This window comes from Carya illinoinensis, chromosome 11 (assembly GCF_018687715.1).
Source record: "Carya illinoinensis cultivar Pawnee chromosome 11, C.illinoinensisPawnee_v1, whole genome shotgun sequence".
NCBI lineage: Eukaryota > Viridiplantae > Streptophyta > Magnoliopsida > Fagales > Juglandaceae > Carya > Carya illinoinensis.
Window position 1 is genome coordinate 39,523,240 of NC_056762.1, and position 135,567 is coordinate 39,658,806.

The 135,567-nt window shown below is 34.1% G+C and overlaps 10 protein-coding genes across 13 annotated transcripts; 3 read left to right on the forward strand and 7 right to left on the reverse strand.

The window, feature by feature from the left end:
* Positions 1 to 13,361: 13,361 nt before the first annotated feature.
* LOC122280689 (NADH kinase) lies at positions 13,362 to 17,710 on the reverse strand. The gene is made up of 5 exons (XM_043091670.1): positions 17,545 to 17,710; positions 15,463 to 15,708; positions 15,187 to 15,267; positions 14,415 to 14,566; positions 13,362 to 14,256 (listed from the first exon to the last, which is right to left on the reverse strand). The coding sequence occupies exons 1-5, from the start codon at positions 17,635 to 17,637 to the stop codon at positions 13,878 to 13,880; spliced, it is 951 nt and encodes a 316-aa protein (XP_042947604.1). The 5' UTR covers positions 17,638 to 17,710; the 3' UTR covers positions 13,362 to 13,877.
* A 2,551-nt stretch (positions 17,711 to 20,261) lies between these two features.
* Positions 20,262 to 25,966, forward strand: LOC122282560 (zinc finger BED domain-containing protein RICESLEEPER 1-like). Of its 3 annotated transcripts, none has more exons than XR_006230410.1 (4): positions 20,262 to 20,450; positions 22,616 to 24,609; positions 24,710 to 24,823; positions 25,710 to 25,966. XR_006230410.1 is itself a non-coding variant. In XM_043094496.1 (3 exons), exons 2-3 carry the CDS (start codon positions 22,641 to 22,643, stop codon positions 24,763 to 24,765), a joined length of 2,025 nt encoding a protein of 674 aa, XP_042950430.1. In that variant the 5' UTR covers positions 20,262 to 20,450; positions 22,616 to 22,640; the 3' UTR covers positions 24,766 to 24,950. The 3 variants fall into 3 exon arrangements, 1 of the variants encoding a protein (XP_042950430.1); XR_006230409.1 differs by lacking the exon at positions 25,710 to 25,966 and adding an exon at positions 24,970 to 25,160; XM_043094496.1 differs by lacking the exon at positions 25,710 to 25,966 and having other exon boundaries at positions 24,710 to 24,950.
* Positions 25,967 to 28,308: 2,342 nt separating this feature from the next.
* Positions 28,309 to 66,424, forward strand: LOC122281112 (alpha,alpha-trehalose-phosphate synthase [UDP-forming] 1). 2 transcript variants are annotated; one of them, XM_043092381.1, is made up of 18 exons: positions 28,315 to 28,673; positions 47,759 to 48,233; positions 48,410 to 48,507; positions 48,676 to 49,064; positions 50,063 to 50,177; positions 50,297 to 50,398; positions 51,257 to 51,407; positions 52,083 to 52,171; positions 54,133 to 54,181; positions 55,985 to 56,085; positions 57,031 to 57,218; positions 57,792 to 57,909; positions 64,261 to 64,437; positions 64,510 to 64,632; positions 64,710 to 64,797; positions 64,898 to 65,028; positions 65,135 to 65,233; positions 65,775 to 66,424. In XM_043092381.1, exons 2-18 carry the CDS (start codon positions 47,831 to 47,833, stop codon positions 66,156 to 66,158), a joined length of 2,805 nt encoding a protein of 934 aa, XP_042948315.1. In that variant the 5' UTR covers positions 28,315 to 28,673; positions 47,759 to 47,830; the 3' UTR covers positions 66,159 to 66,424. The 2 variants fall into 2 exon arrangements, with proteins under 2 accessions (XP_042948316.1, XP_042948315.1); XM_043092382.1 differs by lacking the exon at positions 65,775 to 66,424 and having other exon boundaries at positions 28,309 to 28,673; positions 64,732 to 64,797; positions 65,135 to 65,239.
* On the reverse strand, positions 35,860 to 36,519 carry LOC122282483. Its single transcript, XM_043094432.1, has one exon. The coding sequence runs from the start codon at positions 36,517 to 36,519 to the stop codon at positions 35,860 to 35,862; it is 660 nt and encodes a 219-aa protein (XP_042950366.1).
* Positions 37,251 to 37,673, reverse strand: LOC122282484. The gene has a single exon (XM_043094433.1). It carries the CDS (start codon positions 37,671 to 37,673, stop codon positions 37,251 to 37,253), a length of 423 nt encoding a protein of 140 aa, XP_042950367.1.
* A 1,511-nt stretch (positions 66,425 to 67,935) lies between the features above and the next one.
* Positions 67,936 to 71,415, reverse strand: LOC122281113 (trifunctional UDP-glucose 4,6-dehydratase/UDP-4-keto-6-deoxy-D-glucose 3,5-epimerase/UDP-4-keto-L-rhamnose-reductase RHM1). Its single transcript, XM_043092383.1, has 3 exons — positions 71,257 to 71,415; positions 68,856 to 70,431; positions 67,936 to 68,764 (listed from the first exon to the last, which is right to left on the reverse strand). Exons 2-3 carry the CDS (start codon positions 70,416 to 70,418, stop codon positions 68,312 to 68,314), a joined length of 2,016 nt encoding a protein of 671 aa, XP_042948317.1. The 5' UTR covers positions 70,419 to 70,431; positions 71,257 to 71,415; the 3' UTR covers positions 67,936 to 68,311.
* Positions 71,416 to 93,300: 21,885 nt separating this feature from the next.
* Positions 93,301 to 95,812, forward strand: LOC122282486. The gene is made up of 2 exons (XM_043094434.1): positions 93,301 to 94,740; positions 95,720 to 95,812. The coding sequence occupies exons 1-2, from the start codon at positions 93,301 to 93,303 to the stop codon at positions 95,810 to 95,812; spliced, it is 1,533 nt and encodes a 510-aa protein (XP_042950368.1).
* A 2,252-nt stretch (positions 95,813 to 98,064) lies between these two features.
* Positions 98,065 to 99,699, reverse strand: LOC122282487 (probable polygalacturonase At3g15720). Its single transcript, XM_043094435.1, has 6 exons — positions 99,545 to 99,699; positions 99,273 to 99,410; positions 98,981 to 99,145; positions 98,538 to 98,745; positions 98,329 to 98,410; positions 98,065 to 98,212 (listed from the first exon to the last, which is right to left on the reverse strand). The coding sequence occupies exons 1-6, from the start codon at positions 99,692 to 99,694 to the stop codon at positions 98,065 to 98,067; spliced, it is 891 nt and encodes a 296-aa protein (XP_042950369.1). The 5' UTR covers positions 99,695 to 99,699.
* A 2,194-nt stretch (positions 99,700 to 101,893) lies between these two features.
* Positions 101,894 to 111,661, reverse strand: LOC122282488 (gamma-glutamyl hydrolase 2-like). The gene is made up of 9 exons (XM_043094437.1): positions 111,116 to 111,661; positions 110,715 to 110,801; positions 105,739 to 105,828; positions 104,938 to 105,096; positions 103,268 to 103,357; positions 103,116 to 103,178; positions 102,742 to 102,830; positions 102,132 to 102,224; positions 101,894 to 102,042 (listed from the first exon to the last, which is right to left on the reverse strand). The coding sequence occupies exons 1-9, from the start codon at positions 111,659 to 111,661 to the stop codon at positions 102,009 to 102,011; spliced, it is 1,251 nt and encodes a 416-aa protein (XP_042950371.1). The 3' UTR covers positions 101,894 to 102,008.
* A 20,310-nt stretch (positions 111,662 to 131,971) lies between these two features.
* Positions 131,972 to 134,512, reverse strand: LOC122281517 (probable polygalacturonase At3g15720). The gene is made up of 8 exons (XM_043093056.1): positions 134,308 to 134,512; positions 134,035 to 134,172; positions 133,752 to 133,916; positions 133,319 to 133,526; positions 133,110 to 133,191; positions 132,887 to 132,995; positions 132,653 to 132,772; positions 131,972 to 132,511 (listed from the first exon to the last, which is right to left on the reverse strand). Exons 1-8 carry the CDS (start codon positions 134,455 to 134,457, stop codon positions 132,284 to 132,286), a joined length of 1,200 nt encoding a protein of 399 aa, XP_042948990.1. The 5' UTR covers positions 134,458 to 134,512; the 3' UTR covers positions 131,972 to 132,283.
* Between the last annotated feature and the right edge of the window lie 1,055 nt (positions 134,513 to 135,567).

Consider the following 135,567-nt stretch of genomic DNA (forward strand, 5'->3'; position numbering starts at 1 on the left):
GCAATTGTGACACGTAGAATACATGGGGCCACAACAACTGTGGAGTATGTATTTAAGCAGTTAAACAATAAGTTTCCGTATAATACATGGGGTCACAACAACTATGGAGTATGTATTTACACGTAGAATACATTGGGCCACAACAACTGTGGAGTATGTATTTTTCATGTTAAGTCAAATTTGTGTAGAATACATGAGACCACAACAACTGTGGAATATGTATTTACACGTAGAATACATGGGGCCACAACAATTGTGGAGTATGTATTTTTCATGTTAAGTCAAGTTTGTGTAAAATACATGGGGCCACAACAACTGTGGAGTATGTATTTACACGTACAATACATGGTGCCACAACAACTGTGGAGTATGTATTTTTCTTGTTAAGTCAAGTTTCAGAACAAGTTCATGATAAGTCAAGTTTCAAATCAAGTTCATGTCAAGTCAAGTTCAGTTCATGTTTCAATTTAAGTTATGTCAATTATGTTATGTTGTATACCAAGTTATGCTTTAATTACTTATGAATTTGATTATACATTTATGCTTTTACTGTCATCCATGCATCATTAGCCTGTCTGGAAGTTTTTTGTTAACTTGCTGAGATTTGTAATCAAATCTCACTGTGGTAGTCCCAACTACCATTCTCCCCAAATGGTAGATCTTGTTACAGGATCTGAAGGAGAATCAGGAGCTGACCAACTAGACACAGTTGACTGAGCGACGATGCGACGTCAATGTTAATATAGTAGTTAACGTAAATTACTACTTGTACGATGGAGTTGCATCTCCAGTACTTTTTGAATCATAATCATTTTGGACTAGTGTTATGATTTTAGTTGTTCAATGAGTCTTTATATATCAAGTATGTTTTAAGCATTTGAGATATTTTCAATTGGTGCATAGTATTGCTAAATAAATAATTTATCCACTGCGAATATTGCATAATGTTAGATGCATGTTAGGAACATTGCATCTTATATGTCATGAACGGGGGCAGGTAACCTTGTGTTACATGTCTCGACGCTTCAAATGTCCGTCCAATCCCAAACGGAATTTGGGGGCGTCACAGATACTGTAGATAGTTGAAAATAAATAAATAAATAAATTTGATCTGTCCGTGACTCGACAAGTGTGGCTGGAGATTTGAAAAAATCGTCTGATGTTGTTGACAAATGAGATTGAAGGTTCCGAGTTTCTAAAAAATGTCATTTTCACCGATCGGAAAAAAATCACATTTCTCTTTGACTTGGATAATAGCTTGTCTGGTTCTTTGTGCTATTTTTATAAAATCAGTCTTAAAGTTCATCTAATTCGCATTAAGTTTTCTTCTCATCTCTATAACTCATCTGCATTCCTTCAACATTCTCGTTTTAAGTTTCTATTCTTTTTTTAATGGCTCATTCCTCTAACATTTCTCTAGATCCATCCATGAGACATTCTGCACCTCAACCTCCTGTCCTTTCTGCAGCTGCCATTGGTGTCATGTTGTAGCAAGAAAATAATAATTTGGCTAATAAGTCAGATTCTGATGCTTTCTATGACTTGGTGAGTCTTGGGACTCGCTACTCTTCCTCTATTGTTGCTTTTTCCCAATGGCTACAAGCTAAAAATCATGAAGTTGAAAAGCTCAAATAATAAATTGTTGTACTTCAACGAATTGTTCAAGAGTCTCACACAAGGGAATGAATTATTCGGCAGAAGAATAAACAGTTGAAATCTTTATTAGATTCTTCATTCCGCTTGCCGGTTCCCATGGATAAGAATGACATGATATTGTATGAAGAGAATGAGCGTCTCAAACATGAAGCTAAGAATCTCAAGTTTATGTAAAAGTATTTAAAAAATCTATCTCTATTTTTATTGACTCTAGTCTATCTTTTAAGAGATATTCATAGCATGCATCATACTTATTTCTCTTCTGATCATACATAATCTATCTTCTGGTAAAGGTTTTGTGAAAATATCTGCTAACTGATCGTGTGTGTTTGTGAACTCTAGTATTATATCGCCTTTCTGCACATGATTTCGAAGAAAATGATATCTTATTTCAATATGCTTAGTTCTGGAATGTTGTATTGGGTTCTTTGAAAGATTTATAGCACTTGTATTATCACATTTGATTAGAATGTGATTATACATGAGTTTAAAATCTTCAAGTTATTGCTTTATGTAGAGAATTTGAGCACAACAACTACTCGCAATAACATATTCTGCCTCAGCAGTAGATAGTGCAACAGAATTTTATTTTTTACTAAATCAGGAAACTAGTGCATGACCTAAGAAATGACATGCTCCACTAGTGCTTTTTTGATCTATTTTACAGCCAGCATAATTTGCATCTGTGTAGCTGATTAGATCGAAAGATGTGTGCTTAGGGTACCATAACCCTAAGTTAATAGTACCATTAAGATATCTAAGAATGTGCTTAACTGCAATTAAATGTGATTGTTTTGGAGATGATTGAAAGCGTGCACATAAGCACACACTAAACATAATATCTGGTCTATTGGCTGTTAAATATAATAAGCTACCAATCATACATCGATATATTTTTGAGTGAACTGTCTTACCGGATTCATCTTTATCAAGTTTAGTTGATGGGTTCATTGGTGTTCCAATTTCCTTAGTACTTTCCATCCCAAACTTTTTCAGTAATTCCTTAATATATTTTGATTGATTGATGAATGTCCCACTTTTTGCTTGCTTAATTTGCGATCCGAGAAAGAATGTAAGTTCTCCTATCATACTCATCTCAAATTCTTCCTGCATAGTCTTAGCAAAAACTTGACACATATTTTCATTAGTAGCACCGAATATTATATCATCAACATAAATCTGAATCAAAAGAATATCATTATTTTTATATTTAATGAAAAGAGTTGTGTCGATTTTTCCTCTTGAAAAATCTTTTTCAATCAAGAAACCACTGAGTCTCTCGTACCAAGCTCTAGGAGCTTGTTTAAATCCATATAGTGCTTTTATGAGTTTGAAAACATGATTTGGGGAAATATGATTTTCAAAACCTGGAGGTTGCTCAACATATACCTCTTCATTTATAAAACCATTTAAGAAAACACTTTTAACATCCATTTGAAAAAGTTTGAAATCTTTATAACAAGTATATGCAAGTAGCATTCGAATAGCTTCTAATCTTGCGACTGGTGCATATGTCTCATCATAATCGATTCCTTCTTCTTGATTAAAACTTTGGGCTACAAGTCGAGCCTTATTTCTAGTAATAACTCCGGACTCATCTTTTCTGTTTCTAAAAACCCATTTTGTTCCAATAATAGTATGATTTTTGGATTTAGGAACAAGTGTCCAAACATCATTTCTTTCAAATTGATTCAACTCTTTTTGCATAGTTAGAATCCAAGATTCTTCAAGAAGTGCGTCATCAATATTTTTGGATTCAATTTAAGATAGAAAAGTAGTATGATTGCAAATATTTCTAAGAGATGATCGAGTACTTACACATCGTGAAGGTTCTTCCAAAATTTGTTTTACTGGATGATCTTTCACAAATTTCCACTGTTTTGTTGCATCTTATATTAAATTTTGTTGATCTTTCCTGATGGCTCCATGTTGAACTTCCTATATTGTTTTCTCTTTGTTGAGATTGAGACTTTCCGTGTTATTTATACCTCCTGTTTCTTCATCAATAGATTTCTTGGAGAGTGGAGAATTAGATTCATCAAATACTACATGCATAAATTCTTGTACAGTCAAAGTCTTTTTATTGAATACTCTATAAGCTTTACTATTAATAGAATACCCAAGAAAGATACTTTCATCAGATTTTGCATCAAACTTTCCTAAATTATCTCTGTCATTCAAAATAAAACATTTGCATCCAAATACATGAAAGTAACTAATGTTGCGTTTTTTCTCATTTCAAAGCTCATAGGGGGTTTTATCTAACTTAGACCTTAGCATAACTCTATTTATAACATAACATGCAGTACTTACCGCTTCGGCCCAAAAATAACTAGAAAAATTATTTTCATTGAGCATTGTTCTTGCCATTTCTTGAAGAGATCTATTTTTCTTCTCTACTACCCCATTTTGTTGAGGAGTTCGAGGAGCAGAAAAATTATGCACAAAATCATTTTCATCACAAAATATTTCAATATTTTTATTAACAAACTCTTTTCCCCTATCACTTCGGATACTTGAAATAGTATAGCCATTTTCATTTTAAATTCTCTTGCATAACTTGGTAAAAGCATTATGTGCCTCATCTTTATGAGCAAGAAAGATGACCCAAGTATATCTAAAGAAATCATCAACAATAACAAATGCATAATATTTTCCTCCTAAACTTGCAACTCTATTTGGTTCAAAAAGATCCATGTGTATCAGTTGCAATGGTCTAGTAGTGAAAATATGTTTCTTAATTTTAAAAGAAATTTTTGTTTGTTTATCAAATTGGCATGCATCACAAATTTTATCTTTAAGAAAATTTGTTTTTGGTAAACCTCTCACAAAATCATTTTTTGAAAGTTTAGAAATAAGTTCCATGTTGACATGATCTAATCTTCTATGCCATAGCCAACTAGTTTCATTTTGAGCTGAAAAGCAAATAATATCTTGTGAGTTAATTTCTTCAAAATCGATTGTATAAACATTATTGCTTCTAAAAGCAATAAAACAAATATTACAATCATGATCATTCAAAATAATGCACTTATCCATTTTGAAAGTAACTGTAAATCCTTTATCACATAATTAACTTATACTCAAAAGATTATGTTTTAGACCTTCAACAAGTAGAACATCTTCAATTATGAGAGAATATTCATTACCAATTTTACCTATCCTCACGATCTTCCCTTTCGAGTTGTCTCTAAATGTCACGTGTCCTTCTTCTTTAGATCTAAGATCAAAAAACTTAGTCTTGTCTCCCGTCATGTGTCTTGAACATCCACTATCTAAAAACCACTTGTTTTTGCTTGTGGATAACTTCATGCATACCTATAAAAACAATTAAAATGATTTTTCTTGGTACTCAAGTTCTTTAGGTCATTTATTTATTAGTATTAGAATAAATAAGATTTTTAGGTACCCATATGGCCCTAATAGTCATTGTATGATTTCTTCTAATAGGACAAGTATGATAATTATGACCATTTTTATTATAAAAATTGCAAATAGCATGTGACATATATGAAAAACTTGAATGATTATAATAATATCTTTTTTTGACAAAATTATTTTTATGAAAAGAATTTTGAATATTAGTCTTTGATGTAGAAGGATTATCAAAGAAATTTTTATAAGGTTTGTATTTTTGTTTTGGCATATATCCCAAACCTGCATTGTCAAAAACACATCTTTGACTATCAAGAAGTTTTTCAAAATTTCTTTTTCCATTCGTAAAGTTTTCAACAATATTTTCTAAATCGGTTTTCTTCTTATTTAATTCAAGATTTTCATCTTTCAAAATGATACTTTCTTTCCTTAAAATATCAATTTCGTTTGTTAAAGAAGAATTTTTCTTTTTCAAAGCAGTATACTTGATACCCAATTTTTCAAATTCCTCATATACCTCTTCTAAAATATTTTGCAATTCTTCATATGAAGGATCTTCACTATTATCAAGATTTGTTACCTCAATGTCATCTTTAGCCATAAGACAAAGATTTGTTGATTCTTCATTGCTTGCTTCACTATCTGAACTACTTGAATCATCATCCCCTGTAGCTTTCATTGCTTTCTTGACATTGTTTCGATCTTTCTTTAGCAGAGGACAATCTGATTTAATATGACCAGGCTTATTGCATTTATAACAAATTAAAGTGTCATTTTTACCTGAATTTTTATTGGAAAACTTTTTGAAGGATTTTCTCCGAGAAGTTTTATTTTTCTTTAAGAACTTCTGAATTCTTCTTGTTATCATCGCAACTTCTTCATCTTTGTCTTCATTTTCCTCATCTTCATCACTTTCACTTTCATGAGGAACAGCTTTAAGTGCCAAGCTCTTCTTTGGCGTTCCTTCTTCTTCTCTTCTTTTCAATGTGTACTCATGGGTGATAAGTGACCCAATGAGTTCATTCACTTCGAGCTTCTTGAGGTCTCTACCTTCAAAAATCGCTGTCACTTTTGATTCCCAGCGTTTTGGTAGAGAGTTGAGAATTTTTCTTACTATCTCCACCTTGGAATAAACTTTGCCAAGAGCTGTCAAGCTGTTTATGATGTTAGTAAAACGAGTGTGCATACTATAAATATATTCATCATCATTCATTTTAAACATTTCATATTTATGAGTAAGAATATAAATTTTTGATTTCTTGACTTGCGAAATTCCTTCATAAGTAACTTCTAAATTATCCCAAATTTCTTTTGCCGTAGCACAAGTCATTATTCTATTAAACTCATTTCCATTGAGAGCATTAAATAATAAATTCATAGCAGTTAAATTCAAAGTATAAAGTCTATCGTCTTCACGATCAAACTCTTCTTCTTCCTTTTTGACCTTTACTCCATCAACCACTTTTGTTGGAATATAAGGTCCATTTACAATACATTTCCAGATTTCTCGACCTTGAGTCTAAAGGAATATTCTCATTCTAACTTTCCAGAATGAGTAATTATCTCTATAAAAGAGTGGAGGTCGACTGCTAGATTGACCTTCACCAAATGAAACTGCAATGTTAGCCATAAGATCTTAACTCAAAATATAGTTAATCTTATAATAGAGCTTTTAGCTCTGATACCAATTGTTGTCCAGATGACTAACACAAGAGGGGGATGAATTGAGTTGTATTAAAAAAATAACAATTATAAATCAAATATACAATATAAAATATAAACAAAATACGAAATAGCAATAAATATAAAGAGTAAGGGTAAGAGAGAAGAAAATTCAGTATGTTAACGAGATTCGGCTCCACTGCCTACGTCCTCGCCTCAAGCTACCCCTTGAGGATTTCCAAATTCATTATTCAACCTCTTTCAGGTGGAGATAAAAACCTATTACACCTTTGAAAAACACCGCTATAAAGGATTCGTGTAGAACACCCTCTACACTTACAATCACCTTACACGTGGTGATTCAACTATTCCCTGTGTAAAACACTTTCTACACGCACAAGGGTTATACACACCTTTTTACTGATACAAGAGCTGATAGTGGGTAGGTTATCAGAAAACACTCCTCAATGAGTGGAATAAGAACAATATAGCACAAACTATATCTCTCAAAATGAACAAAAATTAAGGCTCAATGCTTAGAGAAGAGAGAATGAAAACTTTGAATGAATGTTGTATGCTCTGGATGTTGTGAATGTGAAACTCTCAAATTATCTATTTATAGGCATATGAGACTTCATATTCAAATTTAAAAAGATTCACATGTCAAAGACAACATTATTCACTTTTTCAAAAAATTCAAATAAAAGGTTTTTCTTTTTCAATTGTCAAAGACAACATCATTCATTTTTCAAAAACTTCAAACCTAATCTTTTACTTTTTACATATGACAAAAGGAGCACACTTTACTTTTCAAAAAAATCAAACTTAATCTTTTACTTTTTGCATATGACAAAAGGAGCACACTTTACTTTTCAAAAAATTCAAATCTAATCTTTTACTTTTTGTATATGATAAAAGGAGCACACTTTACTTTTCAAATATTTCAAACAAAATTATCTACATTTTGCATAAGTCAAAAAAAGTATCAATCACTTTTGAAAATATTCAAATAAAACATGCACATGTGAAAGATGACAATCAATCATCTTTAATATTTTCAAAGTTCAACCCTTTAATCAAGGCATGCACATGTAAAAGATGACAATCAATCATCTTTCAAAATTCTCAAATTTAATTTTCAAAAATATTCATGCACATGTGGAAAATGTATTTTAATGCTTTATGATAAAATATTAATTTTGAGCATTAATCCTAATTTTGAATTTTGAAGAGATTTACAACATTACTCTATTATTTTAATGTGAATTTGGTTCATTCTTACTCATGTTTGTTTTCTTGATGTGCTTGACTCTATTGTGTAGACAACTTAAGCTTGAGATTTCTTTATTCTTTGAATTCATTTGTTATCATCAAAATTCATGTGTAGATATATAATTACACAAATCTTGAAACATTGGGTTCAACAGCTTCATTCATATTTTTCATCAAACGTAAACCCAATCCTCCTTTTTTTGGTTGACATATGGTTTTCCAGGATTTCAGGTAGAGCTTATGCTTTTGATCTTCTGATTTTCCCCACCAAAAATTTCTGAAGCTAGCATTCAGTGTCTTACAAATGGATTTTGGAAGCATGTGAATTGACATTTAATATGTGGGAATGGGGCTTACTATTGATCTGATGAACATAGTTCTACCCGCTTGAGAGAGAATTTTTGATTTCCAGCCATCCAATCTTTTATTTATTTTTTCCAACAAGTCCTTGTAATCCTCTTTTTTGGATTGACCAAAAGTTGCCATCATTCCTAAATATTTCATTTTTGAGGTGGATTCTTTGTATGGCAGATTCGCCGAGACTAATCTTTTGGTTGCTTGACTTGTGTTTTGGGTAATGAAAATAAAAGACTTGCTTTGGTTTATTCGTTGACTAGACCAAGCTTGATATTTCTTTAAGACAGTATCAATAGCTTGAATTGACTTTGCTTTTGATTTCTTAAAGATGATTAAATCGTCTGTAAAAAGAAGATGAGAAATAGGAGGGCAATCTCTGTTGAGTTTAATACCTTCTAGGTTCTTTGATATTTCTGATCTCACTAAAAGTCTTGAGAGTACCTATGTGCACAATATGAAGAGAAAGGGTGATATTGGGTCATCTTGCCGAAGCCCTTTTTGTGTTTTAAAAAATCCTTTTGGGGATCTATTGATGAGAATTGAGAAAGAAGCTGTAGAGATGCATTCTTTAATGAGATTCATCCAGGTCAGGCTAAAACCCAAAACTTTCATCACCACAAAAAGAAGGTTCCATTTCATATAGTCGAAGGCTTTTTTCATATCTAGCTTTAAAGCCATCTGGCCTTTCTTCCTTTTATGGTGTTTTAGATGATGGAACATCTCTTAAGCTATTATAGAGTTTTCCTTTACATTACGGCCAGGAACAAAGGTTGTTTGGAAAGGAGATATGATGCTTGGGAGGGATCTTTTTAAGCGGTTAGCAAGGATTTTTGTGATGACTTTATATATTATATTTGTCAGGCTTATGGGTCTGTAATGTTAAGGAGAGCTTGGCTTGCAATTTTTGAGATGAGGGCTATGTGGGTATGATTTATCTGTTTCAGTAGTTTCCCACATCTAAAGAAATTTTGCACTGCCTCTACCACATCTGTTTTGATGATATGACAGTAATGCTTGTAAAATAGGGTTGTCATCCCATCAGGGCCTGGAGTTTTATTGTTTGGGATTTGCTTTAAAGTTCCATGAATTTCAGTTTCTGAAGGCAAAGTTGTTAGATATTCATTCTCTTCATTTGAAATCTGATTTTCAAAAAGATTTTCAAGTTGGTCCGAGAAGATTGGATTCATGGAGGTATAGGTGGAGACAAAATGATTTATGAAAGTAGATTCAATAACATCCTGATCCATAGTCCAAATATCTGGATTTATCTTGATTGACCCTATCCCATTTCTTCTGTGACGGATGGTAGTTGTCAAATGATAGAATTTTGGGTTGAGGTCCATAGTTGTAAGCCAGTTGATTCTTGAATTTTGCCTCCATATAATCTCTTCATTCTTTTGTTGCTTTTGAATTTTGTGATGGAGAAAATTTTCTCTTTATATGCTCCAATGAGTTGGGAGGTTGCTTTGAAGGTTGATAAGCTCCATTTCAAGTTGCTGAATATTTGTTTGGATTTTCCCAAAGTGATTTTTGTTTCAAAGTTTGAGAGCTTTTTTTGTTTTTTTGATTTTGTTGCAAAGGATAAACATTGGATTCCCATAGAATTGATGATGCCAAGCCTCTTGGATTATAACATTTCTGAGAGGTTCTCTAGTTCAGAATTCCTCAAATTTGAAGGACGAGTGGTTCTTACTAGTCTTCATAGTATTTAGCAAAAGAGGATTATGATCTAAAGCAGCAGAAGCTGTGTTGGATAGTCGCATCTTGAAAGAGTAAGCACCATTGCGCATTTGCTATTCCGCGGTCCAGCCGTTCTCTAATCATCGCTCTCCCTATCCTGTTATTTGTCCAAGTAAAAGAGGGTCCCGAGAAGCCAATGTCAATTAAATCATGAGAATCCATTAGATTTTTTAAACCGCCTACTGAAGTTGATGAGACTGATCTTCCTCTGAACTTATCTTGTTGGCTTAATAAGTCATTAAAATCCCCAACACAGAGCCAAGGTCCTAAAAATGAGCTATGAATTGAGCTTAAATGATTTTAGAAGTTTGCTTTAAATTTCCATTGAGCAAGAGCATAAACGAAAGAAGCTGACCATGGATGATTTGGAGGATTAGAGTAAATCAAAATAGAAATAATATTATCATTAGTATGAACCGGTTCAATGTCAACACCCGGTTTCCATAACAACAAAAGACCCCCTTTTCTCCCTGAGGCTAGAATGTTTACAAAAAGATAGAAACCTAATCTATTTATAATAGAAGGGGTGTTATCATTAGCCACCAAAGTTTCCGACAAAAAGATTATATCCGGATTATACTTTTTTACAAAGGCCCTAAGACTCCTGATTACTTTGGGGAAGGTTAAACCCCTACAATTCCATACCAAAGACTTCATGGATTAACTGGAGGCATGGTTGAACCCGTCTCGTCAGCTTTCTTGATAGATTTTGATGCTTTTGGTGAGATTCTGCTGTAGGGATTTGATCTCGCTGTAGTCTTAAATTTTTTTGTTTTCCCGGATGGCTTAGATTTTATAGATAAAAGCATGGCTACTGCCTCTTCTTCCTCCTCCCCCATTTCTTTGCTTTTGATTCCTGAATATGGGTTCCCAACTTCAGATATCTTTTGCACTTTATCTTTGGGCGTTGGAATCAATGGAAGCAGAGATTGCCAGTCTTTTTTGTGAGGCTTCCATCTCAGATAAAGGGTTCATTTTTACTAGCCCTTCAGAAGATGAGTGAGTTAAGTCATAGTCTATAGAGATTCCTGAAGAGGGGGTGCTATCCTTTGCCAAATTACATGATGCTGACCCTGGTTTTTTTGGCTTATTTGAAATTGATTTGGAGCTAGATACAAGATCTACTTGAGAAATCAACTGGATTGGATGATAAATTATAGAAGGCTCATAATTTTGTACCTTAGGCTTTACGTTCAGCGGAGCATTGGCGTTTGAGGGTCGGATGTCCTTTGAAAATGAAAAGTCTTGCCATCTGAAGTGGGTTGAGGTGCAGATGGGCCTTCGACGCTTTCTATCTTCACATTCTGGCCCCATAGGTGCTGCTTCATTGCTGGGCTTTGTAAGCCCATTAGAGCCTCACGCTGGTCCAATCCGATGTCATCACGCTGGTCCGATTGAGTTTGTTCAGCTGTCTTCATGTTCTCGTTTACTTCAACTAAAGTGATGGCTCTTGGTTTGGTTTGAACACTGTCAGAGATTTGTTTCCACCACTGAGACACCCATTCCACTATCACTATAGAATCCGCTCCTTTAATTCGGTTTGGTAAACAAAAATTTTTATTTCAAATTCAAAATTTTTATTTCATTATTATAATTTTTTCAAATTTTTATATAAAATATAATAAATAATTTAACTTTTTCTTAACTTTTTTTTTAAATTTTAAAATAATAAATTCAAAATGTTGCTTTGACTTGTCTGTTGTGCTAGAAACTGAGCTGGAGGTGAGGATTGAGTGTTTGATGGATATTTGGTAGGTGGGGGTGCAATTATTGCCTAGAGACTTCCAGTTGGTGAATAAGTCATAACTCTTGCATTTATTTGACTACTGTAGTCTACAATAGATTGTACCTTGTTCTCCATTGACGTCGAAGAGGAGGAGTTGCTTTGAGTGCCGCTGCCTGGAAGGTGAGAATCATGCCGGAATCCTGTGAAGATACTCAATTTATCCGACTGCCAGTAAGTGAAATTGTTGTTTTCGGTAATGCCGATTGCTTTTTTCTGGGTAATGTATTGAAAATCAGCTTGAACTGGACTTGAAATTATCTCATGTGGGTTGTTTACTCTGATCGGTTGGATGAGTTTATTTTTTTCCTGCAGAAAATCCTTGCTATTTTCATATGCTCCTCTCACAAATAAGTTCCCTCTAATCGAAAAAGTGTTATCTTCTGCTATCTCTTTGCCTTTCCCAATCGGGCCTTCTGCAAATTGATTGTTACTAATATCCTTGGGAGGAGGTAGATGCAAAGTTGAAGCTGGAAGACCAGTTACTCTATTTTCCATTAACTCATCACTAAAAAGTGGAGGTTCTTGAAGCATATCTTCTTCTACCCATTGAGTGATCGAGAGTCTAGAGACCTTTTCTTGACCATGGTACATCGGATTAACAGTCATGAAAATAGGAGATTCCGCACGCAGCCATGGTCCAAACGGCATTTGTTCTGGGGTAGAGTTTAAGAAATTGTAGAAAATTTGTGAGTGACCAATCTTACCTCATGCATAGCAAAAGTCTGATAATCTTTTATATTTGAACAAAACCCAGGTGTTAAAATTGAAATCTCTGGCTCCTAGAGACCTTGTTTCAAAGGTTTAGTGACATCGATCTCCACTTTAATCCTTATTAATTTATTGCAGGACAACCCAAATAAAGGATCCACATCTATTCCAAGGAACATACCAAGAGCACTTCCTATCTTGGAAGCAATTTTTTCTGTCATGTGGTTTCTGGTGAGGCCATGTATCTGGACGTAAAACGATGATGTAGTTAGACTAATCTCTTTCCATGTTGATTTTGTAGGACAATTTTTGAAGATGAGAAGATGTCATTTGAAGTTCCAAGAGGTTTGATTTGAGATTGTAGAGAAATTTTGTTTAGTGGGCGAGAAGCCACCATCCTTCCGATGAGAGCTAATTCAGGATCTCTAACAATTTGATCCTCTTCTGAGGATAAGTTTAAACCTTCCCATGAAAGAACTTCTGTATGGCGGATTAAATCTTCCATATCCATGATGGAAGGGAAGATTAGAGGGGGTGAATACAGAGATTCACTACTAGGAGTTGCAGAGAGAACTCTATTCTTGAGAGAGAGAGAGAGAGAGAACGAGTTTTTGTTTGTGCTAAAAGAAATATTAAGGTCCCGTTTAGTTACACAGATGAGATGAGACGAGATGTTTTAAATAATAATGAATAAAATATTGTTATAATATAATTTTGTAATATTAATTTTGTATTGAGATTTGAAAAAATAAAGTTATTTATATTTTGTATGGGGAATTGAAAAAGTTATAATGATGAGTTGAAATGAGATGAAATGAATTTGTTAATTTTGTATAACCAATCCGGGCCAAGTTAGAAAAATAAGATACTTGACAGTGCAAAAGAACCATAAAAATAACTCCAAGGCCCAGCCCATGCAACAGAGACCAGCCGAATATCCAAAGAAATTAGTATTTTTTCCGAACGCCTCCATGTTTAAGGGGGCATCTGAAAAATATGAGAAGGCATCTGATTGAAGCAGCTTTCAATCTCAAGAGAGCCAAGTACAACCTGCCCACCGTTGTCAAACGTATGAGCTTAAACCACGTTCCTCCCAGCAATGCAGGATGATTCTGGTCAAGCCAATATACTCGTACAACTATCTAGGAAGGTAAACCTCAACTGCAGCCTCAACCCATATATTGAGCTTCTCCAAATAGAATCGATAGTTTCCTCGAACAAGTGCCGTCTCCGACTCATTTTTACATAATTCTGGCCTTGCATATGCAACTCGTGTCTAGAAACTCGCACTTCTTTCTGAAAAATATATGCAGCCTCAACTTTATGTGCATAAACTCTGTGCCAATAAATGGTCAGGTAAAAATATTTTTAGAATTGGGGCCTTGGGAGATACTTCAATAGTATCCCCACTTTGAATAGGATGGCAAACATGAGAACCATCAATGTATATCACACCCTTGTTACAAAGCCATGCGACCTCAATGAACTGATCAGATTTGATTAATCCGTGCATCAAGCTAGAGGCTGCACCGGGAGAAATGGGTTCTCTTACCATGTACTGGAGATCCCGAGATAAAATGGGCATTTGAAATCCACCAGCAGAGAGCATCGCAGCCGTTGAACCGGCAGCTGTTGAAACTCGGAGACCACTTGACCGACAGTTCACTAAAGGGGAAAATGGCTGGTCATCTCTTTTAATTCTGCAGATAAATTTCTTTTTTCATTACTTTGTGATGATAAAATATATATAAAAAAAAAAAAAAAGGTGACAGCGATTGTTAAAAGATCACACAAATATTTGAAAACATAAGTTTTTATACATACATACATACATATATATATATATATGGCCACATACTTGAATGAGAACCGAGAAAGTGCTGCTGGACATGGATGTGCAATTAAGATATCATTAAGAGCATATGTTGACAGCAGTTTTGAGTTTACATATGTTGATATCCTTGCTAATTCCGAAGGAGCCTTATGACCCTCGAGGATGTCTTCTAGTACCTGAAAGAAAATACTCATTTCCATATCACAAAGCCAACGATTTGGCTGTTATAAAATATATATTATGCTTTCCACTGAAAATAATGCAACTAATACTCATTTACTATTCATTCAGGGTTCTTTTAAGTCTTTTAATGTTTATCTTTGCTCAGCAATCCGGTTTGAATGCCAGATATAGCCTCTCCTTGGATGCCTTTAACACCAAACAAACTTAGATTTGGCAAGATATATATATATATATTTTTTATAAGTAAGAAACTTTATTGATCGAATGAAACTAGGCAAAGCCTATGTATGCAGGATGTATACAAAAGAATCACCTAATTACATTCTAGAAACCTGAAAAGAAAACAGGAACTCATGAACATTAAGTGGTTATTTAAAACAAAAGATATTTAAAATGCTAACCTCCTTCAAAGCAAGCAATATGTAGTGGGTGCTTATGTTTATAACAGATCAACATTGATTCTCATTGTTATTTTTCAAAATAAAAGGTTGAACATAACAGAAGCACTAAAAATCCATATTGATGCTTCATTTGTCCCTTATATCAGCTTCCAAGAACTCTAAAATGGAGGAGTTGAAATAGTACTTATTTTTAAGTGGCGGGCTAGTCTTACCTGTTGAAAGTTGTAGACAGTTGCTGCACAAAGATGGCCAGTGCTCCTATTGGCATCAAACTCATTACTGAACCGTTCCACCTATACCAAAGAACATATAGTAAATCAACTTCCACAATAAGGATGTCCTTGCCCCAAAAAATAAAAGTTTGAAATGCCATGGTTCCAAAATGGAGAGAGAGACTGCAAAAGCAAATAAGTTGATAGGATGGCCAAATTCTACAGGTTACCCAGAAACAAACTTTTTTTTTTATAAGTACCAAGAAACAAACTAACCTCTTCAATTCGTGTGGGGTCAGAATTCACTCCAAGAATTGGAACAGAATCATCCATGAAATGGCTGGCCTGCAAAAGAGTGCCATCGCCACCAACTGTAATAACAAGGTCCACATTACGGATAGGCTGTGATAGATTGTTACGTGATATGGGTTCCCAATCAACTGGTTTCTGCTGCAGGATATCCTGACAGAATTTTATGGCATCCATGTGGGCCTTATGCCTGTTCTCTAAGTAATGTAACATCTGCAATGTTTTCAAAAGAAACTACACCATGAAGATGAAGCAATTTGACAAAAAACACTGGTGATAACAAAGAGAACCTATGTAGAGGTTAGAGAAATACTTCACAAAGTTAACTGTAACATAAACTCCAAACCCTTGACAGTAGTGAAAAAGTTCACAAAAGCTAAAAATTCCTCTAATCATTTAGCAAAAGAAATTTTAAAACCTTAAAAATTGGAAAAACAAGCGATAAAAGTTATAAGAATAAATACACTTTCCAACCACAAAATACCACATATTTTCAGTTTAGACCCTCACCTACCGATATTTTACAATCTGCACCATCAGTTAAAATCTGAACATCAAGATAAATAAAAATTTTGTCATATGGCAAAATCTTAATGCTTACATTTAATGGAGGGAGTAAAATAAAATATATTGATAGTTTAGAGTGTAGATTGGGACTTTTAGTAGTTTATGGTGCATAAGTGAAAAATCTGTGATAGTTTGTGGGTGAAAGTGTAATTCCCCTAAAAAGTAAGTTAATTTTTTTTTATAGGGAATGCTATAGAATGTAACAAAATGATTTTAAAGAACATTCGATGGGGTGGTTGATTAAGTATTTGATATATTAAAAGCAAAGACCTAAAGTACAGTGAATGTAAGGGTGCAGTTGTGATATTATTCTCAATTTTTAAAAACCTATATTCTGTATTTTTCCTGTGTTTGGTGCCACTGAAAATGATGCTCAAAGGATAACTTTTGCATGGTCAACAAAAATTCTATACAAAAAAGTGGTAAACGTTCCAGGCTTTACTAAAGCATAAACCATAAGCCCTTTCACAGACCAGGTATATGCCCCCTCCCCAACCACCTCTCCGCTCCTTTGCTGCTGCACTCCTCCATGCATCCACCACCTCCCTCTCCCCTACCTCACTCCACAATACCACCACCACATTCCTCCACCTTCCCCGACTCCTAACACCATAATAAGAAGACACATTAGACTTTTTCATGACCCAATGAAGCATTAGCCACATTTGCGCTCTACTCCAAAAAAGATTCGAATTTACAATTGAATCGCTTATAAAGTCCAGCTCTCACTCATGTATCCACCCAGTATGTCAATAACAATCTCTCCTACTCAGATACCTGTAGTGGCTCATGTTGCGGTATGGTGTCTCAACATCGCATGAGGTTATTATTTTTTTATCGGCACCGGGTGTCAGGGACAAAGTCACATCACATTAAATTATTAGGTCAGCTCTAAAATCATTTTCATGGCCGAAGGTAGCATTAACCATTATCTAAGTCAAATTTACAACTGAAGCTTCGACATCATTTGTGAAACCCAATTCTATCTAGTAACCCACCAATTTAGGACTTAGCACCAACAATTTTATCATAAACCTCACGATCAACTAGCATTAGTTGAAACTTGATCAAATATATCAGATATCAGAGACTGTCATATTTCTTGCAAGCCTCAAATTGAAACAAAATCGTTTCTTCCCCGCGTCTGATTTTCATCTTCGTAATTATTGTTTCCAACAGATTCTTCTCTGAAATACAGACGTAAATACATATAGCGCTAAAGTAAAATACCAACTTCCACAATACATCAAACAACTCGAATGCTAGTCAAATACCAAACCAATACTAGCGAAAATTAACGGAGAATTAGAGAAATTAAATAAGCCACATAAGTGATCAATTTCAAAACAAAACAAAAAAAAATGGAAAAGGAAAAGAAAAGAACGCGTATGAGGAACTGCTTCATAAATGAGGGTCCACGCACAGACTCATGTTCTAGTGCCCATTTGATCAAGACGAAGCAAAGAATATAAACGGAATTACCTGTGGGTTGGTGGCCCGAGAATGACCGTTCGATTGGCGCATTGAGTAAAGGTCGAACGGCTTCAACAGCAACAAGAGTCTCCTCCTCGCCATTTTCTCCGTTTCTGTATGCAGAGTCTAGAGTGTTACAGAGCGGCGAGGACTCGGTTGATTAAAGAAGGCCATATAACAGTCCCTAATTGGTACGGCCTTTTTGTTTTTGTTTTTGTTTTGTTTTTTTTTTTTTTTTTTGTGTTTTTTTTTTCCTATTTTGTCATTGGGACGAATAATTATTTGAGTTTAAATTTGGAAGTTAAAAACTGCTTTTATCGGCCTAAAATTCTTTTAAAATAAAAAATTGTATGGATAAAGTTATATTTTAAAATTAAATAGTGTTAAATATACTTACATTTATTTTATTTTTATTTACAATATTTATTTTATTAATTTTTAAAAAAAATTTAAATTTTAAATTTCAAATTTTATAATTTTCAACATATCAATAATTGACATGTAGAAAAATAAGTATTTTTGTAAATTTTTTTTAAATATATTCAACATTTTCATTTAAAATTAGAAGATAAATTAAAAAATAAATTTTAAAATTCAATTTTATAAATCAAATCAGGACAGAGTAATGTCATTCAAAATTTATAATAACACAAATTTTTTTTAAAAATCATTCTAACTAACTTTAAAAACATTTTAAGAACATATTTATTATATAATAAATATCTTTTAAATATAAAAACTTTTTAATAAAATTCTACAATTAAAAATTTTATTAAGAAAAACTATATTTCCGATGGCAAATTCACAGTTCTAAACATATATTTCTTCCCTCCATTTAAGAGAAAGGATACAATCTCTTCCCTTTGTTTGAACTCCTCTAGAGCATTCACATTAATTTATACATATGCATATATAAAATCATATCTTTTGAAGATTCAATTTGTCATACAAGCAAAACTAGGACTATTCATACGGGCCGGATTTTATCCGGCCCGGTCCGAAATCCGGTTTTACCGGATTCCGGTTCCGGGTTTCGGCTCGGATTTAATCCGGGCCGAAATCCGAATGATAAAATCCGGATCTAAACGGTCCGGATACGGATTAAAATCCGGGTACCAGATTAGAAATCCGGTACCCGGTTTAATTTATTTTGTCATGTTTCTGTGTGACTAGGGAGTAGGGAGACGATCGACGAAGGTGAGCAACATTTTGAGTTTGGAGTCCCATTCGGAGGCCAGCCCGGTATGCTTCTCCACGGCCATGGCGTCCACCACCTGCTTCAGCCTCCCCACCGGAGTAACGCACCCTTCCTGTGTGACTAGGGAGACGATCGACGAAGGTGAGCAACATTTTGAGTTTGGAGTCCCGTTCGGAGGCCAGCCCAGTATGCTTCTCCACGCCCATGGCGTCCACCACCTGCTTCAGCCTCCCCATCGGAGTAGCGCACCCTTCCTCCAGCTCCGCCAGCACCCCCAACACTCTCCTCCACTTCCTCCTACTCCTTACTCTTCTCCCCACCACCACCGATGCAAACGCGCACGCCACCGCCGCCACCGTCAGCGCCACCCCCACCACCACTACCCTACCCATTTATCGCCTCCGATCACTCACACCATCCAAATACGGAGCCGTTTGGCCTCCCTCGTATGAATCTCCCCAAAACCACGTCGTCTCGACATGCGCGCACTCACACACACCGCACGCCCTTTTAGTCCACAAACTTGTCTTTCCCAAACCGTCAAACAGTCGAAAAGACCAAACCGTCTTTCGTCGGCGAGACTCGTCGGTGAAGCGGTGTAGATGATTTGGACGCAGAACGGCGAGCAAGTGAGCGAGAAACGGGGCTTTGCAGTTCAATTACTAAAAAAAAAAAAACCAGGTAAAACCCGGTACCCGGATTTCCGGGTTAATAAAATCCGGATTAAACCGGATTTCGGCCCGGAGTCATAACCGGATATACCCGGGCCGGAACCCAATCCGGATTTTAAACCCGGGTTCCGGGCCGGGTATATCCGGATATCCGGTCCGGTACCCGGTTGAACACCCCTAAGCAAAACTTCTATATTGACTTATGTAAATTTGAGACAAAATAATAATAAAATATTATCATTTTATTTTTATTTTTTGCTTTTTTTTAATAGGGTTTGATCTTCAAATATGTAAAATATTTGAGTAAAATATTTTTTTGAAAGTAAATGAGTAAAATATATAGTAAAATATATAAAGGTAAAATATGTAGAAAGAGAGTGAGAAGAGAGAAAAAGAATGAATAAAATATGTTTTGGAGAGTGAATAGTAGATATTTAAACATGTAAAGATACTGTTTATATCTATACAAATATTTGAATGTGCATCATCTAATATAAATGAATTTAAGCTCATATTATGTAAATATGACTTGGCATATGCATATGCATAGATCAATAGTAATTTGTATCTATTTTAATCAAAGATAAATGTTTCAGCCTACCTTTTATGTATCCAATTCCAATAATAATAATAAACCTTATTGGTCTCATCATGTGATTAGAAAGTAACTGAAAAAAGTTGTAATTTTCAAAGTTGTTATTCGACCTTTTCTACTTATAATAATTCATAAAGAAATGTTATAATATGTTCGTTTTATTTTAATGCTTTTAATTGTTTCTTAATTATTAATTCTTAAAAAATTAAAATTATATCGCATTAGATTGATAAGAGACGCGATGTTTTCGTTATAATATCTATCCAAATTAGGCATTGACCCACCTACCGAACCAAATCGATCTGGCCTTTCGGATCTAACCCATTTTCTCTCACAGCAACACCGGGTTCAGTCTCTTTCCAGGGTTGCCAAACAATCCAACCCTATCCCTCCCGGACCCGCCGATCGGACCGTCCCTGAAGCTGCAGACAGAGCTTACGCAGCAACTTCTGTAAGACCAAATTTCGATTTTTTTTTTTAATATTTTATCCATTACTCTTACTTTTAGCTTCTCTCTTTATTGGGTTCTCATATCAATTGAGAATTCTTCACGTAATTGTATGCTTCTTGTTTGATTTTGAGATGACCGACTTGTTTGATTTTAATTTACATGCTGCATTTATGGCTATAGAGGAATTGGGAGCTAAAATTATAGTGTTTGTGATTGAAGTTTGTGTTTTTGGTGCAATTTCTGAATATATCTTTATATGGGTTTTTTCATGTTGCTGATGAATATTTGAGAATAATTTGTTTTCAGGATACCGGCTTATATGAGCATAATCCTGTTTTGAGGTTTGATTCAAATTACGAGACTGTCCAGGCAAGCAGATTGCTTGGTTCAATGGGGTGCCACTTGTTCCACTTCAAAAATTTACTTTGACCTGTGGTTTTATATCAGGAAACCTGAATTTGAAATTACTATCACCTTTTGATGAACCAAATTTGTTGCTTCTTTCTTTTCTTTCTGACTTTTTGTTTACAATCTGAATTTGTTGGTGATTTATGAAATTTGGGGAATTTCATTGAAATTTTGATGTCTTGTAATAGATTTCTTGAAAACTGGTTTAAGATGCCCCCCTCTTTTTGAATTCTGATTTAGTTATATATTTGTGTTCATTAAAGTAAAAGATCATCTGTTAAGGTTTTGGTTTGGGATTTGTTTTACATCCAGTGAGTTTTTCCCTTGACACGTTCTGTATAAAAAATGAATGGACAAGATCATAAGATTGATGGAAAATTCTACTTATTATTTAACTATAAGCAATCCTGTCCTTTCATTTTTTTATATGATCTACCTAGTGAGTTTTTAAAAGGATGTGAGCCAAATCCTTTGGTGTGATATCAGTGGCGGAACCAACAATTGTGTCAAGGGGGGCCAATTTATGTAAAGAGTAATGATAGATATAGTCTTAGGATATGAAAGTTCTACGCATTCTCTTTTCTACTATGTGACACATATATATAAAGAGTACTGCTATATACAATCTCAGGGTGGTGCGAGTTCTACGCACTCCATTTGAAGAAGAAAAAAGTGGGACCCACCATTACAAAATGATTTTTTTTTCCATGTAGATACTAGATTTACTTACTTTTTTCAAAGGGAGTTTTTTTTTTTTGGGGGGGGGGGGGGGGTGTTTGCACATCTTATGACTGAAAATATCATTTTTCTTATGTAAATTAAAAAGAGATTGAAAAATCATAAGTATATAACTATAAACTATTTTTCATGTAAATCATCGACCTAAAATAATTTTTCTTGTATATTCACTTTGGATTCCATATTAAGAAGCTCAATATTGTATAACAAAAATTTTTAAGATCCATATTAATAAGTTTATTGTTTCTCTTAATTAACTTAGTTTTAATTTTAATTTTGGAGGGGCCACATCTTTGAAAATAGATAATATATAAAAATTAAAACAAAAAATTGAGATTATAAGAAAAAAAAAATTGAAGAGATGCATTTCTAGGTATATTGAAAATTTAGAAAATTTTAGAAAGCATATAGATATTATAAATTTTTTGGGGGGCCATTTTCTATCTTTGTATAATTATGTATAAACTTTAAGGGGGCATTTTATATTTCAAAAAGTTTTGGGGGGGCCATGAGCATAACATGGTTCCGCCACTGTGTGATATCATTCATTCCGTTTGGATATTTATCTTCTAGATGTATCTCATCTTATATGTGTGTATAGTGTGCAACTCATCACACGTATCGTAGGTTACAATATATTCAATAATACATTATGTGGCCAGTGTATGGCTATTTTTTTCCATCACGATTATAAACTGGGTTTAGGGAGAATTTCCTGTGCTTTGCTTACACTTGCAATTATTCTGAAGTGGTGATATGGAGTAACTTGGGTGGTTGAGCTGCTTGCATCTATTTGAAATGCAGCACTCTAATATTCTACTAGCTGTGGTCAAAAGACCGCTCCTAATCTTTGTATGAAATGTTGTTACTTGAGAACCTAATGATGGGTTCACATTTGGAGTAATTGAGGGTTTTTCATAACTTCTCTGGCTTTGTTGTGTTTTTGATGTTTGAGGTTCATAAGATTTATGTGCTAGACTTTCTTTTTTACTTTGTATCCATTGTTCTTCTTTATGCAGGCCTTTGTCAACATAACCTTATGAGATGGAAATATCAAATGACTTGGCTGGCAAGAAACCAAAGCGATTGACGTCTGTGGTTTGGAATCATTTTGAGAGGGTTGGAAAGGGCGACAGTTGTTATGCCATTTGTATACATTGTAACAAGAAACTCAGTGGCTCAAGTAATAGTGGAACAACACATCTGAGAAACCACTTAATGCGATGTCTGAAAAGATCATCCACTATTGACGTGTCTCAACTACTTGCAGTGAAGAGAAAAAAAGATACTACTATTAGCATAGCAAATGTCAGCTTTGATGAAGGGCAGAGAAAAGATGACTATATTAAGCCAAGAATTTTGAAGTTTGATCAGGATCAGAAAAAGGATGAAATCGTTAACCTTGGGAGTAGTAAGTTTGATCAGGAGAGGAGTCAGATTGATCTTGCTCGCATGATAATATTACATGGTTACCCCTTGGCCATGGTTGACCATGTTGGATTCAAAGTATTTGTCAAGAATCTTCAACCGATGTTTGAGGTTGTGCCAAATAGTGCTGTTGAGAAAGCTTGTGTGGAGATTTATGAGAAAGAGAAACTGAAAGTGTATGAAACGATAAATAAATTGCATGGTAGAATTAACCTTTGTGTTGAAATGTGGTCTTCACCGGAGAACATTGAATATTTGTGTTTGACAGCAAATTATATTGATGAGGATTGGAAATTGCAGAAGAAGATTCTGAATTTTGTCACACTTGATTCTTCTCATACTGAAGACATGCTTCCTGAAGTGATTAATAAGTGTCTAATGGATTGGGATGTGGACCATAAGTTGTTTGCCTTGACATTTGATGAAATTTCCACAGATGATGAAATTGTCCTGAGACTTAAAGAACAGATATCTCATAAAAGGCCTCTTTTGAGTAATGTTCAGTTATTTGGTGTGCAATCTGCTGCGCACATTATAAAATTGATTGTTCTAGATGCTATGGAAGCATTGAGAGAGGTAATCCAAAAGATTCGAGCAAGTGTCAAATATGTTAGAAGTTCACAAGTAGCACAAGTAAAGTTTAATGAGGTCGCCCAACAAGTTGGAATCAGCAGCAAGAAGAACTTCCTTCTTGATTGCCCAGTTCAATGGCACTCAACGTATATCATGCTTGAAACGGTCTTGGAATACAGGGGCGCATTTTCTCTCTTGCAAGACCATGATCCTGCCTACACATCTGCTCTAACTGATACAGAGTGGGAATGGGCCAGTTCTGTCACTGGTTACATGAAACTTTTTGTTGAAATCATAAATGTATTTTCCAGCAACAAATGCCCAACTGCAAATATGTATTTTCCTGAGATTTGTGATGTTCACATCCAATTAATCGAATGGTGCAAGAGTCCAGATAATTGTCTTAGTTCCATGGCATTGAAGATGAAAGCCAAGTTTGATAAATATTGGAGCAAGTGCAGTTTTGCTTTGGCAGCAGCAGCCATCTTAGATCCTCGATTCAAAATGAAGTTAGTGGAGTATTACTATTCTCTGATTTATGGTAGTGCTGCTTTGGATCGTATCAAGGAAGTTTCTGATGGTATAAGGAAACTTTTCAATGCATACTCTATCTGCTCAACGATGATTGATCAAGGTTCGGCTTTGCCTGGTAGCAGCTTACCTAGTACAAGTAATGACACCAGGGATAGACTGAGGGGCTTTGACAAATTTCTTCACGAGACTTCTCTCAGTCAAAATGAAATATCGGACTTGGACAAATATTTGGAGGAACCAGTCTTCCCTCGTAGTTGTGATTTTAACATCTTAAATTGGTGGAAAGTTCATATGCCGATGTACCCCATCTTGTCCATGATGGCACGTGATGTTCTCGGGACTTCCATGTCGACTGTTGCACTGGAATCAGCATTTAGCACTGGAGGTAGAGTGCTTGACGATTGTAGAAGTTCGCTGAATGCAGATACTCTTCAGGCATTGATATGCACGCGAGATTGGTTGCGGATTGAATCAAGAGGTATGTGCTCCAAATTTTCACTATCTATTATTTGATTTATATTCTAATTCATTGACTGGTAAGAGTATATTTTAAGTTAATTTCTACTCTTCTGTCTCAGATTTCAATCCATCCTCGAGCCATTCTACTCGACCCCTTGTCATTGAATCGAATTAATTTGTGTGGGGTATGTTTTTGTCGAGATGCATTCCCTCAAATATCTTGATTTTGTAGGGTAAGTATATATATATGTGTGCCAATCAACTTATTTCCAATTTTATGTTGTTTTTCTTCATGTAAAGTTGATGGTTCTATGGGCTCATGATAGCGTCTAATTGTGTTTTTTTTTTTTTTTTCCCTCACATAATGGCGTTACTCTAGAAGCTGCTGTAGTGTTTTAACCATACCAGTGTCCTTTGCATATTCATGTCTCGTAGCTAGATAAATTGGTCATGACTTGGAAGTACTTTTCAAGAAGCATTGTACATTTCACGAGAGCAATTAGATTCAGCCAATCATGCTCAAGTTAGAGGGACCCTCTCTCTCGTAATCCCAGTTTTGTGTTGCAAGTATGTGCTTGTATTGGTTTATAGGCCGTGGCATGTCTAAAAAAGAGTGATGCTAGGCTGCCGACGGTGCCGCCTAGTACAAATTTTATTTTTTATTTTTTTCTTCTTTTTCTTTTCATTTTTTTAGTATATTTAAATATTTTTAAAAAATTTAAAAAATATATCAATACACTAAAAGTCATTTTCTTAATCATTAAGTAAAATTTTTTAAAAAATTAAATACATAAGTGATCAAAAGAAAGAGATAAACTCAGACGGCATACTAACATTTTCTGTCTAAAAAAATCTCTAGATAAAAAATATGCCTTGAAGATCTTGTAAAATCCACAATTTTGGATATACCTCCCTCAATTTAGGGGATCTCAATCTCTTGGAAAAGAATCTTTCCCATGAATCATAATTATATTTTTTTCTCTTTTCTCTAGCCATATTCAGCAACTTGATATTGGTCACACAAGAATTTATTTTAATGTCGACTATAAATCTATCCCCAATATACAGGGTCCAATCTGCATCCCACATATGTAATTATGTATTTTAAATTTTGGACAGCATTCTCATGAAAAGAACCAAAGGACTGTCATCTCCGAGGCCCCACATGTTGAGGAGATTCTAGACCACAGAATCATATTCCCAAAGCTGTTGCACTCCATATGCGAACAAATATCATGCGTGTCTATGCGTGTGTGGTCACAAAGAGATTACCCCTATTACCCCCACCCCCAGCTTTTAAGCTCCTTTATTTCAAATACTATGAACCACCCTGAATTCTTTCCCTTTGATTATTAATTTTCATTTACTGCTATCTATATTATTATAAAAGGCTATATAATTTATTATTAAAGCTTGGAATATATTCTTTAGCAAAAAAGACAATAAAAAATAGTGTATTGTTACTCGGTCATATGAAACAAATTAAAAAATATATTCAAATCAAAAGGACGTTGGAAAATATAAAAAGATGAATATTGAACTTCTAAGTTTTATTTACCCCTTTTATGTTTATGCTTTTAATGAAATACATGACATTATATGGATGTGTCACGTTTAGAAGATCATTTGAATGGTAAATTACATATGATAAAATAGCATTATTCTGAAAAATAACTCCATAATTCAAGCACACGTGGCTGTAACGCAAGAATGCATCGATTTTTTTTTTTTTAATTTTTTAATTTTTTTTAAAAGACGAAAGATAGCGTACAGAGAATTTCTGTAGCCATTATTTGCTTTCGAAAGGATAGAATGTGGATAAGGAGATGACCCCTGGGAACGTAGGCGTGGGTGATGATGCATGCGCGAGTACTGCGGTAAATGTCTGCATCATTTGCATGCTATCTTTGGTCAGATATGGAATCCATAAAGGCTGACCCGATCAATTGGCTAACCTACGTCCATTATCGGTGCATGTAATTTGTAGATTTCTTTTTTTCATTTCATTAATCTTTTTTCTGCCTCCCTCTCCTTTTCTTTGCTTTTCTCATAAAATATTTATGGGAATTAAGTTAACAAAGTTGGGTACGTTCATGATACCGGAAAAGAAAGAACTGAGCTGGGGCCAGTGATCTTGAGGCAAAAAGATAGCAATAAAATCAAAGGCAACCTCTATCGATTAGACTGCATATAGCTTCCATTTCTTTTTTGTTTTTTATTTTTCCATGAAAATGCATGGATATGGAATCTCATACTTTGCAAGCTGGATGCCAAAGTGATTTGACATGCTCAACATAAAGACAGCAATGAAATCTCTAATTATTTGTTCAGATGTTGTCACAAAAAAGGATGTAGAAAAGTATGTTAAAGTTGTGAGCTCACGCCTCAAAAAACTTTATAAAAAATACAACAAAAAGTTGCCAGCTCACGTGAGAGCCATAAATTTAAAGGGTCGAGATATAAAGGCATAACAGGTGTAGTTCTTCTGCTGCGCTAGTCTCCAGGACTCCCATGCATATGGACCTGAGATCAAAGCATGTAGCAGTTTAGAAAATGAAAGATTAGGCTGGTTTAGATTAAGAGAATATTTTATTTTATTATTATAATTTTTTTTTAATTTTATAAAAAAAATATAATAAATAATCTAACTTTTTAACTATTAATTTAATTTTTTTAGTTCTCAAAATAATAATAATATTAAAAATAATATTTTAAATAATATTTTATTTAACTTTTAATTTTTATCTAAAATTATTTTATCTGATCTTTAAATCGAAACGAACCTTTAAAAAGTTTGAGCAAAACATAAAATAGATTTAAATTCTTAATTATCTGCGCAAAATATGATAAGAACAGGTTCTGTCATGTATAGACATGCTTAATAATGATATTCACATAACTTTTATTACCTTTATCACAATTAACTAATGTGATAGTGTTAATTTATAAAAAATATTAAAGTTCTTTTATTTGAGTTTTAGTTGAGAAAGTTGTAAAAATGATTCTATGTCTATCATTATTCTGCGCGCGCATGCTTAAAGTTCAATCGAGGGATTTGAAATTTGATCATACCGAATGTACTTACTTAATAATCGTTCCTTAATAGATGTCCTTTTGCTTATAATTAATTAATATCGACCTTGTCATAGCTAGTGATAATCATTGTCAATCAACAGCAGCTCACATGCACGAATGGTTATTCCACAAAAATATGTGAAAAATGAGATCGTGACTTCAAAATCCACTAAATGGATATGCAACTTAGCTTACATTACAAAATTTAAAAAAAAAAAAAAAAATCAAAATCAACCCATTGTGAGTGCAAATCGATTGAAGGGAAATCGTACGTACTGGCCAGAGGGAAATGGAGAACCTAAAGTTTTAGGAAAAATAAATAAATAAATAAAGATCTTGGATTCTAAGCACAAAGTTTAAAGCCATAGTTTGATGCTTAATCATCCCAAGATATGTACGACTTAAAAACTAAATATATATATATATATATATATATATAATGATTGCTTTAGTTTTCATGCAAAGATGGGGGTGGGTAAAGAATCAAGTTAGTGGGAACAAGCTTTTAAAGGCAAAACCAAGTGTTTGTCTACGTGCACACTCAATAGTTAAAAAGGAAATAATTCAGATGGGACGAAAGGAGAATCAAATTCCCTCACTCCCGAGCGAATGGGTGCACCCAAAAGGTCCCAAAGACAAAGCAAAGGGAAAAAAAGGTGAAAGGAATTGCATGCGACCACTCCCTCCCATTCACCCGCGGCCGGCCAATTCCCCCAAGAATATCTATATATATATATATATATATAAAAGGTGAACCCCAGGGGCCAGCACTGCCAAAAACCTCTTTGTGTCTGCCAATTAATTAGTTGCTTCGCCCTGATCTCATTCTTCCTATATGTATTTCTCCTTCCTCTTTCGAATTCTCCACAGTTCTCCATATTCTCCGGCCATTTACATATATACAAACATATAGTCGATCTCCTTCTGCTCTGAAGTCGGACAAAGAAAAGCAGCTAGCTAGCGCTTGTGTTCTCTCGAAGCTCCATATCTTTCCTCTTCCTCGATCAGGTTCGCTTTCTCTCTCTCTCTCTCTCTCTCTCTCTCTCTCTCTCTCTCTCTCTATGTGTGTGTGTGTGTGTGTACATTTATATAAGCACACAAGTTTGTATGCATGTATGGTATATGTATTTATGCATCATGCAAGCTGCGTTAACATGAATTTGTTTTGTGTTCGATATAATCTTTTATAACACTGATAGATGGTTGTTTTGTGTGTGTGTATGTCATGTGTAGTTGTGGATGTATGTAGTAGGTTGGTTTAGTTTTTTTAGGTTCTTGTTAAGAGATCAGAGATCGAGAGATCGAGAGAGAGAGAGAAAAGGAGTTGAATTAGCTATATAAGCTAAAGTTTTATGACGATTGCTTATTTAATATGACACTTCATCGACCTTAAGAAACATCAATTTAACGACAAAAAAAAAAAAAATAAATAAAAGAAATTAAGCAAATAGTTAAATTTCTAGAGATAAATATTGGAACAATGAATGAAGTCTTTTCCCTGATCTGTTCGGTCCCTCAAAGCAGATCCATTGTTGAGATCATCATGAATTGGCTGTGATGGTCAATCATATATAGCCAAAGGAGGAAATATATCAGTGTTATCAAAGAAATGGAATATGACAATTTTGGTGGGGGATATTAATTTCAACTAATATTGGTAGTGAGAGAACTTCATACGTAACTAGACATATATGCTTGTACGTTTATGAAATGAAGTTAAGTAAAAAATTGGGGTGATTTAGTGTGTCACACGATACCGCTTCTTATAATGATCGTTCTGCAAACAAGTATGTATAGTAGAAGATGAATATAATTTTTTCTTTATAAATTAGGGCTATGAAATTGATATTTTAACTTTATAAATATTACAATCAGATATATACTTTTGTTAATCTCTAGGTAGAAAACTAGCTAGTGATGTCGGCCGCATGCCACTTCAGCTAATAAAAAGCTAACGCGTGGCCTCCTAGGATTACATAGGAATTTCTAATTAATTTTAAAATACGAAAAAAAATACATAAAAATAACTACACATCAAATTTTTATTTTTAAATATCATTATCAATTTTTTGCTATAAAATTAATAAAAATTTTATATGTAATTAATTTTTATATATTTTTTATTAATATAATTATTTATCTAATTTTTTTAATATAAAATAATTATTTTAATTAATCATATTAATAAAATATATAAAAATTATTATAAATATACAGTAGAACTCATCCAAAAAGGAAGGAAAGATTATGAAAGAAAAAGGTGGAACTACCGAAGTGAGAGATGTCACTAACCTTTGATTACCTAATAGCTTTAGGCAATTAGCAGCGAACCTAACAGGCTAACACATAAAAGGCAGCTGAATGGAGGATGACGTTAGATCTGAGTAGGGACAGTAGTCCAGTGAAGATTGGTGAAAGAATCCATTACTTTTCCTTCTTCTTCTTTTTCTCCCCCAACAGTAGCCACTGGGGAGGATCTGTCGTCATTCTGTGCATAATATGGATAAGGTGGGAAGGTGGTGATGTGATACCCATGAGAGACTTGGTTGGATCACCAAGATATATCAGTTTTTTAATGACCTCAAAAACAACAATCATGTTCCGGCCACTTTGTTGCTAAACTGCATGCTTTACAAGTTCTAAATTAATTTCGAAAAAAAGTAGATCCTGCTTAAAAGATTTTTTTTTTAATATTTTCTTAAATTGGAGTCTACTTTTTTTTTTTTTTTTTAAGAAACTGACCTGATGGAATTTATTTATTTAAAATTTATACAGATCATTTCTCATAATTAATATATATAATGATAGGCTTACAATATATTCACAATTTATAGACAATTTTAAGTATAATAATATTTTTTTATTAAATTTAAAGCTATAGAATCAAAAATAAAATTTAAAATAATATTATTTTATTACGTAATTATAAACAAGTTGTTATATAGTAATAAATCTATCATTTATATATATGGTAGTGTTGCTACTATACCATCCAAATTTGTTCACTTAGTGTGTCTCTAATGTAAATTATATATTTTTTTAAAATATTTTTTAAACATCTTTAAACATTTAAAAAAAAAATTACTAATAAACTAATAGTCAATTTCTTAATTATTAAGTAAAAAGAGAAACTCAAAATAAAATAAAATATATAAAATATCAAATTGAAAAGACAAACTTAGATGTTATAGTATCATTTTTCATATATATATATATATATAATAGCAACTCTATGCAGATATGAATTAGAACGTATGTTTACATGAGTAGGACCTACGTTGTCTCGTACTGATAATGAAGCCAGAAAAGCTAGGCTCCATTTTCTTTCTATAATGCATGGTTGACCACTAGATTTTTTGGTTCTCTTTCTTCGATCTTTCAAGTTAATATATATATATATATGTTGTGGTTGCCTCTGTTGATATAGGTAGCTAGCATGATTCTTGCTGCATATATATATATATATATGCCGGAACTTGCTGAATTAATTAGTGGCTAAACTAGGATATATAAGGGAAATAGTTTCTATATATGTTTTGAAAAGAAAGCGACAGGGTTTCGTGTTTGTCGACGCAGTGCAAGATGATGCTGCATGCATTAATATTAAAGTATATTTTGACTTGCTTTACGTACGTACAGTAGTCATATATTAATTCCATTCCACCTTCTCTGTCCTGCGTGCGGATGCATGCATAAGTTTATAACATGAACAACTCAACTCAATTCAAATTCAAGGAAGTTTCAATCGAGACGTACTTAGCTATCTAGTAGGAATAGAAATAGGTTATGATAGATCACTAGTATATATATATATACATATACATACAGGATCACCACACCCCTTAGCTAGCTAGTAATATCTAATATAGAATGAGAAATTATATTTGTAGTTTTAGAATATATGTGCAAGTCTTGCCTACTCATTTTAAAAAAAATATGTAAATACGAGATTCATGTAAAAAATTATATTTTTAATAATAAATTTTACTTTTTTTAAATATAATACGCGGGGCTTACGTGTTAGAGAATGAACATAACAAAACTTTGTGTTTCCTTTCAACATTGATCCTATTATTTTGACTTAAGTCTCTCATCACTTGATTAACGTACATATGTAAGAAGTGACACTTTAATTCGATTGTGTCCGGCCGAATTAATGTTTCGTCAATTAAAAGTTTATCTACTCCTACAATATTATATATTGGTCTTTAATTAGGAAGCCAAGAATATATTGATATTTGCAAGAGTAGGTCAGGCGGATGCTAATGGTTCTTGCATGGGTTCGATGATCGAATGGCATGCATCACTCCCTTGATCTTGAGGGATCATGGGGTCCATGCAGGTTGGGGTACTTAATTCAATCTAATTTCCAACTATTAGGACGTAGTTTATGTATGTTTAGATAGTGAGGTGATCTCTGATTGATATTCTATGAATAGTAATAAAAAATAATAATAAAATATTAAATATAAATGAATAGTAGTAAAAAATAGTAAAAAATAATTATAAAATAATAAATAGTGGTAAAGTATTCTGATAATACTTCACCGCCCAAACTAGCCGGTAATCTCTAAAAAAATTGCCTAAAAAAGAGGTAAAAACATAGTATGAATTATAAAAAGTTTATATATATTCAATATTCTTCGCATTATATATATATATATATATAATACTGTTGTGACATTAATGTTATTGTAGTAACTAGAACGTACTTATATTACCTTCTATTATTATTAATAAACAACAAATAGTAGTTAATCCCAACTACATCTAGCTTGGCAAGTAGTACTACTTTAGTTCTCTAATTTACATATTTTCTATTTCAAAATTCGGGTATTTTCTCTTAATTTCTTAGATCATTGTTGTATATATCCTACTTTTAAACGTATAATTAGTTTAGGAACCTGCCAAAAAAATAATGAAAAAGAGAACATAATTTTTTTTAAAAAAATAAGAACTAATTTATCAGTTTAATTAGTTCTTCTTTCACATGACCACCAAATTTAAACTTAGTCCTTATTTGGTTATACAAATTATTTCATTTCGTCTCATCTCATCTAATCTTTATAATTCTTATAAACTCTCAAATAAAATATATTAAATAATTCAACTTTTTGACATTTCAAAATAAAAATTATATTCTAATAATATTTTATTTAATTTTTAACTTTTATCTCTTTTATATAACTAAGTAAGATCTTATCGATCACTTAATATTTCAGTTCGAAAGATAAGTTATTACTTATTTTTTTATTAATATTTGTTCGTGGAATATAGTTTGAGAGTTTAAATGTCGTTATAATACTTAAAAATATTTTTAATAAAAATAAGTAATGTGGGATAAAATTGAAATTAAAAAATACAGCTGGAAACTCATGTTTTGGTTGGCGCGTTGTATAGAACAAGATTTTTTCTCGGGACTCTAACTTAGGAGTAAAAAACTCAATGGGCATGTCGCATCAGTTAAATTACATGATTTTTTATTTTTTACAGTCTGGGACTTGGTCCACTTGAGATTCCACCTGCAATTCAGTCAAAAGTACAACTTCTTCTCACTTCTCAAAAATAAAAGAACGGCAAGTTTGGATGGCTAGTTGCCAACTTGCCTGGCCATGAATTTGTCTGCTCATTATTCATGTATTTTATTTTTTAATTTTATTGTTTTTATTTAATAGTTAATAAAGTATATATTAATATATTAATATATTTTTTATTTTGTAAAAATATTTAAATATATTTAAAAAAAAAAAAATAGCATAGCATATAGGACAATCTCGACGATGATAACTGGATGATACAGTAGCATGACTCAAACCCGCGCATCATTTTAAAAACCATGTGCGACAAATTTGTGGTTTTAGTAATTAATTATTTATGATAAGTTGCTACCATCATAAAAGAAATATATAAAAATAAATTTATAAATTAATATAATTTATTAAATTTATTTTATAATAAAGATAATTTTATAATATGATTTATGTATATCAAAATATATAAATTTATGAATTTATTTTTATATTTTTTTATGATTAAAATATTTCACATTATTTATTTGCTGCCAATTCCCTTGTGTCTGCTACATGCAAGCCCTTCACGGGCTCGATCACCACCCCTCCCCCCAAAATCTCATAATCTCTAAAGTCTGACCACAGCAGCAATAATACCAAGTCCACCTGCCAACAAGCTGGCTGCATGCATGTCATACGAGTGATCATCTTTTCTGTCATTTCTTCTTTGTTTCTGGTTTGTTGCTTTTTGTATGGCATATTCATACATTTAGTCACGTTGGTTACGGATCTTTGTCATGTCCTTCCTAGTAGAGATGATCAGGGCCACATATGTCTAAATATCTTGGCAAAATCTGAAAAGATATTTCCAGTACTGTCGATCCATTCATCATTGGCAAGGTTGAAATTCATGACATCCACATAAAGGGTGGAATTCTATCCTCGTGGGAAGTATCATCATGTCTAGTACGGTCTAGGATGAGTTGCAATAACATTATTGCACAAACTAAAGCTAATTAATATTGATTGCAGCTAATCAAAAACACACATATATGTATATATTGAAGAGGAAGTTGATGAATAAATCTTATATTATATATATATATATATATATATATATATATATATTTAATTTTAGACACATTTATAAAGATAGAGTAAACCTTTTATTTTGAAAATTTTTTTATAGTATTAGAATTTGTTACAAGATAAATATAGAATTTATACTACTTATCTTGTAATATCAGAACTTACTACAAGATGAATGAAAGATTCACATTCAATGTTTCAAATTTTATACTATACTAGACACTAGTTCGGTATAGAAATTGTACTTATTTTGTACCAATTGTACTAACTGGTATTTCGGCCACTACAAGTTTATTTTTGACACCCAATTCAGATCAGTCTATTTATAATTTATATGTATATATGTATTTATATATAATTTATTCATATATAGATTATTATTTTAGAATATAATTATTATATATTTTTATATATAATTTATTCATATATCGATTATCTCGAAACGGTTTACGAAACGGTATTGGTATCGAAATATTTCATTCTAATGTCTTAACCAGTACGATATTCAAAACATTGCTCACACTACTTATCCCGTAATAAAGATTAGAAAAAATACTGATTTACATGTGAGGGAAGATGTTGAGGAATTAATCTCACATTACTTTTAGACAATGTCTTGAATATATTTATAAATAATGAACAAGTATTTCTTGCTAAACTTTTCTGAGTAAATTAGACCCATAAAATTTTTCATTATATTGTTGTCCAAGGCATTTATTTGGTCTGCCTTTAATTTTGTGGTTCTTTTTAGTACCATGGACCATGCATGTGGTGGTTGTCCCCTTAGGCTAATCTTTTTTGTACCAGCAGTTTTGTGTGTGCCTTGTTACCACACTCTGAAAAAGTGCAACTTAATTCCTCACATGGATTAGAAGCACGTACGATGAAGAATGCACGACACTGGACAGACACGGCATTTTTTTTCACTGCCAACATTGTCTCGATCGAAACCATGTGAGCTTTACACAGAAACTGTGAGCAGTTTTTAGAAGGGGGCCGGATTGAATTAGCTGGCTAGCTAGATCCTTTTTCAATCTTTGGGGACCATGATCGTCCCCATTCTGTCCCCCGGTCTTTGACTCACGGTAAAAGATGAATTTTTTCATCTTCCTTGGAATGAAACAGGGAAGGAATGAATTATTAAATCTAGCGAGAGATGCTTCATTTCAATGAAGGCGTTGCATGTTGGCCTAGTTTAATTAATATATTTGGCAATGATGGCATTAGAAATGCATTCCTTGCAGAGGGTATATTAATATTATGTAAAGAGAAAGAGAAATGTTTTTTTTTTTTCCACCAGTAAATGAGTTTTATTCCTCCTTACTTTTTTTTTTTTAAATAAACCTCATGTATTCATTTGAAAGAATCATCCATTACAGAGTTTGTCTTTCAACAGATCACTCTTTATAATGTCTGGAGCTTCCTCAATCCATATTCTCTCGTAATCTAATTGTAAAGCTGCCCTAGCTAGTATATCAGCCACTGTATTCTTTTCTCTCTTTACAAATCTCACCTCCCACTCATTTCTATTTCTAAGGTATACCTTTATCTCTTGTATGATGTTCCCGTAACTAGACATGTCTTCCTCTTCTCTATTAACTGCATCTATAATCAGTTTCACATCTCCCTCCAATATTACTTTTGTAAAATTCAGGTCTGTACAAATCTCTACTGCCCTCCTTAATGCTAGACTTTCGACTGTTGCTGGTTGATGAAAAAACTCCCTCTGCACATGTTGCTGCTAGAACTTCCCCCTTTTCATCTCTAATAATTATCCCAAAACCAACTTTCTTATTTCTCAAATCGACTGCTGCATCCCAGTTAGTTTTGACATAATTCTCCCTTGGCACCTCCCAGTTCTGACCCTGCCTTGCACCCGAAACTGTACTATTGCCCCTCTTTAGCAACTGGTTTGCAGCTTGATACTCCTGTAGTGTTTCCATTGAAGATCTAATCACACCCATGGGGTTTCTAAACTTATTTTCAAAAATTGACTCGTTTCTCCTCAGCCATAGGGCCCTCATAGTTGCTGCTGTCAACTCCAACTCAGTTCCTGTAAGTTTTTCTTTCATCCTACCCCACAAACTTAGGAGGTCATCTTCTGCTACTTGCCACTTCTGCAGAGGACTTGTCATTCTTGACCATACATCATTGGCTGCCAGGCACTTCCATAGGAGATGCATGACTGTCTCATTTTCTGACTGACATATGGGGCATATTGGATCATCCAAAATTTCCTCTTGAAAAGGTTCCATCTTGTGGCTAACAACTCGTTGCCTGCTTTCCACATAAAAGTTTTAACTTTCCCCGGTACATTAAGGTCCCATATACTCTTCCATCTGCCATCATGCTTGCTTCACTCTGATGTTTCACCTAGGGCTGCCTTCTTCCTATTTACCTCCACCAAATAATCACTTTTTACTGAGAATGACCCCTTCTCTGATGGGCCCCAAATCAGCTTATCCTCTACATTCACCCCACTCAGCGGGATGCTGCAAATCTGCTCCACCTCTTCTTGTGAGAAGATACTCTTGATTAGATCTACATTCCATCCGTGGTTTTGGAGGTTGATGAGTTCTTTAACCTTTGCATTTGCTTCCAAGATCCTTATTGGGGATTGCACTTGGTATGAGACAGGTTTAGACAACCATTTGTGCCCCCATATGTTGATACTGTACCCATTTCTCACTCTCCACTTCAACCCTGCAGTCAACAGTCCCATTGCACCCCTCACACTCCTCCAAATTAATGATGGTTTGGTTCCCAACTTAGACTCCAGAAAACTACTTGTTTTAAAGTATTTTTTCTTGAATATCACTGTCACCAAACTCTTAGGATTCGTTATGAATCTCCAGCCTTGTTTGGCTAACAAGGCCATGTTAAAGCACTCCAAGTCTCTGAATCCTAAACCTTCATTCCCTTTCTGTTTTTCCATTTTTTCCCAACTTCTCCACTGCATACAGCTTCTTTTTTGATTATATCCCCATCAAAACTTTGCAAACATGCTGTTCAGATCCTGACAAAGGTTCTTAGGAAGCTTGAAAACACTCATTGTATATGTTGGGATTGCTTGTAACATTGTTTTTATCATTATTTCCTTTCCTGCACCAGACAAATAGCCATTTTTCCAGTTGTTGATTCTTTGCCACATTCTCTCATTGATGCACTTAAAGGTGTTGTATTTTGATCTACCTACCATGGTAGGTAGACCCAAATACCTTTCAAAGTTACCCCTCATGGTTGCTCCCCCTGCTGCTAGCACATCCCTTTTGTCTTCTGTTTTAGTGTTGGAACTGAAGAATATTGCTGTCTTATCTCTATTCAGAAACTGACCGGAAGCCTTTTCATATCTGCTTAGAATTCTTTGAATTTTCAACCATTCGTCCAATCTGGCCCTCCCAAACAACATGCAATCGTCCACAAACAGTAGATGATTTATCCTTGTACCTCCTCTTGCCACAGCCACCCCCTTGTTTCTCCCTTGTGATCTGAGTTATTAAGCATGGAGCTTAATCCCTCTGCACACAAAATGAACAGATAAGGCGACAAAGGGTCGCCTTGTCTTAGACCCCTTGCTGGAACAAATCTTTCTCCTGGCTTGCCATTTAACAGGACAGCATATGACACCGTAGTTACACACAACATAATCTTTTCAATCCATTTACTGCAGAAGCCCATTTTTCCCATGATTTTTTCTAGGAAAATCCATTCTATTCTGTCATAGGCTTTAGACATGTCTATCTTTATAGCCATACTTCCATGTACTCCTTTTTTCCTAACTTTCATGGAGTGCATTACTTCATATGCTACCATAATGTTGTCAGATATCAATCTCCTAGACATGAAAGCACTTTGGTTAGGAGATATAATATCATTTAAAACATTCTTCAACCTATTGGCCAGCATCTTTGAAATGATTTTATAAAGGACATTACACAAGCTGATTGGTTTGTATTCATTTGTGTACTTAGGATTCTTTAATTTGGGAATAAGAGCTATGTGAGTAAAATTAACAGCCGGGTTAAAGTCATTACCATTCAGGTAGGACAGCACTGCTGAACTCACCTCATCTCCTACGGTCCTCCAATGGTTTTGATAAAAGCAAGCCCCGAATCCATCCGAGCCTGGAGATTTATAGGGAGCCATCTGATTTATTGCCATTTCAACTTCTGTTCTGGTATAAGGCCTAGTCAACTTCTCATTCATCCCACTTGTCACTCTTGGTTCGAGATCCCTTAAGCAGTCCTCAATATCTGCTGTGTGTGGCTGGCTAGATGTAAAGATATTTTCAAAGTGGGTCCTGAAGGCACCTTCTACTTCATCTGGCTTTGTGAAGAAATTATTTTGATCATCTATCACTTGTGTGATCTGGTTCTTTTTTCTTCTCTGACTTGCACACACGTGAAAGAACTTTGTGTTCCTATCCCCATACTGATACCAGTTCCTCTTCGCCCTTTGTCTCAATTTCAAATCTTCCTTATCAAGTAAAACTCCTATCTCCTCCTGAAGCTTTTTGATCTGACCTGCATTGTACCCATTCTCTTCAGCTTGTAGTCTATTTAACATTTCAGTTTTTTCTCCCAATTCTTTACCTCTTTCTACTTCTAAGTGTCTACTCCACCTGCTAAGAGCTCCTCTGCTTCCTTCTATTAACCTTTGCCCTCCTTCCATACTCATTCTGTTTTATCTTAAGTTTTGCCATGCTCTCTTTAAGACAACTTCACACTCTTCTTCAAGCGCCCAACTAGCTTCATATCTAAACTGTCTACTCCCTTTCCACCCCCTTTTATCAACCTGTTTTGTACTTAGCATTATGGGTTTGTGGTCAGAACTCCTTGCAGCTAAAACTTCCACTTCATTACCTTGGTACATTTCTGACCATTTACTATTAGCTACAACCCTATCCAACCTTTCTTTAATGAAAGTATTATCTTCATGTTTGTTACTCCACGTATACTTATCCCCCCTCCAACCCAAATCAAATAGACCTCCACTTTCTAAGGCCCCCCTGAAGCTGTCCATCAACCTTTCTTGTCTTAAACAGCCTCCTATTTTTTCACTTTGAGATAGGATCTCATTGAAATCCCCTAATACACACCATCCTAGATTTTCTTCTGGTTTCAAACTTGTAAGCAACCTCCATGCCTCTTCCCTTTTGTTTGCCTCAGGTTCACCATAAAATCCAATAAGTAACCATTTCCTCTTCCCCTCCTCTACTGTAATCCATGCACTGATATGTCTTAATGAGTAATTCAGCACTTCTACATTAGTATCACAGTCCCACATTAATGCTAAACCCCCCTTTCTTCCAACTGGTTCAACTGTAAAACAGCCATCAAACTTAAGTCTTCTCTTCACTCTACCACATCTATCTGAATTTATCTTAGTCTCCATCAAGAAGACTATGTTGGGTCTCTTCTCCTTCGCCATATAACAAAGGTCTTGAACTGTTCGAGGGTTCCCAAGCCCTCGACAGTTCCAGCTTAGAGTTTTCATGGGGATTGGCGGGGCTGTGCAACAGCCTCTGCCACTTCTTCATTAACTGTTTTTTAGCCTTCCCCTAAGTTTCTTTTCAGTTTTTTCAACCCCACCTTTTCATCCCCCCTTCCCTCCTCCTCCCTCTTATTTCTCTTCCCGGCCTTTAGAAAACTAGAATTGGGAATATCTTTCCCTTTGTTTCTTGCCCTCCTCTTCCATGATCCCCTCCTCTGAGCCCCAATTAAGATTTCCCCATCCATTGTATCCTCTACCTCCTCTACTTGCCCCACACTTTCCCGATCACCCTCTCTCTCTCCCTTGTTTCTATCCTCCCCTTAAAACCATCCCATCCCGATCGTTCAAAACCCCCCTCTGCCTCTACCATAACTCCTCACATATTGCACAACTGTTTATCTCCCAAGCCTTCAGATCCTTACGCCCTTAGTGTCATGTTCCCCATTACTCCCTCTTCTATTCTTTCTCCTCTTTTTCCACCTCCCCCTCATCCTTATCCTCCCCCGATTCAGATTGTACCTCACCCCCTGCTCCCCACTTACTCCCCTGCCCTCTAAACCTTCTGAATTAGGCTCTCCCCATCCTCCTTTTTTAGTATCTTCAGAATAACCCACACCCCCATTCTCAACTCTTTTGATTCTTGGTCCCGCCTTCAACCAAGCCCCATATTGATTGGGACCCTCTGTTTCACCCTTACACCCCCGGTTCCCATGATCAATACATCCACATACAAAACACATTCTCGGTAGCTTCTCGTACCTTAAAAGACCCAAAGCCTTTCCCCTTTAATACAGATTGTTCTCCCTCTTGCCAAAGGCTTTGTCAGATCCACTTCAATGCTAACCTTTAAACATCTACCCCAACCATAGCCGTCACCCATCACATCTACTTCTTCCACCCTACCTATAGACTCCCCTATCAGTTTTCCCCTCCCCTCATTCATGCAAGCTAACGGAAGGTTGTACATCTGAACCCACATTTTTTCTTTGCTAAAATCCATTTTATGCGATGGCTTTAAACCATCATAGAGTTTCATAACCAATAGATGGTTGTCAAACAACCACGGCCTACCCTCCCAAACCCGTATTTTATCCGCTAGGTTTGCAAAAGTAATTACAAAGGTATTGGGGCATACCTCCAGAAATTTGGCTCGCCTGCTGATCCTCCAGATTTTCGCCAGAGTTGATTCAATCACCTCTTGGCTTATGCTCCTCTCGATACAGACCCTTCCGACCAGGCTTCTCTCTTCTTTTTCGAACAGGTCATCGGGCAGCTCATCCTCAATCTCAATCCCTTGCCCTTCTTCCTCTGTAAGCCGCATTCTCCTCCAATTTTCTTCCAGTTCATTCATCGTTCTTCTCCGGACAATCTCTCGGCACTGCTTCCACCGATGCCCTCTTTTCTCCCGCCCGAAACACTAACTCCCTCTGCCACACAACTCTGTCTCCACCGCTACACTCTCCTTCCGTCGTAACCTGCAACCTAGCCACTATCTCACTCTGCCCACACTGCTCTGCCTCCACCGCATCGCACTCCTTTTGTCACTAGCTATCCCCTCTCTCATCCACTACCCACGCCGCGGCTGACCACTATTCGATTAGAATATTAGTGGTCCCCCCGAAAAGAACTTCACCCCCCTTTTACCCTTTAGAGAGAAAAGGGAGAGAAGAATTTATTATTTCCTCCTTACTTAAGGTGGAGGGAAAAACCTTATTACAAAGGACTCCATGCAAATAATGAAAACATATAAAGAACAAAGAATAGACAACATTATAACCTTCCAACTATGACAAAAAATAAACAGCCAAATTACATTCCCTTCCTGATATACAGAATGCCCATCTCATCAATACGAATCAATCCCCGAAGACTAACAGGGATATAATCAGCTGACTACCATGAAGCATTGTACTCCTCTGAACCCAATCTTACAAGGTAATTTGTAAGAGAATTTCCTTCTCTATAAACATGTTGAATGGTGAATGTCATGCCTCGTAGCAGAAGCAACAATTCATCCCAATAATTTGGTATTAAACAGGGCAAAAAGTCCTTTTGATCTAGTTCACCACCATGCTAGAATCCAATTCCATCTCCACTTGCGAGAAACCCAACTGGCAAAGATGTCTCACACCAGGAAGCAGTGCCATGAACTCTGCAACATTATTGGAGTCGTGACCAATAAAATCAAAAAAAAGCATATACCCGATTGCCTAAGTGGTTCCTAATGAGTCCATCGACCCTTGCTTTACCTGGATTACTTCTACTACTCCCATCAACATATAACTTAACCCAACCCTCCTTTGGTCTCTGCCATTTCACAATCTATCACTGCTTGCTTCTTCTCTCTTTATTAATCACTTGCAGGTCCTTTAGGATTTGTTCATCAGGCCAGGACAAAGGCCTATTGGCAATGATTTTCTCACTTAGCTTAATAATTCAAAATTCATACTTTGCCAAACCTCCTATACCTTTTCACATTTACCTTCCATCTAAGCTTTGCACTGTTGAGACCAAAGCTTCCATGTGGCAAATGATGGTATAATACCCATCAGCTACCCTTTGTTGATGATTTAGATGCTCGATGAAATCAAACTTGAATTGTTTCTTTCCATGTGACATAGTGGGGTCGAAGCAAGCCAATACGAACTACATAGAGTGACCATATCTTCTGAGCCAACTCTCTTGTAGCCAAAACATGGTCTAAGTCCTCTTAAGCCCCTTGCTCACAACAATTGCATTTAGAAACAAGTGGAATATCAGTTCTACATACTTTATTATCCACAATTGCATTTAGAAACAAGTGGAATGCTAGTTCTACATATTCTATTATCCACACTAAGAGCATAATGGAAACTTTTTCACATAATGTTCACCATATTTTTTGGAATAATAGGATGCCACACCCAGTCCACCCAACAAACTTTCAGTGCCCTTACTCTTATACATTCCCAAGCACTTTTTGTGTTGAACTTGCCATCTTCTTTTGCTATCCAGATCAGCATGTCAATCTCTTCCTTTTTGCTACTCATTTATCTTATAATCTCTTCTACCTTTTGAGTACCCACTAGCTTAACCAATAGCTTCATATCCCACCCTTTCTTCAAATGACAATCTTTCACTTTAAGCATAGGATGGGAGATGTTATGAATAACACCAAGAAGTTCCTTACCGAACCATTCATCATACCAAAATGAAATCTCCCTGCTTTTGGCCTCCATTTCGAATTTTCCACCATCCCCGGAAGGCACTTTAGAATATTTTTCTAGAAACGTGACCCTTTGCTCCTATCTATTAAAGAAATGTGACTTCTTTTAACATATTTGGCCTAAAAGAAATTAGACCATAAGTAGTTTTTCGTTAAAAGCTTCCATACAAGCTTCATATGAAGTGTCTTTTCCACATGTAGTAGATTCTTAAAGCCAATTCCTCCTTGAATCGGTATGCACATTGATTCCTAGGCCTTCCAATGTTTTTTTGGTCTTCCTTCTTTATAACCCCAACAGAAATTACTCATGTACTGAGGGTCTGAATGCTGATTTTGAAACTTGTAAAACAGATAAAATGTGAATAGGAATATTCCCAAGAACATGTTTAAGTAATAACATTCTAGCCCCTCCTGAGAGTATCCTTGCTTGCCATCCATCAATCTCACAAAAGTAAACTCACAAATTGACATATTTTGATGTGGTACGTTAGATTGTAAAACTATTTTTGTTGTCAAGTATATCTAATATATCATATGAAGTTACGTTAGTTTTTTAGTCTATTTTTATGATATTTTTTTTGTAACTATAACACTTTTCTTATATATATAAATTGCGACATTTTTCGTTGCTATTTTGGTCTACCACTTTAATCAATTTCATTTTATTGTTATTTTTTTTAAGATTTTCATGTTTTTTGGATAAAATGCATACTATTAGGGAGGATAAAAGAAATTGACTCGTTTCAATGAAATAAGATCAGATTAGATGAAAGTTAAAAATTAAATAAAATATTGTTAAAATATAATTTTTTAATATATTTTTTATTTTAGAATTTAAAAAAATTAAATTATTTATTATATTTTACTTGAAAATTTAAAAAAATTGTAATTATTAGATAAAATGAAATTAGATGCATGGTTTGTAAAACAAACAAACAAGAGTATTGCTGGTTGCTGCCTGTGGAAGACAAAATTTCGATTGACCATTCAAAGCATTCAAAGTTAATTATAATGCGTAATGCAATATTTTGTGTTGTGTTGATAGTGTCACGGCTCACGCCCAACACCTTAATTAATGCGCCTTGTCGGGCGGCCGTAGGGGACTAGTGCTTCGAGGGATTGTTTTAATTGGCCATTTCAAGCATGTTAATCATATCCTTTTCCGACAATTGGGACATACATTTCGGGGATGGAAATCTTCAACTTCATGAATTATGAAACCTCGTAACACTTTCTTATTTTAAATTAATAGAATTTATCCATATAATACTCCCATCTTGTAAGATGTTAATATTAAGGATATATATTTCGAGAGTACTTAATACTTATTATTTTTATAAATATAACAAATGCTATCGAGTGTTTGTGTCGATCTATTCATGGTGTTTGGACCGACAAAAACTAATTGATTAAGAGAAATATTTTAATTATAAAAAAGATCTTATAAAAATAGATTCACAAATTGATGTGACTTAATATAATAAGTTAGATTGTAAAACTACTTTTATTGTAAAATAGATATGTAATATATGTATGAAATCATGTTAGTTTGTGAGTCTATTTTTAGAAAAATGATATTTGTAATCTTGAAGTGTGCAGTCCTTACGTACTTTCTTTTAAAAAATTTGATAAATTTAAGATTCACATGAAATAATTATTTTTTTAATAGTTGAATCTTAACTATGAAACACATCACCATTTCATTTTACATTTAAAGATATAATACATGCTAGTTTTGATCATTTGCAATGCAAAGTGTAAAACACAGTACTAATATTTTGAAGGTTAAAATATAATTTTCTATGTGTAATTTAATAATTTATGGTGCAAATTAAGTATAAATCATGCATGTACCATTTGTTGGTTAAAAGGGTTATATATGCAGTGATCTATGTTTATGATGCAGCATATATGTAATTTGGATGTGTAGATTGGTCAAAGCATAGCTAATGTGCAACCATCACATGTATGATAATTGAAAATAACAATAATGATGTTGGATTGATGACATCCTTGTGATCTTGAACATGTCGAACGAATTATGGTAGGTAGTTACTTGGGTGTGTTGTCCATGTTCCTTGCATATCATGCTGCCTCCTATCGTTAACATCATATGATGAGATAGTCACAGACACACATATCCCATATTATACGTAGTCGCTAATATTTAATCTACCATTTAATCTTCCGTTGACTGGACTCTGTTTTTGTTAGGCTTATTTATTGGTATGAAATATGATTTATATAGCACTTTTCATAACCAGTAATGATAGATATGATTATAGATCGTGTAAGTACCGTGCACTTCTTTTAAAAAAATATAAGATCTATCATTAAAAAATAATTTTTTTTTATATAAATCTCATATTTATACTTATATTTTTTCAAAATGAGTACGTGACACTTCCGTAATATTTTCGTGAAAATTTTTATAAAAATATGTTGTGTGTATCATTACTTCATTGGTATATATGCCATTCCCATCATAATACTTTCCACGGTCTCAAAATTCCTTTCCCTTTATTTTTCTCTCTTTCCCACAAGATTCCAAATACTTTGCCTAACTTCAATTCGAGAAAACGAGCCCCACCATACTTTTCACGATCTTAACATTCCGTTTTAATCCCAGATTGCGCATTTGCCTAACCTTAGACCGTGAAGATAAGTCCTAACAAAGTTGAATGAGTGACTGACTAGTATATATGGATGCTAGATGCATAATCTCTTGATTCCTAAACTTCCTCCATTCATGCTATGATAAATTTTACCGTTTAGTCGATAATTTTGATGATCGAGTTGATAGATTCAATTCTTGAATATAAGTTTTAGAGTTTTGTTCTGTAAAAGTAAAATTGCGTACTAATTTACGTACTAATATTTATTCTTTTATATTCAAAATTTAAATTAATATTATTTTTAATAAAATTTATTTTTTAATCAATTATATTAAATTGATATATATATTAATGTACAGTTATACTTGTAACGAGATTTTTCTAAAATTTTGTATTTGTTTGGTGATAGTGATAATATCTTAAAAGAGATTGGGCGACGAGGATTTTGATGGTGTTTTGGAAGAGAAGACCTTGAACAAAAAAATTATTAAAATCAACCCAGTGTTACACTTGATATATTTTGTAGGCCGTGTGTCACTGTGCAATTGGTGGGTGCTCGGCAATAAATAACCATATGTTTTATCCTTTAATTGCACAATTACACTACTATTACCTTACCAAAGGCGTCGATTTATAGGTCATGAGACAAATGAGACTAGGTGTTGGAAGGAAAATTGTACTTTATATGGCACTTTGGTAGTATCCATGTGGTTTATCAGGTTATTATTGGTCGGGTATTCGGGTCGGAGTTCACACTTAAAAAACCATTCATTTTAGTAGTTCAATTTGATAGGGTAAAGTCTTTGTTGGTCTTTCATTTTGACTCTTTGTCAATCATTTGGACCATTGTGCAAAGATTTGAACTTTGCACAGGAAAAGAGCACCCATTAAACACGGAGCTTTGAAGGAGTAGGGAAGCTTCTCCAAGTCCAAAGGGCAGGCACGGCAGGGTGTCATCGAAAGTTTGAAGTCTTTTAGATTATGTGCATCTCTCTCTCTCCCTCTCCCTCTCCCTCCCTCCTAGTACTAACTTATTGGTTTAGATAAACAATACTAAAATACTGGGGACAAAGTTTTGGCATCTAGCGTAAGCATTACCTTATTAAAGACGCGGATTTAGACCAGTCTGTCTTTCCTTTTCATGTTTTTTGGGTAAAGGATATTTCTTTGTGTTCTCGACATAAATCTTTTTTGTATTACTTTGCTGCATGGCTGGAAGGCTGTATGTACCCTATAAAGTTTGCACGAGGATTCCATTGGTTCCTCTCTTTCTCTCTCACTTCGTTAATTCTATGCCATTCAGATTCTGGAGATTTCCATATATACTCTCTCTCTCTGTCTCTCTCTCTCTCTCCCTCGTCCCTAGTCTCGAATCTAGTGGCTGTGTGACTGATAAAAAAATGGTTCTGTGAATCAACCCATTTACACAAAGATTGAGATGACCGATTATAAATAGGTGAGTTTTTCTTTCTTTATTATTATTATTATTATTATTTTTTCTTTTAGAAATAAAATATTGGATTTTGTTTCATGAATTCGTTGTGTTTGGTTATATATATTGTTGGGGTGCTTTATTGGATTATAAATATCCGTGCTTTTTTCATGCTTTTCTTGTTTTAATAATATATATGCGGTTTTTAGAGAGTCTGGAGATGACATAGCATCCTAATGCTATACGGCAATGTTTTCTCACCCTATCTGACTCACTTTCAGTAACATCTTCGTGCAATGTGTTTGGTGTTTGAGCTGAGTGATGTGCTCTTAAGAATTTGGGACTGGAGGTACAAGAGAGCCTTGTTTCTTGCACCAGTCACTGCTGTGGCTGCTGATGCCTCCTCGTTTTTTATTTTGTGAAAATCAGTTCTCAGATTTCTGGGCTTTAATAAGCAAGAAACGGTGGTAGACCCCATTTTCTTGCCTCTTGCAATTCTGTGGATCCCAGCATCTGAGTTATCTTTTTCCTCTTTGCCCAACCGTTATTTCGTTTTATGTTTTATTTGAGTTGTCTTCTACAGATGCTTATTCTTTTAATATATTCGTTGAGTCGAATTATTTTGTACTGTAGTTGAAATATTATTACTCTTGACTTGGACCGAATGGTGTTCTTCGTACCTAATTTGGGGAATATTCAGAGTTTTGTGTGGCTTATTGATGTCTTAATTCACCTAAACCAAAATGTAGGGGACAAATTTTCTGAGGAAAACCTCGGTGCTCGTAGATTTGGTATCGAAGGTTGAGTTGTAGAGAGGTCGTATGCCTGGGAACAAGTACAACGGTAGTTCAAACCATTTTCCAAGTCGTGTAGAGCGGCTCTTGAGAGAAAGAGAGCAAAGGAGAAGCAGGGCTTCTTATTCGAATGAGGTAACTGATAATAATCGGGGGAATGAATCATTTGAGCATGGCCTCCGCTCAAGAGAAGATGAGAACAGGGGAGTTTCCTATGAGAACGGGGCACTTCCCTATGTTGAACAATCCTCACAGGGGGCTGCAGCTTCAAGGCTGCTTCCTGACGAGGTATATGAAAGGCAAGACGGGAAACCTTTCAGACAACGACTCTTGGTGGTGGCTAACAGGCTGCCAGTGTCTGCAGTTAGGAGAGGTGAAGACTCGTGGTCTTTGGAGATAAGTGCTGGCGGTTTAGTCACTGCTCTTCTAGGTAAATGGTGGCTGGACTCTTATAGTGTTTGGTTCAATTTATTATCTTCAATAGTTTACAGATATATTTGGCTGGTTTACAGAGTCACAGTTTTCTCTTAATTTAGAATATATTCTTAGTTTGGCCTTCTCATCCAAAAATAGGAAACTAATGCATTCTGGATTATTTTTTCAAAGGTGTGAAGGAGTTTGAGGCACGATGGATTGGTTGGGCTGGTGTAAATGTTCCAGATGATGTTGGACAGAAGGCACTCACTAAAGCTTTGGCTGAAAAGGTACATATTTCTGTGTGCACACGCTTTTTTTTTTTTTCGGTGTTGATCTTCTGTAGTTGTGCATTATTTCAGCTTTGTTTCATTAAGGGCTTACATGTAAAGTTTGGTTTACGTTTCATGTTATGGTAACTTTTTAGTCCTGCTGATGCTTTGTACTGCATATTGCAGAGGTGTATCCCTGTATTCCTTGATGAGGAGATTGTCCATCAATATTACAATGGCTATTGCAACAACATTTTGTGGCCACTTTTTCATTACCTAGGCCTTCCACAAGAAGATCGACTTGCCACAACACGAAGCTTCCAATCTCAATTTGCTGCATATAAGAAGGCAAATCAAATGTTTGCTGACGTGGTAAACAAGCACTATGAAGAGGGGGATGTCGTTTGGTGCCATGATTACCATCTAATGTTTCTCCCCAAATGTTTAAAGGAATATAACAGTGATATGAAGGTTGGTTGGTTTCTCCACACCCCATTTCCCTCGTCAGAGATTCATAGGACGCTGCCATCTCGATCAGAGCTACTGCGTTCAGTTCTTGCTGCTGATTTAGTTGGGTAATATTTTCTTGCATTCTGCACCAGTATTCCACACTATGATATAGATTTTAACTTACTTTATATGGTTGACAAGTGGTCCCACTGGAAATTTGGCACATCTTTTTAAAATTTTGAACTTGGTATTCTTTATATCTAATTTTCCTCGAGAAAGTGTCTAGTTTCCACTGACAAATGTTTTTCATGTGCTATTAGTTCAATTTGCTGTGTGTTTCTTTCTTGTGTGCCTGCAAGCTTCTGCATTTTTATCTTTATTTATTTATTTATTTTTTATTATTGAAAGTAAATATATAATTAAAATTCTTGATGTATGATTTATGGGGAGGAAATGATTTTCAAATCTTAGACATCAGGAGGATAGAATCCGATCACGATTCTCTCAAAACCACTAAGTTCACCAAGTTAATCTTGTAGTTGAAGTTGTGGGAATTTCGGTTGGAGTATACCGTGTCAGCTCCAACTTTGCTGCATCCACTTGGCCTCTTATATTTTTGCGGGTCTAGTTTCACTTTAACACAGAGTGGAAGCAGCAAAAGCTTCACCGGTATTGCAATTAATTTCTGTGAATTTTAGAGATTGACTGGCTGCATCTTTCCTATTCATCTACATGCAGATTAAGCGTGGTGACTCTTTCTTTCTTGATTCAATATCTGAGTTTTTTAATAGGCTGAGATTCTAAGGGTTTCCACAGAAATGTATGTCTTAGGCCTGATTATTTCTTAGGTCAGATGAATGTCATTTGAAAATAGCTGGATAAAATTGTTCAGCCATGAGAAAAAAAGAAGAAGATAGATTGGTCTTTTGACGTAGCATCACTTTAGTAAGTGCTTTTTTGTTAGATTTTGAGATTCAGGCGTTAGAATGTTTTCTTTTTGTTATTTCACATATTCTTTAATCTCATCTGCACATAAAATTAGCAGGATCTCTATCCTATTTATGTTTGCATCAAATCTTTTTGATCTGCTTGTATCTTGATATTTTAAGATTATTTTTCTCAGTTTTCACACCTATGATTATGCACGGCATTTTGTTAGTGCTTGTACCCGTATTCTCGGTCTTGAGGGTACACCTGAAGGAGTTGAAGATCAAGGGAGGCTAACTCGAGTTGCTGCTGTATGCTTCTGTATTTCATTCATCAAAGTTCTTTATTTTTGCTACTCAAATTTTTAGCTCTTTCAGTATTAAACATGTTCTAAACTTGAAATACTAATAAGTATTTATTTTTTCTTCAGTTTCCAATTGGAATAGATTCAGAAAGGTTTATACGTGCACTAGATACCCATCCAGTTCAGGAACACATCAGAGAATTGACGGAAAGATTTAAAGGCCGAAAGGTATTTGTCTTGTGTTTACATTGATGCAAAACTAAAATTAAGTCAATCATACTTGTAAGTTAATTCAAGTTAATCATACTTGTAAGCTAATTCTACCAATTCATATCTGATATCATACGTGGTGTAAAGAATATGCCTGCAATTCGATTTGCATTACAGAATTTATCCAATTTCTAGTTATGGCCATGCATTGAATCACTTAATAATGTTACCTAGTGATCTTGGTTCCACTATGTTTCTTGTTATGGAATATCCATAACAAGATTAATTTTTAAGTGATGATCTCATCCTTTAGCACCAATTCTATCCAAGTAGTGCTTGGAAAAAGCCCAATGCATATTCTTCTAAGAGCTTTTTTTCCCAAACCGCACAACTCCCCCTCCACATGGGGAAGGCCACCTTGTGCCAAACCACCCACTTGGGCCTATATGTGAGGAGATTACCAAACTTGCAATCGAACTATGCATTTCCTGGTTCCGACTTTTAAAACACGGGTTCTTTTAATGTTTTTGGCAATATCCAACCAAAATACTAGTCCAATTATTAGTGGTTCCATTTCAAATATGAGACTTAGATGTTATTAAAAAAACCTTTCACATTCAAGCCGAAAATTAAAAACAAAAAACCAAAAATTAAATTTCTTTCTCCTCTTTGTTTTTGTGTATATTAGCATCAATTAACAAGTGATGCATCGTAGTTTCTGTTGGCGGAGTCTTTGACAGAAATATGTTTCTCAAACACTTGTGTACAAAAATTATCTGTTTCTCAAAGAAAAGGTTCTTTCCATGTAGAAGTTACATTTCTTTTAACTTACACCCAGTCATCTAATTTGTAAATATATTTTTTATGACATAACAGGTCATGTTAGGTGTTGATCGTCTTGATATGATCAAAGGGATTCCTCAAAAGATATTAGCATTTGAAAAATTTCTGGAGGAAAACTCAAGTTGGCGTGATAGAGTAGTCTTGCTGCAAATTGCCGTGCCAACAAGAACAGATGTTCCAGAGTGTACGTTCCTTTCTCAACATGCTCTGTCTTTCCTGTTGCCTCCTACTAGTCTTGATTGTTTGTAATATATGCTAATCTTGAGAATTTATTCTCAAGATGGATGAGGTGAATATGTTTAGGGTGCTACTTAGTGCAATAATAAAGCCTCACAAGGTCAATGAGAAGGATAACAGTCTCAAATTCAGAGTTTGAGCATGGCAGCCATGCCATGGAAAGACGAAGTATTGAGGGCCATTAGTTTCATGTCAATGCATGTGTTGTTAGATGACTTTATACTTTCAATAGCTTTTCTTAGATGCATTTACCATGAACTTTGGTTATAGTACTAGTAGACCTGTTCTAATTGTTGTGTAAGAACAATTAGAATCCGGTTGCTATGGTGTCAACTTTGGTTATATATGAGTTGGCAATATTTGCAGTTACTGCAATAGTGTCAACTTCTCTAATCTCATCTCTATTTGCAGTTTTGCACCAGGTCTGATTGCTTTTATCCCAAATGAAACTGCACCTTTTTTCCCTCGTTCAATTTGAGACTCTCTTTTTTTTCCTGAAAATGTACTAAGTTCATATATAGAGCGACATGGGGCTTGAATTTGGTGTCTTTTTTGGCTAGCACATCTCCTTAGCCTTTTGCCTCTTATCAAATTAAAATTTTTGAATTTCTGTTTATCACAGATCAAAAACTTACAAGCCAAGTTCATGAAATTGTTGGACGCATCAATGGCAGATTCGGAACATTGTCAGCAGTTCCTATACATCATTTGGTTTGTCCCAAACTGAATAATGAATTCATGATATTCCAATCCATGCATGTATGTGTAGATCTCTCTATTGAGCTCAGTGGATGATAAGTGTGAAGGGCGTTGTTTATAAAAGGTGGTGTTGAGCTCCATCATATTATTATCCTTATTGTGCAGTAACTCTTTTCAGACGCATGGTATATCTATGGGACATGATGGTGGAACAGCAAAAATGGATATGTGACAGGTGAGAGGCCAAGTGATGGGGGTGTCTTAACCAAAGGAGAGATGAAAGAAGTTCTAGAAATTTTTATTATGAAGTGATAACGCGTATATCCTGCATCCTCATAGGATGGATGGGTGGCACAGTAGTGGGGTATTAAAACATCCAGATAACAAAATTAAATTCCACAGATAATATGCAAGTCTTTTGTTGCCTGAGCTACCAACAGTATATTGTTCTCCTGTTATCAGACTTTAAGTTTACCATTTGCACCCATGTCCACTGTTGAAAACTCCAGATAAGACCCCATTCAAAGTTAAATTCATGGACAATATGTAAGTGTTTTGTTACCGGAGCCACCAACAATATATTGTTCATCTGGTTTCCAAGTTAAACATTTGCGCTGATGTGGAGATCTAATTCCTTGAAGGGAGAGTACTGCTTTGTGATCATAATTAGTACTCTGTTGCTTTTAGAATTAAACATTTTCACTGATGTGGAGATCTAATTCCTTGAAGGGAGAGTACTGCTTTGTGATCATAATTAGTGCTCTGTTGCTTTTAGTGGTAAGTTAGACAAAATGGTGGCGTCATGTAGGTGTTAGCACCACCATTTTTTTTCAGGCATTAGGTTTGCTTTCTTAAATCTCAATGCTATCCATATTTAGTTGAATAGTTGTTCTTTTTTATTTCTTATTTGATTTCAAGAATAAAAGAAGCCCACAAAATCTATGTTTTGGAAGAGAGACGAAGAGAAGGCATAGGGGTAGCTCTATATAGTGCGCTTTGGCCTTCATTAGTTGAGGGAAGGGATGCATTTTGTCTGTGTGTGTAAGAACAATATTAAAAAAGCATCTGATGGAGGATTTTTGCGTTCTTCTCAATGAACAACATCCGAGGAAAAGATAAAGATTATTAGAGGAAATGTCATTGCATCAGAAGGTTTAGATGAATACTTCATGTCCTTGTGTCCATAGTTGGAGGATCCATGTGATACTAATTATTTAGTCAACGCAACTGTAATAAAAACTAATCCAAATGGCTCAATTTAGAACTGAACCAACTTTTTCAGTCTCTCTCTCCCTCTTTCATCTATGATTTGTTTAGTTTTCTGCTTAACTTGCCTTGGTTCCATTTCTAAAACACCTATATGACTTTCACATGTCGGATCTACTATTCAACGTCTCTGCTGTCTTTTGAAGCTAGTGAAATTTAGTTATGCCATTCCAGCTCTAACTTATTTACCATGTGTATCAATGGAAATAAGCCTTTCAGGGTCCCTATCCTGACACGGTTTTAATAATTGAAATATGTGAACACCAGTGGCTAGAGGTTCCCAGACTTGAGGTCCAGTGATGATTTCATGGCCTTTTCTCAACACCACTTATCCCAGCAACTAAGGTCTTTTTGTTAGTTTTATTAGGATGTGGTATTTCTATTCAATTATTATTATTATTTATATTATATTTTTTATGATCTCTTATGGATAATCTCTGGGTTCTGTCTAACATTTTGTAAATATCATTTTGTTTTCTGCTTGGCATTGAGTTTTATGCTGGATGTTCAGAGTTCAATATAAATATATTTTCTTCAAGGAATAATAGTGGCCTTGTCTAGAAAATGAGCATATTATGAAAGAAAATCGTCGTCAATATTGTACTTCAAGTATATTATGATCTAACGTCCCATTTATTTTCTTTCTTTTTATATCTTTGACATAAAGAAAATGTCTTATATTCTAACCCAATAATTTCTGTCTACAGGATCGTTCTCTCGACTTTCATGCATTATGTGCTCTTTATGCTGTTACTGGTACCATTTTTAGTGTTATGACTTCTAAATGCTATATTTCTTTTCTTGGTTTTCTTTTTATAGAGATGCAAGCAATAATTTTTAGAGAAATGTTGAACATACAGTCAGCTTTTGTACAAGAATCTGATGTGGTTCACAAATAGAATCTTCAGTCTAGTTGCTTTCAAATATCTCAGTAAATATGATGGAAAGAAAAAAGAATAATTTATGAGTTTTTTCCTTAAAAACTCCATCAATATAAGCATTGATGTCAAAATCAAATATAGTTGGGGATTGTTCCAGGACCAAACCATACAGCTATTAAAATACTGGTGCATAACCTGATTGCTGGATCATAGTAGAGACACTTTGAGAACCTGTTCATAGAAGCGCTCATTTAACCTGGCAAAAATTAGTTTTGTATGGCTGGGGAAGGATGACTTGAGTTTTGATTGCCTCGTTTTGGTTATTTTAGGTAGAAACAGTTCTAGCTGTAAATATGCATGATGTGTCTTGAGCACTGCATGGTCTTGAGTTCTTGCTGAAATCTTGACACTCACTTAAGGCAGACTTTTTTTTTTTTTTTTGATAAGTAAAAGTAAAACTCTATTGATTGGAATAGGCATAGCCCAAGTACACAGGAAGTATACACAGAAAATGCCTAATTTCCACTAAGCACTAGTGAGGGATACAAACAAATCATGAAAACTGTCCTCATTACAACTAATGACTGAAGCCCAAGAAAATAAAGTATTATAAAATAATCTCTTCAGCTCATCCAAGGAACGCTCCCGGTCTTCAAAACACCTCTTATTTCTCTCCATCCACAAACACCACATAATGCAAGGGGGAATCATTTTCCACACAACGACAACTGAGCATTTCCCCTATACCTTTCCAGCACCTAAGAATATCCATAACTCTTCCAGGCATAACCCATGCCACATCAGTCCGGTTAAAGATCTCATTCCACAAGAACTGAACCACCTCACAATGTAACAAAAGATTATCTACAGATTCCCCATTTTTCTTACACAAGAAATGCCAACCCATAATGATGAGGCTTCCTCAAATTATCAATGGTGACCAATCTCCCAAGAGAAGCAGTCTATACAAAGAAAGCAATCTTGGGAGGGACCCTACTTTCCAAATAGCCTTCCAAGGAAAACAATGATCATTGGAGAATCCCGAGAGAGTCTTGTAATAGGAACGCACCAAAAACCTATTACTCCCAACAGGAATCCAAATCATCCTATCCTCCATCACATTACCGAATGACATAGCGTAGAAGGAATCGAAAAAGTCAGCAAAACATTCCAAGTTCCCAATCATGAGCTGCTCTAAAAAAACTGACATTCCAATGGAAAGAACCATTAGAATACACCAACAAATCAGCACACCAGACCTCTTTATCACTAGAAATCTGGTAAAGAGATGGAAAAACATACTTTAGAGCCCTTGCATCACACCAAACATTGTGCCAAAAGTAAACACCATGACCATTTCCAGTCTACAAATCTGGTAAAGTAGGGTAGACTTCTAGTCTACAAGTCTAGGCCCCAAAGTTTCACCGTTTTAATTTATCTTGTTGGTCAAGTTTCTATGGTTACAAGCAGGTTCTAAGTGGAATGGATTCTAAAAATTTTTGTTATCGCTTCTGTAAGTTTTGATCTATGAAAACCTAGTCATTTTTGTTGTATATCATCACTAATTCTGAGTTATCACTGGTTCATTACAGTTTATAGATGATTACATGAATTATATCAATGTAAATTTTCAACTAATGATTATCTTTCCCCTCCCCTCCCTTTTTTCCCTGTTCAGATGTAGCAATTGTCACATCTTTAAGGGATGGAATGAATCTTGTCAGTTATGAGTTTGTTGCATGCCAGGATGCAAAGAAAGGGGTTCTCATTCTTAGTGAAGTAATTACTAAATACTTTACTAAATTTGTTTAGGCTTGATCATTATCGTGCATTTGTTTAGGCTTGATCATTATCATTGTTGTACCTGGGCTACACCTGTTTTCCTCATCAATTAAAGCCTCTGTTACTTACAAAAAGAATGCTAAGTGAATGTTAGGAGAAAGTAGTGCATCAAAGAATCTTTTCTCTGAAGTCCCACTTAGCCGGTACCTATAAAAAGAAAATAAAATTGAATGATGAATTGACGGTGCCATATCTCACTTAAAAGTCTTAGAATGATGAATCCTAAGGTGAAGAAGCATTAGAGATTTGAGTAATCAAGATATTGGAATTTAGTAGTTGTTTTCTTTCTTTTTTGTTCAAGAGGACATGAATTTTGTATTGCTGCAATAAAAACATAATGCCACATCTTTGCTGACTTTTTTAAACCTGGACCATTTTGTAGAAAAGAAAAGGGAGATTTCAGTAACTCTTAACATATGGGTAGTGATTTCAATGAAAGTTCTCCCTTTCTAAAGCCGGTTCTTGACTTTTTTTTAAGGCTTTAAGTTATGCTTTCAGATTCCCAATGAAGTACTAGACCTTGGAAAGTTGCTGGTTTGGGTTTTTCTTATGCTTTTCTAAGTAATACATAGGCAAAGGCTTTTTATGAATTCCTCAGAGAATATAATACGGGGCTCAAACAACTGTAGTCTGTTGTACTTATTTTCATTTAAGCCTATGCAGTTCTATACTAAGATGACAGTTGTGAGTAAATTCTTACTCTATTTTTCACCATGTTATTTGTTTATGAGCCTAATAGAATAAATATTTCACCTATTGATTTTGAACATCTGGTTGATTTGCTTATAACCCCTGCCCTTTTTCCAATCCACTAATCCTTTTTTTTGGGGGGAGGATGAGGAGTTCAAATCTGACCATCAATACCTTTGATGCATTTTGTAGTTTGCTGGTGCTGCACAGTCTCTGGGTGCTGGGGCAATACTAGTGAACCCCTGGAACATTACCGAAGTAGCAGCTTCTATTGCCCAGGCTTTAAATATGTCAGCTGACGAGAGAGAGAAGCGACATAAACATAACTTTGCACACGTGACAAGCCACACTGCTCAAGAATGGGCTGAAACTTTTGTGAGGTATACATGCAGTAGTGTTGTAGTATTCTATTATGATATGGTATTGACGGTGTTCATATATTATTTTTCTGATGAACCAACTCTGGCATTGCTATTACTTTCATAACTTAAGTTACATCTGATGCTACAATCTAGCATATGGATTTTGTGTGGAGCACAAAGAAACACTTCTCAGTGAACACTCTTGTAAATTGGTGGTTGTGTTTCATTTGGATTCTAGAGATTAATTTGAATCCTCAAAAACATACTATTTGACTCAGTATTTGTTTCACACCAGAATGTTAATCATGGTCAGACTTGCTGTAAGTGTGCCGTGATGACATTAATGTACAGTTTTGTTTATTGTAAAGCTAAATTCATTGCAGCTAACATTAACCCAAAGTTAAAAAGTGTATGTATTCACACAAGGGTAATGTGCAAATTGCATTTGCTTGTGTTTCTCTTACAAGTTGTGTTTTAGTTGAAGCCGTGTGAAACCTTATTTCGAGATCCAGTTAATATTAGGAAATAAAAATATGAAAATAGAGAGAATATGTTTTTCTTTTGTTTGAGTTTGGTGCCATTTATGTGCAGTGAACTAAATGATACTGTTGTTGAGGCAAAACTAAGGACAAGACAAGTTCCACCCTCACTTCCAATCGAGACAGCAATTGATCGTTATTGGAAAGCTAATAATCGATTACTAATATTGGTATGCACTATCTGATTTGAGTCTTTATAGTAAAATGCCCCATGGTTAAGAAATTCCCTCTGGATTTATAGCATCCTCATCAATTACTTGATACTCACAGTTGAACATCTGATGTTAGTGCTATAAATATATTTTTTATCAAACCTAAATAACCCCAATGACAATTTATATTATTATTTTCTTTTTTTGTTTTAATGATCAAAAAATTATTTTATTCTCTCTTTTTTAATTGGAACCACATCAAAAGTAAGCCCATCTCAGAATCTCTTTTGCATTGTAAGGGACAGGAATATTTGTAATGCTTTGTCTTAGTTTTGTTTTGCTTTAGCTTGTGTTTAGGTGTTTTCTCTTGTATACATCCTGTGTACTTGGGCTATGCCTATTTACTTGAAATAAAATCTCTTATTACCTATAAAAAAAAGAATCTCTTTTGCATTGAAGTTGAATGAACATATTTATCAAGAAAAAAAAAAATTGAAGTTGAATGAACACTCGTTGACCTCCTTAATGATGAGTTCATGTGGAATGATGTCTTGAAGTGGGTCTTGATAGGGACTCAGCTACTAAAGGGAGATTTTTTTATTTATTAAAAGGTGGTTCTTAATGTTTGCAGTTATGGTTTTTGTCTCAAGTCAGCTATCGTGAGACAATTCAGGGAAAAATAAGGAAGTAAAGAGAAGGAAAAAAAAACTATTACCATATTTTGTGAATTAGTTATCTCATACCAAATCAAATTTCTTTACTTTTTTTTTTTACAAGTAATTCAAGTTTCTTTGCTGTGAACTTGGGTTATGTCTATTTAATTGTAAATAAAAATTTCTTATTACTTATCAAAAAATTCAAGTTTCTTTACTTAATACTATTTGAGGATCGTACGTATATATTGTCAAATGGATTGAATACCTCCATTGTGAGGATTTCTTGTCATTATAAAGGCACCAAAGTGCAATATACACGGCTAGAATTAAGTCTAGATTACAGTAAATAAAATCTGTCTACATATGGAAACTAGCCCTCTGTACAAATTCTAAGTAAATAAATATATACAAGTGTCTAAAGATAAATAAGGAAACACAGAGCATATCACGCTAACATCCCCCCTCAAATTGATGCTGGTCGGTCAAGAAGCATCAATTTGCTGACAAGAAACTGATGACGCTGTCGTGTCATGGCCTTTGTAAACACATCGGCGATCTGGAGATTAGTAGAAACATGAGGAAGCGTAATTATACGAGAGTCCAAGATTTCCCGAATGAAATGACAATCCACCTCAATATGTTTGGTACGTTCATGAAATACAGGATTGGCAGCAATCTGAATGGCACTAGTGTTGTCAGCATGGAGAGGGGTAGGAGAGGACTGAACACAACCAATTTCAGCAAGGAGACCCCGAAGCCAGAGAATCTCAGAACACGCAGCGGACATTGCACGGTATTCAGACTCAGTAGAAGATTTGGAGACACGATCCTATTTCTTACTTTTCCAAGAGAGTAAGGAGTCACCAAGAAACATGCACCAACCTGTAACAGATCGGCGCGTATTAGGACAACCTGCCCAATCAGCATCACTGTAAGCCACAAGACGAAGAGGAGTGCCAGTAGGAAAGAACAAGCCACGACTAGGGGAACCTTGAAGATATCGAATAATACGACGAACAGTAGCCAAGTGGAGATGACGTGGAGCCTGCATGAACTGACTCACCTGCTGGACAGCAAAGGAAATATCAGGGCGAGTAATAGTTAAATAATTCAGACTCCCCACTAACTGTTGATAGAGAGTGGGGTCAGAGAGTAGATCACCCTCTTCCTGACGATACTTCGTGTTCACTTCCAGAGGAGTATCCACAGAAGAAGTATCCTGAAGGCCAGCCAAAGTAATCAGATCCTGAGTGTATTTATGCTGATTCAAAAAAATGCCAGAAGGATCAGTATGGACTTCCAACCCCAAGAAGTAAGTAAGAGGACCAAGATCCTTCATATGAAAGGAGGCTTGGAGATGATGCTGCAATTGAGTGATCAAAGCAGAGTCCGTCCCATTAATAACAATATCATCAACATAAACCAAAAGAAGAACAATGCCACGAGATGTCTTGCAGAAAAATAAAGAAGAATCATAGGCACTCCGCTTAAAAGAAAATTGAAGCAAAGTGGAGCGAAATTTATCAAACCACGCTCGGGGAGCCTGTTTCAGCCCATACAATGATCTTTTCAATTTACAGACATCCGAGGAGGAAGATGAGGACAAACCAACGGGAAGGGTCATGTAGATTTCTTCTTTGAGATCACCATGAAGAAAGACATTTTTGACATCCATCTGATGAAGAGGCCAGCCTTGAGAGGCAGCAACCGAGAGAATAGTCCGAACTGTAGTCATTTTGGCAACCGGAGCAAAAGTCTCCTCATAGTCCACCCCATATTCTTGCCGATTACCAAGTGCAACCAACCGGGCCTTATACCGATCTAGAGTCCCATCAGAACGCAACTTGATGGAATAAACCCATTTACAACCAATGGCTTTCACCTGAGCAGGACAAGGAACAACATCCCATGTATGATTATCTTGAAGAGCCTGGAGTTCCTCGGCCATCGCCGCATTCCAACAATCATGTTTAGCTGCCTCAGAGTAACCTGACGGGATGGGAATGGAAGACAAAGTAGCATGAAGAGAGGTATGAGAAAAACCATACCGGTCGGGTGGGCGAGATACTCTGGTTGAACGACGAGGAACTATGGTAGTAGGCAGATCACCAGTAGAGGATGCATGCTGAACAGGCTCAGATGGCGGACCAGGCTCAAGAAGGGGCAAAGGAGGATGTCGTCTTTCATATACAAATCCAGATTTGAAACGATCAGGAAAAGAAACCGGGTCATCAAAATTAGGCAAAGCATGTATCTTAGGTAAAGACTCAACAGAAGAAGGAAAGAAGGACTGATTCTCAAAGAACACAACATGACGAGAAATACGAAATCTGTTAGAGCAGGAATCAAAGCAAACATAGCCTTTGTGAGAAGCACTATAACCCATAAAAGCGCAGCGAATAGATTGAGCAGATAACTTATGTCGTTCATGAGAAGGCAAATGAACAAAGCAGACACAACCAAAAGTATGCATATCAATATAGGTAGGATGTCGATGATACAAACGAAAGTAAGGACTTTCAAAATTCAAAACACTGGATGGCAATCTATTAATTAAGTAAATTGCCGTAGATAAGGCTTCGACCCAGAATTGAGGGGGAACAGAGGATTGGAGTAGTAACATACGAACAACATCCAACAAATGTCTATTTTTCCATTCAACAACACCATTTTGTTGAGGTGTATACGGACAAGAACGTTGAGAAACAATGCCTTTTTGATTAAGAAAATCATGAAATTCACGAGACATGTATTCACCACCCGAATCCGATCTCAAAATTTTGATGCTAGAAGAAAATTGAGTTTCAACATAAGCAGTAAATTGTTGAAAGACAGAAAAGACCTCAGATTTTGAGCAAAGAAAATAAATCCAAGTATACTTCGTATAATCATCAATGAACGTAACAAAGTATTTATAATTTGCATGAGAGATAACAGGAGAATGCCCCACACATCACTATGAATCAAATCAAAACAACGTTCAGCAGGAGTACTATGAGAAGGAAAAGCAAGAGACTTACTTTTGCCTAATTTACATGTGGAACAATCAAAAGAGAGAGAAGAAAATTGATCTTTATTGCCCAACAAACCAGAGTTTATGACATGAGATAAAATAACGGAATTAGGATGACCTAACCGTTTGTGCCACACTTCACACTTATTGTTCACAGTGTCACAAGCAAATGAAATGACATCAGGAATGGAGAAATGTAAAGGAAATAAACGTCCAACTTTAGGCCCCCTCGCGAGTATCTTGCCCGACACCTGATCCTGCACAAGACAACCATCACGAGAAAAACGAACATCACAGTTGTTATCAACTAGTTGACCCACGGAAATAAGACTAGTAGAAAGCTGAGGAGATACAAAAACATCTCTAACAGTGGAATTCATATCCCCAATAGCATGAATAGGTAACTGACTACCGTTAGCAATCTGAATGTGTGTAGATCCAATATAAGGCCGAATATTGCTAAGTGTATCAGAAGAACTAGTCATGTGATTAGATGCACCCGAATCAACAAGCCATGAGAGAGATAGGGAACCGTTACCTTGCAGCCCTAAGGCTGAAAAAGCTGAAAGAATCATCTGCTGAACCTTCTCAGTAGTAAGAGTAGATGAGTCATTAACAGGAGTAGAAGAAGCGGAACCCATCGTAGCCTGATAAGAATGAGCCTGACGATTTTGGGGACGTGTAGGACAATCTTTGATAATATGTCCAGGCTTCTTACAGTAGTTGCAAGATTTCCGTGCACAATTATTAGCAATATGTCCGTATTCTTTGCAACTGAAACATTGAACTGTCCGCATGTCTCGTCCCTTGCCTTTTCCGTGAGCAACATAAGCAACAGCAGTGGGTATCATTGTGTCGTGCTGATAAGTAGCCTGGGTGGCAAGTCGCTGCTCCTCACGAAGTAATTCCCCAAAACAAATATCCAAAGACGGCACAGGAGCACGATTCATCAAATTAGAGCGAGTGACCTCAAATTCAGGACGTAACTTCATTAAAAATTGATCGTGCTTGCTTTGCTCATGAATTTCCTGCACAACAGAGAGAGACTCTTCTGGTACCGTGGCATAAATTATGTCAGTAAATTCTCCCCAAAGATTATTAAATCCAGAAAAATAATCCTGAATGGAGAGATTGCCCTGAGTGTAACTGGCAATTTCATACTCTAACTGAGACCGTCGAGCCGTATGGTCCTGATTATACACCTTTTTCAAATATTCCCACATAGATTTAGCAGTTTTATAAGGCCTCAAATTGAGAACAATGAGAGGATCAACCGATGCTAAAATCCATGTCATCACCCTAGCATCTTTGATCTGCCACTGAGCTAATTTAGGAAGCTCAGTAGGAGCCGGATTACTCCCATCAATATGATCCCATAACTCCTTTCCCATAACAAATAAACGGAATTGAAATTCCCATGCAGAATAATTTTTACCCGTAAATTTTACGGTAAAAGACTCGGAAGACATGAGACCCGTAAAAAATAAGCACACGCCGAATTAAAAATAATACCTGACCAACCAAAAAACTGCCGACAATCCAAAAGAAATAAAGAAGCTGCCAAAAGCTCCAGAAACAACTGCTGCCGAGACCAAAAAAATGACAAGTGCTGCTGCCGATACCCAACCCACGAAGCTGAAATGGAAAGAGGCAGCAGAAAAACACAAACCAGCAACGGAAAGGGCAACAGAAAGTCCTGACTAGAAGCCTGGAACCAGAGCCACGCAAAAGACTGCTGAAAGCCACAGGAAAACCCGTAACCCACAACCAGACTGCACCGAAAATCACCCAAGGAGGACCAGACTGCACTGAAAATCACACAGAGAGGACCGAAACACCAGAACACACGGAACCCACAGCCAAAAAACCACCCAGAGAGGACCGAATCACCAGACCAGCACCGAAAGACAGCACAGATGCCGCCGAGAACACCAAAAAGAAAGACCCGAAGGAAAAAAAAACGTAAGACTAGTAACCTGCTCTTGATACCATGTCAAATGGATTGAATACCTCCATTGTGAGGATTTCTTGTCATTATAAAGGCACCAAAGTGCAATATACACGGCTAGAATTAAGCCTAGATTACAGTAAATAAAATCTGTCTACGTATGGAAACTAGCCCTCTGTACAAATTCTAAGTAAATAAATATATACAAGTGTCTAAAGATAAATAAGGAAACACAGAGCATATCACGCTAACATATATTGTTCAAGTTGGTCAGCCAATTTTCACTCTTTGTATTTAGCATATTTATATTTGGATCTGGATACAGTGCTTGGGAGTTTTTGAAAGCTGTATGGCCCCCATCTAGCTGTTTCTTCTTGCTCACAAGAAGCCATGCTGATGAAATTCAAAGTGATGCACCCTGAATAGAACCTTTAGAAAATAGAACCAAAGTCCAATCACCTCCCCCCCTCCCACCACATGCACAAGCACACAAAAGAACTAGATGAAAGCTCTAGTTTGATGTTTAAATTTCCTACTTACCTGAATTATGGCGAAGTCCTTCCATTCTGAAGTTTTTCCTTTTATTTACGTATCTCGGAAACGACAAGGGAAAGTAGTGCAGTCAAATTGCTATAAAGAGAGGGTGTCTTGTTTTTTCTGTTGTCATTATTTTCGGTCCAATTTGACTGATTTGAATTTGTTTTTTTTCTTTCAATAATAATCTTCTCATCTTGCTAATGTTTCAAACTTAGGGATTCAATGCAACATTAACTGAACCAGTAGAGACACTTGGGAGTAGAGGTGATCAAATTAAAGAAATGGAACTTAAAGTGCACCCAGGTCTAAAAGAACCCTTGAAGGCACTTTGCAGTGATCCAAAAACAACAATTGTTGTACTCAGTGGGAGTGACAGAACTGTCTTAGATGAAGTACGTCATAAAGCTGAGTTTTATCCTGTTCCACCCTTACACTGTCCATTTCTTAACTTAGTGTTTTGACAGAACTTTGGGGAGTATGACATGTGGTTGGCAGCAGAGAATGGGATGTTTTTACGCCTTACAAAGGGTGAATGGATGACAACGATGCCTGAGCATTTGAATATGGAATGGGTTGACAGCGTGAAGGTACATATTGAAATTGTAGTTCTGTTTATTTGTGCTCTTTAAACTCTAAACATATGATGCTGACATAATGTTTTCAGCATGTTTTTGAATACTTCACAGAAAGAACACCTCGATCACATTTTGAACTTCGTGAAACCTCACTTGTTTGGAATTATAAATATGCAGGTACTTTTCTTGTTCAATGCCTTTTTCCAAAGCAGTTTCTTTGAAAGATTTCCCATTATTTCTGCTCTCTTATATTTTTGTCCGCCTTTTGATTTTGTAGATGTTGAGTTTGGAAGACTTCAAGCAAAGGATATGTTGCAGCATCTATGGACAGGCCCAATTTCTAATGCATCTGTTGATGTTGTTCAGGGTGGCCGGTCTGTTGAGGTGCGAGCTGTCGGTGTGACAAAGGTGACCGCTTATTTCTAATAATTGAAGTTTCTAATATTTCCTGATTATTTTTACTGTTGGAGTTTTGGCAAATTTGTTTCTATATAACAGTACTTTATCCAATCAGGGTGCAGCCATTGACCGCATACTAGGAGAGATAGTTCATAGTAAATCCATGACAACTCCAATAGATTATGTCGTGTGCATTGGTCATTTTCTGGCAAAGGTATCATTCTTTCGTAATGTTGTTTTTCAGAGTTTTTTTTTTTTTTTTTTCTTTTCTTGTGGAGTTTTTATATTTGATATGGGGATTTGTATCATTTCCCACTATTTAAACTTTCTTGTCCAGAAAACAGTTATTGGTATTAGTCCCTGATAAGTCTATACTTTTGATATAATTACATTCAAAATCTTTGAAATTTCAACTTGTAGTCAAGGACAAGAATTGTGAAACAAAACAATTTTCTTTTGAAGCATCAAATATGTGCTTATAGGCAATTTTGAACATGCAGGATGACATTAAATTTTCATGTAATGTTTCATATTTAACAAACTTCTATTGCTTGAGATTAGAGCTTTATGATGATGACTGAAGTTGAAAACTGGAGGGATAGAACTTAAGATCTTCACAAGTATGTAGAATGTGAATATTACAAATGCTACGTTATATAAAATATTTAGTTCTCCTCAAGGGACTATGGAAACCATTAAATTACGTATGTATTACCTCATAAAAAAACCCGCTAAAACATCTTTCATTGCTTCAGGATGAAGATGTTTACACCTTTTTTGAGCCAGAGCTTCCTTCTGATGCCATCATTGTTGCAAGAAGCAAGGCGCCTGATGGACTCAAGCTACCTGGCGAGAGAAGATCTTCTTTGAGGCTTCCAGCAAGTAGAAGTGGGCTGAAATCATCTCAAAGTAAAACACCACGACCTTTGCCAAATTCTGAAGGGAGAGATTTCATGAGCGGGGCCAAATCAGCTCAGAGCGGGCGACGGCCATCACCAGAAAAGATTTCATGGAATGTACTTGATCTAAAGGGAGAAAACTATTTTTCCTGTGCTGTTGGAAGAACTCGCACAAATGCTAGGTTTACACTCGGGTCATCAGATGATGTCATCACCTTCCTGAAAATGATTTCAAGTTAATCATCAAGTTGGGCAGTTTTTGGCTTTAGCGTGGTTCAAAGGTTCATTATTCAAGCATGAGATTTCAAATGGCTTAGTGAGGAGATGAGAAGCAGTTTCTGTTTCATTGTGATATTCTTTCGACAAACACATCTCATCCATTTTGCCAAAATTCATACTGTCACTAGCTTAATAGAATTAGTATACTTTAACAGACTCAGAGCATCCAAACCACAGGAACGATGACCAAAACAAGCAATAAAAGAAATTGATCTTTTTTTCTTCTCTTTTTTGGCATCAATTATTACCTCTCTTTTGTTCACCGTCACAACCTTGTGAACAGTGGTCGTCACAAGGATCGTCCAAAGATCAGTGCCACTGCTACGAGCGAGACCATATGGGTTTGTTCAACCGGCGAAATTGTGAATATCGGTTCATTTTCTTAGAACCTTTTGTTAGTTGAAAATCTTTTTCCTCGACTTCTCAATCAGTCTTATATTTTTTTTCCTCCTAAATTTAAAAGTTCTTTAATGCCTACGTCAAGCTAAACGTACAAGAATTCTGTTGCGTCACTTGGAATGGTAGTCTCGTAGAAAACACAGCCCCTGTGCAACCTCTCACAGCCCACAGCAGCTGGCCCCTTTTTTATGCACTAAATGCGAGCCATAATGTGATTCATGTGGCAAGCTCAGCTCAACAGCTTCCAGACAGTGATTTCAAAGTGCTCAAAGAGAAATGCGGCTGACAAAGGCAAGGCGCAACTCGAGGTTTCTCTCATCATCCACAACTGGGTTTCCAGGTGGTGCCAGTAAGGAAAAAGTAGATGCGGATGTAATGGCGAATGTCATGACATGTGCAAGTAATTAAAAAAACCTCCAATGGCAGGAGAATTTGTTGTGCTGTCCTGCATGCTGTGGTGTAACAAGGATGACCAATCGAGGGTTTTGCTGCACATGATAATTTGGATCTTTTAGCATTAATTTCAACCCATGAATAAATTAATGACATCTTCGCGTCCTGTCCCCCACTCCTGATGCTGGAAATGGAAGCCACTAATAAGGAGAGTTTTGGGAAGTCAAACTGCAGCAATCTCCAGGATTATGCTCCCGATGGCGATGGCATCAAAATCTTTAAGATCAAGCTGTACATACATTCCTTCACCCCCACCCACCCACGACCTTAAATCCAAAGTACTAAACAATCCCACTTTAAAAACCAAAAACATTGTTACACTTGCTTTTTTTTTTTTTTTAATTCAATTATTCATATCTTTTTTTACTTTATTTTCTTTCAATCGTGACAGCTTCTACAAATGCATGGTAATCTTTCTGTTGGAAAATGATTTTTGGGTTCACATTCCGTTAGCACTCATGCGAGTGTGAAGAGATACCTAACTCTATGGGAATCAGTTAGGGCATACCCAGCAAGTTAGTGAATGATGGTGTCACGTTTGTGAAGGTCATTGGCCACTATACAGTAGACAGTTTGTGAGAGTGCAACACAACAACAAAAGTTAGGAATGATTGTGTCAGGTATGTTTTTGTTCTTTCTAGTACTCCTTTAAAAAAAAATAAAAAAATAGATAAATCTAAGATTCACATAAAAAAACTCATTTTTTAAAATTGCATCCATCCGTCGTCGCTTGTAATTTGGTGCTGAGATATTAATTTCATTAGTTTCATGTGGAGAGCGAGAAACTAAAAGTGGGACCCTTTCCATACGATATGTGGACACGATACAATATGCATGCTGCTTTTATTACATAGGAAACGGGAAAATAAAGTTCGGAGGAAACGAATAAAAGAGAAAAACGTAGCCTCTTTCATTCCATTGACTTTCTTGAGGTTATTCAATGCCATAAAATACAGGTGTAAAGTTAGGAAATTAAAGAATTAAACGCCACGAGCATACTCATCAGAAAGAGTACCATATACCCAGGCTTCCAGATGACCAATTATAAAGAACCTATAGAAAGATTCTCAAAGTAACTAAGCACACTAAAATACAACCAACAAAGTAAACAATGAAAGAAACATACCTAATAGAAATAACCTCATCCCCTTCTACGACAGTGGAAATATCGAGGGAACTGATAGACTTTATAGGGGTAACTGAAACTTATTACCTATTGCAAAACGAAGAGGACAATCCTGTGGTCTACAACAGATAATTGTTTATACTGCAAAGTTCTTCTTGTTTGGTTCAAAGACGTATTTAATCAGCGATTCCTTGATAGATAGCAGCTCCGGGAACTCTTTCTTCAACTTTGTCCCATCCATCTCATTGTTGCTTCGAGGGGCCACTATGACCTTAGCCTGCTCTTCAAGCGTGAAGTTCGCCCACTTGAAGTCAGGGTCAATGTATTGCTTGTACATCTCAAGAATCTCGTTGTGGCTTACAACCCCAGGATTTGTGAAGTTCCATATTCCCCTCAAATTCCTCTTTGCCATCTCAATGGAGATGGGTAGAAGCTCATCCAAGACAGTCATGCTATTTGGAATGTTAACCACTTTGCTATAACGAGAAATCTTAGTTATGAAGTTGCGTGGGTTGTTTAGGTCAGATGATATTGGCATCCTAACTCTTAGAGTGCAGACATTATCGTATTCTTTCAACAGCTCTTCAACCTGGTTAAGAAAATCAAAGAGTAATTATTAGAACAAACACATGATATCAGAAAGGATGTAGAGTTAGAGACAAAGATTCTGAATGAATTACCATAGCCTTGGTTTTGGAATAGAAAGAACCGGTGAAATTGGGTTTGTCTTCCTCTGTAAACCCAATGCCAGAACCTTCAGGATGTGCAGCATCATACTCAAATATACATCCTGTAGCAAAATTCATCATCAAGAGTCCATGCTCTCTGCAAACATCTGCTAAGGTTAAGGTTCCAGCAACATTTGTGCGAATTGTTTCTGTCTTGTGAGACTCGCACCAATCCACGTTGGGTCTACCAGTCACACCAGCAGCATTAAAAACATGGGTTGGCTTAACACTCTGAAGATCTGCTAAAAGTGATGACCGATCCTCTAGACGCCCTCTTCCATATTCAAATGGAATCCCTTGTTTCTCACATATCTTCCCAAGCAGACCTCCAAGCCAACCAGTCCTACCATAGATTAAGAATTTCAAGGAGTGTTTTCGAGGAGAGCCGGTGCTTTTGGAAGGTGGAACCAGCATCCGGGTATTACTTGGGACGAAAGATGCAGACTTCTCCTCTTCAGGTCCATCAAAGTGTCTCTCAATCCCACCAGGCATCATCAGCATTCTAGGATGAGGAAGCAATGCCCCAGAGACGTCACCCCACCAATCAGGGTTGTTGATGTACCACTCCATGGTCTTCTTAAGCCCCTCTTCCCAAGTAGTTCGCTCGGACCATCCCAAGATCTTCAGCTTCTGATCATCTAGAAAGTACCTCTGGTCATTAAATGGTCTGTTCTCTACAAACTTAATGCTTGTCTCTGGGTCCATTGAGAAAAGTCTGCATATATCTTTGGCCACATCAATAACTCTCCTTTCCTTCTTTGTCCCGATATTGTAAACATGACCTACCTCTCCCTTGTGAAGAATGACTTCAAAAGCCTCAGCAACATCCTCACAATACAAATAACTCCTCACATTAGAACCATCACCATGAATTGGAAGAGGCTTCCCTTGCATTGCCAAGAGGATGAACTTTGGAATCAATTTCTCAGGGAACTGATTTGGCCCATAAACATTGTTCCCACGTGTCGTTATCACAGGTAACCCGTACGATCTACCATATGCCATGACAAGCATTTCTGCTCCAGCTTTTGTTGCAGAGTATGGGTTTGTTGGGAGGAGTTGAGAAGCCTCATGGTTTCCCACAACAGCATCCTCGTCTGTCTCGCCATAGACTTCGTCTGTACTCACATGGATGAACCTCCTGATCTGGCCAGTGACCTTGCAGGCTTCCAAAAGGACATGTGTACCATAAATATTGTTCTTGGTAAACTCAAAGCTGTTACCAAATGAGTTGTCAACATGGGTCTGGGCTGCAAAGTGCATTATAGTGTCGATAGACTCAGTGATGAGAAGGTAGTTGACAAGGTCAGCACTGCCAATGTCCCCCTTTACGAACTTGATACTAGGAGATGATTTAGAGGGAAGGAGGTTTTTTAGATTCGAGCAGTAATCAAGCTTGTCGAGTACAACGATCTTGTAGTCAGGGTAATTACGGATGAGCCGGTTGGCAACATGGGATGCAATGAACCCAGCGGCCCCAGTAATGAGGATGTTCTTTGGGGTATAAGTAGCCATCTCAGAACGGTGTCTGCAAAAAATTGTTGCAACAGACTAAGTTCTTTGTCACGATTTAAATAATTTTTTTTTTTTTTAAAATGAACAAACAAGATAGATACATGGAAATAGGCCCCAAAATGAATAGCAAAGCTTTCATTCTAAAAGAAAAGGAAATAAAGGGGAGGTCTCATGGTATAGTAAAGAAGACCACCGCCCATCTCCATTTGCTTGCTAACAAAATGAAGGAAAAGAACGTTAAGCATAGTATTTTCACGTCTGTTCCACCCAAAGATCACTTACCACAAAAAAATTGTTTCTCACTAGTTTTTAAGAAACTAAACCACAAACATATAAGTTTCAAATTTTCTTTTGCTTCCTATCTTTCCAAGCAACTAAGCAGACCCAAAACTAGAGAACGAAACATGTTAGAATATAAATCAGCACATCATTCATCAAAATCAACCAAAGGTTAGGTTACCAGATCCAACGCATTCCGCAGAAAAACAAACAATCACATGATCCGTGTATATTCACAAACTCATACTTGAGCAAAGAATCCCGTTTCTCAAAACGCATATAGATCTGATTTCCACCACCAGATCCCAATTAAACTCCCATAGGAGACACACACACAAACACACAGAGCATATGAAGCAAATGTCTGTAATTAAATAAGCGCAAATAGCATAATTAACATCAAAGATCTTGACATTCATTACAGATCTAATAGCATCGAGAAAAACCCCAGATCATAGATAGCTCCAAACAATGCAAAAGACGAAGACTTCTTGCTACAAACCATGATCACGCGCAATTCCTGAGAAGAAAAAAGAAAAAGAGAGTACAATTGGCTTACCAATCAGCGAAGGGGGCGAGAGAGAAGTACGGACAATGAAATGGAGGAGGAGAGAAAGCTCGTAGATTTGGGAGCTTGAGATGGGGAGCCGGAAGTGGGAGGAGTCTACTATATATACGCGCTTTCTCAAAATCAGCGAGACAGTTGAGGGGAGCCATAGAAAGAGCTGAAGTGACGGAAATACCCTCCATTTCTTCAAAATATTACGGGGGGTCACGCGTATCCGTTTCGTTCGCGGCATTCGTACTTGCTTCCTTCCAGGAAGTTGATTTTGGTGTTAGGTGACCTTACGAGAGGTCTGCATGTCTACAGCTTTCCTTGCAATCTCTCTCTCTCTCTAAATCACGTGTTGGATGAGCCGCCTTTATTCCTGCACCCCTTTGGACAACTATTGTTTCCTGGCCCGTTAATTATTCATTTACACCTTTTTCTTTTTATTTTTTCTCAATTTGTTATTTTTATTTGATTATATATGAAACGTTTTAAGAATTATATATTGCTGGTATATCATATCTGCATATATATATATATATATATATGTATTTGGATGGGGAGAGTGACAATTTACCATCCAACCATGCATATATACTAATTCATATCCCTAGCTTTGACGGCACGTTTTCATGTTTAATTGGTGTGTATGTATATATATATATATATATATATATGCATGGCACATATATCCTATATCAAAAATTTTATGTGTATTCATTTTTATATATTCTTTTGTGTATTCTACTGATGTGATTAGTTGAGTATTAAAAAAATTAATGCAGTCAATCACATAAATGGAATGTGTATGGAGTACACAAAAATGATTGTATATAGTATTACTCTTTTAATATAAAACAATTGATTTGGCCAATCATATTAATGAAATGTATAAAAAATATATAAAAGTGAATGTATGTAGCAAAACTCGTATTTTAATTATGCTTATTTATACCAAATCAAAATATTCAACACGTCAATTAGCTAGCTAAATAACCATGGATCTCAAATATCAAAATAAATAAACCACAATATATATATATATATATATATATGTTGAGAAAATGGAATTTCTTAAATGAGTAGTAATCTTCAAATGAAAAGGCAGTATGATCATCTATAATCAACTATAAAAGATAGACATTACAATTAGTTGAAGATCTCGTGACAATGTATTTTAGACCCAAACAACATATAGAGTTTCTGTATTGGAAAAATTCTGTTTTCATTTCCAATTTAGGGATTGCATGCGCATGCCCTATGCGGTTAAATGAAATGAACGTTTACTAGCATTTTACATAGACGAACTTATATATATATGTTAATTAGCATTTAATGCCAGAAAATTTTGATAATAAAAACATCCTAAAAAACTTTTAGACAAGCATAAGCATTTAATTAAATTCTCCGGCTAACACGCAAGCAAGAAATTCCACCTTGAGAGTTGCGAACATTAATAATGCTTGTTCATGGGTGATCTAAATTATTAATAAATTAGATGATGAGATGCGTCAAAAATATATATAAATAACTACATATAAATTTAATGCACCGACGTGCCTAAGTACCTACTACCCTTTCTCCTATCATGCATTTATGTCATTTATCACTCTCTTGCACTACCAAACCCAAGCAAAAGGGGCTGGGTTTACGAGGCAGGCCCACACTTATTTAAGTAAGGCCCACACTTAAATATATATATATATCTCTATCTACTTATATATAAGCAAGGATGTATTAGCTACAGTAAATTATAGTAACTTTTCTTTTCGTTTTTAAATTTTATGTTTTATACAATTTGTCTTTTTTGTCATTTTATGTTGTTCTTGTGTGTTTGGAGTTTTATTGTCATTATCGGTTGGGGCTTTATGGTCATTTTGCTTAATTGAGTAAATCTCAGTTTTGTAGTGATTTGCATCATTTCGCCCGTCCGTCTCTCTCTTTCGTCCCTTTGGTTTCTTTGGATTTTTTGGTTCTCTATTTCTCTCTTTTCTCTGTTTCATCTTCTTTGACTGTTGTTTGATGTTTGTTCTTTCATTTTCTAGGTTTTTGGATGTTGGTTGTGGGTGTGTTTATTTTGTTGTTGATTTCCGTTCGGTTGCTTTGGGTTTTCTGGGTTGATTTTCGGTCGGTTGCTTTGGGTTTTCTGGGTTTGGTTCTGGGTGTGTTTATTTTGGTGTTATTTTCGGTTCATTTGTTTTGGATTTTTCAGTTCTCCCTTTCTTTCTTACCTCTGTTTTATCTTCTCTAGCCGTTTCTTTGATGTTGGTTGTTGCATTTTTTGGATTTTTTGATGGATGTTCTCCTACAGTTTGTTTATGGTTTTTGGGAGTGTTCGAGAAGGGAAAAAAATTATTTTTTGTCTCTTTATTTTGGTTGCTTTCCAAGCGTTTGTTTATTTTGATGTGTTTATTTCGGTTCTTTAATTATTTCTTTGCTCTGTTTCAACTTTTCCAGCCGTTTCTTAGATGTTTCTTGTTGCAGTTTCTGGCTTTTCGGATGCATCTTCTCCGATGGTTTGTTTGTAGTTTTTTGGAGTGTTAAGAGAAGGGAAAAAAATTAATTTTTGAATCGGTTTCTGGGTTTTCGGATGCATCTTCTTCAGTGGTTTTTTAGTGGTTTTTTGGAGCGTTACAGAGGGGAAAAAATAATTTTTTTAAAGTGCTTTTTCCTGTCATTATTTGTGGTTTTTCGGAGCATTCCAGAATGAAGAAAAGAAATTTTTTCTACTCTTTGTGCTTCTATTTGGGTTTTCAGTTCTCTCTTTCGTGTAGCTCTCTTCTGTTTCATCTTCTGTTGCTTTTTTCATTTTGTATTTGTTAGTTTGGCTGTGTTTATTTCAATATTGGCTGTGCATTTTTGGTTCTCATTGTTTGTATTTTTTCGGAGGTTTGCAAGAGGAAGAAAACTTGTTTTTCCTACTCTTTGCTTCTCTGTTTGTTGTTCTTCATGCCGTGGTGAATGATGTCTTTTCCTTTTGTTGTTGTATTAAAGTTTACATTTTTTTTTGGTTTTTATGCCAAAATTCTTTTTGCTACTCTTTCGGTTTTTGTTTGTGGTAGTTTTCTGTTTGTTCTTCTTCATGCCGTGGTCAATGATGTGTATTCTTTTTTATGTTGTATTAAAGTTTGCACTCTTTTTTATTTTGGATTTTTATGCCGTCGTCAATGATGTCATTTGCATTTTTGCTGGATTTTGATCCCGTGATCAATGATGCATTTTCTTTTTGTCATTGCATTTTGATGTTGCTTTAAAGTTTACATATTTTCTGGGCTTTTTATTCGTGGTCAATGATGGATTTGATATTTTCATTTTTTTTTGCAATTTTAATGTTCGTTTAAAGTTAACATATATGTGTCTATACTTATCTTTTTGAGTTATTATATTAAAGTTTGTTTTTTTTTTTTTTTGGGTTCTTATGCCAAAAGTTTTTTTTTTGATATTATTAAAAATTAACATATATCTATCTATATACTTATACAAGTTTATTTACATATTTTTTGTGCTTTTTATCCTGTGGTCAATGATGCATTTGATATTATTAAAAATTAACTTATATATGTCTATACTTATACATATCTATACATATACATATATATCTATATGTATCTCTATCTCTACTTTATATATAAGCGAGAATGTATTAGCTAGAGTGATCTACAATAACTTTCCTTTCCGTTTTTAAATTTTGTGTTTTATACGATTTGTCTTTTTTGCCCTTTTATGTTGTTCTTGTGTGTGTCCGTGTGTTTGGGGTTTTATTGTCATTGTTGGTTGGGGCTTTATGGTCATTTCGGTTAGGTGAGTATCTATTTGTTTTATATCTATGCGTGCGCAATGTTGATGGGATAGCAACTGTGTTTGCCGTTCTTTGAATTGTTCTGTCAGAGATTTTTTTAACCTTTTTTACAAATTTTCAGTAATTGTTTTATTCTTTTGTCGTGCTTATGCTTCACTTTAATTTCTTCGTTTATCTTTCCAGTCATTGTCTTGTTCATGCTTCATTCTAGTCATTGTCCTGTTCATGTTTCATTTGGTTAATTTAGTCTGTTTCTGGCCCCTTTGTTCAATCTTTAATCTGGCGTGAAGGGAATGAAGCTATGTTGGTCATCTTTCTTTGGTTAATTTAATCTTATAGTTTCAATCTGATGTAAAGTGATGCAACTGTATTTACTTTTTAATTTGTCGTCGTATCAGAGATTTTTTTTCTACTTTTTTCGAGATTTTCATTTTTCAGAGATTTTTTAAAGGATTTGTTTGTATTGGTAATTGAAAACTTTGATTAATTTATAATAAACTCTCTATTCTCTCTGTCCAAAAGTCATTTCTTCTTTATTTCATCTTTTATTGGTTGTCCTTTTTTAATGTGTATAAAGGTCTATATATAAAACTTCATTTATGAGTTTCATTTCTATCATATGCTGCCATCCTTTCTCGTCTTTCTCCCGAGCTTCTTTTGGTTTTAAAGTCAATTTTTCTCTTCAGTTCAGAAGTTGGCCTTTTTCCTGTTGAAGGTTATTTGTTAGTGAGTTTCTATTCTTTCTTTAATGTTTGTTATATCTTCTTTTCATCTGTTTTTATGTTGTTTGTATCTTGGAAGTTATTTTCTTTATATTTTTGCAGTTATCTTTATTGTTCATGTATATTTATATTCTTTTTATGTTATGTTAAAGTGTTGGTTGTATATTCTGTGGATGAATTTTCTTCATTTTTTTGTCGTTATATTTAATTTGTAGTTCAGTTTTAAATTTTGGCAGTTTTTGTGTTGTCACATGAAGGGCACATTCTTGAAATGTCGGCATTTATATCCTTGTATACTTACCACATGTTGAAACAGAATCATGAGTTCATCTTTCATGAATTTCTGGTGAATGTTAATGTATGCATTTCGAGGTATGTGTCCTTTGTTAGCCAAAAACCTTGCCAGCAAAGTAATATTTATGTTGATTTGTTTTATTTTATATCTTATTGTATCAATCTGAGACCGTGGGATATTTTGGTCTTTTGTTGTTCTATGATATTTTCTTTGAGAACACGATTTTCGCTTGTTCTGGCCCCATTTTACAACCATGGTATGGTTACTATTTTACAGTTTAATGTATGTGCTATTTCTGAGGCCACGAGATCTTTTGGTCTTTTTCATTTTGTGTTATTTTCATTCTATCTTTCTGAGACAACAGGATTTTTGGTCTTTTGTTGTTTTGTGATTTTTTCCTCTGAGACAACGACTTTTTTGTGTTGTTTAGTGATATTTTCTGTCGGTTTTTAAGCTTGCTTTGTTGATTTGTTCATTTGTGATTTCAAATTTATGTCTACGATTGTTGAAATTTTGGAGGTTGAAATTTTGGGCACTTTTTTTTTTTTGTTCGCTTTGCATTTCTTTTCTGTTGGCTGATGGTAGGTTTTTTTTTAGCTTTCTTTCTTTCTGGTCTTTCTAGTATCCATTTAATGGTTCTAATTTGTTCATATTTGCTGCAGGGAATCTGGATTTCTTGTTTGACTGATCAGTTTCTTTAAGGTTTGTGTCTTATAGTTATAATTTTCCTTGTGTATAATTCTTTGTTGATTTATTTGAAAGTGAGGAATTGCATTATAAATTTAAGTTAATTCATAATTGACTAATTCATAATAAACTCTATATATTCTTATATAGGTTGTCATTTGGAATTCTTAATGTTTAGAGTTTGTATAATTTTATTACTTTTATTTTCTGACATCCTAAATTTAGTAGCTGTATTTCTCAAAGAAGTTGATTCGGAACTTAATTTTGCTGGGTGTTTGGGTTTTGTGATGGTTTATTTTTTGCCCATTGATTCAAAGTTATGAATTGCATAACATATTACATACATAACATATCCAAAGTTTGTCAACATATTACATACATAACATATCCAAAGTTTTGTCAAGTTTTTTTTCCCGAGCTATTATACTGTGTATACATATTATATATAATTTTTATTTGTTTTTACCAAATTATGTAAATATTAATGTTCTTTTATGTTGGGTTTTATTGATAGCCTGAGGTATGGAATTTATCCAGTTAGTTGAAATGCCCACTTCACTAATTGGAGTAACTGTTTGTGTCTTTTTCTTTTATATCTTTGCTTCTTTTTTTTAGCTATATAGTGTAATCATATCTATACATATTAGATATAATTTTTTTTTATTGTTTTTGCCGCTCTACAGTTTGCAAAAAATTTATTTTTCTTTTCTTTCATGTTTTTACAATGGATTTCTTCATATGTATTTTTAAAATTGTATTCTCTAATCTTGCTCATTATTACGTCTTATGAAAAATAGTATGTAATGACAATTGTTTCTTTATTTTAAGTTATTATAATTTTGTTCAACTTTAAAACAAACCATCTTAGTAGTCTTTAAAAAAAGACTTCATAAGAGTTCTTCATTTTGTAGCACCTCATAACAAATGTGCCAAAAAAACATTGTCAAACACTCAACTACACGGAATGGTTTTATCCGATTATACTTTGTCTTTCTATAAAGAGATAAGGCTATGTAAATTATTTTGAAGTTGGAGTGTGGCTTTATTAAACCACCGCCGGTTATTATCAATTTCGTTGTCTTTATCTGTATTTTATACTAAAATGAAAGGCTGCAAATCTAAGTTCCTTTTTTTTTTTTTTAAAAAAAAAATACTCAAATTGACCACAATAAATTTGCACGTTTTAAACAAACCTTTTTGACTATTGTTCATGCACTTCGTTTTTTTAAATATTCAAATTAAGTAGAATAAATTTGCACATTTTAAATGAACCTTTTTGAGTATTGTATATTCACTTCAATTAATCTTTTAACGCCTTTTATCTTTCAACAAATATGTAAACTAATCTACTTTATTTTCAAAGTAAAGTATAATTCTATTAAACTCTCCAATACTGTAGTTTCAGATTTTTAAACTGTATTTTCAACAGATTGTTGTTAATGTTTTTTCTCTTTTCATATTAAATTTAGTATGTAATTTTATTTACAAAAGGAAGTTTCATTCTTTTTAAGGCGCAGCAAAATGTTCGCAATATTAATTATTTTGTAATTTATAAAAATTGTATTAGTGGAAGAATGGCAAAAAGACTAAACACTAATATTTTTTTGGAGGAAACCATTATATGCGTTAGCTATACCGCGTAATACGTCGGTGTGCATATATAGTTTATTACAAAAATATTCTTAGAAATCAATTATTAATGTTATATCAATAAATTTATATTGAGGTATATATATATATATATATATATATATTTATCATATCAATATATTTTTCAAATTGCTTTCATTATTTTATAATATATAAGAAGTTTTACGTTATAACAGTTAAACTCTAAACATTTAGAGCATTTCTTCCTTTATAAGAAATAAAAATTAAATCTATTTAAACGGATATATGTAAATATTCGGGATTTATTTAATTTATATTACAAAATAAAAATTCATTTCGATCTCTGAAGAATATTTGCTATGACCTGTCTAATAGATTTTTTAATTTTTCTATTTTTCTTGTAACGGAGAAATGTTTTGAGTGTTCTTAGTTAAAATTGTTATTTTTTTGTAAAATCCTTTTACAGTAAATGTTAGTTCTAGTTTTCAAATTTATAAAATTAAGTTTTATGGAATTTCTCGCTCATTATCTACTCAATGCTAAGTAGATCAAATTTTTCGCTCAATAAGCAATAAAAATTAAGTTGAGTTACTACCAAAGTATTGTGATGTTCGTAACTTAAGGCAAAATTATTTTTTCTTTTAACATTATCGCAAACGCCACTATGTAAAGTGCATAATAATCCAATTCAACATCAAGCATAAAGAAATTTCTCTAAACATATTAATTAAATTGATTTCTGTTTAAATGAGAAAGTTTTAAACAATATGTTAGATAGTTGTTTGTGGTTGAACATCATAAAGTTTTAAGAAAAACAAGACATCCCGCCATGATTTTTGTACAAATACTAAAGGCGTAACGTACGAAAAAAATTTCGGAATAAACCAGTTTTGAAACCACAAAATGTCAATTTCTGGACAAATATTCAACTTTGCTTATATAGGACAATTTATATTCTATATACAACAATTTGTATTTTCTTCAAATTCTAAGTTATTAAAACATTTTGATTAATTATTTTTTAATAAAAAATATTTTTATACTTTTGGTAATATTTTTATATGTATAATAAAATTTATATATTTTCAATAGAATGAAGGATATAAGTTTTGGACAAGCAAAAGAAAAAAAAAATGAAAACGTAATGTGTATAAGAAAATAAAAGAACTAATAAAAAAATTATAGAGAACTTATAAAAAAAATTATAAGTTATTCGTATAATTGATCAGAAACTTATTAATAAAAAAATCTGGGCAAAAGTAAATTTTACTCTAAATCATTACATCTATATTTTTCTTGACAAGTCCTAAAATCCTAAACCAATGGAAAAAAAATTAAGCTTTACTCTAAATCAATAAATCTACATTTTTCTTTACTCTAAAGTATATTCTTAAATATTAATTCATATTATTAAATTTTCATATGATAAATTTTTATTTGCAGAAAAAAATTAATTATGAGAAATACAAAATATACTAATGACTCTACTTACAGAGGTTATAAAAAAAATTATTTTTTGTGTATATTTTTATCATATAATATTTCTTTAACGTTTTTTAAAAAACAAGACTTTGTTGAAAATTAAAAAATTCTCATTAATTTAAGAGTATAAAATATTAACTTTAGAAAACAAAATTATTCTTGTAGAATTTCAGTAGGTACCAAAAGATAAAAAAGTGAACTTTTATTAAGATTTTATTATATATTTTATTCAGTTTAATTAATAAAAATGAATTCTAAATTTTATTTTATAATATTTTTGTGTAAAAAATAGGAATTATATTCTAAGCTAAACCAGAAAAGTCAACAGCAGTAGTCTTTGGAAAAAAAAACCTGTAAGTGACTTTTTATAATTTTAAAAAAATCATGATATATTTTGTTACTTTTGGAATTTTTTTTTCCTCAAGCTATCACAATCTTTTACATTATTGCTTGTCATATTATATGCTAATATATACTTAGATATCTTGACTATTTATTGCTTTATGTTAGAATCGTGTATTATAATAGAGTTTACTTTTTCCTTCAATAACTATATGCAATTTTTTTACTCTTTAATCTTTTTCCGTAATGTATAATGAGTGTAACTTTTTCTAAACAAATTATAAAATATTTATAGAGTTCACAAAATCAAACAAATTTTTATTGTAATATAACATTTAAAAAATTGTGATTGAAGCTTCTCAAAACATTTAACCAAAAAGATATTAATGATGTGAACCCCAATAGACATGCTTTGAGACCCAACAAAAATACTGGAAAAACAACTCCAAGAAAGCCAACTCAGGTATATGGATGGAGAATCTAGACCCGATGAGAACTCGTTCAAAGAACCTAGATTATATCAAAATCTAGACCCATTGAAGAACCCGTCTCAAGAACCTAGATTACAAAGGAAGAACGCCACAAAGGTTTTGATTTACCTTTGATAAGTTCAGAAGTTCAAGAAGAACAAGAGGAGATAACTCAACTCTCAATCACAATTCCATATAATCTGCCTCTCAAATGAGGTTACAAGTGGTTTAAATAGACAATCCCCAAAAACCCTAAGTAAACAATGCGTCGGGTACTGTAGCGTGAACAGTGCCATACGCCGCGCTACAGTTATTTCTGAAACCCTAGTAAGACATAAAATTATAACTTTCCAAATAAACCCTTGGCCAAAAATACAAGGCCTTCGCAAAAATAACCCTAGTCCATTAGAAATAAGACATACGTGGGGTAAGCATCCTCAAGCCCACTTCTTCTAAACTAATAATAAAATATCGTTAAACAAATTGAAAGCCTTAACAACAATAGGCCCAATCTTTAAGTCATGTCTTCCATAGCTTGTATCAAGTGGATCAAAACTGGTTCTTTTTCCTTGAAGCCCATCTTGAGTGTTGGGCTCTTCCTAGCTTCATCCCAAGTGGATTGCACCAATCCTTGCATTGCTTCCTTAATCTTCTTGGCTCTTGATCTTGTAATTGGCCCATCTGGAATTTGCAAGGGATCTTTAAGGATAGCTCCACCTTGGTTCCCATCATTCCCCCTCTCCTCAAAAGGATTTGACCTCGAATCTTCACCTACATCAAAAGGAGAAAGATCAGAAACATTGAAGGTAGCAAAAACATTATATTCACTTGGAAGATCCACTTTATATGCATTGTCATTAATTTTCTCAAGAATTTGGAAAGATCCATCTCCTCGAGGATGCAACTTAGTCCGTCTATGGGCTGAGAATCTTTCTTTGCGCATGTGAACCCAAACCCAATCTCCTAGTTCAAAGATGACACGCTGTCGCCCTTTATTGGCTTGGGAAGCAAACCTTTCATTCTTTTGGGCAATTTGAAGCCGTACCCTCTCATGAAGTGACTTCACCAACTCTACATTCTTTTGTCCATCTAAGCTACTCCTCTGTGATAAAGCATCAGCAACAATATTCTCCTTACCTTGCTTGTAACGGATGACATATGGAAAGGTCTCAATGTATTCCATCCATCTAGCATGCCTCTTATTCAACTTACCTTGACCCTTGAGATGCTTCAATGATTCATGATCGGTGTGGATCACAAATTCCCTAGGCCACAAGTAGTGCTGCCAAGTCTCTAATGCACAAACAAGAGCATAAAGTTCTTTGTCATAAGTAGGGTACTTCAGGGATGCCCCACTTAGCTTCTCACTGAAGAAGGCAATCGGCTGCCTATCCTGCATCAAAACGGCTCCAATCCCTATTCCTGAGGCATCACATTCAATTTCAAAAGCTTTTTTAAAATCTGGTAATGCTAACACGGGTGCAGAGCACAACCTTTCTTTAATAGTGGCAAATGCATTCTCTTGATTAGCCCCCCAATGAAACCCAACATTCTTTTTAATGACTTCAGTGAGTGGTGCAGCAATGGTGCTAAAATCTTTAACAAAACGCCGATAAAAGCTGGCTAAACCATGAAACCTTCTTACCTCAGTGACGTTCTTTGGTGTTGGCCACTCCTTAATGGCCTTGACTTTCTCTTCATCCACTTCAATACCCTTTGTACTAACAACATAACCAAGAAAAACAACTTCCTCCATACAAAAGGTACATTTTTTGAAATTAGCATACAATTTTTCACATCTCAACACATATCTCAAATGCTCAATATGCTCATTTAAGTCCTTGCTGTACACTAGGATATCATCAAAGTACACAACCACAAACTTGCCTATGAACGCACGTAGGACATGATTCATTAATCTCGTGAAAGTACTGGGCGCATTTGTAAGTCCAAATGGCATAACCAACCATTCATAAAGCCCATACTTAGTCTTAAAAGCAGTTTTCCATTCATCACCATCTTTTATTCTAATTTGATGGTACCCACTTTTAAGATCAATTTTACTAAAAATACATGAGTCATGCAATTCATCGAGCATATCATCTAATCTAGGAATGGGATGGCGATACTTTACCGTGATATTATTAACCGCCTTGCAATCAATGCACATCCGCCACGTCCCATCCTTCTTAGGCACTAGAAGCACTGGTACTGCACATGGGCTCATGCTCTTGCTCACGTACCCCTTGCTCATCAAATCCTCAACTTGCCTCTGAAGCTCTTTTGTCTCATCAGGATTACTTCTATAAGCTGGTCGGTTTGGAATAGCAGCCCCGGGCATGAAATCAATCTGGTGCTCAATGCCTCTAATGGGTGGCAACTCATTAGGCATTTCCTCTGGGAATACATCCTCAAACTCCTGCAACAAAGAAACAGCCAAACTAGGAAGAGGTTGGTTAGTTTCATCAAGATTAAGATAAGACTCTTTATAGACAAGAAAAATCATAGGGCGGTCTGCTAAGAAAGCTTTCTTAACCTCACTCTCTCTTGCATAGAAACTCACTTTTGTCTTTCCTTTTCTCTCAGCAGACTCTTTTTCTTTTTCACTCTTTCTTTTTTGCTCAATCTCTTTTTCACTCTTTCTTTTTTTATCACTTTCATTTTCACTCTTTCTTTTTTGAGCAACCTCACTTTTCAGTTTCAGTTGGTCCTCATAGACCTGTCTTGGAGTTAAAGGAGCAAGCTTGGTTGTTTTGCCCTCTTTTACAAAGCTGTACATGTTTTTGAATCCATCATGTATCACTCTCCTATTATACTGCCATGGTCTCCCCAACAATATATGGCCAGTATGCATATGCACAACATCACAAAGCACTTCATCTTGATACTTCCCAATGGAAAAAATAACTAACACTTGTCTATCCACCCTAACCTCCCCACAATCATTCAACCACTGCAGCTTGTATGGTCGAGAGTGTTTCAAGGTAGGTAAATTCAATTTTTCAACTAATGTAGTGCTAGCAACATTAGTACAACTCCCCCCATCAATTATCATACTACATACCTTGCCATTGATGTGGCATCTAGTATGGAAAATGTTCTCCCTTTGTTGCTCTGCTTCATCCATCTTAATTTGTGTGTTGAGAGCACGCCTGTCAACAAGGGACTCACCTGTTACGGGGTATTCTATTCCATCATCATCACTAGCATCCTCCAACTCAGGTATCTCATCACGATCATCCTCACTTGCAGTCATTACCTCCCCATTGTCACGCATAATCATCACACGTTTGTTTGGACATTGAGAAGCGATGTGCCCTGAACCCAAACACTTAAAGCATTTAATATCTCTATTTCTAGAAGGTTGGGATGCCAACTTGGGTTTGTTGCTAGTTCCTTCATCGTTTCCTTTAGGTGGTTCTGTCTTTGCCTTTGTTACAGCTCGATCATCTTTCTCCCACTTTGGTTTCCAATGAGTGCTAGAAACTGAAGTGTACCTTGATGTCCCTTTCCTCTTTAATTGCCTCTCCACCTTCATAGCCATGTGCACCATGTCTTCTATTTCTACATAATGTTGCAACTCAACCACATTGGCTATCTCCCTATTCAAACCACACAAAAATCTAGCCATAGTGGCCTCCCTATCCTCCTCTACATTCGCTCCTATCATAGCTACCTCCATCTCCTTATGGTAGTCCTCCACACTCCTAGACCCCTGTGTAAGATTTTGTAATTTCTGGTAGAGGTCTCTATAGTAGTGGCTAAGTACAAATCTCCGCCTCATGAGAGCTTTCAACTCTTCCCATGTCTCCACAGACCTCTCATAATTCCTCCTCCTATTGGTCACTAATTGATCCCACCAAATAATAGCATAATCAGTGAATTCAATTACTGCCAACTTCACTTTCTTCTCCTCTGAATAGTTATGACACTCAAAGATCAACTCTATCTTCTTCTCCCATTCTAAATAAGCTTCAGGGTCAGTTCTACCTTGGAAAGATGGTATTTTCATTTTGATGCTCTCAAGGTCCCTATCTACTCCATCACGACCCCGTGGGTTTCCCCTAAATCCTCTTTCACGCCTGACTCCTCTATGCCTACCCATCCCAACTTCAGAAATTAGATCTTCCTCAACCTCACCATCTCCTTCATCTTCATACTCATGTTCTCTTCTAAGTTCACATCTCCTCCTATCTCTCCCACCATGTAAATTTTTAATTACTTCATCTTGTTGATCCATCCTATCTCTCACTTCCCCTAACATCATGTTCAATCGTTCAAACTGTTGTTGCATAGCTTGCAACATAAAGGAGTTATCTGCCATCCCCTTTGGTGATGAGTCACTTTTATGAGACATCGTACGCGCTGCACACAAAAAAAACTATTAGTGGAAAAGACCTCACACTCTCGCTTACGTGTTTACACTCGAATAATAGCACTCCACTCGTGTTTCACTCTTAATTGACTTTTTCCCAATAATGATTTCACACTCTCTTGCCTTTTACCTCAAGAGTTTTCCCACTCAAGTTCTTTCAGAACTAATTGAACTATAAATCAAGACAATACAAACCTGTCTTATTCCAACTAGTAATTAGGTCCAATAAACTCTTAACAAGAGAAAATACAGAAAGAATAAAATGACACAAGATTCAAGGAAATGCTACGAGGGAAAGAGTACTCACAAGACAATATACCAACTATAAAGATATATGCAGCCCCTTTGATGATAAAAAATTCGGATTCCTAAACTTTTTTTTTTCGAATTCTCTTTTTTTTTTTCTTTTTTTTTTCTTTTCCTTTCCTTTCTTTTTTTTTTTCTATTCTATTCTTTTCTTTTCTTTTCTCACCGATTCAATCACAAACAGCAATATTCAATTGTAACAATTAAACAATTGAATCCAAACACATAAAAATTGACAAGGAAATAGAAGAGAATCAATGAAACGACACTCCAAGGACTTGACAAACTTAAAGATGCAAGAAACTCCAGAAATTTCCAACCTCTATATGGTGTAAATTTTGGCAGCCCTCAAACAAGCAACTTAGCCAACCAATGTTGATAAACATGCAACCAAAATGATAGAATAATCTGCCAGCCCTAGGAAAAACGAATTTCTGCATTTTTCTTTTTTTGCAACCCTAGAACAATGAAACCCTAGAATTAAAGATGCAATAGATAAAAGATAAAATTACACCTGATTGGAAACCTTGCTCTGATTACCAAATGATGTGAACCCCAATAGACTTGCTTTGAGACCCAACAAAAATACTGAAAAAACAACCCCAAGAAAGCCAAACTCAGGTATATGGATGGAGAATCTAGACCCAATGAAAACTCGTTCAAAGAACCTAGATTATATCAAAATCTAGACCCATTGAAGAACCCGTCTCAAGAACCTAAATTACAAAGGAAGAACGCCACGAAGGTTTTGATTTACCTTTGATAAGTTCAGAAGTTCAAGAAGAACAAGAGGAGATAACTCAATACTCAATCACAATTCCATATAGTCTGCCTCTCAAATGAGGTTACAAGTAGTTTAAATAGACAATCCCCAAAAACCCTAAGTAAACAATGCGTCGGGTACTGTAGCGTGAACAGTGACATACGCCGCGCTACAGTTACTTCTGAAACCCTAGTAAGACATAAAATTATAACTTTCCAAATAAACCCTTGGCCAAAAATACAAGGCCTTCCCAAAAATAACCCTAGTCCATTAGAAATAAGACATACGTGGGGCAAGCATCCTCAAGCCCACTTCTTCTAAACTAATAATAAAATACCGTTAAACAAATTGAAAGCCTTAACAACAATAGGCCCAATCTTTAAGTCATGTCTTCCATAGCTTGTATCAAGTGGATCAAAACTGGTTCTTTTTCCTTGAAGCCCATCTTGAGAGTTGGGCTCTTCCTAACTTCATCCCAAGTGGATTGCACCAATCCTTGCATTGCTTCCTTAATCTTCTTGGCTCTTGATCTTGTAATTGGCCTATCTGGAATTTGCAAAGGATCTTTAAGGATAGCTCCACCTTGGTTCCCATCAGATGTTGTATAAAGATTTGTCTGAAGAGAAAAAAGCAGAAATTTATTGAAAAGCTAAAGAAAGATATGTCTAGAAAAAAGCTGCAAAGAGTAATTTGATTGAGCCAACATAGATCAAGTCATTACATCTGCTGATGGCACATCCAATGATTATCAGCCACAAATCTGGAATGCCCAAAATTGTAATTTGCAACAGATACAATTAAAAAAATGTCGTATTTCTGTTATTCACAACAACAATGATGGAATTTCTTCCTCATAAGGAGCATCTATCCTTACAAATGTCAATCTTTTTATGACAGATTCAGATGGATCTGCATTTTTAAATTCTATATAAGATTCTTCAATGATTCTAAATTCATCCATGGATTTATTGGGTGAAAGTTCAACAAATGCACGGATACAAACAATACAAATATATGAACATCTAACAATCCAACATGTTTATTATTTTTTTCTATTCTGTATCTTATTTTGTCTCATTCTTTTTATCAAAGAATGATCTTCTCGTCCAAATAGGATCCTTATATTTTGCAAGTGTAATTAACTTCTCAAAGGACTCCAGCAACAATATCTTTGGGTGAGTAAAAAAAAAAACAAATTTCATTATTTTTAAACATTCTATTATGATCCATTTTTCCCAGTTTTAACATATTAATCCAATAATTATTATTTTATCAACTCTAAACAATTTTCTTCTATTATATTCTTGATTCAACTTAATAGGTACAAGAGGTCGTCGCTCTTTTACACATAGACAAATACTATAAAATGTTCTATGTGAAGCTTATTTCTTACCAAATATGCCATCTTGTAGACAATGTAAAGCAAAGAGATTTTTCTATGAAATTAACAACTTCTGCTGTGCTGAAGGATCAATTTTTTTGGCAGCAAATGCTGTTTCTGAACCACTTTATAGATTGTTTGTTTTAAACAATCCTGAATCTATACAATTTCGAACTTTATAGATTGTTTGTTTCAAACAATCCTGAATCTATACAATTTCAAACATACGCTCGAACATACAACAATAAATTTGCTTTTACATCTTTTAGAGTTAAATTTGATAGAAATTTGAGCCAGAGAAACAGGGGTATTTATACATTCCGAGTTCAAGGTCAAATCTATCATTATCTTTCTGATTTAATTCCTTCAAATGGTCGGCCTTCAAATTTACAGTTATATTTCTATGATATTGAACATGAATTCGAAAATTGTATTCTTGATTCAACTAGAATGGATCTATCAGTTATTGCACAGCTCATGGATATTCTTCGTGTGAATCCATATTATACATTTTTTCGTTCTCTTGGGGATCTACCAAGTTTGGAATGTCAAAAAATATGCATCAGATCAGATTTTGGTTTAGATCAACGAGTATACAATGCCCCTACATCGTCAGAAGTTGCAGCAATTTGGGTTGAAGATGATACTCTAGAACAAGTAACACCTCGTGACATCTTTGTTTACAACCATGTTGGCGGAAGTCACATAGTTCAATATTATTTTGGATGTTACGATTCATTTCAATATCCATTGTTATTTGTAACATCCCGCTAGAAATTCAATTGTGAAATTCTATTAACTTTAGGAATCTCGTTAAAACCCCATAAGTTTTCACGAATCCATTAATCGTATAGGTTTTTGTCTAACTACATAGTTAGTGTTATTATTTACTATGGTATCAGAAGTGTGTTTTTGATTATTGGAGATAGTTAGAAGTGTCAAAATGTATTATGGTTTGTGCCATTAGACTCGGAGGGTTATTTAAAGTCTTATGGCGCAATAACATTTTTTCATATTTTCGGACAAAACGTTTGTTCAAAACTGTAGATATTATTGGATAAAAAGAAATATCTTGAGGTAATTTTCATGAATATTATTGGGTAAAAATATTTTGAGTTGATTTTTATAGATATTATTAGATAAAAATATTTTAAGTTGATTTTTTGTAGATACTATTGGATATAATATTATGAGATAATCTTTTATAGATATTTTGGGTAGGAGAAAATTACACTCAACTCTCAACTCCAGCCTCATCTCTTTCATATCTCATCCATAAGTATCTCCAGCCACCTCTCCCCATGAAATTATCTTCATTTACACTTTCCATTGAAAGAATATCAAACACTCTCTCTCGGACAGCTTTTAGGAGGTCTTTTGCACACCCATTTCGAAGATTTTGGAAGTATTTTATCATAAAGTCTCCTTCATATAAGTTATTCTTTTTTTAGTCTAATTTACATGGATATCTTATTTGTCCCATTTGAAGATCATTTGGTTAGTCAAATATTATATAAACTATAGAAAGGTCATTCTGGGAGATAAATTGGAAAATATGTTATAGTTTGGAGTTTTTGACCAAGCTAATGGATAGATATTGGTCCGAAATTTTTATGGAGTATTGTTAACATGTATATGTGACTATTGGTTGAGGATTTTTTCATGATTAAAGGTTTTGATGAAAGATTTTCTTAGATTTAGAAACTTAGAAATTGGAAGAAGAAAAACAGTTTCTGTTTTGAGAAAGTTTAACTCTTTGGTGGTCTAAACCTATTCTAATGACTTTAATAATTTTATTGGAGGATTCTAAATATCTTATATACATGTTATATTATTATTTTGAAGATATTTGATGTTAGTTTCAAATATATGAAATTTTATGCAAAGAGATATTCAAATAAGCCAAAGTGTGGATATTCTTGGCTAAATTTATGTTTTGGTTAATTTATAACCATGTGATCTTGAATTAGAAGCTTATATATGTTTTAGGACATCTTTTTAAACCATGTGATGGTTTGGTTTGAAGATCATATATTTATAAGTCATAGATCAAGAGATTTATCAAAACTAGTTGAGGAAAAAGTTTCTGTTTTTGAACTAAGTGTAAAACCAAAAACTCCAAATGTTATTTTGTGATTTTGGTGACTTTAGTTTGATGATTTAAAGCATGGTTGATGTTAGGATGATATTATGAATATGTTAGAAGTAAGATTTGATTTTTGAAATTCTTGGAGATGTTTTGATTTAAGGTCAAAACTTGTGATTCAAGTGCTTGGATCTTTTTTACAAAAAAGTTTGGTGTTAATTATTAGCTTTTTCTAAATGGATGTTTTAAGTATGGTTTTGAACTTATGATTGGAAGATGTTTGTTGCAAAATTTTGGTTTAAGCATGAGTTTTGAAGTTGGAAGGAATTGCAACAAAAATCAAGGGAAATGGCCTATGGATGTTTCGGCCATAGTGTGTTCTTCATAGTTGTGTTTTATTTTTAATTTTTCTGAGTTGATATTTAAGTTTAAGACAAAATTTACATGAGGAATGTAAATTTTGGAAACTTTTGGAGTTAGTATGCAAAATCTTTAAGTTATGGGTAAAACGGTCATTTTCCCACATGTAGAGAGTAAAATTTTCATTTTACTTTTTAAGTTAGTATTTTCCATATTTCAAATTATTAGTGATTTAGTTCTAACTTTTAGAATCACTAATTACAGTTCCTCGTGGTCGCACTTGAAGTTTTATAAGAAACGCGGAGATCGAGGTAAGTTAGTTTTTAACTTACTAGCAGTCTACTGTGTATGTGTACTAAGTAAAGGAACTACAGTGTATGTATGTGTATTATCATATATGTCATGCCATGCCAAGTTATCACGTAATTGTCTATTATACAGAATTTATTCTGTCGTCATTTTTTATCTGTTACATAATATATTCTGTCATGTATTACTGTACCTTACAAGTACGTCATGCTAAGTATGCCATCTATTACATGTATGTCAAGTCATGTAATATTCACTGTTGCAAGTATGTCATATTAAATATGTTGTCTATTATATGTTATGCAATGTTACGAAATATTTCTATCTCAAGTTGGTCATGTATTTCAAGTTATATTCAAGTCACGTTATGTTATGTCAGGGCTTCAGTCATTTCGTATTCCAGTCATGTTTCATCTTGATTACTTATGTATGGGGTCACAGCAATTGTGACGCATACACTACGTGAGACACAGTAATTGTGACACGTAGAATACATGGGGCCATAACAACTGTGGAGTATGTATTTAAGCAGTTAAAGAATAAGTTTCCGTAGAATACATGGGGCCACAACAACTGTGGAGTATGTATTTACACGTAGAATACATGGGGCCACAACAACTATGGAGTATGTATTTTTCATGTTAAGTCAAGTTTCAGATCAAGTTCATGTCAAGTCAAGTCAAGTTCAGTTCATGTTTCAATTATGCTATGTTGTACACCAAGTTATGCTTTAATTACTTATGAATTTGATTATGCATTTATACTTTTACTGTCATGCATGCATCATTAGCTTGTGTGGAAGTTTTTTGTTAACTTACTGAGATTTGTAATCAAATCTCACTTTGGTAGTCCCAACTACCATTCCCCCCGAATGGTAGATCTTGTTACAGGACATGAAGGAGAATCAGGAGCTGATCAACTAGACACAGTTGACTAAGCGACGGTGCGACGTCAATGTTAATATAGTAGTTAACGTAAATTACTACTTGTACAATGGAGTTGCATCTTTAGTACTTTTTGGATCATAACCATTTTGGACTAGTGTTGTGATCTATTCAATGGGTCTTTATGTATGAAGTATGTTTTAAGCATTTGGAATATTTTCAATTTGGTGCATAGTATTGCTAAAGAAAAAAAAATTATCCACTGCGAATATTGCATAATGTTATATGCATGTTAGGAACATTGCATCTTATATGTCATGAACGGGGGCAGGTAACCTTGTGTTGTATGTCTCGACGCTTCAAATGTCCGTCCGATCCCAAACGGAATTTGGGGGCGTCACATTATTCCCTTTTGGTGATATCGGATGGCATCAAGGTATATAAAGAATCAACGGACGAGGTGCATCTATGTCTAATCAGACTCATGCTGCACAATCAATTGATCCGCATCAACCAATATTTGCAGAAGAGTTAATTGGACGAGAAGAGCAAGGTTATATACACCATTCCAAATGGTTTATACATTTTATCAACAATTTACGTATTTAAATATGTAAATTGCTAAATTTTTAACTATAATTTTTTGTAGTGTTGAGAAGAAAAAGAAAATATCCATTTATTTCATGCCGTGAATACTATTGTTATAAATTACAAATAAGAGAAGATGTCAATTCAATTCTTCTACTCTCTGGTCGATTGCTTCAGCAATTTGTTGTTGATATGTATATTAAAATTGAAACATCAAGGTTAGATTATTTTTGCAGTAATCAGCAACATATCCGATCTGAATTATATCAAGGCATTGTAGATAGTATTAGTGTTGGAGAAACAAACGCTTCTAGAATTGGAAAACTTATGATTCTGCCATCATTTTTTATTGGAGGTCCAAGGGATATGCAAAAAAGATATATGGAAGCAATGACTTTAGTTCAGCGGTATGGAAAACTAGATATCTTTTTTAACAATTACATACAACCCAAATTGGAAAGAAATCTCAACTGAATTGAAACCACATGAAGAGACTCAAAATCGTCCTGATTTAATAGCCCGGGTCTTTAGAGCAAAATTAGAAGAATTGAAGCATCAACTATTCAAACGAGAAATATTTGGAAAAGTTTTAGCGTATGTTTATGTCATTGAACATCAGAAAAGAGGACTCCCACATGCACATTTGTTTATCATCTTACATCAAAATTAGAAATTATATGCAACAGAATCTTTTGATCAGATTGTTTCTACAGAATTACCTGACAAAGATAAGAACTTGCATCTATATACAGATGTTATAAAGCATATGATGCATGGACCGTGTGAAATCTTGAATCCAACAAATGTGAGTATGAAAAAGAATGGTCACTGCAAGAATAGTTATCTAAGACATTTTGTGCCAAGCACAACTATTGGAAATGATTGTTTTCCAATATACAAATGAACAAATGATCTGATGATGGAAGAATTGTGAAAATTAGAGGTCACAATTTGGATAATCGTTGGGTTTTTCCGTATAATCCTTATTTGCTTGTGATGTTTGACTGTCATATTAATATAGAAATTTGTTCTATAATAAAGACAGTTAAATATCTTTACAAAGGTCATGATCGTGTTGCCTTTAACTTGGTTTCTGAACAAGTAAATCAACAAATTAATGAGATTCAACGATTCTAATCAGCTCGATGGACTGCTCCACCAGAAGTAATGTGGAAAATATATGGATTTATTATCAATGAAGTACATCCAGCAGTTTATAGCTTGCATTTACATCTTGAAAATCAGCACCATGTAACATTTCGAGCACATGAAAACTTGAACAATGTGATCAGCTCTGATCTTTCTGTAAAATCTATGTTAATAGAATTTTTTTCAACAAATCAAGTTGATGAAAATGTCAGAAAGTTGTTGTACAAAGAATTCCCAGAATTTTATGTTTGGAGTCAATAGTATAAAATGTGGACTGTTCAAAAGAACCAAGTTGTTATAAGCCGAATTGTGACAGCAAATCCTTTTGAAGGTGAAAGATATTATTTGTGAATTCTATTGAATCATATAAAATGTCCTTTTTCGTTTGATGACCTCAAAACAGTCAATGGTGTTCTGGCCCCTACATTTCGTGAAGCAGCTACAATGCAGGGTTTATTAGAAAGAGATGATAGTGTAGAAGAATGTTTACAGGAAGCATCTCTATATCAAATGCCTTGTAATTTACGCCAGTTATTTGCAACCATTTTGGTCTATTGTAATCCAGCAAATCCAAGATATCTTTGGGAACATTTTGAACAAGACATGTCACCTGATTTTCAATTAATTGAACATTCTCAATCAAATGTGAGAATGCAAGTTTTACGCTCCATCTCCATGACACTTGAATCAATGGGTAGATACATTAATTCATTCCAACTTCTTGATCGAAACATTCATTTTGATGAAGATGAATTTTTGTCCAAAGAGATTGATGATGAATTAGCTGTTTTAATTCCAGAAGAGGATATTCTTGCATCAACACTACTCAATAGAGAGCAACAAATTGTTTACAATTTGGTTTCAGAAAATGTTTTCTCAAATCAAAATGCTGCATTTTTTATAGATGGGCCTGACGGAACTGGAAAGACATTTTTATATAAGGCACTTCTTGCAACAATAAGGTCAAGACATTTAATTGCTCTTGCAACTGCTTCATTTGGTGTGGTTGCATTAATTCTACCTGGAGGTCGAACAACACATTCACGATTTAAAATAAATCTAGACAATAATAAAAATTTCATATGCAGTGTTAGCAAACAAAGTGGACTCGCAAAACTATTACAAGTAACAAAGTTGATTATATGGGATGAAACTTCTATGTCAAGAAAAGAAGCCATTGAAGCATTAGACAGAATGTTGAAAGATGTCAATGATTCAGAACTATCTTTCGGTGGAAAAGTTATTATATTTGGAGGAGATTTTCACCAAATTTTACCTGTTGTTCTAAAAGGCACAAGACAACAACAAATTGATGTTAGCTTGGTTTCCTCTTATCTGTGGCCCACATTAACAAAGATTCGTCTGACTGAAAATATGCGCGCAAGATTGGATCCAGATTTTTCAAACTATATATTAGAATTAGGCAATGAAATGCCACCGATTACAATCGATGAATATGCCAAGATTCCTACAACCATGTTAATCCCATATCAAAATGATACTGCTTTTTTGGATCACTTCTTAGATGCTGTTTTTAATGATATTTCAGAATATTCAGTAAATATTTCTAACATGATGAACCGTGCCATATTGACACCAAAGAACAGTTATGTAGACGAGATAAACATTTTGTTGATACAGAGATTTTCAGGAGAGATTAAACAGTATTACAGCTTTGATGAAACAATTGATGCATCCGAACAAGCAATTATGGAGGATTTCTTAAATACATTAACTCCAAATGGATTCCCTCCACATCAATTATTGCTCAAACAGAATTGTCCTATCATATTGCTTAGAAATATTAATCCTTCTGAAGGATTATGCAATGGAACACGACTGATTTGTTGTAATTTTGATCATAATGTCATTCATGCAGAAATTGTAATTGGCCATCAGAGTGGCAAAAAAGTTTTTATTTCAAAAATCCCATTTTTGCCAAAACCAAATGAAAATAGTAGTTTTCCATTCAAGAGAACTCAATTTCTTATTAGATTAAACTTTACAATGAGTATAAATAAATCGGTACACAAACGTTAAATTTTGTAGGAATATACTTACCTCAGCTAGTTTTTTCACATGGACAATTATATGTCACTTTATCAAGAGCAAAGACTATTTCTACAGTCAAAATTTTAATACGACCAATCTCAATAGAGGAATCAGAGAATAATTCTACAAAAAATATTATATATACAGAATTACTAACAATTGCAGCTTCCGATTGAAATTATGCAGGTAATTAAATATTAATTTTATGCTATATTTTTATCTCTAAAACCAAATTATAAATTAACTACAATTTGTTTTTTTTATATATATTTTATTAATTTGTTGTTTTTATTTTACATTTTTGTTAACTTCATTTTTTATATACTACTTTTTTATTACAATACTTATACATTTTGTTTTTTTTTTGTTTTTTGTTTTTTGTAATTTGTAGCTTTTTAAGATGCGGCCAATTTTCACATCAATCAAAGATATTTCTCCAGCCATAAAAAACTGAAAAATCAAAATGATTGTCGCAAAAAAATCTCCCAAAAGAATTGGATAACACTCACCAGTCAAATACCAAAATTTGACATTAATCGATCAAGAGGTATAATATCTATTTTTACAATTTCTCGTTTCTTACAAAAATTTTACTAAATGTTAAAATATTTATCTTTTCTATTATTTATATTTTCCTTATATTTAATTTGGAGAGGTAAAGTTTTTTATTTCTACAGTTTCTACATTTAACATAAAAAATTTATTTTTTTATTATAATAAAATACTAATTATTTTTTTATTTTATTTTTTTATGAATGAATTATTTACACATTTATTGATTCTCTAATCCCATTAAATATATAACATATAGGAGCATCTGCCGTTTATTGAGAATGTTGCAGTACAAGTTTCAGAAAAACAGTGGATGCTCCAACTTACTGCAGATCTAGAAATATTCAATTAGCAACAACACAAAAATTTCAATGTTCTCTCTATTGGCCCTGTGCAATTTGGCCCAGAACTACAATGATCATGGAAGAAAAAAAATGAAATATTGTTTACATTTCTGTTTTTTTGTTTAAATTTTGTTTGGACAAATTTTTGTATGAGGCAACAAAAACAAACAACTAAGCAAACATGCAGAGCACGTTTAGCCTCCACATGTGTATATATATATATATATGATAATGGTTGTTAATTAATTGCATACAATTATTTATTTATTTATTTAATACATGCTTTTCTCTTGCAAAATAAATGTTATTTTTCATTTTAAATTTTAATTTGTTCCTTGATTAATTATATCTATTTGTTATATATGCGTTAGATTAGGCATGAATAATTATATAATATAATAAATGCATCCATATATGATTAAAATCTTTTCTTTTTTTTTAGAAATAGACTTCATTCATTCATGAAAGTGAAGTTACATCTGTCCCCCAACAGCTACTCACAATTGGGGAACCCCCAATACACAAATTTCTTTATAACTGGTATGGTCTTAATTTTTATAATTCTCTACAGACAACCGTCTAAAAGAAAACACTTTGCCCGAAACAAAGATTACATCTCCCACCCCCCATAGGAGGAGAGAACTAATTTCACTCTATGGACAAAATGTCCAAGAGACTATTTTTTTTAATACCTAAATGAAAGCAAATAACAAAAATAAAAAAGATAGATGTGAAAATGATAAATTATAGATCCATATTTTCAATCTCACAGGAAAAAAATACAAAAGCAAATAGATTATGGTGGTGTGTGAGAAACACGTGCCACCCTAAAAGTGTAGTTGACGGTTGGATTTGAAGAAATCAAAGGCCTTAGTCATAGAAATGTTGAGTTTGGCGTCAGTAGGAGCTTCCCTATACGGTGCGCGTGGAACCCTACGCGCACTTAGACCCATGCGTGCGACTCACATGCCACTTTGTTTAACAAAAATTCTTTGCCCGTTGGAATGATCAGCTGCTTGGGAATCTTGCGGTGGGGCGCGTGGTGGTCTCTAAGCTTTAGAGAATAGTAGATTGGCTTTTCATCGAAAATGAGTGCTACAGCCACAAATGGATTATATAAAAAATAATGCCATAAACTGACGTTTGTGACTTCATGTGATTCGTTGAATTTATTTTACAATAAAAATAATTTTATAATATGACAAACCATATCAAACTATATCATTAGTTTGAAGAATTACTTTGTGTTATTATATCTTTGTGACTAAAATAGTTCTCTTCATATCAAATATAGCACCTCCTTGAAACAGAAAATAGACCTCAACGCATATATACTGTACTAGTTTAATAATTGAAAACGCCACTTGAGAATATCCTTATCTGAGAAGTGCATGAAGTACATGATATTAGCTAGCCACGGTACTGGATCGTCCGAAATTGTTTAATGCCCATGCATCCAACGATCCCTCACTCATTACAATTTTTTCTGAATGAAAAACTCTTGTAAAAACCTTATTTGTATATACTATTACTACGTACTCGCAAGGCTGCTTGTACATGCATATATAACTTCTAGCATGGCCCCTGAGATCAAGATTATCAAACATAACGCCTTGGAAAGATTAAAAAAGAAAAACAGAGCAACATCCGGGAATGGCCATTTGACGATCATGAGAACATGAAGATGGTCACTTTGAAAGGCAAGTCACAGAAGGAACAGTAGAAGTAGCTGTCCCTTCGGCATTCTTGCAGACAGCCTGAGCATCCTTTCCTGGGACTGACAACGTTATGTCTATTTGATCCAATACAATGTTTTTGCAGCTTTCCTCCGCGCAATTGAAAATTATGGCTTCATCATCTGCTGAAGTCCCATGCACATTACGGTAAGTCACGTCACTCACTGCTACGCTCGACCCCTACATGAATGCATGGATCATAGTACAGATCATCGATCATAGACATCCATTCGAATGGTTTCAGATAATTAAGCAACTTGCATTTGAAGAACAATATTGCAGAGCAGAAACAAGAACTGGTGTATGTACATTTTTCAGTACCTTACTGGGGCCTTGAGTACCATCGTGAATGCTGTAAAACTGGTCAATGATGATAGGGTGTCGGCTATCTTCAAGGGTGATTTCCTCGAAAGTGATCTTCCTTGCATATCCAGCTCCACCCTAGAAATATTTCAGTAGCTCGTTAAATTTTTTAAAAGAAAAAAAAAATGGAAAAGGAAAAAAATAGTTTAACATTTAATATATTAATTAATATATATAGCCATGGCCATTTTGATCCTCACAGCCCACGTCTTGATTCTTGCACCATTTTGACACCCCTTGAAAGTACAGCCTCCCACGTATACGTCTTCTACTGTATCGTATTTTCCATCTTCTCCAAGGCTTCCAACGCTGCATTAATATATGTATACACACACAGAAATTAATATACATCAGATATATATACAGACATATTAATTGTAACGTACGACGTTGTATACATATATAATAAACCAGTGTCGACAAACCTTATCCCGTGGCCCGGACCGCAAGTAACTTGGGTGATTTTGATATTAGACGTGCCGCCATTAATAGCAATACAGTCATCACCTACATATATATTTAAGTAGTTGAAACAAAAAAGCAAATCAAACGACAATTAGAGAATTCAGCACAACATAAAGCAGTACTACTGAAGTATTACAGATCGATCATCTATGAGTATTTTTGCATATACCGGTTCCTATTATGGATTTTTCAATAGTAATGGCGCTAGAGCGAGAGATGTCAATTCCATCAGTGTTTGGGCTTTCGCCAGGGGCAGTGATTTCGAGATCAGATATGTAGAAGTCACTGCAGCCACTAATGCTTATTTGGTTTTTAGCGCTATTCAGATGCTTTATTCCAGTTAGCCTGGAGGCATGACAATCGTTGATGTGAAGAGCCTGCATCATTATATATATATATATATATATATATATGATTAGCCAGAAACTGAGAAACATATGATCTCCTTAATTTTGAAGTATTGCAAGAAGAAATTCAACATTTTTCTAAGGGCAAGAAAAAAAAGTTGAGTTTCTAATATCTGCCCAATCCAAAAAAATGGATTTTATCAGTACTATTAGATACATTGATCATGATATATAGTACATGACAAGCATATATAATTATTCTTACCGTTGGGCGCTCGCAATTCGACTTGCAATCTTGCCACCAAGAAGAACCCTGACCATCAATTTGTCCACCCCCATCGATCATTAGGCCATTTATTTCTGCGAATTGAATCCACTCATTCTTGCCATTCCATGCATCTCTGCTTGGTGCAACAATCGTTCCTTGAAGCTGCAAGAGTACAGACATTCATCAATATAAATGATAACAGCATTAATGATAAAACCACCAAAGTAAATGACATGACATGCAATAAACGCATGCACATATTACTATATATATATATAGAGAATATTACCAGAACATGGACGCTGTTGGCTTTGCAGGGGCCTTTGAAAGCAACAGGGCTCAGCATGAATGTCATTCCGTTTGGTATTTCGAGTGTTGGGGTGCCTTCAGATGCTCCACACACGTCCGCCCATGCTTTTAGAAAACTCTATCATGTAAATTAAGAAAAAAAAAATAGTCATAGATTATCACTCTGTTCATGGGATCACAGGCCGCATGCATTAGTTTAGAGAAATTAAAAAGAAAATAAAGAGAAATATATATTGAACGAGATTTTCCTACTTGTGAATCGTCAGTTTGGCCATTTCCAACAGCACCATAATGAATCACATTGAAAGTATCTCCTGCAGCTGGAGAAAGAAGAACCCTAGCACAGGAACTAAGAGAAGGAGTCAAGAGGATGGAAAGAAGAATGAATATTAGACCTTGCATCCTTAAACACATAGATAGAGATCAGATAATTCAAAGAAGAGAGGGCTGCAGTGATGGATGCAAAGAAGGGAGGGCAGTGATGGATATTATATAGAGGCAGCAGCATGCATGCATGCAGTTCTAAGTACTGATAGGATTGTGTGTAAGCAAAACATCAAGATCATTGGGCGTATGAATTTAAAAAATTATCCTAATTAATTCGGTAAGCATTGACAATTTGTTTTCCTAATTAGTGACTGTACTGTTCATCTCTTCTTTATTGCAATGATTTCTCCGTATACCATGGTAATTAACCTTGCGAAAACATAGCTAATTTTTTAGGCTGCAACATATATATATACCATTTTTCGGTTATAAATGTTTGACATATTATTTGCTGATCACACACACACACACACATATATATATTATTGATATTGTTGCATGAGTACTTAATTCAAATCAACGTACGTGTTTGTACAAATTAATACATGCAACAAAAATTGGTAACATTTTCCCCTTATTTTGATAAATAAATCAAATATTAAAAACTTCAAATCCGCATATACTGAAATTTTAACTTGGTCTCGTATATATTTTTTTTAAAGAAAATATGCGGATTTTATAGTGTTACATATTCTATTACTGTAAATATCATTTCTTATATATAATATAATATATATATTATATATAATAAATGTTTGAGTCTATATATATATATATATATATATATATATACGTTCGCAAACTTTCAACTAATGGGAGAGAAAAATGCCGCATATACGTAGATCATTGAATTCGTTTGAGTAAATTAGGTGAGCGAAAGTCTAAGACTGAGAGGCTGAGAGCCGGCGGAGGCGGAGGGGACAGTAGTCCCGAAAAGTAAATTAAGAGGGATTCGCGTGGGGGACAGTGTTAATGCACCGCTAGACCATATTCTTTTCAACTTTTCATGCAGTACCAAAGACATGTATTTATAAATTATTTTTTTATACTTCTACCCATTAGAGAAATTTTATTTACAGTCCTGTATGAGAATAAAAGAAAAAAAAAGTATTATTTTAAACATAACTGCATGAGCTTACATGAGAAATGAAGACTATACATAGACTAACTCTTTTTTAAAAAGTATGAAGATTAAAAAAAAAAAAATGCATAGAAACATTCATCTCATCAATAAGCTAACGGTGAAATATAGAATAATGCTATATATATACAGTCATAGAATAGGAAAGTGTTGTGTAATCATTTTAAAAAAGAGTAAAATTCACTATTAATTTTTTTTTCTTTTGAGTCTCATATTTATTTACTTTGTTCAAAATGAATGCACAGCGCTTATGTAATCACGACTGCACCTATGATTTTACATGGAAGTATTCATGAATTTAATATAAAAAATGTGGCACAATTTCTTGGGCCAAAGAAATTGTATAAACTTTGAATTCTTCGTTTAGGTCGTATTGAATTGAATTTAATGCTTAATTTTAGGATTGATTCACGCGTGCTTTTTTGGTTTAGGGATTTTTCATAATCCAACAAATTAACTTATCCGAACCTCTATGACTGCTAACCTCAGAGAACTTTATCATCGGTGAAGAAGTTCGGTGACATTTATAAAGCAAAAGCATGTAAAGAATCCACATTCGAGCAAATGAGTAACTTGCTCCGAGCCCAAGCCGGTTTGATTCCTGCCTTACAATCTTCTTCTTTCCCAATTTTTTTTTTTTTTTCCTCTTCCTGCCGAACACGTTCTGGCCCAAGCCGGTTTGATTCCCGGCCCAATAGGCTTCTTTCCCATATTTTGTTTATTTTTTCGTCCTATTTTTGAGTGGATTTTTTACACATACTTTATTTTATTTCTCATCCATTTATCATTTATTTTGCATTCTTCATATCTCACTCTTTCTTTTTTTCTTTTTGGGTTTACTCTCTTTTCATGATATTTTGTTTTTAGCTAATCCATAGGGAAACTCGAAATTATTAATTATATGTCAAGTTTTTATACATTTTGACGTTAAGATCCCAGCTAGTTTTTTGTCATTTGAAAAAAGAATAGAAACAAGGGGAAAACATTAAAAAACAAAAACAAGAAAGAGAACAAACCCTCAAATGTTAGGTCTTGATGATAACAGCATATCTATGATCAAACTTGCAACATGGAAAGCTGAGTATGCTTACACTATGCTAAGCATGGAGAATTTGTCTTCAGTATTATAGAAACGATGCTGATGATGAATGTTTACATTTCCAACTCCTAAAAAAAGGAGAGTCCGGGAAGAATTACCATGTACACTGCAAATATCGGAAGGAAGACCTTTGGAATTTGGTTTGGAAATTAGGTAAAGATATAAACTTCATCGTATCCCTTCCTACAGTCATAGACATCACAATGCAAAATTCAATCAGTAAATAGATATGCAAGTAATATAATGAACTGCAACAGGCAATTTCGGCTTACCCCGCCTTCCCACAATAAGTGGGATTGTAATTGTAAATAAGATTGTTGAGCACAAGTCGAGCAGGTGGTCGGTTCAATGACTTCCTTGCCTCATTGTAGAAAACAATACAAGCTTAGTTGAGAACAAACATTTGTAAAGAAATACAAGAGTATGTTTTCTTTTCCTAGAAGAGTATGGTTTGTTAGCACCCTTGATTTAGCGTTATAATCAAGGAATCGTTAAATCAAGATGGCAGTCGTATCAATATTATATATCGTTTAAAGGAAGCGTAACACAAAAAACCATTACAACTGTAACACCACATTCATGCAGAAGTGTAGAGCTAGGGGAAGTAGGGCATTTTTCTAGGACCCACATCCCATTGGTGAAAAGCTAATAATTTACTCCATCATTGTAATGTGGGCGCATTACAGATTTTTGGGGTTTAACAGGGTAAAAGACTAAACAAAACAACTGAATACAATGCATACAACCAAAACAACTAGATTTCCCTACTTGGAAATTGTTAAAATTACAGTAAATGTGTCAGGAGGAAAAGTTGTCAGCACAGCCAAAACCAACAGAATGAACTAGATGAACTTTTCACTCCCTCAAGTCCCAAGGCCTAACCTGACCAAATGGTTTGCAACATGTTTCGTCACCTGAACTGCATCCTCTGAGTGCGGGATCATTGATAAGCCCCATTCAAAAGCATTTTTCTACACGGTGTATGTAATTAGCCATTTTATGTATGGAACATATGTGTTACTCAATTTAGTCAAGCCCTAAAGCTTCTTAGTGAAATGCCAAGTATATGTTTTCTACTTACCAAGATAATGCATGAGTGATATCCAAAAAAATCTTTCATAATGGAAGATTTGAGAAAATTCGTGAATGAAAAGCATCAACAGAGAGCCAGTTCCATCGATCAAATTTTCATAATCATGGAGTTAAGTGATTGATCACATGTAACAAGACTATTGGAAGCACAATATAAGAATTACCTCTGGATGCCATTGGAAGGCAATCATAGGATAGCTGTGTGCGTGTACTGTGGAGATATAAACCTAATAATACTCCGAAGGGATATAATAATATGAAGAGTCAAATCCGTATAATATAAAAAATATAAAAACAGTATGGGTGTATTCACTACCTTATTATCTTCATCTGCACTAGTGGTCAAGATCTTAAAGAAGCTGGTTAGATTTTGGTTATCCTCAAACCTTTCAGGTGAAATTCCATACTGTCCCATTAAGAAAATAGATCAATTTAGACCAAAGGATCCAAAAGCATACAACTGTAACAATAGAACAAAAATTGATGAAAAACACAAAAGAACAAACAACGCCCCCCCCCCCCCAAACCAAAAAAACCAAAAAAAAAAAAAAAAAATCCTCAATTGAAAACTAGCTCATTCACACGTATAGAGGTTTGAGCCCATCTCCTCACCCTCTACACCTTGTTTACAGAAGAGAACATGCCATTCGGTCCAAGGACAATGGACTAGGCAATGGTTTCGTTAGAATTTAAAGTTTGAGAAAAAACGGCTCTAGCAGATCAATATAAAATGTTTGAATGGTTCCAAGCAGCGAAGAGCAGAATTTTAAAGACAAGAGGAAGGTTATACTCCAACTAAATCTTTTTTTTTTTTTTTTGTAGGTTGTTGTCCCAACTAAATCATTTTTTATAGGTAGTACTCAACTAAGAGAAATTCTATTTGCAGTCCCCACTTGGGGACTGTATGTGCAGGTCCTTTATTAAAGGAGAAAAAATTTTCATTTTAAGATGGATATTTTAGTAATTTTAAAAAGTTTTAAAGATAAAATTGCCTATGTCTACATTACAGTCCCTAAATAGGGATTGTACGTAGCATTGCCCCCCAACTAAATCAATTTTTTTTTTGGATAGGTTGTACTCAAGTAAATCAATTTTCTTTTATTTTGCCATATGATTTAATCAAGTATCCAACTAAATTATATTTATCATTATTTTTATTATTTTTCTTTTAACATCTTTTGATACTTGATTAAATCATTGTTCTATATATGAAATATAAAAAATAATCTCTAATAATTTATACCATATCATAAAATGATGCGAGAATGATGATAAAAAAGATGGTCAATACTCAGTAGCACTAATCAAAAAGAGATAATGAAAATGATTTGGTTTTTACAATGTTAATGATCAATGTTAGGTATAAAATGAACCAACCCAGCCTGTTAGGAAAAGATTACCAAAAGCAGAAGGAAGAGAAGGAAAATACAAAGAAGAAAGATGAAAAATATCAAAATCAGACACATAAAGGTGAAGAGACATGAAGCTGGCAAAAGATCACCAATCTACAGTTGTCTTTTCTTTCAAAAGTCATCCACCATGAGAATTTTTCCCAAGGGCACTACTCAACTGAAAAATGAAACTCTCCCAAGAACCCTAGCACACCAAATACTCTTCCAAAACTACTCCAGATTACCCTCTCAAAGTCATTTAAGTATCACAAATCAAGTTTCCCAATACTAGCCAATCTCCAGAACACTCTATTCTCTTATTCCCCGAAAGGATCAACATACAAAATACCAAACAAAGAATCCACCCACTCTAGTTCCCTAGCCAGTAAAGCACACACAGATGTTCCAGCATGGACTTCCATCTTCGGACAAACAAAGTAGGTTCCAATATGGGTTTCCATATTCAGAAGATGTATCCCAAGCATCGACTTTTTTTTTTCAATGGTTGGTTGTAAATTAAGAACAATTCACCATCATCATATACAACAATAGCATAGAGCATGTACCTGTTTTGGAGAGGCTACGACAAAAACACAGATTCACTATTAATTTCAATTGCATCAAAATCAATGTGCAGATATAATTGAAAGCTTGTATACCTTTGAAACACAATTCCTTCAATTTGTGTGTTTTCTATAAACTGAAGGGTAGACGCCTGGTCTGTTGCATTGAATGATTCGAGAATATTCTGGTCCTATAATCAAGAGAAACAAGTCTATCATTAAATTATAAAAAAGCCCTTTGAAAAGGATTATGTAAAATTCAACCAACTTCGCACAACATTAAATCAGAAAATGTTTGGGAATTAAAAACATTTTATATCTTCACTATAAATGCATACCAATGATCATCTATGCATTCAATGAAAGATAATTAAGTCTTGATTTTGCATTAAAAAAGAAAAAAAGGGATAACAGCCCCAATCCTATAAACCAATATAGGCCATAAAGTAGGAAATACAATGTGTATTACTTAGTCTAGTGATGTAACGCTAAACATTTGAAAATACCTAGAAGTACTCCGTAAGAACAATATTTTCCTGCCTTCAACAGTTTAATTGAATCGACTACAGGAAGAAACATGAGTATACTCAGTCTAGTCATGTGAGGCTAAACATTTGATAATACAAAGAGGTATTCCATAAGAACAATATATTCTTCTCTTGTCAACAGTTTAATTGAATCAACTACAAGAAGAAACAATATTGACTATTCTGACACTGAAATTCAATTTGGAAGTATTTTAAAGGGGTAAAAATGTGAAACAACGGGACAATGAATTGAGAACTAGAAACCATTTCGTAAAATATATACAAATTAGGAGAAAGATAGACTGCCTTGTTTATGATCATTGTTAATAACTCAAAACCTAAGCAAATAGCATATAGTGGAAAATGGTCACCAGCATCATTCTTCTTTAAAATTTTCTGCATCAAGCAATAATAGATAGGTTATTGCAAGCAAAATCCATAAGTACCAGTTCCAAGTCACACATACTTTTATTTTCTTGATATGTTTAGAATGTATAGATACTTATAAAAAAAAAATGTTTAGAATGTATAGATTCATAAATAAATGGGGCATCTTAGCATGCTCTTTTTTTTTTCTTTTTTTTTTTTTTTTAAAAAGCCGGTAGCCACATGTCCATCTTAGCATGCTCTTTATTGCAAAAGCATATTCTGCTGGTGGATAATTCTTCAAGCAATGCAAATCTAAGTTTTCACATACATTACTTAATAAAAAAAAGAGAGAGCTTCCACATACGGATTAAATGGCTAATGAACCAACCACAGTTACCAGCTCAAGAATGGAAAAAGGAGAAGACATGAGATGAAATTGGAAAACCTAACAATGTGTATTGTTCAGGACATTATTCCAAATCCTGCTGAGAAGGCCTTTAGGGGTAGTATAGTGCCCCTACTAGTTATGCACCTCAATGGAACCAAAAAAGATATAGAGAATAAGTTTATAAGTTTATAAAGATGCACCTCAATGCAAAATGTTAATGTAGAGAACTCAGAAATAAGTTTATAAAGATGCATATATGAAGATTGTGAATTGGGATCATTAGAGTAAATTAGAAATGATTAAACTGAAGATTCAACGGACAATCTTTGACCTAAAGATCCTGAAATCCTTTATCAACCAAATTGAGGAATAAAACAACTTTTCGATATTTTCTTTCAAAACTTAGAAAGCCAAAGTTTGACTTTCTTGTGTAGTGATTGGCAGCATATACATACAATACTCCTCTAGCATATCCTGCTTCCAATACTTTTTTTCTTAGAATTACTGACATTTCTGATGAATCATTGATTCGTGGTTTGGGAAGAGATTTTATCATTAGATAAAAGTAAAAGTTGATGTACAAGTCACAAAACGCTTCTTATTTTCATTTCCATTATGTTGCCATATGAATCCGACTCCAAATAATCCCATGACAAGTTTTTATTGGTACCAAGTGTCCGAGAACAAAATAATCCCATGACAAGTTGTCATATTAATTACAGGCTCCTTTAAAGAATATCAGAAATTCAATCATGCAAACGACTCAAAAACAGACTTGATGACAACATAAATATATTTTTTTACAACTCCTGTTCAAAGCAATAACAGCAGAACAAATCAAATAGCAACAGATCAGATTTCTACATGAATCAATCGGTTGGTTATGGGGAGAAAATTCCTACCCGAACAAACTTAGACTGTGGAATCCCCAATAAGCCAAACTGAAGCATCCCCCAACCCTAAAATTGACAGGTCAGTTTCATTCTCATCAATTCGAAGTAGGGTCAGGTTGGTCACTTCTTACAAACAAACCGGGGCAAAAGTGTAACATACGAACCTAGAATAGGACTTTAGATTAATTAGTTAGAATTTTATTTATTTATTTATTTATTTATTATTTATTTATATTTATTATGTTTATTATTTTATTTATTTCATTTAATTATTTACTTCTATTTTTACCAGTTGCTTATTATTTTTTTAAATGGTATAATAGACCGGATTAATTAGAGTTTTTAAAGTAGTTCCCTTATCTTAGTTCATCTGTTGTTATTAGATAAGTTTCAAATGTTTAAAAAAAAAGATTTTAGATCAAAACCAACACTCAAACCACTTCCTATCTAATCTCCTGGAGACCCACATAAATAAGAAACCCTTCCTTCATAAAAATCCCACGTTACACTCTAGTTCTTTACACAAAAAGTTTTTCAGAAAAACTCAACTCTCATAGGCTTCATGTTTTTTCCTGCACTCTCAGCCAACCACTCCCAAAACGTCGAAGAACCACCTTTGGCCACAGAAATCGCCGGCCAGTTCAGCTCCGACGAACCCACTTCCTCCGGTAAGCCACTGCCGTCGCACTCACCCTCCTCCCCCTCTACTTCTTTTCGGTTTCAGCCTATCTCACTCTAACCCACTTTCTTTCTCTCACTATGTCGCGCCACCCTACCCAAAGAAGCCCAGTACGTTGCCAGTCAAACCCAGCCACCAGAGTCTTCGTCGCAGCTGGTCTTTTTCTCGGTGAGTTGAGTCTGTTTTCCGTTTGCATGGTGTTGCCCTTGTGCTACGAATTTCTTTATGTTCTTTATTCCTCTATTTTCCACCCTCCCGTAATGCCTTCTATTAAGATGAGTTTATTTAGGAGCTGGGTTAAGTTGTTTCTGGATTTGTCTTTATTTGGGTGGGCTTTATTTATTTTAGTAACTACTGTAATAGAGTTTGTGGATTAAAATTGTGTGTGGGTTTGAGGATGATATTGGGCAGGTTGTGTTTTTAGAAACTGATTTATAACTCTAAATGAGCTGCTTCGTTAATTAGGGGCTGGGCTGAGATTTTAAGCCAGGCCAAGTTTTACAACTTATTTTTATAAAGGGTATTTAGGAGATTTAAAGAAAATCTTAAATTAACTTTATTCTATTGAATTTTATAGAACCTATTATTTTAGTCCTTTTTCTCATGGACTGGTAAGATCGGACTGTGTAAATTTTATTATGTTATATTTTTTAAATATAAAACCAAGGGATATTTTATGGGTTTTAAATAATATTATATATATGTTAATTTTAGTATAGCTGATTAATTGTTGAATTAATTTATGGCATGATTCTTAGTACTTAGAATGCTATGATATATTTTCCTAGAAATATTAGTGACGATTAGCATCTCATATAAGTAACGCGCTACAAGTTGAAAAATCAGGAAACAGCGCTAAGAGGTAAATAGTATAATCATATATATATGCATGTGTATTATAAATATTATTGTTATGTATGAAAATACGATGTGCTTATGATGGTTATCTACGCTATGCTAAGAGCCAAGTCAACGTTAGATTCCTTTCCCGATCTTTGATGGATCATAACATGATACTTGTCTGTATGATTTTGTTGCTTGATGAACTAAATATTACTAAAAAGTCATGCATGCCATGTAATGTCCATGTAGTAATTTAAGCCAAGTATGTCATGTAATAAAATAATCAGATCATGTATGCCATGTCTATGTACATACTTAGATCATGTATGTTACATTCATGTAGTACTTAGACCATGTATGACATGAAATGTCATAAAGTGTTTAAATCATGTTAGAGCACGACATGTTATGCTACGCCATGTACAAGAAATGCCATGTATAAGAATATATCATTTTATGCCATGCCATGTATAAGAATATGCCATGTTCAAGAATGTGTCAAGCTAGAAAAGTCCACGAAGTCCAAGAAAGTTTCATGCATTAAGAAGATAAATATTTTAAGGTAACACAGACCCAAGCGTGTTTACCACAAATTATGCTAAGATGGTACCACAGACACAAGCATGGTTACTACAAATTAAGTGAAACACGGACTCAAGCGTGTCTCACTCCATGTCATGCAAGCTAAGTAAAACACGAATCCAAGTCCATGTTATAGAAGTTAGGTGAAACATGGATCCAAGCGTATTTCACTCCATGTTATACAAGATAAGTAAAACACGGACTCAAGCGTGTTTTACTCCATGCCATGCAAGTTAAGTGAAACACAGACTCAAGTGTGTTTCACTCAATGTTATGCAAGTTAAGTGAAACATGGACTCAAGCGTGTTTCACTACATGACAAGTTATGTGGTGCCATGGACTCAAGCGTGGTTCACCATGTAATAAGTAAAATTCAAGATAAACAAGTTATTCATGCATTCACGTTTCGTGTTTGCCATGATTTTGTATGTTTCCGCTCATGTTAATGATGTATAGCATATTAAGAGAATCTATGAATGTTATATGAAAGTGATGATGAGGCTTTAAAAATCAAGTTTATGCTAAGCTAAATAATATTTTACGGTATGATGTGCTTTTTATTGAGTATTCAACTCATTTTGTTTGTTGCTTGTCTTTTTGTTTTCTTCTATGTTGATTGCCACAGATGTTGATTATGATGATACAGAGCTGGATGGCCAGGAGTAGTTCTAGTATAAAGACTTAGAGAGGAATAAGTGTCTTTTACACAAGGATTAGGCTTTCTTTTATGTCATTTCGATAACAAGTCTTTTTTAAGACTAGCCCATGTTTATTTTATTTTCAGTTTCAAGTTTCAAGACTATTTATGTCCTTTCAACTAAGTTTTTTTTTTTTTCAATAAATGGGGTATTTTAGAATAATGAGTCTCGTTACCGGGCATTTTGTTATGTATGTTAGTAATGTCTCTATCCTACGGGAACGGGATGTTACAAAAAGAAAAGGAGAAATGTTACAATATTGCCTCAAATCCACATATCCATCTGCAACAGTTCCACCGCAGATTCAAAGCAATGCACAAAGACACATAAATTGAAACAAACCACAGATTAAAAGCAAATATTGGAAACAAAAATAAAATAAAAAATCACCTCCAAATTCAATCATGAAGGGAAACCAATGAGTCTAGGGGAGAAAACCTAGGTTTGGAATTACTTTGAGTGATTAGGAGATGCTGAAGCAATTGAGTAGTGGTATCAAAGATCTTCTCAAATAAGTAATCATATAAAAGTAGTGAGAGACAGAAGGAACATTGGAGTGGAGGAGACAACTGAACTGTATGAGGCTTGAGAGTTGAAAGGTCCAAACTATAGCGAATGCACTCAATCAAATTTACATGGAAAATAAAGAGCTTTCCTCATCGAGCATTGATCATGCAACACAAGTAATTTTTATTTTTTCATCTACTAGAACCTAGCACATTTCAGATTGTTAAAAGCTACCGATGCTAATTTTGGGTGTGCAGAGACTAGATGGTACAAACCACTCTGTATATTATTCACTTGAAAATTTGGAGAAAATTAATAATTACCTTAAATATCCTCTCAACAACTTCATAGTACAAACCGGTTTTGGCCCAACCTCCTGTGAAGAGCACTCCATTGACCATATCTAGCTTCTGCAATGCACATTATGTATTTAGTGTGACATCACATCATTGGAGAGGGCAGATAACTCAAGTGCCAAACAAGTCAATTTAGGGTCTTGTCATAAATATCAAAGATAGTCGACGTTAGCAATACTGTAAGAGCAAATTATCCTATGTAATTCAGACGAAACCGAGCAATTTTCTCACGAAGCATGCAACAAACCCCAGTATGCACAAAATTATAGATACCTAAAAAAAATGTTTAGAATGTATAGATTCATACATAAATGGGGGATCTTAGCATGCTCTTTATTGCAAAGCATATTCTGATTGGGCCCATAAACATTGTTCCCACGTGTCATTATCACAGGTAACTTGTACGATCTACCATATGCCATGACAAACATTTCTGCTCCAACTTTTGTTGCAGAGTATGGGTTTATTGGGAGGAGTTGAGAAGCCTCATGGTTTCCCACAACAACATCCTCGTCTGTCTTGCCATGGACTTCGTCTGTACTCACATGGATGAACTTCCTGATTTGGCCAGTGACCTTGCAGATTTTCAAAAGGACATGCGTATCATAAATATTGTTCTTGGTAAACTCAAAGCTGTTACCAAATGAGTTGTCAACATGGGTCTGGGCTGCAAAGTGCATTATAGTGTCAATAGACTCGGTGCTGAGAAGGTAGTTGACACGATCAGCACTGCCAATGTCCCTCTTTACGAACTTGATACTAGGAGATGATTTAGAGGGGAGGAGGTTGTTTAGATTCGAGTAGTAATCAAGCTTGTCAAGTACAACGATCTTGTAGTCAGGGTAATTACGGATAAGTCGGTTGGCAACATGGGATGCAATGAACAGGATGTTCTTTGGGGTATAAGTAGCCATCTCAGAACGGTGTCTACATAAAAAAATGTTGCAACAAACTAAGGTCTTTGTCACGATTTAAATAAATATTTTTTTAAAAATGAACAAACAAGATAGATACATGGAAATAGGCCCCATAATGAATAGCAAAGCTTTCATTCTAAAAGAAAAGGAAATAAAGGGGAGTTCTCATGGTAATAGTAAGAAGACCGCCCATCTCCATTTGCATGCTAACAAAATGAAGGAAAAGAACATTAAGCATAGTATTTTCATGAATGTTCCACCCAAAGATCACTTACCACAAAAAAATTGTTTCTCACTAGTTTTTAAGAAACTAAACCACAAACATGTAAGTTTCAATTTTTCTTTTGCTTCCTATCTTTCTAAGCAACTAAGCAGACCCAAAACTAGAGAACGAAACATGTTAGAATATAAATTAGCACATCATTCATCAAAATCAACCAAAGGTTAGGTTACCAGATCCAACAAATTCTACAGAAAAACAAACAATCACATGATCCATGTATATTCACAAACTCATACTTGAGCAAAGAATCCTGTTTCTCAAAACGCATATAGATCTAATTCTACCACTAGATCCCAATTAAACTCCCATAGGAGACACAGAGCATATGAAGCAAATGTCTGTAATTAAATATGCGCAAATAGCATATTTAGCATCAAAGCTCTTGACATTCATTACAGATCTCTCTCTCTCTCTCTCTCTCTCTCTCTCTCTCTCTCTCTCTCTCTCTCTCTCTCTCTCTCTCTCTCTCTCTCTCTCTCTCTCTCTCTCTCTAAATTACGCGTTGGATGAGCCGCCTTTATCATTGCACTCCATTGAAAAATGATAGTTTTCTAGCCCATTAATTATTCATTAATCGTAATATTTTATTTTTTATTTTAAATTTTATATTACGATATTATTTCTCGATCATTAATTAAAGATAATGAAAATTACAGCATTTACACCTTTTTATTTTTCTCTTTTCTCAATTTTTTATTGGGTTTAATTATCTTACCTGTAGATCAATTTTATTTGATTATATATGAAACATTTAAGAATTATATATTGCTGGTATATCATATCTGCATATATATATATATATCTATACTTATATTATAAGCGAGAATCGATCAGCTACAGTAATGCTACAGTAATATACAGTAACTTTTCATTTCCGTTTTAATCTTCTGTATTTTATAGTATTTGTCTTTTTTGCCCTTTTCATTGGTCTTGTGTGTGTCCGTGTCTGTCCGTGTAGTTGGGGTTTTATTGTCATTTGGGGTTGGGGCTTTTTGGTCATTTCGCTTCATGGGTTTAATTGTTTTGCCTTTTCATTTCTGTCATTCTGAGTGTCCTTCGTCCGTTTGGTTCTTCAGGGTTCTTCGGTTCTCTCTTTTCTTCTCTCCTCTGTTTCATCTTCTCCGGCCGTTTGTTTGATGCTGGTTCTTGCATTTTGTTGGCTTTTTTATGTTGGTTCTGAGTGTGTTTTGTTTGGTGTGAATTTGGTTTCGGTTGTTTTGGGTTTTCTGGGTTTTCGGATTTCATTCCGGGTGTGTTTATTTCGGTGTTGTTTCCGTTTGCTTAGTTTAGGTTTTTCGGTTCTTTTTTTGTTTCTTTAATCTGTTTCACCTTCTCCGGTGGTTTCTTTGATCTTGCTTTTCGAGTTTTGTAGATTTTTTTTTTTTTTGCATCTTTTCTGTTGGTTCTTGCATTTTCTGGGTTTTTGTGGGTCTTTTCGGTTCTCCCTTTGGTTTTGGTTACGGGTGGGTTCGTGGTTTTTTGGAGACTTCAAAAAGGAAGAAAAATGGGGTTTTTTTTCCTACTGTTTGGTTGTGGGTGCCTTCGAGGAGGGAGAAAGCTTGTTCCTTTTTTCGGTGTTGGTTGTTCATTTGTGCTTCTTATTGTTTGTGGTTTTAGGGAGAGTTTGAAAAGGAAGAAAAATGATGTTTTTCTAGGCTACCTGTTTATGTTTGTTTATTTTGGTGTTCCGTTCGGTTCGGTTCTTTTGGAAACGAAGAAAGATAATTTTTTTTTTTACAATGTGTTTGTGTCTTTTTGTTGTGGTGTTCCTTTCAGTTCCATTCTTTTGGATTTTTGATTCTTTTTTTTATTGTAGGTGTGTTCTGTTTCATCTTCTCTGATCGTTTGTTTGTGGGTTTTTTTTAATCATTTTTTATTTGTTATGTTCGGTGTGTTTATTCCGGTGTTCATTGTGCTTTTTCAGTTGTCATTGTTTGTGTTTTTCCTGAACGTTGGAAAAGGAAAAAAAAAATTGCTGCTCTTTCATTTTCTATTTGTGGCGTTGTCAATAATCGTGTTTTGTTTTCGGTATTGTATTAAAGTTTGCACTTGTTTTTTGGGTTTTTATGCCAAAAAAATTTTTCCTACCACCTCGGTTTGCATAGACGTGTTTTTCATGCCGTGGTCGATGATTGATTGTTTATTCTTTGGGTTTTTACCTATGGTCAATGATGTTATTTACCTTTTTTTTTTGCGGTTTTTATGTGGTGGTCAATGATGCATTTGATATTTTGGATTTATTTTCGTTGTTGTATTTTAAAGTTAGATTATAGTTTAGATCTCTTTTCTGATTTTTAATCCATGGTCAATGATGCATTTCATATTTTTAAAAATTAAGAGATATCTTTGTATGTACGTATAGATATGTACATAATGTATATGTGTACTTATATTATAAGCGAGAATCAATTAGCTACAACAGTCTACAGTAACTTTTCCTTTCCGTTTTTAAATCCTTTGTTTTATAGCATTTGTCTTTTTTGCCCTTTATATTGTCCTTGTGTGTGTCTGTGTTTGGAATTTTATTGGTATTGTCGGTTGGGCCTTTATGGTCATTTCAGTTGGCTGATTAATTTATTTTGCTTTTATTCGATTTTTAGTATTTGTCTTTTCTGTAATCAATTTCCTTCGTTTGTTTTGGATTCTTAATTCATTAATTTTATTTCAATATTTATTTTGATGGGATGACAACTTAATGCTTCTGTAATGTTGATGCAATGGAAACTGTAGTGTTTTTATTGTTTCGCCGCAGTTATGCTTTAGTTTAACTGCTGTCCTGTCCTGTCTTGTCCTATTCATGTTTCGTTTGGTTAATTTAGTCGGTTTCTAGCTATATTATTTTTTCAATCTGACGTGAATGTAATCAAGTTTTGTTGGTGATCTTTCTGTGGTCAATTTAGTATAAATATTTAAAGATATTTAGATACTTTGAATCTGACTTCAAATTAATATAGCTGTATTTACTTTTTGATGATTTGTCGGCGTGTTAAATATTTGTTTTTGCCTTATCCAAGATTTTGCTTTTTCAGAGATTTTTTTGCCGGATTTGTCTTGTTACTTTGGTACTTTATTGGTAATTGCAAAACAGTGACTTATTTTATAAAACCCTCTCAGCTCTCTGTCCAGACATCAATTGTTGTTTTATTGCTCGTCCTTTCTTTTACTTTTTTTTGTTTACGTCTTTAAGCTGCCTATAAAAGTTCATTTCTTAATTTCATTTGTATCATTCATTTCTATCATGCTTCCATCTCTCCTCAAATGTCTGCCGAGCTTCTTTTGGTTTTATAAGCAAATCTTCTGTTGACCTCAGAAGTTCCACTTTTTCCATTGAATGTTATTTATCATTCAGTTTCTATTATTTCTTTAATGGTTCAGATTCTTATATGTTGTTTTCATCAATTTTTATGTTGTTCATATGTTGGAAATTATCTTATTTATATTTTTGCAGTAATGTTTTTTATCTTCTTTTTATATTATGTTGAAGTGTTGCCTTTTAAGTTCTGTACGTGAATTTACTTCATTTTTAGCTACACTAAACTACAGTAACTTCTGCTTTCCCTTTTTAAATTCTGTGTTTTATAGTATTTGTCTTTTTTGTCCTTTTCGTTGGTCTTGTGTGTGTCCATGTGGTTGGGGTTTTATTGTCAATTGCGATTGGGCCTTTTTGGTCATTTGGCTGCATGAGTTTAATTGTTTTGGCTCTTGTCTTTCAGTCATTTCGAGTGTCAGTCTCTCTACTTCGTCCGTTCGGTTCTTCTGGGTTCTTCGATTCTCTCTTTCTTTCTCTTCTCTGTTTCATTTTTTTGTTAATGTATACATTCCGAGGTATGTGCCCTTCGTCAACCAAAAACTTGGCCAGCAACATAATATTTATGTTGAATAATTCCCATTTTTGGTCCTGAAGTATCTTTCGATCCTTCTGGCGACTTTATTGATGTAAAATTCATTTTTTGTGTTATTTTACATGTTATTGTATCTATCTGAGACTGCGGAATTTTTTGGGTTTTGTTGTTTTCTGAAATGTTATGAGATCACCGTTTTTGCTCGTTGTGGACCTGTTTTTTTAACCATGATATGGTTAATACATTATAGTCTATTGTAGGTGCTATTTTAGATTTGAGTCTATCTATCTGAGACCACGAGATTTTCTGGATGTTGTTCTTTTGTGATTTCTCTGAGGCCACGATTTTTTTTTTTTTTGTGTTATATTTTATAATGCATTTTTTTTGTTTGCTTTACTGACTTCTTCATTTCTGATTTCAAAATTATGTATAGATTTGTTGACTTTTTGGTGGTTGAAATTTTGGACACTGTATTTTGTTCACTACCGATTTGTATTGTCACGGTTGACTCGAATTTTTTTTTTTTGGGATTTTGTTTGCTTATGTTGTGCATTTAATAGTTCTAATTTGTTTGTATTTGCTGCAGGCAATTGGGATTTTATTAAGGTTTGTGTCTTATAGTTTTGTGTTATATGTGTTTTTATTGTTTTGATTTGCTATTTAATTGTTATGGTTTTAGCTGTTATCTTGATGGCAGTTTTATTGTGTACTATTTTTTGTTCATATATTTCAAAGTAAGATATTGCATTACATCTTTTATCTTAATTCGTGATTGACCAAATTATAATAAAGTGTATATATTGTTAGATAGCTTGTTGTTTTGATTTGTTAAGGTTTGTAGATTTTATAATTTTTTAAACTTTAATTTTATGGAATCCTCATTTTTATTACGTGTATTTTTTAAACAATAACATTTAAAACTTAACTTGGCTAGCTGCTCAATTTTGTTATGGTATATTTTTGTCATTCATTCAAAGTTATGAATTGGACAATATCTTAGATATACAGATATTCAAAGTTTTCTTTTCTTTTTATTCTTTTTGGTTTAGATATTGTAGTGCATATTAGATTAAATATAATTTTAATTTGTTTTTAGTAAATTCTATAACTATTCATGTTCTTGTTTGTTAGGTTTTGTTGATAACATCAGGTATCAAATTTATAGACTTATTCAAACATGGAATTACATATCTTTAGTCTTCTTTTTTAGTTATATTATATTTTGGAACTATGAATAGATATTTAATTTAATTCCTTTATTGTTTTCGGTGCTTTGAAGTTTTGAAAACTTTCTGTTTTTCCACTGCTGTTTAATCTTTCAATTCCATATTTGTTGATACGTCTTTATTATATAATTGCTATCTCTAATTTTCCTGTTCATTACCTAATTGCTATCTCTAATTCCACATTTCTTGATGCGCATTTATTATATAATTGACTGATTGTTTTCTTGAACTTTAAAAGAAGCAATCCTAAGAGTATCTTTTAAAAAGGACTTTAGGGCTATATATTTTGTTGTGTACTAAAATAAATGTTCTAAAAAAACATTATAATTCATCTTATATGAGGACTTTAGGGTTGCACACAATATTTTTATCTGAGGAGAGAATGTAATTCATCTTATCTTGAACATTAACATGGTTTCTATTAAGCCACCAATCAGTATTATCAGTTCTGTTTTTAATCAATATTGAACATGAAAATTGAAGCTGAAAATGTGTACTCATTTTTTTAATATTCAAAAATTGCATCTTAACTAAGGTGATTTTCAACGAAATTTAGAGTTATTTCACATCCACTATTAATTTTCTTTTATGTTTCCTCAAAAGAGAAAGAGAAGCAAATTTGTTTATTTTGAAACGAAAGTATGGTTTTATTAGGGAGGCCAAAAGCCTCTTTTCTGTGTCTACTTTAAATTTATTGTAGTTATCGTGAAGTTTAATTTTTTTCAAACCGGTCCAAAAAATTGTAATGCCTGGTGAAAGACAAAAAAAATAAACCTTATTATCATTCACGACGAACGTGTTCTTCTTTCTATTGTTATCGAGACTATTTCTTTGAAAGCCATCTTTGTGTATGTTACCGGACAATTGGACTATGTATTCGTTACAAAAGCGCTGTAATAATTGATACTTTGATGTAAATTTTTACATTTTTACTTTGATGTAAATATTTATATAATTTATTTGCATCAATAACCTCTCGAAATTGTTTTATATCTGTTTTGTAATATGTAACAAATTTTTGCATCATAACAATTAAACTCAAAACATTTAGAATATTCTTCCTAGCAAGTAAAAGTAAACAAATCTACTGTAATGTTTATATATATATATATATAAATATATATATATATATATATATATATATATATATGTAAATGTTGGGGATTTAATTAAATTAAATTGCTAAATGAAAATTCATTTGCAAAATTTATTTAGATCCCTACATAATATTTGCTATATAATCTGATCAATAGATTTCTTTGTAATTATATAAAGGAGGAATATTCTCAGTGTTTTTTCTTGAAATTGTTATATTTAGTAAAACTTCTTTACATGTTAACATTATTGTGTTATGAAAATGTAAAAATAAAAATCGTTATATTTTTGAAATTTGTTGCTCACGTAAGGCAATAGCCCAAACGGGGCTTAAATCCAAATTTATTATTTAACGTTAATTACGGTAATAGATATCCATTTGAAATTTCGATTAATTTTGGATGACGGTAGATATCCATATGAAATCTCGATTAATTTAGAAAGGAAATAACGTAAATAAATATTTAAGATCTAAAAAAAATTGAAACAATTAATTTAACTGTCAACTTTTATTTTATTCGTTGTTTAAATTTTAACCATATCCAAATGATGCATTATATATATCGAAAACAAACGGTTGTTTTTGTTGATCAATATTTTTCTGAGAAAATAGATAAACTCAATATATTTATAAATATTATTTAAAATTTAAAATTACTTGTTAAATGTAAAATATGTAAATAGTATTATTTTGTCTAAAATCATTTAGCTTTTTAAAAAGTCATCTCATATTGACTGATAAAAAAAACATAATTATCTGAAATGTTCAAATTTAAAAGTTGTAGTAAAATTATGAGTATATCATATTGGAAAAAAAGAAAAAGATAATATTGTAAAATTAAATTATAATGATTAAAATTTTTAACAAAAAATTGACAAATTTAATTTTAGGCCACTCACGTCAAATTTTTTAAATAATATTTTATAATTGTTTTTGTTCATTCTCTATTTAAATATGAAATTTAAGGAGTTATCATCGGTAACATATTTTTAAAATGAATACTAAAAGTTACAAAAAAATTCATAAATTAGGAATTTTGCAGTTTTAATAATTTTAGGCGAAATAAATAATAATTTTTTTTATATAGCTAATAAAATTTTTATGTGTACAGTAATTTATTTAAGAATCCGTAAATCAATAAAAAAATTTAAATATATCTTGATAATTTATTTATTTTTCGTGTATTTTAAATATTTTTTTGATAATTTGTATTAATTTTTTGATGAATCAATTTTCTTTAAAAAGGTTTAATTTTTATCTATTTCACAAAATATTTTTTCTATATATATCAATTCAAATATAATAATTATATATTTTGGAATTAACTTTTGTGATAAGTTTTTTTCAGAACAAAAAAATAAATTGTTTAAACTAAAATATAGTAATAATATTACGTATTGTTTAAAATTGGGTGAAGTTATTTAATTTTTCAATGAAAATTCTAGATAAAAAATAATATATATTTAAATTTGTGATTCAATTAATTACAATTAAAAACTTTTAGCTAAAAAACTTATTTTGTCTAGGAAAAAAACGTCTGTTTAAATTAAAATGTTTGCAATAAATTGAGAATAAAACATATTTTTAATAAAAAGAAAAAAATATAACCTATTTATAAAATTTTAATACTAATGTCTGTACAAAAGAAATAGAAATTTCATTTTTTATTAACATTTTTATAATAAATTTAATGAAATGTTTAAAATTTATTAAATTTGAAAATAAAAACTAAATTCTAAATCTTTTGATGATTTTTTTGTGTCAAAAATAGGAATTACATTGTTATCTAAAGTTGAAAAGTACAAGGAAGATTAATCTTTGATCAAAAAACTGGTAAGTGTTTCGTTTTATTGTTAAAAAATTCATGGTGTATTTTTAAATATGTTTGTGATAATTTGTATTAATTTTTTGATGAATCAATTTTCTTTAAAAATGTTTAATTTATATCTATTTCACAAAATATTTTTTCTATATATATCATTTCAAATATAATAATTATATATTTTGGAATTAACTTTTGTGATAAGTTTTTTTCAGAACAGAAAAATAAATTGTTTAAACTAAAATATAGTAATAATATTATGTATTATTTAAAATTGGGTGAAGTTATTTAATTTTTCAACGAAAATTCTAGATAAAAAATAATATATATTTAAATTTCTGATTCAATTAATTACAATTAAAAACTTTTAGCTAAAAAATTTATTTTGTCTAGGAAAAAAATAACGTCTGTTTAAATTAAAATGTTTGCAATAAATTGAGAATAAAACATATTTTTAATAAAAAGAAAAGAATATAACCTATTTATAAAATTTTAGTACTAATGTCTGTACAAAAGAAATAGAAATTTCATTTTTTTATTAACATTTTTGTAATAAATTTAATGAAGTGTTTAAAATTTATTAAATTTGAAAATAAAAACTAAATTCTAAATCTTTTGATGATTTTTTTGTGTCAAAAATAGGAATTACATTGTTATCTAAAGCTGAAAAGTACAAGGAAGATTAATCTTTGATAAAAAAAAATTGGTAAGTATTTCGTTTTATTGTTAAAAACATTCATGGTGTACTTTTTTAATTTTCACATTTAAAATTTTTTTTCTCTTAAATTTTACATCTTTTACTTGTCATATTATATTGTAATATATATTGAAATATCTTTATTATTTATTATACTCATTTTAGAATTGTCTATCATACATGGGTTTAATATTAATTGTTGTTAGGCTTTAATTTATTTCATTAATATATTTAGTTTTTAATTTTTGTTGAACAAATTATAGAATTTTTATTAAATTCATAAGTTTAAAAAAATTTTTTTTATTGTAACGTAACAATTAAAATATTGTTATTGAAGCTTCTCAAAAACAATTAACAAAAAAGATGTTATATAAAGATTTGCCTGAAGACAAAAAATCTGAGATTCGTCGAAAAGCTAGAGAAAGATATGCTCAGAAAAAAGTTGCGAAGATTAATTCAATTGAGCCAATATATTTAGAACTATCATATGTGGATCAAGTCAATACATCTATTGATGGCACATCCAATGATTATCTGCCGCATATCAGGAATGTTCAAAACAGTAATTTTTTTTTTTTAAGAACTGCCGGTAGCCACCCACATAGCAGCCCCGTCCCAAGTTTATTAAAAAGCACTCACTTGTGACGGAGGAATACCGTGGTTACAACCCTTGGCCTGGGGGCTACAAATAAAAAACCAAAACCCAAGCCTAAAAAAACCATAAAGAAACCACAACCACAACCACAAAGCACAAAAAAACATAAAAAAATACGCAAAACCACAACCTGCAAGAAACAACCTGCACAGACAAAAAGTAAGAATAGAAAAACTTGAGTGTAAAGAAAAGGACATACCTGAAGATAAAGCCATCAACCGAGGCACATTAACATCGTCTTCAGATTTTCCGAATGTAGGGAAGACCCCCTTTGAACAATCACAATCCAAAAGATGTCGCCTTTCTGATGTCAACAATATTCATGAAATTTCTTCCTCACAAGGAGCATCTATTTCTAGAACTGTTGATCTCTCTACAGCAAATTCACTTGAATCTATAGTTTTTAATACTATATCAGATTTTTCAATGTTTCCAAATTCATTTATGGATTTGCTGAGCGAAAGTTCTGCATTTACACGGATAGAAACAACACAAATATTTATACGGATACTATTTTTTTTTTCTTTATGTTAACATCTGATTCTTTTTATCAAAAAATGATCTTCTTGCTCAAATAGGATCCTTATGTTTTGGAAGCACAGTCAACTCTTCAGACGACCTCTGCAACAATATCTTTAGGTAAGTTAAAAAAAAAAACAAATTAAAATTATTTTAAACATTATATTATAGTATTTTTTTCTCACTTCTAATATATTGGTAAATTCATTATTATTTTACTAACTCTAAATAATTTATTGTATTATATTCTTATTTCAATTTAATAGGTACAAGATATCGTCGCTCTTTTACACATAGGCAAATACTACAAAACATTCCTTTTGAAGCTTCTTATTTACCAAACATGCCATCTTGCAGACATTGCAAAGCAAAGAGATTCTTCCATGAAACTAACAATTTTTGTTGTGCTGATGGATCAATTTCTTTGGCAACAAATGTTGTTCCTGAACAACTTTATAGTTTGTTTGTCTCAAACAATCCTGAATCTATACGATTTCGAACGTATGTTCGAACATATAACAACAAGTTTGCTTTTACATCTTTTGGGGTTAAATTTGATAGAAACTTAAGTCAAAGAAATAGAGGTATTTACACATTTCGAGTTCAATGACAAATCTATCATTATCTTTCTGATTTACTTCCTTCAAATGGTCGGCTTTCAAATTTACAATTATATTTCTATGATGCCGAACATGAATTTGAAAATCGGATTCTTGATTCAACTAGAATGGATCCATCAATTATTGCACAGCTCATGGATATTCTTCGTGTCAATCCATATTCTACATTTTTTCGCTCTCTTGGAGATTTACCAAGTCTGGAATGTCAAAAAATATGCATTAGATCAGATCCTGGTTTAGATCAACGTGTATATAATGCTCCTACATCATCAGAAGTTGCAACAATTTGGGTTGAAGATGATACTCTAGAACGAATAACACCTCGAGACATCTTTGTTTACAACCATGTTGGTGGAAGTCACATTGTTCAATATTATTAAGGATGTTACGATCCACTTCAGTATCCATTGTTGTTTCCTTTTGGTGATATTGGATGGCATCAAGGTATACAAAGAATCAACAGACGAAGTGCATTTATGTCTAATTATAGTCATACTGCACAATCAATTGATCCACATCAATCAATATCTGTAGAAGAATTACTTAGACAAGAAGATCAAGGTTATATATACGATTCCAAATGATTTATACACTTTATTTACAATTTAGTTATTAAATATGTAAATTGCTAAATTTTTAGCCATAATTTTTTGTAGTGTTTAGAAGAAAGAAGAAAGATTCATTTGTTTCATGCCGCGAATACTATTGTTATAAGTTACAAATCAGGGAAAATATCAATTCTATTCTTCTGCTCTCTGGCCGACTGCTTCAACAATTTGTTGTTGATATGTATATTAAAATTGAAACATCAAGATTAGATTATTTTCGTAGCAATTAGCAACACATTCGATCTGAATTATATCAAGGCATTGTGGATAGTATCAACGTTGGAGAAACAAATGCTTCTAGAATTGGAAAGCGAATAATTTTACCATCATCTTTTATTGGAGGTCCAAGGGATATGCAAAAAAGATACATGGAGGCAATGACTTTAGTTCAGAGGTATGGCAAACCAGATATCTTTTTGACAACTACATGCAACCCAAATTGGAAAGAAATCTCTGTTGAATTGAAACCACATGAAGAAACTCAAAATCGTCCTGATTTAATTGCCCGAGTCTTCAGAGCAAAGTTAGAAGAATTGAAGCATCAATTATTCAAGCGGGAAATATTTGGAAAAGTTTCAGCATATGTTTATGTTATTGAACATCAAAAAAGAGGACTCCCCCATGCACATTTTTTGATCATCCTACATCGAGATTGGAAATTATATGCACCAGAATCTTTTGATCAAATTGTTTCTGCAGAATTACCTAACAAAAACAAGAACTTACATCTTTACACAGCTGTTACAAAGCATATGATGCATGGACCATGTGGAATCTTGAATCCAACAAATGTCTGCATGAAAAAGAATGGTCATTGCAAAAATAGTTACCCAAGACAGTTTGTCACAAATACAACTATTGGAAATGATTGTTTTCCAATATACAAACGAGCCGATGACAGAAAAGGTAGTCAAAATCAGAGGTCATGATTTGGATAATCGATGGGTTGTTCCATACAATCCTTACTTGCTTGCAATGTTTGACTGTCATATCAATGTCGAAATATGTTTTACAATAAAGGCAGTTAAATACCTTTATAAGTATATTTACAAAGGTCATGACCGTGTTGCCTTTAATTTGGTTTCTGAACAAACCAATCAACAAATTGATGAAATTCAACAATTTCAGTCAACCCGATGGATTGCTCTGCTAGAGGCAATGTGGAGAATATATGGATTTATTATCAATGAAGTGCATCCAGCAGTCTACAACTTACATTTACATCTTGAAAATCAGCACCAAGTAACTTTTTGAGCACATGAAAACTTGACAAATGTTATTAATTCTGATCTTTCTGCAAAGTCAATGTTGACAGAATTTTTCTCTACAAATCAAGTTGACCAAAATGCCAGAAGACTGTTATATAAAGAATTTTCAGAATTTTATGTTTAGAGTCAACAATACAAAATGTGGACCATTCGAAAGAAGCAAGTTGTTATGGGCCGAATCGTGACAGCAAATCCTTCTGAAGGTGAAATATATTATTTGTGAATTTTATTGAATCATATAAGAGGTCCTTTATCATTTGATGATCTCAAGACAGTTAATGGTGTTTTAGCTCCCACATTTTGTGAAGCAACTACAATGCACGGTTTATTACAAAGAGATAACAGCATTGAAGAATGTTTACAAGAAGCATCTCTTTATCAAATGCCTTCTAATTTGCGGCGACTATTTGCAACCATTTTGGTCTATTGTAATCCAGCAAATCCAAGATATCTTTGGGAACTTTTTGAACAAGACATGTCAGCTGATTTTCAAACAACTGAACATTCTCTATTAAATGTGAGAATGAAGGTTTTACACTCCATCTCCACAACACTTGAATCAATGGGTAGAGATATTAATTCATTCCAAATTCTTGATCAAAACATTCATTTTGATGAAGATAAATTTTTGTCTAGAGAAATTGATGATGGATTAGCTATTTCAATTCCAGAAGAAGATATTCTTGCATCAACATTGCTCAATACAGAACAACAAGTTGTTTACAATTTAGTTCTGGAAAAGGTTTTCTCATATCAAAATGCTGAATTCTTTATAGATGGACCTGGCGGAACAGGAAAGACTTTTTTATATAAAGCACGTCTTGTAGAAATAAGATCAAAACATTTAATTGCTATTGCAACTGTTTCATCTGGTGTTGCTGCATCAATTTTACCTGGAGGTCGAACAACACATTCACGATTTAAAATACCTCTAGATAGTAACAAAAATTCTATATGTAGTGTCAGCAAACAAAGTGGACTTGCAAAACTGCTACAAGTAACAAAATTGATTATATGGGATGAAGCTCCTATGTCAAGAAAGAAAGCTATAGAGGCATTAGATAGAATGTTAAAAGATGTCAACGATTCAAAACTACCTTTTGGTGGAAAATTTGTTATATTTGGATGAGATTTTCCTCAAATTTTACCCGTTGTTCCTAAAGGCACAAGACAACAACAGATTGATGCTAGTTTGGTTTCTTCTTATCTATGGCCCATATTAACAAAGATTCATTTGACTGAAAATATGCGTGCCAGATTAGATCCAGATTTTTCAAACTACATATTGGAATTGGGCAATGGAATGCCACCAATTACAATTGATGAATATGTCAAGATTCCTACAACAATGTTAATCTCATATCAAGACGATAGTACTTCTTTGGATCAACTGTTGGATGCTATTTTTGATAATATTTCAGAATATTCAATGAATATTTCAAACATGATGAATCGTGCCATATTAGCACCAAAGAACAGTTATGTAGATGAGATAAACAATTTATAGATACAAAGATTTCCAGGAGAGATGAAACAGTATTACAGCTTTGATGAAACAATAGATGCATCTGAACAAGCAGTCATGGAAGATTTCTTAAATACATTAACTCCAAATGGATTCCCTCCACATCAATTGTTGCTCAAACAGAATTGTCTCATCATGTTGCTTAGAAATATTAATCCTTCAGAAGGATTATGTAATGGAACACAACTGATTTGTCGTAATTTTGATCATAATGTCATTCATGTAGAAATTGCTCTTGGCCATCAGAGTGGCAAAAAAGTTTTTATTCCTAGAATCCCATTTTTGCCAAGACCAGATGAGAATAGTAGTTTTTCTTTCAAGAGAACTCAATTTCCTATTAGATTAAGCTTTGCAATGAGTATAAACAAATCACAAGGACAAACGTTAGATCTTGTTGGGATATACTTGCCTCAACCAGTTTTTTCACATGGACAGTTATATGTGGCGTTATCAAGAGCAAAGACTATTTCTGCAGTCAAAATTTTAATACAACCAATCTCAATAGAAGAACCAGAAAATAATTCTACAAAAAATATTGTATATATAGAATTATTAACAATTGCTGCTACTACTTAAAATCATACAGGTAATTAAATATAAATTTTATAATATATTTTTATCTCTAAAAAAAATTATAAATTTACTACAATTTTTTTTGACATTTTATTAATTCCTTGTTTTTATTTTACATTTTTGTTAACTTCATTTTTTATATACTACCTTTTTATTCCATTACTTACACTTTATTTTTTTAACTTGCATCCTTTGAAGATGCGGCCAATTTTTACATCAATCAAAGATATCACTCCAGCCACAAAAAAATGGAAAATCAAAATGATTGTCGCAGAAAAATCTCCTAAGAGAACTGGACAACACTCATCAGTTAAATATCAAAATTTGACATTAATTGATCAAGAGGTATAATATCTATTTTTACAATTTCTATTTCATTAAAAAAAATTAGATTAAATTTTAAAATATTTATATTTCCTATTATTTATATTTTCCTTATATTTAGTTCCATTTTATTTTCAAAATTATTTCATTTTTTAAAAAAACCAATTCTTTCAAAATTATTTTAAAAAAAATATTATAAAATATTCTTACTTAAATTTTTTCAAACAACACAGGGAAATCGTGCTCAAGCAACCATGTTTGGTAACGATATCGATTCAAGAAAAAACTCTCTGCATATCTTCCAGTCATATTACATCATAGATGCATTTGTTAAGCCGTTAGATCCAAAATTCAAAACAGAATCATACGAATTTCAATGGATTTTAAATTTTAAGACAATCATTGAAGAAGTACCAAATGATGAAATCCATTTAGAGCTGCCAAAATACAATTTCACCTCTATTGATCAATTGGATCCCTACAAAGACTCAGTTGCAGAAATAGGTAATTTATTATTTGTCTTAAATTTTTTAGTACAAATTAATTAACAGTTTAAATCTTTTTTATCAGATCTATTAACAATTGTCATTCATAATTCAAGAGATGCAAAGCCAAGTCCGGATCATCAGAGATAAAATGGCGGCAGCTCAGAGTCGCCAGAAGAGTTATGCTGATACCAGGAGGAGAGAGTTGTCATTTGAAGTTGGTGATTGGGTTTACCTTAAAGTCTCTCCCATGAGAGGTGTTAAGCGTTTTGGTAAGAAGAGGAAGCTAGATCCGAGGTACGTCGGCCCTTTTCAGATTCTGGAGAGAGTAGGGTCCGTCGCCTATAGAGTTGCTTTGCCAGATTATTTTGGGGATGTTCATGATATCTTCCACGTATCATCCCTGAAGAAGAGCTTTGGACAGCAAGAACCACGCTTCGTCGACCCAGCGGGTATTCAGTTGCAACCGGATCTCACTTATGAAGTTGTTCCATCGCAGATTTTGGATTGGAAGGAGCAACAGTTGAGGTCCAAGACGATACCTTTGGTTAAAGTGGCTTGGGGAGATCCGTTAGCTCAAGATTTCTCTTGGGAGCGAGCAGCGGACATGAGGGAGCAGTACCCGTATTTGTTCGAATAGAGAAGGTATGTATCTTAGTCTTGATCACAGATGGTTTATGTGCTTTCTTGTGGCTTGTTTTAAGTTGGTGGTTGATCTGCAAATTTCGAGGACGAAATTTATTTTTAAGGAGGGGAGGATATGATGACCCGCTTTTGAGTGTATTTTCGCTGAAATAGTTGTTTTTATTTTAATTAATATTTTAGTTATCTATTTTATTTTATTCGCGTTTAAAATTGTTTTTTTATTTATTTAATTGATGCTGTGTTTTATTTCTTTTAGTTGTTTTGTGGTTTTTAATATCTTCGCGGCGGTTTAGTGTTGTTTTTCCCGGACTGAGGATTAGACCTCGTCTTTTCCCTACATCTCTTTCCCTTTTTCCTTTTCTTTTTCCTTTTTCTCTTTTTCCTTCTTTCTTTTTCCTTTCTTTTTCTTTTTTTTCTTTCTTTTCTTTTTCCTCTCTTCTTTCCCGCTCGAGCCCCCCCCGGCCTCTCTCTCTTCTCTCCTCTCTCACGCCGGAACCTTCAGCCGCTCGAATCGCCGCCGTCCGGCCACCGTGCGGCTCACCGCCGGTCTCGTTCGCTTCGTCTCCCTCCGGCGCACCTCCCCACCGAAACTCACCCCCAACCGGCCTGCCGTTTGGCCAGAAATCCTCCTTAAAGCCCGCACGGCTTTGGCTCCGATCCGCCGCCGTCGCTCCACCTCCGGCCACCATTTCTTCACTACTTCATCACCGGTCCCTTGCCGTCCTAACCCACCTATTTCCAGCCTCCAACGACCACCGGAACAGCTCCTACGAGCTAGCTTTCCTTTTTGGGAAATCCGGCCTCTTTCCGGCGATTCCGCCGCCACCCACGGCCAACCACCACTTCCAATAGCTTCACAACCATCCCTAGACCATTCCCTATCAATCCCAAGCCCTAGTTTGTCCCCGTTCAAAAGTGGGTTTTTCACAACCCACGGCCACAGTGAATTTTCACTGTGACGTTACTTTTTCACCGCCGTTTGCAACGCCTCGTGTTTTCTAAAATTGCCATATAGCGCTGTAAGTATTTTCCAAACCCTATTTTCAGATTTAAATATATATTGCTCATTCAATTTATTTTATCTGCTGGTTGGTTGATTCCGGACTGAGTCCGAGGAGTTCGGGGGTCGGATGGATGGAGGACGGAGTTACTTGTTTTATTGATTTATGTTGTTGGATTATTTTATTATGCATTGATATGGCATTACATGGTGCATGCACGTGTGTTTTTGTTTATGTGTGAAAAGCCTGTGTATTGGCGTAAGTGGTCTTACAGGTGCGTGTGTATCACGACCCCAAGCCGGGATGGGGTATTATCCCGGTGGAGCTCCTCTGGTCACTCGGGAGCGGAATAAACTGAGTGATGTCCCCTGAGTTGTCACTAGACGACGGGAGCGGGGGCTAGGGGTTGCTTGGCTACGAACGCGCCGGGCGCGGAACCGGGCATCGCTCTACGCACCGACTCCGTGGCCCTTCGCTGGTGAGGGCTAGAGGATGCTTGGCTACGAACGTGCGGGGCACGGAACTGGGCATCGCTCGTTAGGTGTCACATGCGTGGTGGTACTCTGCGGTGTGGCACTGGAGCCAGGGTGTGCGGATGACCCCTAGGGGAGGTCATGGTGCATACGGTTAATATGGATAATGGTTTGAGACGGATAAAGGCCAAATGTGACTTTTGGCTTGTTTTTCGGAAAGGATGTGTTTTTGGGCCAAATGGGTTTTTGGCGTGTGTGGAAAATTATGTTTTTGGGTTTTGTGCATCGGGCATGCTTCATGCATTTTGTTTGAGTTCTATATGTTTCTATCTGGTAGTGTTTGGGTTTTACTTACCTGCGGTACCATTTTTGGTTCCGTAGCTTTTGGTGCAGAGTTGGAGGACGAAGAGGAGGAGGCTGAGCCCGAGGATGCGGCTTCGCTGGGTTGCTGATGCTATGCTTTATGTTTGGTTTAAAACTGTATTTGTGTTTTTGTAATATTTTATCTATGTATGTTTTAAACAGCTTGTATTACGTTGAGAAAAATTCTGGTACTTAGTTATGACTTTCGTTATCCGCTGCGTGTTTCTTTGTACACTTATGTTGCCTTGCACACACTTGGCACCCGTCGATAGGATGGTGACCCGGGTTGTCACCATCCAGACGTCTCGATTTTCCCGTATTCGGGCGTGGGGATTTGGGGGCGTCACAAATATGGCCCAGAATTGCAATGATCATTGCAAAAAAAATAAAATTCTGTCTATATTTTTGTTTTTTTGTTCAAATCTACACTGAAAACTTTTTTGTAAGAGACAATAAAAAAAAAAAAAAACAACTAAGCAAACGTGCACAGCACGTTTGCCCTCCACTAGTGTATATATATATGTATTGGGATGGGGAGAGTGACAATTTACCATCCATCCATGCATATATACTAATTCATATCCCTAGCTTTGACAACACGTTTTCATGTTTAATTGGTGTGTGTGAATGTGTGTGTGTGTGTATATATATATATATGCATGGCACATATATCCTATATCAAAAATTTTATATGCAGTCATTTTTATGTACTATTTTATGTATTTTATTGATGTGATTATTTGAGTATTAAAAAAAATTAATGCAGCTAATCACATAAGTGGAATGCGTAGAAAATATATAAAAATGATTATATGTAGCATTAGTCTTTTAATATATATAAATTAATTGATTTGACTAATCATATTAGTGAAATGTACAAAAAATATATAAAAATGAGTATATATAACAAAACTCGTATTTTAATTATGCCTATTTATACCAAATCAAAATATTCAACACTAGCTAAATAACAAGTTAAGTGATGGAGATGGAGTCCATAAAGTATACAAAAGTAATTATATATAAAAAATTTGCCAATGCACCGACATGCCTACGTACCTACTACTCTCCCTCCTATCATGCATTTACGACATTTGTCACTCTCTTGCAGTACTAAACCCAAGCAAAAGGGTCTGGGCTAATGAGGCAGGCCCACACTTTTATATATATATATATATATATATATGATAATGGCTGTTGATTAATTGCTTACAATTTGTTATTATATATATTTGTTATATATGCGTTAGATTAGAAATTAATAATTATATAATATAATAAATCTATCCATATAGGATTAAAATCTTTTTTTTCTTTTTTGAGATATAGACTTCATTCATTCATGAAAATGAAGTTACATCTGTGACCTGATACAATTAGAAGATAACTATTCACAATTGAGGAACTCCCAATATACAAATTTCTTTATAACTGGTATGGTCTTAATTTCTATAACTTTCTACAGACAACCATCTAAAAGACAACATTTTGTCCAAAATAAAGATTACATCCCCCACCCTCCATAGGAGGAGAGAACTAATTTCACTCTATGGACAGAAAGGTCCAAGAGACAATTTCTTTTTTTCTTTTGATACCTAAACAAAAGCAAATAACAAAAATAAAAAAGATAGATATGAAAATGATGAATTGCAGATCCACATTTTCGGTCTTATAAAAAATATACAAAAGCAAATAAACTATGGTAGTGCGTGAAAGACACTTTCCATCCTGGAAGTGCAGATAACAGTCGTGTTTGAAGAAATCGAAGGCCTTAGTCCTAAAAATGCTGAGTTTGGCGGCAGCAGGAGCTTCCCTATACGGCGGCGCGTGGGTTCAACGCGCACTTTGACACATGCGTGTGACTCACTCGCAACTTTGTTCGACAAAAATTACTTGCCCATTTGAAGGATCAGCTGTTTGGGAATCTTTGCGGTGGAGCATGTGGTGGTCTCTAGGCTTTGGAGAACAGTATAGATTGGCTTTTCATTGAAAATGAGTGCTATAGCCACAAATGGATTATATAAAAAATAATCTTACAAATTGACGTTCATGGCTTCATGTGATTCGTCGAATTTGTTTTACAATAAAAGTAATTTTATAATCTGATAAATCATATCAAATTACATCATCAATTCGTAGAATTACTTTTGTTATTATATCTTTGTAGCTAAAATAGTTCTCATCATATCAAATATAGCACCTCCTTGAAACAGAAAATAGACCTCAACGTATATATACTGTACTAGTTTATAAATAATCGAAAACGCCACTTGAGAATATCCTTATCTGAGAAGTCCATGAAGTACATGATATTAGCTAGCCAGGGTACTGGATCGTCCGGAATTGTTTAATGCCCATGCATCCAACGATCCCTGATCACTCATTACAATTTTTTCTGAATGAAAAACTCTTGTAAAAACCTTATTTGTATATACTATTACTACGTACTCGCAAGGCTGCTTGTACATGCATATATAACTTCTAGCATGGCCCCTGAGATCAAGATTATCAAACATAACGCCTTGGAAAGATTAAAAAAGAAAACAGAGCAACATCCGGAAATGGCCATGACGATCATGAGAACATGAAGATGGTCAATTTGAAAGGCAAGTCACAGAAGGAACGGTAGAAGTAGCTGTCCCTTCGGCATTCTTGCAGACAGCCTGAGCATCCTTTCCTGGGACAGACAACGTTATGTCTATTTGATCCAATACAATGTTTTTGCAGCTTTCCTCCGCGCAATTGAAAATTATGGCTTCATCATCTGCTGAAGTCCCATGCACATTACGGTAAGTCACGTCACTCACTGCTACGCTCGACCCCTACATGAATGCATGGATCATAGTACAGATCATCGATCATAGACATCCATTCGAATGGTTTCAGATAATTAAGCAACTTGCATTTGAAGAACAATATTGCAGAGCAGAAACAAGAACTGGTGTATGTACATTTTTCAGTACCTTACTGGGGCCTTGAGTACCATCGTGACTGCTGTAAAACTGGTCAATGATGATAGGGTGTCGGCTATCTTCAAGGGTGATGTCTTCGAAAGTGATCTTCCTTGCATATCCAGCTCCACCCTAGAAATATTTCAGTAGCTCGTTAAATTTTTTAAAAGAAAAAAAAAATGGAAAAGGAAAAAAATAGTGTAACATTTAATATATTAATTAATATATAGCCATTTTGATCCTCACAGCCCACGTCTTGATTCTTGCACCGTTTTGACACCCCTTGAAAGTACAGCCTCCCACGTATACGTCTTCTACTGTATCGTATTTTCCATCTTCTCCAAGGCTTCCAATGCTGCATTAATATATATACACACACAGATATTAATATATATCAGATATATACACAGACATATTAACTGTAACGTACGACGTTGTATACATATATAATAAACCATTGTCGACAAACCTTATCCCGTGGCCCGGACCGCAAGTAACTTGGGTGATTTTGATATTAGACGTGCCGCCATTAATAGCAATACAGTCATCACCTACATATATATTTAAGTAGTTGAAACAAAAAAGCAAATCAAACGACGATTAGAGCATTCAGCACAACATAAAGCAGTAGTACTGAAGTATTACAGATCGATCATCTATGAGTATTTATATATATACCGGTTCCTATTATGGATTTTTCAATAGTAATGGCGCTAGAGCGAGAGATGTCAATTCCATCAGTGTTTGGGCTTTCGCCAGGGGCAGTGATTTCGAGATCAGATATGTAGAAGTCACTGCAGCCACTAATGCTTATATGGTTTTTAGCGCTATTCAGATGCTTTATTCCAGTTAGCCTGGAGGCATGACAATCGTTGATGTGAAGAGCCTGCATCATTATATATATATATATGATTAGCCAGAAACTGAGAAACATATGATCTCCTTAATTTTGAAGTATTGCAAGAGGAAATTCAACACTTTTCTAAGGGCAAGAAAAAAAAAATATGAGTTTTTAATATCTGCCCAATCCAGAAAAATGGATTTTATCAGTACTATTAGATACATTGATCATGATATATAATACATGAAAAGCATATATAATTACTCTTACCGTTGGCCGCTCGCAATTCGACTTGCAATCTTGCCACCAAGAAGAACCCTGACCATCAATTTGTCCACCCCCATCGATCATTAGGCCATTTATTTCTGCGAATTGAATCCACTCATTCTTGCCATTCCATGCATCTCTGCTTGGTGCAACAATCGTTCCTTGAAGCTGCAAGAGTACAGACATTCATCAATATAAATGATAACAGCATTAATGATAAAATTAACCACCAAAGTAAATGACATGACATGCATGCAAATATTACTATATATATAGAGAATATTACCAGAACATGGACGCTGTTGGCTTTGCAGGGGCCTTTGAAAGCAACAGGGCTCAGCTTGAATGTCATTCCGTTTGGTATTTCGAGTGTTGGGGTGCCTTCAGATGCTCCACACACGTCCTCCCATGCTTTTAGAAAACTCTATTATGTAAATTAAGAAAAAAAAAAATAGTCATAGATTATCACTCTGTTCATGGGATCACAGGCCACATGCATTAGTTTAGAGAAATTAAAAAGAAAATAAAGAGAAATATATATTGAACGAGATTTTCCTACTTGTGAATCGTCAGTTTGGCCATTTCCAACAGCACCATAATGAATCACATTGAAAGTATCTCCTGCAGCTGGAGAAAGAAGAACCCTAGCACAGGAACTAAGAGAAGGAGTCAAGAGGATGGAAAGAAGAATGAATATTAGACCTTGCATCCTTAAACACAGAAATAGAGACCAGATAATTCAAAGAAGAGAGGGCTGCTCTGATAGATGCAAAGAAAGGAGGGCAGTGATGGATATTATATAGAGGCAGCAGCATGCATGCATGCAGTTCTAAGTACTCGAGGGATTGTGTGTAAGCAAAACATCAAGATCATTGGGCGTATGAATTTCAAAAATTATCCTAATTAATTCGGTAAGCATTGACAATTTGTTTTCCTAATTAGTGACATTACTGTTCATCACTTATTTTATTGCAATGATTTCTCCGTATACCATGGTAATTAACCATGCGAAAACATGGCTAATTTTTTAGGCTGCAACATATACTATTTTTCGGTAAATGTTTAACATATTATTTTCTGTTCACACATGAAATCTTTTTATTTTTTTCCATCTCAAAAGAGAATTGAAGGAAAATATTAAATTATTTATTATATTTTATATAAAAATTTAAAAAAATTGTAATAATCAGATGAGATAGTTTCTCAATCCAAACAACTCCTGAGATGACACACAGCACGTACACACATATATGTATATATATATATTATTGATATTGTTGCATGCGTACTTAATTCAAATCAACGTACGTGTTTGTACAAATTGATACATGCGATAAAAATTGGTAACATTTTCCCCTTATTTTGATAAATAAATCAAATATTAAAAACTTCAAAGCGGCATGTACTGAAATTTTAACTTGGTCTACATATATATATATATATATATATACGTCCGCAAACTTTCAACTAATGGGAGAGAATAATGCCGCAGATACGTAGATCATTGAATCCGTTTGAGTAAATTAGGTGGGAAGGTAGACCATATGTATTACCGAAAAGTAAATTAAGAGGGATTTGCGGAGGGGACAGTATGAATGCACCGCTAGACCATATGGTTTTCAACTTTTCAGGCAGTTCCAAAGACACGTATTTATAAATTATTTTTTTATACTTCTACCCACTTTTTTAGAGAAAAGAGGAAAAAATATTATTTTAAAAAAGATATTATTGTAATTTTTAATTTTTTTTAAACATAACTGTATGGGCTTGCATGATAAATGGAGACTGTATATAGACTAACTTTTTTTTTTTAAAGTAT

Bases quoted from the DNA above. Each gene is read 5' to 3' on its own strand.
- LOC122282488 (XM_043094437.1), bottom strand. From the start codon at position 111,661: ATGGCTACTTATACCCCAAAGAACATCCTGTTCATTGCATCCCATGTT. The intron at 105,829-110,714 runs GTAATTATTAAT...TGCTTGATGCAG, and splicing joins TTGTTGAGAGGATATTTAAG to AAAATTTTAAAGAAGAATGA. The intron at 102,043-102,131 runs GTAAGCCGAAAT...CTATGACTGTAG, and splicing joins ACTTATTGTGGGAAGGCGGG to GAAGGGATACGATGAAGTTT.
- LOC122282483 (XM_043094432.1), bottom strand. From the start codon at position 36,519: ATGGAACCTTTTCAAGAGGAAATTTTGGATGATCCAATATGCCCCATA.
- LOC122280689 (XM_043091670.1), bottom strand. From the start codon at position 17,637: ATGGCGAGGAGGAGACTCTTGTTGCTGTTGAAGCCGTTCGACCTTTAC. The intron at 15,709-17,544 runs GTAATTCCGTTT...AAAACATTGCAG, and splicing joins CTCGGGCCACCAACCCACAG to ATGTTACATTACTTAGAGAA. The intron at 14,567-15,186 runs GTAAGACTAGCC...ATTTTCTTTCAG, and splicing joins CTGTCTACAACTTTCAACAG to GTACTAGAAGACATCCTCGA.
- LOC122282560 (XM_043094496.1), top strand. From the start codon at position 22,641: ATGGAAATATCAAATGACTTGGCTGGCAAGAAACCAAAGCGATTGACG. The intron at 24,610-24,709 runs GTATGTGCTCCA...CTTCTGTCTCAG, and splicing joins GTTGCGGATTGAATCAAGAG to ATTTCAATCCATCCTCGAGC.
- LOC122282487 (XM_043094435.1), bottom strand. From the start codon at position 99,694: ATGCAAGGTCTAATATTCATTCTTCTTTCCATCCTCTTGACTCCTTCT. The intron at 98,411-98,537 runs GTATATGCAAAA...ATATATATGTAG, and splicing joins AAAATCCATAATAGGAACCG to GTGATGACTGTATTGCTATT. The intron at 98,213-98,328 runs GTTTGTCGACAC...ATATTAATGCAG, and splicing joins GGTCCGGGCCACGGGATAAG to CGTTGGAAGCCTTGGAGAAG.
- LOC122281113 (XM_043092383.1), bottom strand. From the start codon at position 70,418: ATGGCTACTTATACCCCAAAGAACATCCTCATTACTGGGGCCGCTGGG. The intron at 68,765-68,855 runs GTAATTCATTCA...TTTCTTAACCAG, and splicing joins ATTCCAAAACCAAGGCTATG to GTTGAAGAGCTGTTGAAAGA.
- LOC122281517 (XM_043093056.1), bottom strand. From the start codon at position 134,457: ATGCAAGGTCTAATATTCATTCTTCTTTCCATCCTCTTGACTCCTTCT. The intron at 132,996-133,109 runs GTTTGTCGACAA...ATATTAATGCAG, and splicing joins GGTCCGGGCCACGGGATAAG to CATTGGAAGCCTTGGAGAAG. The intron at 132,512-132,652 runs GTACTGAAAAAT...GCATTCATGTAG, and splicing joins GTACTCAAGGCCCCAGTAAG to GGGTCGAGCGTAGCAGTGAG.
- LOC122281112 (XM_043092381.1), top strand. From the start codon at position 47,831: ATGCCTGGGAACAAGTACAACGGTAGTTCAAACCATTTTCCAAGTCGT. The intron at 48,508-48,675 runs GTACATATTTCT...TGCATATTGCAG, and splicing joins CTAAAGCTTTGGCTGAAAAG to AGGTGTATCCCTGTATTCCT. The intron at 64,438-64,509 runs GTACGTCATAAA...GTGTTTTGACAG, and splicing joins ACAGAACTGTCTTAGATGAA to AACTTTGGGGAGTATGACAT.
- LOC122282484 (XM_043094433.1), bottom strand. From the start codon at position 37,673: ATGTTGTTTGGGAGGGCCAGATTGGACGAATGGTTGAAAATTCAAAGA.
- LOC122282486 (XM_043094434.1), top strand. From the start codon at position 93,301: ATGCAGGGTTTATTAGAAAGAGATGATAGTGTAGAAGAATGTTTACAG. The intron at 94,741-95,719 runs GTAATTGGCCAT...TATAACATATAG, and splicing joins ATGTCATTCATGCAGAAATT to GAGCATCTGCCGTTTATTGA.